Raw genomic sequence first — 114,390 nt, 5'->3', positions numbered from 1 at the left:
AGAGCCCTGCATTAGATTCTCATCCCACAGGAGCAACCAAAGTTGGAAGCTCTTGCTGTGTCATGTGGCCTCAAGCCATCACAAAACCCAGTAATCAACCACAGCATGGCCCTCTCACCTGCCACAGGAATGCTCCCAGTTTTTCACTCACACCATCAGATTTTATGCAGAAAGGCAATAGGCTTGTGAATATTTCCGGTGTATGGCAGTTGAAAATACTATTGACTACAGCTTTGAACTTACTCTCTGCAATCTAGATAAGTTGTTTTGCATAGCTCCGTGTCAACACTGCTGGGGATTGGGTTAAAAGATATGAAAAACATGAAAACTATGGAAATTCAGCATGATTGTAGAAGTGTTTAAAAAATTGCTGACTGGAGAAAAACTGTCGACCCAAATCTGAATTGTGCCGGCATTAAACATTGCCAGACTGGATGTGAACTGCAGTAGCTGTGCTCTATCAGTTGCATTAATACTGCTCTCTTTGATGTACAAGCAAAAGCGTAAATTGTGGGGTTCAACATTCCAAACCAGCACAGTGACTATAAAGAATGCAGTAGTGGAAGGCTGAGGATTAGGCTCCACCACTTGGGGATCTTAACCTGTATTGGCATCGTACAGCAAGTGGCTGCTTTTTGTGTTCCGTCGCCATCCAAATGCAACTGTGCAGCCAGGGATGAAAGCGAGTCCATAAAGAATGTGTTTTCTTTCTGTATGCGGGTCCTCCAACTCAGTAGCCAAGCCTTGTCACCACTGAGCTACAATGGCTGGATGCACAGTCGATCACACTTGTATAGAACACTCAAGCGGCGTGATGCAGAGCAATTTAAATCAAATCTTAACACAGCTGGTTCACTAAGGGCAAAACTCATGTGTCTGTACCAGCTTTACATGGGCCCGACAAGAGCGGGTTGAGTTGAGTTATGGGGTGGAAAACCAGTTATCAGGTTCATGTAAACCCTGTCGGGTGGAGTTAAGAAGACGACGGGTCAAGTACATTCAACTCCCGTGCAAGGGGTGGGTTGACTGGACTCGACTCCACTGCGGAAAGCATGTAAACACTGTTGGGTTGAGTCGGGGCACAGTGGGAGATGAGAACAGTACAATAAACTGGAATTTGGTGCCGTCTGCTCATTCTTCGCCTCGACACGAGGTGTCGCTGTAATCGCCGCTCGTCCAGAGCCGGTTCTATGCTCGTCGATCAGGTTCATGTAAACCCGGTAGGGTCGGGTCCACTCAACTCAACTCCCCAACTCGACCCTCCGCTGTTAGGTCCATGTAAACAGAGCTTGTATGGTTCACACGACTTTGGGGCTATATTAAAGCAGAAGCGAGTTCAATAAAGTGAGTACGTAGGTACTGACTTTATGCTGCTTGAGCACTCTAGATAAGTGTGATCAAAGCTGTGCATCAGAGCACCTTTAATGTCTGAAGGGAAGCCCTCAAGTAGAGTGCAGATGCTATTGCAACAAACTAAACAGACGTGGAAGACAATGCAGGATATGCCCTGTGCAATGAATGTTCAGAGTATAAATGTCAATTTATTATTCATAGTAAAGTTGACATAAGATGTGTCTTGCACTGCATCATTGTCTTTCTGGATCTTTTTGCTTTAGTATTCGCCAAAATCATCTGAAAGCTGAGTCGGTTTGATTTCACCAAGTTTACAAGCTCCAACAAGTATGCCAAAGACGGCCAAACAGAAGACAAAGCTGCATACAAAAATGTCTATTCTATGTAATCGTGCTCACCATCTAAGACCTCTGCCAGTAAGGACAGAGGTCTTAGATGGTGCCGGTTAGGAAACTCTGCTTCAAAGGGACAACTTTCTGGATGCTTACAGATGGTAGCACCATCTAGAAGCCGTCATCCATCGTTGACATAATCTTCGGAAAAGCATTGCTTTTTTCTTCTTCTTTTGCCTCTTAAATCATCTCTTACATTGCTATGTCTTTGAATTTGTGATACTGCATCTAATCTGTTTCAATTATTTTTTTACCACGTGGTTGTGCATTTATGAAGGCTTTCAATGTTTTTGACTTGAGCTACGAGCATTACCACCATCTGTAAACACCCGAATTTTGCGCATTCATAGAGCCATTTCTTGATATTTCAATGCCATGAGAAGTTTTGCAACTGGTAAGAATACAGAGCCCCATTCAGAGATAACACAAAACAATTGTTACCAGGTAAAAGCAGCTGTAGATGAATGCCTTTTACGGCTTGTGAACCAAAGGGTTCAATACATCACATGAAACAGGTGAATATTTTTACATTTCTTTCACATAACAAGGCATTCAAAACAGTGCACATGGAAAACGTGAAATGGCAACGCTTTTTCTTCCCTTTGGAGCCAGCGGCAAGACAGTCATGGGAAAAGAGCCTCGACTGGCTTTGAGGGCAATACTACATGTTATCATTACAATACCGCAGAAATAGTAAAGATACACTTGCCACGACATGAGGGATAAGGGTTCCTAGTTTTGTGAGCCAGTACAGCTTTCATTTTTCAACTAAAGACGCATCCGAACCTCATCGTGTTGTTTTATTTAAGATTCCTCATATCTTGGTTACCCCTTGCCTTAATACTCCCGCAACAATCCTAGATTATCACCAGAGTATGACATTTCATAATAGGCTATGTACGTGCAAGTGATAGACCAAAACAACAATCAAAATGCCAAGCACCCTTACTGAAAAGACAAAACATGCAGATATGATAAAATAGAGGAAATTCCTTAAATTCTTCCCATCTTCGCAAAACCTGCAACCTTTGCTGCATTGGATGAGGAGGAGGCATAAGAGTCACCATTACTAGTACAACACCTTCAGGCAAACTACGCATCTTATGTATGGTCTTGTGAGCACACAAGATAACAGGTACAGTCTGGGCCTGGCCACGAAGGTGTGAAGCGAACCGTGATAAATTAAACAGTGAATCCGAACATAGTCAACAGAACACCAAGGCTGGTGCAAAACAACCTGGTGCCCACCGCTCTCCTATAGAGCGCAGGGTGGAAGAAAGTGCACATATACAATGCATGACTAGCAAAGCGTGTAATTCATAAGGACCAAAGCAGAGGCTGAAAAACCCATCATGAGCAGAGGAACAGCTTTCGAGATTCGCCCCTTTTGCACTAGAAACCCCTAGCTATCTTCAAAAGCTAGCGTAATCAACGCTGTATTGAGATGGTTTTGCATTATAACAGGTGTAGGGAGCCCGGACAGAGGAATTGTGCTTGAAAGCAAAGCTTGATCCACCTCTGATGGTAGCCGATTTGCACGGTAGTCTCTCGATGAAAGAACATAAAAGAACCAATGCTTCCACGAAAAGTGAAGCCTGGTTTGACTTCCACTGAAAGGCTCCGCTCCGCTCGAAGGCTTCCACTCGAAGCCTGTACGACATCTTTTACAATTTGTGCGCCATTGTGACACAGTTGAATTCTATATGCTTTCCCCAGCTGAAATGATGCTGTGTGAAGTTAGCTCCGCCTCTCTCCGCACTACTCTTTTTCCCTTCGCTTTTTACAACAGAGCCCACTCAGAAGCATCGGCAGTTTCAGCAGAGATGTGTACCAAATAGATTTTGCTACTGCACGGTCTGAGGACTGATGCATCAACTGGACTGCCGGTTAAAGCAGCTTTTTGGGGGAGCGAGGGAGCCAAGAAAAGATTTGCTCCCTGAAGACACTCGAGAGAGAGGGGGACGGGCTTTGGCGAGCAGGTGACGGCCATGAGCCACGCTCAGTTGAGCATGGTGTGCTTGTCGTAGATGTTCCGGCGCTGTTCCTGCACCTGGCGCTTCCACTTGTCCTGCTGTTGGCCCACCTTGTTCAGGACGCTACTGCTCGAGCGGCGTGTGCGCTGCTGGTGCACAGGCAGAGGCTCCTCCTGCAGACACCAACCACCAATATCAGCCCCACTGTGCCTATTCTTCCGTCCAGACCTGGTAAACACAGTCTTGTGCCAGCTGCCACCACCTCATACACCCACCTAACTTTCCGCTGCCCCTCGCCACACTTGCCTTTTTTTTTCTTCTGGAACCTGCTCCGTTACCCTTAACAACCAACGGTTATCTTGCCTTTGCATTACTTGCCCTGCGCATGCCTTATTCATCACACCAATTTCAACCAACGGTTATCTTGCCTTTGCATTACTTGCCCTGCGCATGCCTTATTCATCACACCAATTTCAACTAGGATATCATCTAGCTAGTTCCTTGACCCATTCAGCTCTCTGCTTATCTCTTATTAGCTTGACAACTATTATTTCCTTTTCCAAAGCAGAATGCGCTGTCTTCAATTTAGACTCAAATTCCTCACATAACAGATCCTCCACCAAGGTGCACCTCAAGAGACTAGGTAATTTTTATCTTCAACCATTTCTAGCTAGTTAGCTGTTCACCTAGGATGAAAAACAGCACAAAAGCCACACAAAGGGCAATGAAAGGGAAGGCAGGACACTGGCTAATAACTAAAGTTCATTGTTCTGACATCTCGGTAAATAGAGAAAGCGTTAAAAACAAGCCAGATAGCCAGACATTGGAAATAGTATTAAAGCAGGAAAACTAGAATCATTGAGCTTTCAGGCAACCCTCCCAATAGGAAGGCTATAAAAATGCGCATTTGCAGTGGTCTATTAGGCTTTGCGATTTCTATTGCTTCAAAGATCTCTTGCGTGGTTTTGTCATCGCACAAATTTTCAATGCGCACCTGACTTCAGAAACAAGTGTGCACTGCTGTGCAGGAGCGGTGTCAAAACCGTGCAAGAGATCATTGAAGCAGCATGAAGTGAGAGCCTAAGAGATAGCTGTGCCATTACACTTTCTGTAGTCTGTATGGACAAATTCTGAGGATGATTACAAGATTCCCTAATGCAAAACTTGGGTGCAGCTCTAGCTTCGGCAGCACGAACAGCATGGTCCCCTTGGAGGCGGCGCCTAGCTGCTGCTTCAGCAATGCTAAGCTTCTACTGTTCGTTTGGCAGCAGCAGCAACAGGTGAAGCATTTCCACCAATTGTGTCGCTTATTGCTCAGAAAAAACTGGCTGAGACTGCTTTACACTACTTTACTTTTACAGGTGGCTTATATTTCAAAAACAAAGCTAAGAGTGGCATGGATGACGCGGACAGATTATCGTGTATGGCAGCTTTTGCCTTCTTGTGCGCAGGTGGTCTCCTTAAGCGTTTAAAAATTTTCACAAGCGAAAGGAACGAGAGAGAGCACGGAAGCAGGAAGAGAGAGAGAAGGCACATCTAACGCTTCTGTTAATGCAAACCTCAAAGGCCCACACACTGCCTGGTGGGCTGTCTTGGGTGTCCAACGAGTGAGTGGCGCAGAGCCTCGTGGCCACAAACAGGCATATAAGGGCTATGCTCTAAAGGTTGCATTTCTTGTCAGGAGCTGGGTGATTTTAGGATTTCTGCCCAATTGCTGTAGCTGATGTTCAGCTATCTGGCTTCATTATTCTTCTTGCTCTTGACACTTTCTGCATATATTACCTAGATGCCAGGACAATAAACTTAAGTTTTCATTCCCCATCTGTGTGTCCTTTCCTTTCTCTCTGTTTTCTGTGTGGTTTTTGGACCGCTCTTCATCCTTGTTTTTATCTAATAATGAGAGTTCCCTAAACAAAAGTGGGAAATACAAAGTGCCCATTTTATGCAGTTTTCTACAGCAAGAGCTGCATATGGAGTGCCATCAAGAGATCCTTCCCCATCTCCCCTTGTTCCCTGGTACCACCTTCTTCCTCATGTAGAACGAGAGGAAGAAGATGGTTTGCACAGTATGAAGACGAACTGAACAAGGGTAAATGGGGTACGCCTCAGTTCGCAGATGAGCCAACATTTCGACAAGTGGACTTGTCATGGTTACACAAGGCTGCCAGCACTGCCAGCAAAAAAAAAAAATGTTCACTACAGCTTACCCATGGCACTAATGCAAGTGCATAGTGGCAAAAACACAGCAGGTGTTGTGTGAAAATCAATTACTGGCAGTGGCCTGCGTCATATGGAATCGTTCCGAAACAGGAAAATATGTACTCCAGAATGACTCAATGCCAAGCAGAAATAAAATCGACCATGAAATTCTGACAGCACCACTAGAATGAGTGGTGATGCATTTGCAGTGAAAGCAGAAGACAATCCTTTTGGCTCCTCTACTCTTTCAGGCTACTTGGCAGGTGAATAATACAGTGAACTCCAAGAGCAATCTGCAATCTGTACGGAAGCAATCCTTTTTTAAAAATGTCATTGCAGCAAGTAAAATAAAGCTGTGAGTGCTTTTTCAATGGCTCACATTTTGCGTCATCAAAGTCACTGCTGGCAGGGCTACACACTCGGCCAGCAAAGAACGCTCCGCGAATGCACTCTAACCAGAGTGCACTGTTCTGCGGGCGACACTGCACCTAAGACATTTAGCTTTGTCAGAGTTCACTTATGGCAAGTCACATTCTCCGTAAGTTCACTTAACTTAAGCAAACCACAGGGGTATTGATCTAAGGATGTCTGGAGGTGAACAAAACTTGCAAAAACTACAGAAAAAGCTCGTGCCCTCGCCAAGGCGAACTTGGCAGATTGGAAGCAGGGCCTTAAGCTTGCCTGCACCATGACCACAGCCGTCGCGTGTGGTTCATACTTACGTGTTCGGTTAAGCCCAAGGTCACTCTTTTCTACAGGGAACAAGCAGAAGGTTGCAGGGTTAGTGATGGGCCCCAGGCATGGAAGTTGTGCAAAATTCAGTGATCTCCTCCACATTTGCAAGGGGCTAATCACAGAAGAAATGCCTTGGTGCTATGCACAGAATGCATTAGTAATAGGGACACAGAATGCATTAGTAATAAGGACACTGACTGAGGTCAAATGGAAGTTGGCTTGTATAAATAGATTAACACATTCCAAATTTGAAACAAGCCAGCTTAGCTGAAAATGAGGCTTTCATAAACCAGACAAGACCAAGGAATTAAATGTGTGTGTCAACGCCACTAGCAATTCTTGCAAGCAATGTGTGGTGACGTCACAATAATTTCCATCAGAGCTCGACATACCAGTCCACAAAATAAACTTTCAAAAAGTGACGTGTTTCAATAGGCACCTTACGAATGTTTATGGACGGTGACGCAATCTAGAAGCATGCAATAAAAACTTGTTGCCTATTATCGCCATTACTTCGAAAAACCTTTCTTTACTCTGCTTTTAATTTATCTTTTATTTTAGCTGTTGAACTGTTATGTCCATGAATTTTTGATACTGTATCTTTTCAAGTGATTTCGTCACCAGCTGATTAAATGCTTATTAACAACTTCGAAGCTTGCAACTTCGCAAGTTTACTCTAATGACCACAGGTGTCGCCACAATCCATAAACAGCTGAATTTTGTCCAATTCGAATTGCTGTTTTTTTGGTCTGTGGATCCTATGGGAGGTCCGGCAACTAGTAGCATTAGGGCTCCAGTTTTCATTGCATGGATCCCGAATGCAAGGCCATACTGCTGTTCCCTTTTTAATCAGTGGAGCCCTGATGCCACAAGTTGAAATCTAGAAGCGAGAGAACAAATGCTTCAAATCCAATTATTTTTGGCAATAAATGTATCTCTTGCTTAGAAAAGGTAGCAATAAGCCAGAAAGAGCCAGAGAAGCATTTTTTGCCGAGGCAGATAAGTGAATGGAGTTGCCCTCAGTGCCCCATTGCAAAGAAAAAGTGTTCCCACAGGAAAACCAACCAGGTTGAGCTCTTCGTCGACGTGCTCCTGGTAGGCGGCAGCCGCTTTGCGTCGGTTGAGCAGTGGATCAAGGCACATGAGGAACAGCATGTAGACAGTGAGCAAGGAGATCACCCAGATGATGAGGATCACCAGCACCCGGATGGTGGTGGTGTTGCGCCGCTCGTAGCGACACTTGCAGCGGGGACAGAACTCGCTCTCCTTGCCCCGGATGTCCGTTGCCTGGGGCAGGATCACTCCCTCGCAGTTGCTGCATGGCACGAGGAGAAAAAGGAGAAGAGCGCACAAGAACCTTCATTGCAGTCTTTAATTAGGTTTGCTGATGGGCTGGTTAGTTTTACACGCTTAATTAGAATAATTAGAATAAGGCACCTATTTATAGTATGTTGCACCCTATTCTCATTCACTGGCATGGGTGAAAAATACACACACAGTCCAAAGTGTCCAAGGGAGGTTTAAGAGTCTCCTGAGCTGGAGTGAACATCCATTAATAGAGTGGTCACTTATCAGTTACCACATGAAAAGAACAAAGCGTTCTTTAGGTGTAAAGGTTAAGAAACCTCCGCAGCTTCCCACTGCAGCTGAGCAGTGCTACCCACTTGGTCACTGACTAGCAGCTACCCTCTCAACACACATACACGACACAAACAAGTGCCCTCTCCTAGCAGCTGCCTGTGTCTTTCTCAGTTTATTTTAGTGCACTGCCTTCAGTGTGAATACACTGTGATATTAGCCTGCTACTTGATAATAATGAGTTTAATACCGAGCAGCACACTCACAGTAGGTACCTTATCACCTCTTTATGTTTAGCTCTTGAAGACTGCACTGTGAGTCTGTGCTCCAGCAGGTCAAATATGGCAAGCTGGACCTACGATATCACAAATATCATGCCACATATCACAAATATGTGTTGCCCTCTCGTGGCCGCCAAAGGTACCATAATAATGTTAACATGGCCTCCGAGATTACCCTTCCGCGTGTGTGGTGTTATCTCGGAGGCCATGATGTTAATAGATGTCCGCACTTTTTTTTTTTCCGAAAATAAAACATTTTCCAGAAAATTTTCCACAAGATTCGTAAAATCATAAGACTGGCCAAAATTCGTACATTTTACGGAAAATTCGGAAGAGTTGGCAGGTATGGCTCGGGTAATCAATTTACTTTTGTTAAATTTTCATAGCGGGTTCAGCAAGTTTTGTGCCCCCGCTGTCAAAGTCCTGACATTGGCAGCCTGCTAAGATGTTGCGCGTAGATAACATCTCTGCATGTTTATCTCTTGAAGGGATCTGCGGGAAAGGAATGGCTCTTTCAACGAAGTTGGCAGGGCAGCAAGTTTTAGATGATCTTCATGTCATTGCCACGGCAGTGCAGAGCTAAGTGATGAAACCTTGACATTTTCTTCTATGTGTGCTTCTAGACATTGAAGAAAAAAGAAGTCCAGTGCAAAATGACAAGTTACTGGTAATAAAGGTAAGTTCTGTGCCAAGCATTTTTCAATTGCGATCTTTTGGGGCCGTTATGAATATAATTTGATTTTCGGACATTACTTTTCAATTTTCGATGCCCATAAAAAAATATCGAGATTCCACTGTAAACAACAGCCGAAAGTTTTGTTCTGTTGACACCTTGCATGTACCATGCCTTTTCCTTCACAAGGTGAATGCAATCATGAAGTAGCACAGACCTGCCGAAATTGTCATTCTAAGGTCATCTGTTGGGCTCTCTTTTTGACCCCGGCTAATAATGCATGCTCAGGTCGAAGCACAGGCTAATGCTGATACAAAAGAGAGACAGTGATATGCTAATTTTAGCTTCTAGTCTGAACTTGCTGCACCGCTTTATCAAATGAACACTGCACAATCGAAAATAAGTGGAAATAACCACACGCTCTTTGAAACAATAAGCAAAGTTGTGCTGGGACACATAATGGCTAAGGCTGCAATCAGCAGATGGATTAACAATGTAGGATATGGCACTTTTTAAAATGTCCGAGACGTATTTTTGTTGCATGTCCAGATAGCTTAAGATAACCATGAAATGTTTTGACACAATACCCGTGGGTTGAAGAGACTGTGAAAAGCATACACTAGCACTCTCTGCAGCAATGTATAGCATTAGTTTAAACACTAAAAAGGCAGAATGTGAACTAAACTGGCAAACATGCATGACATTAGGCCAGTATTTTGCACTTCTGGTACGAGGAAATGAGTAAGCAAGCAACTAACGGCACTTGCTTCTGCACAACAAAGCAGTGCAATTAGTTGTCAGGCTTCAGCATTGCCCTGCGTGTGTAAGCATTCCTTACCATCGCTGTGGGGACACGTTCATGATGTAGAGCTTGCGATCTGTCTGGGAGCCCTTGACCACAGCCGTGCTGGGGCAGATGCACTTGCAACGCACATCCTCGTATTGTGCCTGTCACAAAAGAGGAGGAGCAGGTGGAGGAGGAGGACAGCTTAGCAATCCACCCATTCTCTGACAATCTAACTTTATGCAACATTTTTAAACATTTTTTTTTTTAGCCTCCTCAAAGCAAAAAAGTGAAAAGAGAAAACCACTAAACCATTGCTTCTAACATTTGAGAGAACTGAAAGCTGGTGAATGCAAGAAACAGGCTCGTTCAGACTGCATTTTTGGTAGCTTAAGCAAGCTTTTTGTATACAAAATGGACAAAAACATTCCGTTGCACCTTACTATGCATCTTCATACATTGTCTACACTACCTGTAATCAAGCTACCAAAATGTTGTGCAAGTTTGTAATTTCCAAGTTCAATTAATTCACAAAATTGTGAAGGAATTTCACATCACAAAATTGAATAAGAACTGTATTAGTCAGCCATCTACCATACTGCATAAAAATAAGTTGGTGCACTTGTAATGGAGGTCTCCCCTGATGTCCTTTTTTTTTTTCTATTCTTTTTGAGGTGCTTAGTTTGCACAAAGCATCTAATTTTTTTTACACTTCTCTTTTCCTCATCCTTAAGAAATCTTGTTATAAGTCAGTGCTTGGTCTGGTTTAGTCTATCATCATCATCATCAGCCTGATTATACCCACTGCAGGGCGAAGGCCTCTCCCATATTTCTCCACTTAACCCAGTTCTGTGCTATAGAGTTCTCCAAAGCAATATCGGCTATGAACGATGTTATAGCAGAGGGCTCCTAAAATTTCAAATAACAGATGTTCCTTAACATGCACGCTCATCACAGTACAAGCGCGCTTTGCACTTTGCCTCCATCGAAGTACGACTGGGATCAAACTCGCGATTCTAGATCAGCATTCAAGCGCACTAACCATCGAGATATTGCTGCGGGTAATCACCGCTTGTGATGTGTGTTCTCTTTGCACCCTGTCTATTTTGTGCTGCTTTCAGGACTATGTGTTCTGATATATGCACTGGAAGGAAGTGGCCAGGGAAGGCTGTTTCACAAACAAGCAGTTCTCAGATCAGAACAAAGCAACAGATCTATGCCTTTCTTCAAAGCACTCCTCTAACCATTGTTATAGACAACAGCGCGTTTATTGCGGAAGACAACAGGTGGCAACACACGTGCTTAGCCTAACATCACGTTCTGGTATGCAGTGTTTAGCTCCCAACGCGAAAAATGGGCTATGAGGAACATCGCAAGCAGGATTCATTTTGATCACCTGGGACTTTTAACATGTGGTAACACCACACAGTGCATAAGCGTTCTTTTATTATTATTTTTTTGCCGCCATCAAACCAAAAAAATAAATCGACTGAATCTGCTTTGCTTAGTATCAAGGAAAAGCTTATCAAAAACATAGAAAATCATCTGTACACATTAGGTGTTTTTCTAGATTTTCAGGAAAACCTCAGTTGGTCTTGTCATGTTCGCTTCATTAAACGCAGTGCTGCACAATGCATTGGTATGCTCAATCGGTTCCGTTTACTGTTGCCTCGTTATCTCCGGCATCAGCTCTATTTCAGCACTGTTCACTCGCGGCTACATTACTGCCTGCTTGTATGGGGCAGCACTTCGAGGACAAATATGGAAAGCCTCTATTTATTACAGAAGAAAGGTGTCCGCTTTATTGAAAATCTATCACGACGTGACTCGACATCATTACATTTCAGGCCAAATCGAATTCTGGACATTGAATCATTATTTCAGCTGCGATTGTCAGAGGTTGCCTTTTCAGATTTTAAAAGCAATCCAGCACTATTCATATTCAAATATACAAAACATGAGCCACATTACGAATTTAGGAAAACCATTTTTATCAAGAACAACTGCCGGACGAATTATGGTAGACAATTATTCAGTTGGCAAATTCCTAACCTCCTGAACCTCTATCCTGACCTGATTGATATCATGAAAACCTGTTCCTCTCTGCCTGCCTTCCGGAAACAGGCAAAGATTTTCTTCTTTAGTCATTTTCTTCAGTGAATGCCACGTGAATAAGTTCAAACCAGCTGGTGTGTGTAAGCAATGCAATGTTCGCATATTATACACTGTTTGGAAGATCAAGTTCTTCTGGAATGTCTTTCTTTTCGCTCTGTCAAATTAATGTATCTGTTTGTATTATTTTTTTTTTTTTTGAAACAAAGGTGTTTTTTTTTTTTTTTTTTTGTCAAGCAAACCTATCTGTGGGTATTGTTTGTTTTGTAACATACGTGTTTTTTTTTTTCCTATGTATATATTGCAACATGAAATCGTTTGCTGTGTTCTTGCTATGCTCCAAACTTGCTGTGTTCTTGCTGTGTTCCAAACTCTGTCTGCATGAATGTAGGGTGTCTAGGGCCCAGTCAGGTGACCACGCGTGTCACCTTTAGCCCTCTTCACCCAGACAGTTTTGTCTAAATCAAATAAACTCAAACTCAAACGTCCCAAAGCACCCCAGGCTATAAGAGACGCCGTAGTGGAGGGCTACGGAAATTCAGACTACCTGGGAAAGCACTCGCACGCCTTGCTTTTTTTTTTTTTTTTTGTCTCCATCGAAAAGCGGCCGCCGCGACCGGGATTCGATCTCGCATCCTTGGGCACAACAGTTGAGCGCCCTAAACACTGCACCACCCCGGAGGGGCAGAAGGTATGACTCCATATATCTATCACAGTCAAATGAATGAAACTAAACAGGAACAAGCTGGACAGCAGCGGTTCAAGACGTGCTCGCGACGGTCGCTAACTTGTGCCTGGATCTGTCAAAAAAAATTTCTAGCTTGTGCTTCTTCCAGATGTTAAAACACACCCAATGCCTGTCAGTAAGATACTGAGCACACATACACACAATATAAAAACAGACAAACATGAGGTACGTTAGCTGATAGTGCGAATTTCAGTGCGAAACCCGATTTCGAGAGCACACAGGTGTGCGTCATCCGAATCATCACAGTGGACTCGAGCATTCTGCATTCACAGACGTAGTCGTCCTTGGCACGCGAAAAATAACATCAATGGCGTGAAGACCGCCTACTTACGTCACAGTCATGCACGACGGTTAACAACACGCATAGAATTCCTAATAAACAAATTTCCCCAGCCTTCATTGTAACAGCGACCGTCACCCACCCAAGCAAACAGCTGAAACTGCTCGACTGCTCTGGCACACAGTTGGATTCGGTCGACTTGAGTTGACTTAACAGCTACAAGAATAAGAAAATTAAAAGCAGTGATTAAAAGCCTTTGTTGAAATACAGTTAATATTTTAATATTTTAAGTAGTAGCGGTAAGTAGAGTGCATTTTAATGCATAATTTTAAAGGTTTCTGAAAGCAACCGCCAATCATTTAGGAAAGCTCGTATGAAATACTACTGTACACTGCGCATGCTCAAGCCGACAAGCGTGGTAAACGCGAAAAGGAGTAGACGCAGCGAACGTGTGTTTTGCGCTTTCGGCGCTCCACGTGCATCCTTGTTTGCTTTGTGTGGTGTCGACTAAACTTTACGTGTGCCGCTGATGGCATCTGTCCCGGCGACCACCTTCAACAAGGACATTGACGATATCAAGTGCTGCAAAGGTGGGGCCGAAACAGTGCTGATCGTCTCTTGTGAATGACCACGCGCACTTGCAACGCGAGTACTGTACACACGTTCAATGCAGTGACCGGTGCTTGCTGTGAGCTTCGTTTAGCTTTCTGAGCTTTCACTCTCGGCTGACAGATGTTCAGAGAACTTCGCGCGTACCATTCATTTCTCTTAGCGGAGCTGACTGCCATGTCTGGTCAGCTAGACATGGCTGCTAGACTAAACGTTAGCATTCGTTTTTTCACCTCGTCGTTCCCTTTCGTACGTCACACCTAAAACTTATCATAGTGACCAGTTTTGCTGTATTTTTAAAGCACATCCCGTGCTGTGAGCCGGAGCACCGGTTTGTTTCATGGCTTATTTCATACAGGCGATCATGAATTCCGCAGAGCCCAATGCATTGTTAATGGCCAAAATTTGGTGCTTGTAACCGACCTCATTTAGGTATTTTTTGGCGTCCCAGAATCTAGGGACACAGATTCTGGCATCACGCATGACGCACTGGTGCATAAACGTACTACGTGTATCAGTGGGTGTAGGTAAAAACGTCCCCGGAAGAAACGTCCACGGAAGAAACGTCCCCTGAAGAAGCGGCAACTAGGGAAAAACGTCCCCAAGACCAAAACCTGCCCTGAAAAGCGTTTCTTCCGGAACTCACATAAAAAAAAAAAGGAAAAAAAATTTATGCCATTTTTTTTTTTTTTTGGCTTTGAGTTAAATGTAATCATCATTTGAAACCAGCATCCTCTGGGGACCCGAAATGTTTACAAGAACTGCTTAAAAGAATGGTGAAAGAGCCATCTGGCTCTGTATACGTTGCGAGGTTTCGAGCTCCGCCGCTCGTTAAGAAATCATATATGGCAGGACTAATAAGTTTGGTAACACTGTCCACTTAGAAGGGTACAAGCGGATCGGCGTATGGTAGTCTCGGGGAACCGCCCAAAGCAGAAGACGTCACTAGAATTACCTTCCAGACCTTGTGGCGAAAGGTTCAACCGTTTTTCTGATGCTGGTGTAGAATTGTGATAAGGGTGATGATGGTATAAGCAGGACGAAGCGTTACCGGTCGTGCATCGCGGACATATTAAAGCATAGCTCTAAGCTTCTCCAGTAAAGACGATGGTCAGCTCCTCTTTTCCCCTCAAACAAAGTGAAGACGGGGCGCTGTCACTGGTTTACCGCTGCCATGATTTTTTTTGTCATGAATGCCCGCATCAGTTCGATGTTCGTGGTCAATTCCAAGCCGACAGGCAAAACCGCTGTAATAAAGTTAACATGCATCATTCATCATTGCAGCTCGCCACGAGGAAACGCAGTCTACGTCCTATAGCGCAAGACTTCAGCCCCGTTCGGGGACATTTTTTCCTACTTCGCCGATAGGGACATTTTTTTTCGGGGACGTTTTTACCGGATCCAGTGTATCAGTATGTGGCTTCGCGGTTATGCACCCATCTGTTATAATGCCTCCAACTGTCCATGCGGCGCATGAAAAACCACTGTACCTTGTTGCCATTTTGATGTTTTAAGCCCTGTCGAGGCTAGCTGCGGAGATGGTTTGCATCGATGTGTGTTGACAGTACTTTATGAGAGCTCTTCAGCATCTAAGACATCCCTGCACACTGTCTGAAGGAGTTCAGTGCACCACTGTAGTTGCATCGCCTGTAGGGTGCGTCATCACTGCAGCAACATTACATGTACAGCCTTGGTCATCTATTCATGCAAGCTTTTTAGATGTTCTCACCATGAAACAATGTATCCGGAGCTACATATAGTACACATAGTAATGCGAGAGCAAGTTCTCGGTACTTTGGAATGTGCCAGAGCAACCTGAAGGCTCCACTAAAGGTCCCAGCTCCAGATTGGGGAAATCATCTTTGCCTGCACCACATAGCATTTTGCTGACTTAGTCAAGGTGACCACACTTCTGATAGCTGTCGATGCCTGCAAGAGATGGCTGGGAGAGATGGCCAAGGTGACTGACAGCAATGAAGCTGAGCTCTTTTATTCTCACATATTTTCTCTTCAGCACAGGTATGCAGCGGTTTTGTCAGAAATACTATTTAAGTCATGCCTGAAAATGTTAATAGAGGTTGCTGTGGATTATAGTGATAAAATTGAGTCTCTCAAAAGGAAGCAGCGCAGACATGTTTTTATTTTTGTGGGCTTAACTTGGGGGGGCTGCTGCATTGTCTTGACTAAAGCGTTTTTATTGACAGAAACCCAAAAAACAATAAAAGTAAAAACAAAATTTTTCAGAACACACTTTAGTGCACTCTTGAGGTCAGGTGAGGCACGAAGAGGAATGCATTATAATTGCTGATTTGTCATTTTAATTGACTACAGGACGTCAGGCACCGCCACGGCGGCTCAGTGGTTTTGGCGCTTGATTGCTGAACCCAAGGACGCGGGACCAAATCACAGCCGCCGCGGCCTCTTTCTAAGTTGCTTTAGGACGTTGCACCCTACAAACCAACAAGACAAAAGCCAGGCTGCTTCAGTGGCTGCAGTGACAACAAATGCCATATGAGCAGTTATGCTGTCATTTTTCTCTTGTCTATGTGACCTAAACATCAGCTGTACATTACAGCTGTCATTTGGTTCATTAGACCAAACAACACGGAAAAGGAATTAGAATTATTTAATGGTTATAGGTGAATATCATGGTTTGATCCATGTACACTAACATCTGATGCATTATATTAAAGAATAAAACTTGCAAGCAAAAAGTTGATATCTGTATTCCTCTAATACATGGTTAGCTTAGCACAGAGTCATTGTTCCAGTTATTTTTTACTGTATGCTGTAGGTGGTTGTGTTTGCGATGCTTTGTGGGTGGTTGCTGGGCCACACTCTGCGCACTTCCTGTAGAGAGCTGGCGAACATAACTCTATGGCAGGGCCATGGCAGGACTATAGACAAGCTGGCTGGATGTGCGCAGTTGAGGATTCCCCATCTCATGCTGGTATGTTTTGCAGAGGCAAGATGACCCTTAAAGGAGTATAGACACCTAATATTTGGGTTCATGTTTTATCTTTTGCAATGGTGCATAAGACATTACTGTACGCGGATCACCACATGCTGTTCACCTAAGGCCAGTGAATAATTTATAATTGAATTTTTTTTCTCACTTGTATTGGTTTCAACAGCTGAGCGATGGCTGTGACGTCACTAGATCAAGAGAAAGATGAAAACACCAAAATAATCATTCCTCTGTTGCTTTAATTCACTACAACGCTAAAGCCAGCCTGTTGAAACTGAAACTAGGGATGAAGGGAAATTCCACTGTGAATTATTTACCAGTTGTAGACGAAAACCATGTGGTGATCCATATACAGGATTTTCTTATGCATAATTAACAAGAAGAAAAATGCTACCAAAATTTGATGTCTGTACTCTTTTAAGGGTATTAAGCTGTTGCTTCTAGGGGGGTCAAGGGCCTCTTAAACTGCTTTCGTGCAGCTTTCTTCCTTGGCCTCCTAAATATATGTTATGGAAATAAACAATTGAATTTAATAGAATTGATTCCAAGATAAGAGAAAAGTGTAGCACGAGGTGGTACAAGGTTAGGTGGACACATGAGGTTCGGAATAGAAAAACTCGTTTTGTTGACTGAACACCTAGAGCCTTGTGTCCAAAAGCGTGGTGAATTGATAAACCTGTTGCATTGGGACAGCACCTTATGCCATGGCATGCTTACAGAAGCAGTGTTTTAAGTGGAGGGTGAGGGCGGCTTTTCTGCTTTGTGGTTTCTACGTGGACATAGGCCACCAACCACCGCGGGTTCGAGCGTCGCGCGAACCAAAGCCCCGATCAGCCGTCATTATGCGCACACTGAAACACCGCAGCGCGCACTCAACCTCCACCGGGAGGAGAGCACTGCGCTGCAAGGACACAAACCTCCAAGTTCACAAAGGAGACGTTTATTGAAACGCCATCCTCCAGCGGCACACACGCACACACATACATACGCATATATACAAAACGCACATACACACACATACTCAGTCACCGTGTCAAGGGAGCGTGCGAGGAGCAAGGCTCCCCTGCGTGCACGAAGTGACACGGAGTGCGCGCCGCAAGCACGCAAGGGCGTGCTGTGATCTCTCTCTCGCAGTGACCAAAGGGTTCCTTTGAGAGAGAGTGGGCAACCACCGCAAGGTACGCCTGTCGCGGATCGTTGGATCACGATTGACAGGCTCGAGCTGCACTTTCAGGTACCACCCAGAGTGGACGAACTCGAGTACACACTGGTCTGCGCGGACAAAGGCCGGCAGACAAGAACAGTAGCGTACGCACCTTGCGATGTCTCGGAGGGGTCTCTCTCAGAGCTCTGCTCGGACGGTCGCGCAAGCGCGGCCTTCGAAGCGGTGCCGTGTTCCCGCCAAAAGGCACCAATGAGAACAGCCACTGAGACGCCAGGGCGGAGCAGTGGCCCGAACGACAGTGACAAGTCGTCCGAGCCTCCCTCTGCCGCCTCAGGCGGGAGAAAGGGAACGAGGAGAACAACTGGGAAGTGGGCGGCGGCCGCGCAAAGGGCAATCGCAGTAAGCCCGAATCCCACAGCTTCTGGCCACAAGTGTGCCAGACGAAAACGAAAGTGTGCTCACTAAGGCACTGTTTGCAACAGAAAAATATTAACCGCAGCACCGCTGCCTAGTGAGGCTGCTTGTGTTGCTATCTGTGTTGTAGGGAGAAATCACCAGACAGCCGTGACATTCTGATCATCCAGCACTACTGTAGATGGCTCACCGTCGGCTATTTTTGTTTTGTTAAAACAGGCTAGTTGCGGCTGAGAACAAGGTTTTTCATAAAATGGACAACAAAATAGCACACAGCTGTGAGGGGCATTAGAGAGCCAGGTGTGAGGACACGAGTGGGAAATTCGCAAGGATAGGATGGCCTTAGCTGGTGTACTTGGAGGGGTATTGAAAAGGCCTTTCTTCTAAAGTGGATGGGCAATTAAGCAGCTGATGAGGGTGTCCTATGTGCAGATGGGTCTCTGGCGCTGGCGTGCAACAACCTCTTTGGGAACTCATGGGACGGCTCAGTATGCCTCTACAAAACACTCGAGGACATCCCCAGCCTGGACAAGTGCCTGGCTTCGGTCGTGACCGACTCGATAGTGGCCGACATAGTTCCCCTGGGGCCAGGACGGCTTATCTTGGGCCTCGACTCAGGTGAGATTTTGTTTGTTTGTTTACAAATTCAAGTGCCTTACGTCAGTGAGGCATTACACGAGAAGCAGGCTACAAAAAAAAAAGTGTTCTTGGGTGGGATATTTATGTCATGGATCGAGGAAAAGGTAATTTCATAGGGTAGGGTCTACTTCAAACAGGTTGGAGCATTAGAATTGTTCTTTTAATATAAATGAGTTTTGGGCTCTACACGGAAACAAATACTTTTGTATTGCAACCTTGTGCGTAGCCGAATTCCTCTACTGGTGCACATCTAAAGGCCAGCTGCAACAAAATTTTGTTTTGGCTTCAGTGCCTGAGATTGGTGATTTGTAATACTAATCGTAACAAGATTTTCTGCTTGTTAGGATCATATTGAAAGTTATGTAGCAGACGACATGTGCACCTGGCAGCGTGTCGCATAGCTGGGAAACTTACCAGGTGTGACGTAGAAACGAGCACACGAGAACTGTTCTGTGGTCAGTCCCACTGTGAGTGGACAGACTGTGGACAGCGTACAGAAAAATACTGGAGGCTAAAACAGTGCTTGGAGGTCCTACATTTTTTGCAACAGTATAGTTTTTATCATTTCTGCCACGATTGCCGTGCCGAAATACTCATGGCAGTAGACAATACGGGATATGAGGACAGTATGGGAATGTGCTGACAAGCTGTCCCCATATCCTATATATCTGAACGTCTATCGGATAGACGTCCAGACTGTCGTGAATTGTCTTCCCGGAGATGTTCCCGACAACATTGCCATCGATGTTCACATTAAGCGAAGGCTTCTTTCTAAACCAGTGTACAAGAGTGGTTTGGTCAAGAAATACAACCTTAAAGCGTAGCTAGAATACTTGGTCGAGACTCACTTGTACAAGTTCTGCAAGGTGAAGGTGGATTGGGACAAAATAAACAACATGCCCGACTGTGAAGAAGAGTTTAATGACGACGAGATCGAATCCGGCTCCGAAATCACAAACCTAAATGATCCCATTCAGTTGGCATACTTTAAATGCCAGTAGTCGGACTGTGGTATATGATGACAGAGCCAGTGCTAAGCTTATTGACAGGCGACATTACTTGGACGTTGCTTCAGCAGCTTTGCGCTGTTAACATCAGTGTTCGTGACATTAAGTCAGTGAAGCTGGGCTAATTTTTTTCTGCTACCTTCTCAGTGTTGGCAGTTTGAACAGCAGCACCATTTTCATGGGTTCCCCCTTTGTCTTGATAGTATGATGGGCCGTCAAATCACTCTGTGGTATCATGATGCGAAGTGGGGTGGGGGTTGCCATGACGAAAGCATTACTCTGGGTCAGATACAGTCTAATATTGCCACTTGCATGGGCACTGGGGATGTTGAAGGCCGGTTTTTCTGTGAAAACGGTGGAAAATTGCTAATACACACTTTGTGGAAAGGACTGTTCTGTGTGTTGCTGCTGTTGAACTATACTCTGATTTTGTGGCGTTATCTTCGGGACCTGCCGATGTATCAGCGATGAAAAAGTTTTGTCTCAGAAGCAAGAGTGTTACGAAACTGATGCCATTTGCCAGAGTGGGTAAAAAGCTAACTACTTCAAAATACGCTGGGTGGTTTCAGATAGGGTGAGATTTCTATATTTCACTGGTGATCCGTGCATGTGATTGGTTTTAGAAAGAAAATAGCTAATTAATCATCTTGCAAATAGCTTCCAGTGCAGTAGGATGAGAGTTGCATTCGTTTTCTGTCATGACAGCGTCCATTTCACGTCCAGATAAACTTGAATCCTCTTGTCGTTAAGCTGTGCTTGCGGTACCGATACCATGGAATTAGGCCACTCTGAGCCTGAACAGAAATAAGTTTTTTGGCCTCATATTGTCTTGCTGCTATGTTTTACACCCAGCAGTGGGGCAGTCTGGCAGAATAGAATTACTTTTGTGGTCGAGAGATATCAGTGTCTTTGATACCTCAGAACTGTAGTTTAACAAATAAGTTATAAGCCACGAGCTGCCAAACTTGCATAGGCCTCAGATAATTTGTAATAAAGCCTAGTTTACCGAGCCAGTCGCTATATGTTCGAACTCGGAAGGAGGCGGAGTCTCTCAAAATGAAACTTTCATTCCCATTAGAGGGTAACAGCTGGGAAGAAGATGCAGGTGTGTCGTGTCGATTGACAAATTACCTTGATCTGATGCCTATAGAGGTTACTTTCATCAAAAACAGGGTTTTTGTTCAAGAAATGGAATGTAGATATCACTACTGCTACTAGGCTTCTTTGCAAGTAAACTACATTGAGGCCACAGTTTGGTGCGCTTAGGCCACCAGATTACCACGGATGCAGTCTTCGCACGAGCTGGAGGCCCTTGCGGGTTGTTGTGGTTGTTGTTGGGTTGTTGCGGTTGTTTACAAAGAAGTAAAAAGCCAATCACTGAAACAAAACTAAAGCTGAAATGCAAAATAGGAGCGGCTCACTAAAAGGAAGTTGACCTTGAAGCTCACGAAGGAACTGCTGTAGGTTGTAGGAAGAGAAAGCCCTGAAGTCTGTTACTATTGTCCAGTACTAAAGATCCGGTGGGCTGCAGGGCTGGAGCCATTTTCCAATTCCAGTTTTTCTATTTTCTCAGCACTAAAACTTAATGAGGAACTTACAAGCTGTTAATGTCAAAAGGAAGCCCTTGCGCCTCTTTTGGCATTCTGTTCCTAGTCATGCCACTCTTCTTGGCACCGTGGCATGCGGTTCCGCGTCACCCAGAGATTTTGTTGAACTGTTAGGGTCTATGGAAATGTTGAGAATGTAATGTCATGTATTGCGTCCTCCTTGTCATTAATGCCATTAATCCCTATAACTTGTCTTTTTAATCCTTGTGGCTATTCCCCTTAGTCTTCAGCTCTAATGCTAGTATGATTAATTATCTACCTTAATTGTTTCATAATTAATTTGTTTCTTAATTAATCTTGGTTATTATTTATTCATTTTGATGCATTGGTTGAAGGTCCTTATGTGACCTTTGTTGGGGCATTTGTAGTTTCCGGACGGCACTGCCACATGTTTGGTGGTGGCGTGTTTTTGTTGCTACATATAGGCCTTCAATGCTTACTCATTAAAATGTGACCTTTGCTTCTGAGTGTCAGCATGGGTAGAAAGAACCGTGCAGTTTATTTCCGCTGGGCACAAGAAAGAGAAATTGGATATGGCCGTCATCTCTGTACCTTTTAAGCCTGTGCTTTGGTTTGAAGGAATGTGTGAGGGGGTACCTTCCCAAGCTGATATGGTGTTGGTGGGGGGGGATGCAGGTGCGTTGGAGATGCTGCAGCTGACACCGGACGAGCCCCGGCTACTGGACACGATATTCTACCGGGCCGACCACGATGGCTGTGTGACGTCCCTGGCCCTCTCCCCAGACGGCCACTGGCTGGCCTCTTCCAGCTGGGACAAGGGGTGGGTCTCGGCTGTTAGGGGGGGAAGGGGGGAGGGGTTGTTGTTAAGGTGCTAGCGCAGGGTCAGCTGGTCAGCTACCCTTTGTTCATGCTGCACTGTCTGTTTTCTTTTTCCTCGTGTGTATTTGTGAAAGAGGGGTAAAAAATTATACATGGTGTGTCAGCTAAAAGTAACCTAGGTATCAAAAAAAGGAGAAGTGTGTTGCATGAGTGAAACCAGCTGCAAATTGCTTGGCATAATCCAAAGTACTTCTATTCATTTTTTAAAATAATTAAGTTTTAATTGGCTGGCTTGAGGAACACACGTTCAATTGGAGAGCTGTCGGTCATATTAAAGAGCTGGTCGATGTGTTTGTAGTAAAGTATACCTTATACAGCAAAATTTTTTGCCTTTAGTAAAATGCAACAGCTACTTTGTGATGTTACCTTTAAAGTAGAATGTCATTGATACTTGCCTGGTTCATTCGAATTCCTTGATCACATGCTTGGAATTCAAAGCTGTAAAGATATCCGATAGTGTTCCACTACGGACTGAATTCTGAGAGAACTGAGAAAGATGCTGTTCATAACATATGCCAGAAAATGCTAATTACAGTAGAACCTCAGTGATACGAATCTCACAGGGTCGTGAAAAAATTCATATGTATTTGTATCAAATACAAATTTGTACCAAAAGTTTGCATGATCGAAACGAACCAAAATCAGTGCTCAAAAGGTCGGGAAATGTGTTCATGCAGGTCTGTTTATGGCTGAGGAGATTTATTTATTAGTAGAGCTTGGCACTCGCGGCGCAAACAGCATGGCAGACAATTTGTGATGCTCAGCGATGTGCAGACTGTGCACCGCCACAGACTGCTCCTTGTGCATACAGCGCGACTAGTGATCACAAGGTGAATGATGTGCATGCCGTGCATGCCCACCTTGTACGTTGCCACAAACTTGTCGCGGCGAGTACAGCACAACAAAAAATGTGACGTTGGCAACATATGAGCCATGCGCTGCTGCAGACTGCTGAAGATGCATACGGTGCAACTGGTGATCGTGGAGTCAGCTACGTGAGAGCGGTGTACTGTGCTAAAAGCTGCGGTCTCTTCACATGTTCAAATTATTCGCAGTGGCACGGAAGAGTGTTCGGAACATCCAGAACTCTGCATTATGCACCTAATGCACTCTGGCGGGAGAATTTTATGACTTTGTATCATCAAGAAATTTGTATCAATCGGATTTTTATCACTGAGAAGAGCCAGAATTTTATAACATTATGCAGATAATGTATCGTGGTCACAACCATATCACCAATTGCCGACAGATTTTTCAGACTCCAATAATTCGAAGACTTGCACAACTTTGGGCTTTATTTAGGAACATTTGTGTACTGTACCTTAAAGGAATGTGTGCATATTCACAGCTGATATTTCAGCTTCCACAGAGTCGAAAATCTCTATTTTTTGGACTAGAATAGATTTGGAGCTTCAATTATATTGTGGAGATTTTTTTTTTTTTAAGTTAGAAGTTGGATGCTTTTTTTTTTTTTTTTTTTTTTCAGCTTGACCAATACATGATTGGGTATTGCTGCCACAAAAACCAGCCTTTTGCCACAGTGAAAGGTGCCATTTTGGATTTGAGTGTAGTCAGTTGAACGGACTGTCTTGGATGTTTCGAGCTATTTGTTCCTCATTGTGGCCAGTCTAGTTAATGGCACATGTTTTGTTGCCTCCCTTGGCACAGAGGTGGCCTGCAAGGAAGAGCATTCGAGCCAAGGCGTGAAAGCCTTTTTTTCACAGGTTAGCAACCCCATCCGATGCGGCTTAGATGGCGCCACACGTTGCCCGCTGGGCAGCATTGCAGTTCTGTGCACTTGCTCCTTGCCATGGGTACTAATTGTCACTGTTCATGACTGTCATAGCCCAAGGAAGCAGACGTTCACGCTTTGCACTCCGTGCATTGAATGGAGCACACAGTGGGACATGTTAATGGTATGAGGCACAGTCGTATTGCACATTCTGGTCAACAGCGCCGGCCAATTGTGCACGGGTAAACGAAAATGCTGAGCAGCGGCCCTACAGGTCGGGTGTGCACATCTTACGCAAGGCTAAGCAAAGAAGAGTCGATTTTTTAAGACGATTCTTTAAGAAAGAAGTTGGGGCTGGGTTCGTCATGCAATTAAATGCAGTATCTCAAAGTGGATGTCACTGATGCCAAAGTTTTGGTGATAAGACTACGGCCTCTTTTGTTTATGTGATGAGAGGCTTCCTCCTTGGGCCTGCACGATGTATTCATGTTTTTTGTCAGGGTCACGGTGGGTCTGAGGCAGTGGTGCTTAATGAAATTGTGTTGTCTGTGTTCTCCCTCCCACTGTTCTCTCTCTCACTTGCTGTCCCCCTCTCCTTTTTCCTGGCTGTGCATGATTCACTATTGCGCATGTATGCCATACCTGCACCTCTTACCATTGTTCCCTGCTGTGTGTCGCTGAAGTCTTTGACTGGCATTCGGTATCTCGCACTGTCCCCAGACTGTCGCTGAAATTTCACCCTACCGTAAGGATAAATGGTGAAATTTTTTGGTCATCAGCTCATGCTGTCGCCAAACCTTCCTCGCAAGGAAAACCTGATAGCCTACACAGGCAATGTGCCTGTATGGGTGCTGAAATGTAAGGTGTTCTTTTGTGCAGTTGGGTATGTGTGTGCTTTTTGCCAATCACTGATTTCCCTCAACCAATATTCTGTCAAACAGTTGGTTTGAGCTCATGCCCTGGATTACGGTTTTGAAGAAGTGACCCTTGTGATGCATATTTCACTGAAAAAGAAAAAAAAGTGAGAACAGATGAAAAAAAAAAAAAAAAGAGTGCCGTCCTTGCCTTTTGTGAACGCATTCTTTTTGTGTTGTTTTTATTGATTTATTATTTTTTAGTGCGATGTTAATTCCTTCTGCTCCGTGCAGAATCAAGGTGTGGGACATGACCAGCATGGAGTGCCGGAAGTCTTATGCTCCAGGTGAGACCCCAGCTTTCTTTTTTTTTCTAAGTTTTTTGTTTTGTGATGCGGATGTTTCATTCCCACTGCAGCATCTCTCAGTGTGCACTCCTTTGCAACTTTGTCTATGGTCCGTATTCCGAGTTTGCATCTCTATACCCCGACCTCGAGTCTTGTGACCGGAACCAGAAGGGGTAGTGGCATCCGGTTCTGATGCTTCCACCAATCAAATGACTCGAGAGATAGCAACTCTTTCGATAACGATGCAGATTCGGAAGGTGGACCTTAGTAGTTACCGCTGTAAACCTGCAATAGCATGCTGTCGTGTCATAGTAATTGGACACAATTAAATGGGCAGGTTGAAGTGCAGACGCGCTTGTCTGCTATCACCCGAGTAAATTGGTCGTCGTTTCTAGTGAGACGTGTAAATGGCATCTGTTGCTCACGTGATGGACCGTGCAGAACAGGATGCGCCTCTGTCTGCTTGTATTGCTCTCATTTTGTTCAGGCCTAGTGCTGTTGAATACAAGTCAGACCCAGTGCTGTTAAATACAAGCCTAGAACGTTGTCCCAGATGTTTTTTGTCAGAGGCCCTTCAAGCTGTGTCCTATACTGTCATGATGTGGCAGCTAGTCACCTTGCATCTGCCGTGGTCTCCACTGTGGTAGCCGGCACTATTTTTTGAGACAAAATGTAACTTGTCTTCTCCCATTGGGGGTTGCACTTTGTGTTGTACGTACAGTTGAATCTGAATATAACCAACTCGGGTAAAGCAAATTATGCCATATGGCGAACACTCAAAGGTGGTCTCCTGGCATTGTGGATGTAAAATGTATTTTTTATAACGGATATAGAAATGTGCTGTAATGAACTCACAGTTAATCACATTTTAATATCGTGCCCACAACTCGATGAAATTAGGACAATATTTTACTGTATTTTACGATGAACACATTTCGTTTCATCTTGCATTGTTTGGCGAATGAGCACTCGTCGATTTTTCTGTTGTTTGCTCTTTTCTGAAGAAAGCCAATGTTTTAAATCAAATATGGGTATCATAACTCTAGGCACTTTACGTAATAAATCACCTAAACTTGTGTTTGGCGCATCATAGCGACAGTTGCTTAGGTGCCAAAAACCTCATATAACTAACTAGAGGAGACAACCTTGGTCAGGGGGGTGCTGCGCCGCATCCACAGCCCTCCGTGGAGACCTTTGCAAAATCTCCCCACAGAGCGGCCACGTCTGCTTCATGCTGCATTGGAGCGCATGCTCATGTGTACGCCCGCGATTGTTGCTCTCCTCCTCCTGCTATGCCTTGGCCGCTGTCACGTTCCAAGAAAAGGAATAAAATCTACAATGATTAAGTTACGTCGTGCTTTCTCGCACTACGAGAGAAGTATATGAACTTCACCGAATTTTTTACAGATGGATCAAAAACGGCAAATTATGTTGGATGTGCTGTTGTGCAAGGCAACAAAAAAAAAAAATTAGTAAGGCTACCTAACAGTGCCTCAATATTTACTGCAGAATGTTACGCTGTCTATGTAGCTGCAAATAAAATTATGCGACAGAACTGTGAAGAGTATAATCTATACCGATTCTTTAAGTGTGCTTACGACATTACGTTCTAAAATGCAGTTGAGCCTGTAGTAGGAAACATCATTCACCGCATAGAAAAAATCACAACGCAAGGCCAAACCATGATATTTTGCTGGGTTCCGAGCCATGTCGGGATAGATGGTAATGAAAGAGCAGACTCATGTGCTGCACAAGCTCGAAATAAGGAAATAAAATACAAATCCCTTACAAGGGTTGTATCAGGTTAGTACAAAGAAGCCTGATAGATAAATGGCAGAAAAAATGGAATAATGAAGAGCAAAATAAGCTACACACAGTAAAACCCATAGTAGGAGAATGGAAATCATGTACACAGAAGGAACGCTTCAGTGAGGTGATTTTGTGCCATCTTCGAATTGGACATGCACACTTAACACACAATTTCTTACTGAGAAAAGAGCAAAAACCCTTATGCGAAAAGTGTGGAGGTGAGCTCACTGTGAACTACACTTTGATCTCGTGCACAGAACTTGAACACAGAACTTTACTTGTATCTGTAATGAACGCATCCCATTCCACCCCTGTTTACTATTAGGAGACAACCCACTTGTTGAAATTTCATCTGTTTTTAGTTTTCTTAAAGAGTTGGGGATTCTAAATAAGCTTTAATTTTCTAAAAACTTTTCATTTTCACTCATAAAGAAGCTCAGCAACCTCGTGTTTGGCGCATGATGGCCTTAGTTGCCTTTGTGCCAAAAAAACCCAACACAACAAGAACAACAACTTTTTCGCACAACTTGTGTGGTAAACGGTAATGGGGTGGTTGACGACCTTGTTAAAGTATCTCACACCGCTGTTTGTTCCCGGGGGTGCCGCAGCGGTCATTGCGGAACCAAGTCAGTCTCAAACAACAGACGTGTTGATTGTTCTATCCTCACGCGCGATCCTGCTCTCGGAGCTCAAAAGTGCACACGCGCTCGAGGAGATACAGTCGCCGACCATTTTTTCGGACTCTGCAGGACCCAGAAATGTTCCAAATAATCGAACAGTCCGAAAAATTTGTGAACTTGAAGACAAAAAATCTTTTCTGCGAAAAATCAGCTTTACAAAAATCACGAACTGTGCCGCTTCCTATATGTTTCGTTTATAAGTCAGTAATGGAGAGTTATGGCATAGCGCGATCCGTTACTATGATCAGCTTCTGCGCACCGCCCATGCGCACGCGCTAGACTGATCTCATATGGTGGGCCCAGCCGCCAGTGTGGGCACGCTGACTGGTCCCGACACGGTAGGTGTGCGCGCCGCCAGGAAGCATGTAACTCGCCCAAAGTGGTCATTGCATGCACAGTGGTGTCCTGCAGAAGCTGGTCATGCTAAGCTGTCACCACTGTAGCCCTCAAGTTAGAATATCTTTCGCCCTGTCCATGCCACCTCACGATGAAGCACAGGTCATGCTCATGCCACGAACGAATGCATGCGCCACGCAAAGCAATCATCGCGATAGCATTCAGTTTCTGTTTTCATGGTTAACGACGGTAGCAAAGACTGTGAGGTGGAACTCAAGGGGGACAAAAAAAAAAGAGCGGAACGAAAGCCTACAAAAATATGCTGCCCAACTCCCCCCTCTTTTCCCTGTGGCGGGCGGTGGCGTCAAAGCGCACTGCAGTGGATGGTGCTCATGCTCCATTTTTCCGTCCGATTGCGCGCTCTAGGCTACTGTGATGACAAAGCTGAGGATTCCCTTACTGTTACCGTCTCCGACGCCAACTAGTATGCACACAGAGCCAAGCTAGTTCGTCGGAAATAACTCGCTTCGCCTAAGCTTTCACGGCCGCACAAAACCGGGCTGTTCGCGACAACGATGTTTGCTTAGGTCTATTTTATTCCGGGGGGGGGGGGGGGGGGGGGGGGGGAAAGAAAGCCTCTGGCTAAAAAACAATCTCCAAAGTATTGCTGGCGCCAAATTTGGTCCGAAAAATGTAACATTTATACATAGGGTCCAAAATATTGGTCATGAAAATGCATACGCTCCTATGGGGCTTGTGACGGTTCCCTGAATGAAGTCCGAAGTATCACGCTAGTCCGAATTATTGGAGTCCGAAAAATCTGTCGGCTACTGTAACTGAACTAGGGATTGCACAAAATAGCTGAAGAACTAAGAAGACAAAGGTTTCCTAAAGAGCTGTCCCGTCTTGTGGGGAAAAAGCTGCTTCGGCTTCTGGTCAGTGACTCAAGACGTTGGGAACCAGGTCGTTAAAGGTAGATGGTTCATTGGTTTTAGACAGCAGCGCCGCAGCAGCAAACTAACTTCCCCTGACTGCTGTCAGCATGAGCCAAAGAATAAGGTGGTATGCTTTATGCCATTGTAGGGAACAGGTTCAAAATGTGCCGAAGACAGGTACCATGGCGCTCCTGTGTAATCGTCACCCTGCTGAAGGGATGGTTCCTTGTAGGTGGCAGCGTTTAGTTCGTTGACCTTGTTTGGGGGGGGGGGGGTGCCTTGAACGTCATCAAAGAGTTTAGTGGGCCCTTTCCAAGCGAATGGTCACAAAGGGAAGGGAAGCTCCCCACCCAGCACCCTAAGGACTCATTGCTGTGTACACACGTATCAATGATTCTCTACGAGAAGACTGCACCCTTTCTGTCTCTGAAGAGCAGAGACTGAAACATCGGGGCTTCTGCATTATTTTTACACCTTAACAACACAAGAGTGCGACCTTGGGTCCCTCAAACTATTTGTCGTTTGCCTCTCGCCTTTGAGCAGTGATTCTGCGTTCCTAATTTTCTTTGGTCTCAGAGCCTCCCAACAAACACTCTTCGAAATGAATGTACGCGGCTCGTTTTTCAGGGCTAGAAGCGGCGTGCAGTAATGACTGTCTGTCAATTAATCATAATGTCTTGCTTTCGAAAGCACCAATAAAAAACATTTCCAACCAGCCTCTGTCAGCCGAGGAACTGAAAAATGCAAAAATTACAAGGCCCACTGGCGAAGAGCGCTGGCTTTGCGCGCGTCTGTATGCGACAGTTCCTCCTCCTCATTCTCCTTTTCTGCTCTGTGTGCTCTGTGGGCACATGCGCCCGTGCCTGGTGCCTAGCACACATTTCCGCGCAGGTGGGCGGTGCAGGCTTCGCAGTCAGCAGGGTGCTGCGCGGCCGTGGCTGTGCATAGGTTTCTCTCCGCTCCGTCAGAAACTAAGCGCTGGCGTCGCAGAGCTAACTCCAGCTAAGGTTCCCTTTTGTGAACTCTGAGTGTACACGATTGGTCACCAAACACCTGCTAGTGCACTTCAGAACCGGCTCCAGGTAGCTTCTAAGCTGCCGCTCAACCAGTCAGTGCTTCCATGATGCGTTGTTGTTGCGACTGTAGGAAGAATGAAAGAAAATGTATGGGCCTCTCGTGCTTTGGATGACTGAAAAAGAGAAAGTAGCATTGTCTAGTCCTCTTTACCGTGTTTTCCATGCTTTCTGTGTGTTTGTGTGTCACTCTAGTGTGCTGCTGCGCTGCTTATACGACTTCGGTCGTTGCTACATTGTATGCAAAGCAGCACCACTATGGTCTTGTGGTGTTAATATGTGGCCTTTGTTTCACGCCCGTCGTTGGCCAGTGCCTTGCAGGGGTTGACAGTGGGTTGTTATCTCCATTACTGTCATGTCATCGTCCCCTGGGCCTTTGCCAAGCTGTGTGCACAGCTTTTAGCCAAGGGCGACTATGCAGATTTTTCTGGTAAATAAAATTCCATTTATTGGTCTTTTCCTGTCCTCTTGCAGCACACTCGGACGTGGTGTGGAAGGTGGTTTTCTCCACAGACCCCAATGTGTTCCTCTCCTGCAGCAAGGCAAGTCTGGCGGGGTCTGCAGTGGATGGGTAACTCTAGGTAACTGGGCAAGTCAGATCGGGTCTGCCTAGAGAAAAAAGAAAGAAAGTGTAAAGCACAAAAAGCATGAAGCAGGAGACGACAGGCACTCGTTTTCGGCCATCTGTTTGTGTGTGTGTTTTCTTCTGCTTCATGCAGCTTCAAAGGTGCATGAGTTAATGGTTAGCAGAAGTAGGTGACAAGGCTTGGTTCCGAGTTTGGGGGGCCTGGTAATAGGAGGCAAGCAGCTCGTTTTCTGTGGGCTACCTGTGGTGGCGTCCCTTGTCCTAGCTGGCAGTTCATAAGATAACAGGGATGTCGCCCCCTTGTTCTTCCAGCTGCATGTGTGAAAGTGGCACTGGAAGGGGACACCCTGAACACCCCTCTGCATTACGGGGTTCCCCCATTGCTGTTGGTTATGAGTAGGGCAAGGGCTTTGTGCAGGATAGGTGCAGTATGAAGGAGCTCAAGTTGGAGTCATTGCACGGCAAGTGATGTTGTTGAGCCTCCTTTATTTTGGAAACTGCATGCATGTGACTGACTGGTATTAGCCCAAACGCCTTTCGACATTGTAAGCTATCAGCATTTTAGGTCTAGCACCGCACGCAGGTGCGCAGCGCGTGCGACCCGGAAGTGTTCTCAGATTCGGAGTTTTCGCAATCGTCATCGTCCGGTACGTGTACCGTCCAACAAGGGTCCCTTGCTAGAGAAGCTTTCTCTATAAAATCTTTTTCGGTACCTCTAAACGCCTTTGGTAACCCACATTTCTCGGAAGCATGACCGATGCGCTCCTTGGCAATGCTAATCAAGCGTCTGCTATTCTGCTGTAGGGCACGGCAGCGTGGCTGGAGAGGTGCATGAGAGATCGTACGAAGTGTGCTTGGCATGCTTCTGGTCTTGTCTGCATGTTGCAGGCACCGTGGCCGCGAGGATCGCATGGTCAGTGTGGGGAAACCAAAACCATCAAACCAGTCGGCCAGTACCATCGCTAGATAGCACCTTCTCTCGATGGAAGCCTGATGCTAATAGCGGGGACTAATAACTAGGCCTGAACTGCGAATTTAGGCTGCAATTTTTTCGGACCCGCAATAATATGAGGCAGAAATCCGACATTGTAAAATCGGGCAAAAAACCTCGTATTATATGCGAGGTAAATTTTTATGGTAAATTGGTGGCATCAAGACCAAGAAAGAGACTCTGTGATCACTGGTCTGAAGAGAATAGTGGTTGAGCCTAGCCTCACTGACCTGCAATGAAAAAAATCTTTGTCGACACTACAGCCTGCTTGCAAAATCAGCTGATGTGATAATGCCTCTGCATCTCCTTTGGCCTGTTCTAGCTTACACGAGCTTTATTTTAAATGAAAGTAGCTCTTTTGTCATTATCGTACTGTTACCTTCACCGCCGTGGTGGGTGAGGGCACTTGATTGCTGTGCTCAAGGATGCGGGATCGAATCTTTTCGATAGAGATGAAAGGCTAGGCACCCAAGCGCTCTGTGATGTCAGTGCGCATTAAAGAATCGCAGGTGGTCGAAGTTTCCAGAGCCCTTCACTACGTCTCTCATAGCACGAGTCACTTTGAGGCATTAAACCTTATAAACCCAACCAAACCATCGTGGTTACCTGTCGACATAGTCCATCTTCAAGGCGCACTAGATGCCTCTTCAAAAGCATTCCAGGGTGATACAGATGCATGTATCTGATGCACCTGTTCTTTCGGCATTCATTTTCCAGGATGGCAAGATCCAGTCGTGGGACATGAGGCTAGAAAAGCCGGCCACTGTTCTGGGTGAGTTCCTTTTCACATGGTTTCCCAGCCTCCCGAATTTGCTGTGAAGGATACTCCGCCTTTCCTAGCAGCTGTTGAAGCACAACAGATGTGGTGCAAGAAGAGGCTTTTATGACAGCAGCGTTGCTGGTAGCTTTTATGCTTGCTTATCATAGTTTCTATTGCTTAACTCTGAGAGGTGATCAGACTTTTCTTTCCTGCTTGTTTTTTCTTTTCGGAATGGTGCACAATACTTTGGCATCACTGTGTGAAATTAGCCTTGGACTTTGTAAATGTCTCGCAGTTTGATTTCTTCAGTGAAGTTACTTAGGGCCAAATTTCATGACGCTCCTTGGCTTAAGCTGTTTCCTTACCTTCCATGAAGAGCCCTCCATGCTTCTTCAACTCAATGTGGCGTTTAAGGGAGGTGTTCAAACCATCCTTAGCGGCTCTTTGGCTAAGGAGGCCCTCAGAGCGACGAGGAGCCACTTATATTCATCTGGTGTCGAGAAAATGCACTTAATGTTTGAGGTATATAATGGTACAAATTTTGAAAAAAAAAAAAAAAGCAAGTACACATTTATAACGTGCCTATTTCAAGGTGCGCTCCTATGTGTTCTCGTTTTTTATGTGACACGTTTTCTTTTAAAGCTGTACATGATTTGACAGAGAAACAACGTTGTCCTGGCAACATGGAACTGTTTACAATGGATGGGCTCTGCAGAAGCAGCACCGAATGTCCAGTCTGCATGCTTTTTCACTCGCAGTGGGTGTCGCCCGAGCTGCCAGGGACGCCCTACTGCGCAAGCGTAAAACGAGTTGTGCAGGGAAGCGTGCATTCCAGTGAAGGAGCGATGAAAGGGAGTATTAAGGTAGCACAATGCCTACCTAAGGGAAAGAACATTCAAAGGGAGGCCTCATTAAGCACACCTCAGTAAAGCATTTAAAGTTTGAGTGAAGGAAGGTGAGCGCTCTTAAGGCATCCTCACTCAGGTAAGGAGTGTTTCAGAATTTAGCCCTTAGTTATTTGCAATTGCAGAGTTGGAAAGCTTGTGGAGGAATGTTTTTGCCAGGCACATGCAAATAGAATTTCAGCTCAAAGTGAATGTGAAACGACTAAGTATTTTGTTCAGATGGTTTCTAAGCAAAACTAATAGCTTGGGACTGGAAATATATAGTAATAGAAAAATGAGGCATTATTGGGGCAGTAGTTCCTAGCCATGGATGCGTCGAGGACCCCTTGAGATCGAAGGGGGACTTTGAGGGGATCTTATGTGGCAATCTTGCGACAATTCAATGTGACATTCGAAGCAGAAAATGAAACAAATTGAAGTACATTATTTCAAACTTGCACAAGGTAATGTTGGAACAGCAGCAACTGAAGTGCGCTAAGCATCATAAGCCATTACCATGCGGTTTTTTACGTGCCGTTGGTGTTAAATGTAAAAGTCGCAGGCATATTGTCTGGCCATGGTTCACAGTCCAAACTTGCGCTGCATCAAGTCACGCATTCGACTGAGGTGATCTACAAGTGTGGCTGAAGTCTCAAATGTGTCACATCTGATGCCACAATTGCTCCCATCTGATTTGTGCAGTGTATGGTCACGTAACAGCAGTGAGATCTTATTCCTCAAAGGCCCACGAAGGATATTACATGAGAGGTGGGCTTACAAAACAATATTAATGTGGATACAGATGACCTGATACAGGGCATCGTTGAGGAGCTCAGCACTGTCGCGACCGATCAGAAAGCATCACCGCTGGAACGAATTTCAACGTCTCGTGTTATGCTGTGTGTTGACATCATGTAACTTGTGCGCATGGAACCATGCCAAACACTTGCTGTGTACCAGGATGCCGTTCTGGCTACAAAGGTGCGACCGAGAAGGTCTCGTTGTTTCACCTCCCTGCTAACAAGGAGCTGTCGGAGCAATGGAAGCGTGCAATACCACGGGAAGACACTGGTGACTTCATTTTCGATTCTAATGATGCGCATGTTTGTAAAAAGCACTATCAAGCCGCGGACATCATTCATGTCGAGGAATTCACTGTGAGTGGCAACACGGTATCGCTGCAACGGGAGAGGCCGGCGCTCCGGCCTGACGCTATCCCAAGGATTTTCGAAGGCCTTCTAAGCTATTTGAATATTGTCTAAAGCATGTAGGTGGTTCCCGGTAGCTCAAAAACGACAGAGACCGTGGGGTTTCTGAATTTAGTGGCAGTAGAGGGAGGTCAGCTGGCTCAGCTTACATTTTACGCGACGTAAACAGCGATATCTGTTTGTACACAGCTAGTAAACAGCCGTAGAGCCAAGGTGCAGCCATGGCTATCGGTGCATTCCTGGGCAAACATCGCGCACACTCTCAGAGTGCAGAATCTTGTGCTATTATCCTTAGACATTCGTTTCTCGAATTCTTGACTATAACTGCATAACAAACGGACGAAAAAAGCTTCAAGCAGAGATCAAAATCAACGCCACAGGAGCTGTAGCAGATGTGCGCCGTGGCTGTGGGCGGGCTCAAGAGAAAGCGGCGGCGGCTACTGGTCAGCGAGGACAGCGGAGAACCGTGACGACGTGCAGGCCGACGCGCGCCCGACAGCTCCGATCTCGATGACGCGGTAGCACCGGTGGCACTGTAGCCTGACATCGGCACACCGCTGACGATTGCCATAGAGCGACAAGGGCAAATAAAGCACAGAAAATGTTTCCTGACGATCTGCCAACCGGTATCGGGTGACGAAGATCTGTGACTGCACCTTAGCGTAGCGAGCACGCGCTACGTGTTTAACACGGACATTCATGGCAGGTTCCATGCTGTGCAGTTAGTTTCACGCCTGGCGTCTGCTCCGGTGAGGCATGCGCGTATATCATTAGCGTTGTCCTCATCTCTCGTGCAATTGCCTAATGGAGAGCACATCCTTACGTCACCTAATACGACAATCACGAGAGAATTTGAACTTTAGGGCCAGATAAAACTGAAAATATGACGGTCGCCTGCAGCTCCAGCAGCAGATGCATGCCCTTCAATGCCCAGCTGCGCCTCTAGCGGCCAGCGCTGACCCTATATTAAACTTTGGCTGGAGTTTCGTGACCAGAAAGAAAGTATTGAGGGACTCTGCTTATACTTTTGAGGTCAGTAGTTTAGTGTAAACGTGCAAAATGGTAGTGGATGACCATGGGAGAGCTGTGCCACTGTGCTATGATCGTGAGCGCATGAAAATGGCGGTCCTCTTTGTAGCGAAGAAAATGTGCCCACCTCAAAATGCTTCACGATGCCCTCTCTCTTATTCCAGTGCCTAAAATAACTGCTGTTTTATCTGTCCTCAAATTTAAACAGTCCAAGGATGTTAAAGGCAAACTATTGCCTTCTTCCCAGTTGGTTTCCAGTGACACCGCAGCTAGGAGAGTCAACGTGCATAGAGCACTCACCTTGCTTGGGGTGGCAGTGCTGTATTCTTATCTCTTTCCGTCATCCTTGTCGTTCAGGCCTTCCGTGCCTTTCTGCACAGTGGGTGCAGCGTAGCTCCTGCCGCAACATGTTTGCTTTGGCATCTGGGTCTGTTGCATCGCGTGCACTCGTCAGCAAAGTGCTGAATCGTGCAGCCGTTGAAGGCCGAGCTCATAAACGTGGACATCGTGCCGTGTGCGCAGTGGGTGCCGATGTCAAGAAGAGTGGTGCGATCACGTGGTGCAGAAGTCACAGTAGTGCCGGAACGAACATAGCACCACGGGCTGCTTTTTCCAACAGCTTATTTTCTTTAGTTCTCACATTTCGAAATGCTTGCAAAATATTCATTTTCAGAATCGCTTTTGAAGTCCTTCAGAGAAGATATATTCCAGTCCCTGGTCTGGACCATGTATCACATCTTTCATTTGGAATAGGAATAGTATTTATTCCAAAGTGCACATCAATACATATTTTCATCAGACACACGCTAAAAACTAAGAAAGAAGCTTGAAAATGTGTGTAGCCTTTACAAAAAAAGGTGAATACAAGCAGCGATCGTAGATCATGCATGAGCTTGCAATTGAAATTGCCAAATAAGACATGAAAAGTAACAAAATGCAATTAACTAACTTAAGAAATTATAGTTACAAAATACAACTTAAAGTCATTTCGTGGGAGATTACTATATACGCTAAGTCGGTCAGGTTCACAACTGTTGAAAATGTTGCTTGTATCGAAAATGAAATTCAGTGTTTGCCATAAATTGTCCTGGTTTGTGGAAGTGACCATTTATCAGTGGACCGGGTTGCAATGTATTTTTCCTTTGGCCTTAACTTTGCGATATTGAGCAGAAGGTTACCTGTTAGTGAAGAAGAAAATTTTCAGTAATGTTATATACGATACTCATAGAAAACATTGCCTCGAATTACTTCGTGTTGTATAAACAGATCAGCAGTATGAGCAGTGAAACTCACACCTGCGACAAGGTGGATAGCTTTCTTCTGTAAAAACAGTAGTCTCTGATGCTTGGTCCTTGGCATGTTGCCCAATCTAAGTGACAGTTGTTGATACGAGATTAGCATGATTGATTATTACCTTTAGAAAGATGATAGGGTAGAAGATAGATTTGCAGGTAGGAAGTGATTGTTAAGCGAAGGTTGCTATGTGGAGCAGTTGGAACATATTTCTTTGCATGATGTATTTCTTTGTAGCAGCATCATTCATTGTCAGTAGCTCAACATATGCACCTTGCCTTTGCTGCGTAGGAGACGATCAGTACTTGCTGCCAATTTGGACGTGGATTCCCGTAGCGAGCTAGCACATGCTCTCGAAGACACTGAGTCAGAGAGAAGCAGTAGCACTGATTAATCTCGTTTAAAACCGCAGCTCAAATAGCAGTACTTCTATCTCATAAACTCGAAGCCATCCAATTACTGCTCTGCTCGGGTAGACTGAAAGTGGTAAACCGCTACCTTGCTTTATTGAAAAAAAAAAACATATACTGAAAACTATTACCATGTCTGCCTGCACTGAGCTGTGTGAACACAAATGAAAAAAATCTCGTATGATGTTGGTATCAACTCCATCTCAAGCAGCAGTGAGGGCAGTGTCGATCTTGTTACAGGTTCAAAAGCAGATGACAAGTGCACGTGAAGCACAGGCAAGTGCAAGGAATGATGGCTACTTCTTTCATCGGCTCGCAAGCGCTACCTAGTGGTACTTGCTTCATACAGAACGCAAATGCTCTAAACGTAGGGGCGGGAGCACTTGATCTGTGATGGATTCAGGCACTCTGTCAGGGATCGTTCAGACTGCTCCAGTTCTGCTATTGTAATTCATCTTTATTGCTTCAGCAGTCAAACGTTGGCTGCACAATCACCGGTAGTTTCGAGATTGTTTGAGGCACGCGAAAACTGAAACATAATTGGTGCTTTGCTGGTTCATTTTACTCAAACTCCTATACTGGAATCATGCCGTGGCTGTATAAGAATGTTTGCATGCCTGATACAGTCTCAAACCTGCTTCAGCCTAAACATCATTCAGTTCATGTAACCGACACAAGAAGTGTGTTAAAGAAGATTCAGTCATCGCCTTCACAATCACAATAGCTTCACACGCATTTTCGGTCATACTAAAGCATTTAACTTGTCTGCCTTCCCACGTGCCATAAGCCTCTGGAATAACCTTCCTGATGACGTTACTAATATCAGTGATACTGCAGCATTCAGAGAAATAATAACTGGCATAATTGATTAATATTTGGTCTAAGCGCTTTTAGAAACACTAACTTTTTGACATCGTATAAAATCCACATTATTGCCCCTTTGTTAGCTTCAACTGATACTTGTGTTTTGTCCTATGTAGCCTTATCTTAAACTTTATATATAACTGTTTCTTTCCGTTTAATGTCTTGTGTTTAATACTTTTGGGTAACCATTGTGTAACATTTTCTTTTATTTGTTGTATTTGCTCTTACATTTTGTTACTTCATTTATATGTCCCACTCACACAATACTCTTATCAAGGAGCCTGTGAGTTATTTGGATAAATAAATAAATAAATTGTTCACCAGGTTCAGGTGAACTTGTACCTGCCGACCGTCCCCGTTTACCCTGGAGACTCCCTGCTTTTGACTGAGCTCTGCGATTGTGTGAATGCTGCCTTAAATCTCCCAATAGGTGGACTCTGCTCGCGCAAGAATGGTTCTTGCAAAAAAAGCGCAGAGAAAACTGCAGCCACATTGTAACTGCCAGCATCACCATCAATGACCACACTAACACCATTAGCATCATCGGCTAAGCAGCCAATCGAGCCAAAGTCGAAATAGCTATGGCTGCATAAAAAGAAAATGGGGTGCACACCTTGTCGGTTTTCACCTTTGACCGGTGACGGACTGCAGCCAATGCCCCCCCCCCCCCCCCCCCCCCCACTTCCCCGTTGCCATGAATAAAAATCTCTTGGGTTTTTACCTCGCTATGTTGGCAGGTATGCAAATTCAATGTGGTTAACCCTTTGAGTGTCGAAGTTTTTTTTTTATCACGAGTGAGGCACCCCCAGTATTCCATTTTTTTTCGTAGCGTAGTGAAGGATCACAGCAGTTCATTTGTGGGGAACACAGACAAGTGCAAATGCACATCTTAGTGTCCCCCACGTGTTTCTTTTAAAGACTGGTTAAGTGGGAAGACACGCAAAAAGAGCACTGTTATCCATTCTGACTACCTTTTTACAATGTAGTAGAGCTTGAAATATGGGCCCGGGCGCAAACCTTTGTCACCCTCCACGAACAGTGCATAGGTTTTTTCTTTTCCCATCAGAACTCAAGCTTGGAAAAGCCAAAGCTCCACTCTGCAGTTGCGTGCAGTCATACTGCGGAGATGTCAGTGCACGTTAAAGAACCCCAGGTGGTCGAAATTTCCGGAGTCCTCCACTACGGCGTCTCTCATAGCCCGAGTTGCTTTGGGACGTTAAACCCCAAAACCAAACCAAACCAATCATACTGCGGAGCAGTTGCGCGCAAAGAGGAATCACTTTCAATGAGCCGCCCAAAGTAAAAAATTGCAGAGGTTTTAACGTGGCTTGACCTAGTATGGCGTGCAAAAGAACTAGTTTGGTGTAGTTTACCTTGGTGGATGGGAGATGTATTTGATGTCGTCCCTGTCTTCTCACCATCACCTTCGATAGACATGCTCGTGAGGAGGACTATGATGTGCATTGTTGCTCAATTTGCCAGGAGCGGGATTGATATAAACCCCGACTTCAGACACGCCATATGAAGGTGCCTGGTAGTGTCATCTCTTGCAAGGTGCCACGCTGAGCAGCATTTGAGTTATTGATATTGTGAGCCTTCTGTGGACCTTCTTTCATTTGTACATGCCATGATCTTCTTTCATTTGTACATACCATCATCATCGTCCCGCGGCGCCGGCTCCGGCGCGCGCCTGGGTTCGTGATCGGATTAAAGCGCTAGACAAGGCTTGGCTGTCCTTGCCGTCACGACCTCGCTGTCTCGACCTAGCCTTCTTTTACAATATTTTGAGTGTTGCTCATGCGTCCACCTGTGCCTCTTTCTCTGGCAGGCCGCTGCCCGCAGGGGCCGACCACCCTGGACTGGCAGCCCCTGAGTGCCAGCTGCTACGCGGTGGGGATGCAGTCGGGCGATGTGGCCATGCGTGATCTCCGTAAGCCAGACACCGACGTGTTTGAGCTGAGTGTCAGCCGAAAGCCCCTGCATCGCATACTCTTCAGCCCTGACACGTGAGCGCACACTCTCCATTGCTGCAGTGAATGTGAGGCCTTGTATTGGTCACACTCAGAACGACATTATGGAGTGGCAGCATAGAAGAAAGCACGTGGTGGGCATTCAACCAGGGCTCATTGCCTCATGTATCAGTGACATGCGCTTTTAGGCAACAACGTAGAGGTCCAATGTCACAGAGAATTCAGAAGTGTGAAAATTCGTGAATGTGTGACGCGGAAATTGTAATTGGTCACCAGGGTCGTGACATCACAGCCATATGACCAGGGCCTGTATTCCAAGTTTGCTTCTCTTTTTTTTTTTTTTTTTCTGGGGTGTTGTCTTTGCAGTTTTTGCCCTAATTTGGTTGGTGCAAACGGCCAAACTGGATGAAGTGAATGCGTACCACTACTTCCTGCTCTGGCATTTCTACCAATCAGGTGACTCAAGGGGAGGGCGAAACCAGTGCAAACTCTGAATGTGGACCCTGGCATGGGAATTTCAAACATGCTGCAACCCTCACTTACTATGTGACGTCACGCATGGAAAGAAGGCAGTTCAAACAGGACATGCAGTGTGAATTAACGGTCGATACACTTCTTTAATGACTTCGTATTATGAGGAATGGGATTTTGATTAAAGAAAAATTTCAAAAGTTCTAGGTTTTTTGTAGGATTTGAATGCATGGCGCTTCGTTTGCGAGTCAAGCATGCTACCAGTTAGGCCACGCAGGACATGCTTGAACGGCCTGGGAACAAGCGGGAGTTGATGTGTATGTCATATGGTCTTTCATGCAAAGTGCCATCTTGCAGGTTTATACTCATGTTAGATTAGAGCATAGGCTGATGTCACATCATACCCTTCATGATGGGGCTTGACCCATTGAGTGTTGGGGTTTTTTCGGCAGTGATGCGCCCTCAAGGAGGGAGTGATTTCAATGGCCCGGACAAAGTAAACACTGCAGCTTGCGAGCAAAAGATGAAAGAGATGGAAGAGCATAGTGACAACCTTGGCTCACCTCTGGTAGCAGTGGGCGATCCCAAGGAGGGATAGCATCATGCATTCTTTAAACTTGATGTGTGAGAATGATAAAAAAAAAGGCACTTCTGTAACTTACAAAAAATTGCAGAACCATCCGCATATCTGAACAAAAAATTGCAAACGGAGAAGCCTCCACTCTTTTTGCAAGTTAAGAGCGCCATGCTAGTGCTGAGCAACCATGCCCCGCTAAGGGAGAGTTCGACATGACTCCTTTGCCATCCACAACCTTCACCTTACAAGCCCAGCGGAAAGGTGAGAATGCAAGTTTTTAAAAGTACGCTACATGTGGGGTGCATCACCCTGAATACACTGGCTTTGCATTCCGATATGCATTTTGAATGCGAAGCGGGTTATGTACAGGCACATCAGTGACATTCCAAAGGTTCAGTGTCCCCTTAACTTCGTCGCTTTTTTTTTTCTCAGTTTTCTTTCTGAGTGAAGGACATCCACTCAGCAGCGCAGACTGATGGGCGAGTTGGTACAACATTCTAGGAAAAGGCAGCGTACCCATACAAATACGAGGAAGGAAGGGAGAAGACACAGCATGTTGTTGACGACCTTCCATACTTAAAGCGCGACAAGAGAGAGGTTACGGGACAAGAGAGGTTTTTCCCTTCCTCTCGTGTTTATGCTGGTGCACTGCCTTTTCCTAGAATCCACTCAGGGTTTTAAGTGTAACATTTCCATGCAAACTGTCTGTTCCCTTTTCTAGTGGAGTTCACCGGACCCTCACTATACCAAAGTAGGAGACTTCAGCATGGCATACTACAAATGAGACTTGTGGAATGATGACAGTAGGCATGGCACATCAAAGTCTTTTTAGAGAGCAAGTCAATTTCAAGTGTTTTTTAGGCAAAAAAAGGCAAGTTCAGCTGAGTCAAAGGCAAGGAGCAGCAGATTGTAAAAGCTCTCTAGTGACATTTAAAAGATGGACTAAAAAGAAGAAATGAAAAAGAAATGATGACAGGCGAAGCTGAGAATTACACCAGACAGGTTTTTGCTACAAACTTCGCATTAAGAAATACCTAGCATACGATTGCTTTACCATTCCAGAGTTATTTCATTTGCGCAGTCTTCTTTTGCAATCCCATGAAGCTAGTAGAGCGATCAGCACATCAGTTTGTTGAGACCAGAGATTTATAAACTTTTATCTCAAGGAACCCCAACAGCCACCAGTATGTGCCAAGGACCCCTCACTCCCCTTTTCGTCACAATCAGTCGATCAAGAGGTACTGCACCTTTCCCTTCCTGCGCAATTATAGGCTCATAGTGAAAATCTCGTGTCAGTGAGATTCCGCGAGTAACAGTGCGCCTTTCCTTTCCTGTAAGGCAATTATAGAATGGCACTTAACTTTGGTGCGTTCAAGGGAACGCTGGTTGTATTCGACAAGGGGCGCACAATGTACCGTGTGCAGCAGCAAAGTTCAGGCTTTCGCATTTTTTTACTGCGGATTCTGCAGTCTCTCGGGAATTTATTTTTCCCCTCGTTTAGTGCTTTTGTCAGCATATTTTTCCCTTCTTGAATTTGGCAATCAACTTTTTATTAAATACACACTTCTCAGACCTCTAAATCGAGAACAGCAAAGCAGGAAACTACAGCCTCATTCGCGGGCTTGCCCAGTCTCGGCCGGCTGGGCTGTTCGCATACTGTAATCACATGATGGCTCGCCTGTTTTTTATTGGCTACCTGCCGTTCTCTGCTCAGCAGCATGGCATGACCATATTTTTACACTTTGGCAGATACATTTTTTTTTTTTTTTTTTTTTTTTTTTTTCTGGCGCAAAGGGCTCATCGGTGGCATAATTTCGGCCGTGCTCCCTTCACACCTTTCTTCCAGCATCCTAAACATGCGTATCATGACGGAGCACTTCGCACACTGCCAAGGGCTCCGGGCCGACCACAGTACCATAGCCATTGGCACTACGAGCTAGGATAAGAAAATCTAACGCTCTAAATGGGATTCGACGAACTGAGCACTGTGCCAGGCCCACCTGCGCTGCCGGAATCGGGATCGGGGCGGTATCATCGTCAGGCGGCTTTCCACATAACGTGGTAGCTTACGAAGAGTACCTGTGAGGTAAAAGAGGCACAAATTAAGGAACACGATCGTGAATCCGCAAAGGAAGATGCGGACAGAGCCGTTAACACTTTTAGCATTGAAGGCACAGTTTATGCGACCTACCCAGTTGGTTCTCATTTTGTCTCTTCACGTGAACCATGGTACATTGCTCAGTGGTTATGTGGCAGCGCCAGTATCGAAACCTCAGGAATCGCAAATAAGTGAAGGGAATGGTGATGGTTGCCCGCTGCCATGCGGGTAACTACATAAAACCTGTGAAAAAAAGCGCCATAAATTCTCTCTTCAGCACTGTCTGTGGAAAGAAGTTCTACCGTGTGCTTGTTAGGGTAGGGTAACTGATTTACTACGAAAACCACTAATGCGTGACTTGCCAGCCGTGGTAATCCTGGACTGCACAGTTCTGTGAAGCATTGCAGTTGAAATAAAATTTTTTAAAATGCCTTGTGAGTTGCCCATGTGCGTGTTTTTCAAACAGGTTTGCAGCAGAGATAAAAACGCCATCTTAAACAGCCTGCACCAGGCCTGCTGTGTGGAGAAAAGTTTACAGTTGCTCACCCGTTGTTGTTTTTTTCCTTTCACCGCTCATTACCCAGGCCGAACTTGCTGGCGATGTGTGCGGACGATGCCATAGTGCGAGTGGCTGATGTGAGCAAGGCGGATGACCACATCATGTGAGGCTTTTTTCGTATTACTTTTTCCAATGCACCTTGGGGAGGTGGGTACGATTTTCTTTGGACTCCAATGTGATGGATGGAGTGCTTTTTTTTTTTTTTTTTTTACATCATGCTACAAACACACCAGCGGACTAGTATCGGACTTTTTCACGGCTCAGGAAACAAAGTTTGTGGGGTTTCTTTTCTATTCACTTAGTTTTGTTGTACTATATGCGAAAAGAAGGCCAGCGTACAAGGCTAGCAGAGAGTCGGGTGAATGAATGATGTTAGAAAGTGTGCAGAGGATGTGACCGCAGCTTGCAAAGGGACCGAGCTAATGGGTGGACGTCTTCTTTTTTTTTTTTTTCATTACTTCTACGTAGTATGCTGATGTCATTGTAAGTGTAGTGATTTGTTGCTGTTGCAATTGTCATTTTAAAGCTTGTACCTGTAGCCACAGTGGCTGATCCTGAAGGCCTTCAAGGCCATCCATTCTGTCATCAATACAGTCACACAAATCAAAGTGCAAAAAAATGACAAGAGACGAGGTGAGGACAGAACAAGCACTTTTTTGCATTTTGCTTTGTGTTACAATGAACCAACACGTCCAAACATTTTCTCCTCTGAAATCAATTCAGTAGTGTGCAGTCTGGTAGCTATAAACCACTGGTTCCAGGACCCTGGGAATGCCTTGGGGGAGTGGAGTCTTCTGCAGGGCAAGGGCCTTTATCAGTGGCCTTCAGTTCTTCCTGCCTTCTGCCTCTCGCGTTGGATCGGCTAATTCCCCCAGCTTGTCACTTCATCCGACTGCTGGCCAACGCCAACCTCACTTTTCTGTCTTGGTATCTACTCTGGCACTCTAGCTTCACTTACTATATCAAGTCAGTTTACAATATATTCGTTATTGTAGTCAGGAGATACACACGCCATATGAGCTGCCTGTCTGTTAGGTTATTATAAACAGAGCATAGCAGCAATAAAATGTGAAGTTTATTGAATACCTGGCAGTAGTAGGCATCGACTAAGAAAGTGTGGCACATAGTTTGTATAATCTTTGTAAGAGTATTTGTAATTTCTTTTTTCTTTTTTTTTTAAGTCAGTAGGGGATTTAATGTAATCTTGCAGTAGGGCACATACAGGTGCAGGGATGCAGTAAAGCACTGGAAGGAGGGTAAGAAAGTAACGTCATGCGGAGAAGGACAGTTCAGAAGATAGCGGTGGTGTTTGTGCAAGAGAAAACACTGTCAAATTTTTGCATTGTATGCATTAACCTAGATGTTACAGGTCATTTCGGTGTTACTGTTTAAAATGGACTATGAGCAGGCACCCACATACATTTAAATTTGGTTATTACAAAACTGACAAAAAAATAAAACTGGTCCGCAGATTTTTGTGACGTCACGGTTTTCATTACATGCAGTTTTCACATGAATTCCCTGTGTGTGGGCCATGAGGGAATGTTAACTAAATAAATAAAAGTCTCAAAAGAAGGAAACTGCAGATAGGAGGTCAAAAAAAGGAACACATGTTTGCTGTAAACCGCCATTACTGATGTCACAAACTTGGAGAAAGGCTTCATGATAGCACGAATTGCGCACATGAGGCAGCAGCCGTCACCAGCTCCGCAGCTGCTAGTACAACGAGGGGATGAGTGGGGGGGGGGGGGTGGAGCGAGCAAGGAGAGCACACATGGTCATGTCATGCCACCGCTAGGGCTTGCTAACGAAACAGACTTGCCACCTCGCGTCGCTGCCACTCTTTACTCTTGATGAGCGACAGCTGCTGGTGCAGGAACATTTCAAGCAGCCGCACGACGGCGATGGGCATGCACTGCTCGCCCTGTGTCTTTTCTTCTAATTTTTTTACTCCTCCTTTGAGCATAAACTGTTGTAGTACCATCTGCTGTGATATTCGTAAAGCAAGAGTACCGGAGACAGCTGTACTATTTGCCATGTAGATACGCCGATGGTGCTGCAGTGTCTCATGGTCTCTGCAAACATAGACACTTATTTCATGTTATTTTGTGTTTTCCTGGTTCTGCCGAATTTCTGGTAACTCAGCGTTAACAGATAGTCAGTGTAGGGAGTTCATTGTATGAAATAAACTACCACAACACCTTCGTTACAAGGGGCTTTCAAATACACATGCTTCAAGGGGTAGGTGTTAGGGAATCGACATACATTCATAACATCGAGTAATTCGTTAATGTATGGGGGTTTGTTGCATGCAGGTGTAACTGTATTGAATTCTGAGACGGCAGGCGGAGAGTGGCTTTAATGCATGCACAGTAACCAAAGATGGAGTCCAGAACATCCCAATGCCCTTTGCTGCCAGTGGTCTTATTTGCTAGCTTGGCAGTGAAGACAGTGCAAAAGATTTCACACTTTCACCTGGTGCAGGGTGCTTGACGAAGATTACCTAATTGTGTCTTACACCCGGCTGTTCTTAGAGTAGTGTTCCGAGTGATGGACAGGGCTGTAAAGTTGCCCGAAGAGTATACCCATAAACTTGTAGTGAAATTCAGTATGCGATACAAATGTCAACAAAGTTGTGATGAAGAGAATAGTAGGCTATTGGTTTTTTTTAATGGGTTCTTAATTTGTGTGCATCATTTTGGTTGATACTTTGGTCCATCCACTAAATTGACCTGCTCAGTGACATTAATCAGAGTGAAGTGTAGTGGACCTTGTTTGGCCGGCACTTTAGAGTGCAGTTTGCGGAGGGGCAACATTTTGTGACTGCTAGCGGGCGCAACACCTGACTCCCCCCCCCTTCCCCTTCTTTCCCCCGCAGCTACAGCAGTGAGGAGCACACTGACTTTGTGCGGGGGCTGTGCTGGAGGAGTGAAGAGCCCTCAAGCGTGCTCCTTTCATCAGCGTGGGACGGCCGTGTTCTACAGCATGCGGTCAGCCCGTCATCAGATGTGCACCACGGAGACACGCCGCGAGAAGAGGGGGCTTGCAAATAAAATTGCGCTGGTCGCTTAAGTTAACAAGGCTGCTCATTTTCTATCCCCAGAAGCAGTTGAGATCATAGCACACACGAGCTGTACCCCCCCTCCCCTTAAAGTAGGGGAAATTCAACTCCAGCAGCAAGGTGTGGTTGTATACCTTTCAAATGCAGCCAACACCATACCGGAAACAATTTTTTGTATGGTATGGTTGTAACATCCCTAAGAGTCTTGAGCCATGAGGAGACCGTAGTGGAGTATGGAATTATTTTTTGACAACCTTGGGCCTTTTTTTCATGTGGACTGACATCGCACAGTGCATAGGCAATGTGGTTCTCACTCATGAAACCTGAAAGATTTCTATGCCCTTCCTGGAGTCAAGCACATGTGGCCGGGATTGATTCTATGTTCTCAGGCTAGCATGTAGATTGCTATACTACTGAGCCACTGTTGCATATCACTTTGCATTTGTTAAATTACCTCCATATAGGAAGTGCTTGCTGCATATCAGATTCCCTGGAAATATTCTTTCCCCATTTCATACTTCGTTCCCGATCAGGAGGAAACTGATGAACTCACATCCCGACACCTTTCTTATTGCAACTTACGTGTATAAAATGACACAAAGCAGTTTGACAAGCTGCAGGCTGACTATTCCTTAAAACTCCCATGCAGGAGCTCATTAGGCATCGCTGTTTTTGTTGACGATATGCACGAGGTATGCGGCAGCTGTGCAGGTAACATCAAGCCTTCTATTTACACGTTTAAGGGGAGACGCGGGTCTTAAAACGGTCGAAAATGGTCAAAAAGTCGATTTTGGGAAAAACTCATTTTCGGAAGGTTTATCCTTTCGAGCATCTACAGTAAAATTATTAACGCTGAATTCGGTCGGGAAATGCGATAAAATCGGCTTTCAAAACACCACGGCAGCGACGAAATGGCCCCGAAAAGAGAGACTTTGTTCGAACTTCCCGCGCGCGCCGCCGGCGTTGCAGCCGGCCGATCGCCGCCATCTTGGGCTTGTTTGAAGCTGGTTTCTTTGTGCGCAATTTGAGCTATCTCAAAATGGCGTCGCTCAAGCCGAGCGGCGGTTCGGGCCGGTTTCCCGAAGGCTGTTCTCGGGTCGCTGATTGGCTCGCACGCGGCGCGCTTCGCGCGCGCGCCGTTCTGCGCCTCCCATTGGCTGGTGTGACCGTCTACGTCATTTTTTTTTTCTTTCTCTTGCGTTCGCCGCTGTGGCTGTCGCTTCGTGCGCGTCTGTTTTTGCGCTCGTGTTTCTCTACACGCCGTGTTTCCGCCTTGTGCCGGGAGTTTCTCTTTGCGATCGAGATGCCGGGAGACAGTCGATTGAAACCGAGCACGCAACGAGCTTTTGGAAGCCGGAAGAAACGTCCGTGGAACAAAAAACAGCAGGCAGCGGCCACCAGTGCGTCGCCGGGGCCTGCAGTGCCGGACTCGTTGGATCCGCCGGGTACATCAAGCACGCTGCCCGATGACGACACCGCGGGACCAAGTTGCAGCACGAATCGTATCTCGGATCGTGGTACATTTCGTGTTGATGCTGTGTACTATTCGTCGACCGAGCAGGCGCAGCGTGTTGAGCGATCGGCGCAAGCAAAGTCCGTTCTGTCGGAAAAGTCGGCAACCCAGCGCAAGTTTGACCTTCTTGGCGTCAGTGCGGATTACCAGACAACTAATGCCGGTACCCAGTTCGTGATTGTGGACTTGAAGGTTTTGAACAATTTTTTTCGCGCAAGCGAAGTGCGGAACCTGCGGCGCAGGAAGTCTGCGTTTGAGCAAGGCAACAGATAAGGAGTACGGCCTTGCTGTAAAGCTTCTGCTTGTCTGCGAAAACTGCGATTTCGAACAGAAGCAGTTCTCTTCCCCAAGAATAAGCGAAGCAGTTCTCTTCCCCAATTGTTTGCCTGGTGGAGCTCTCGTCTCCTTGGCTCCGGTCCTCACTTTCACCTCAGAAAAAAATAAAATAAAAAAATAAAAAAGTCAACCCCGAACTTCTCGAAAGTAACCTCTATAATTTCATCACACTTACACATTCGACATTTTTTTTTAAATGTTTCCTTGGATGGAATAAGACACTTTTTGTTTTGTTTTGTAGGGAAACTGATAGGGAACATCTGAGTAACATCCGTTGTCGAAGATTCTTCCCAATATTTTCTGCACTCAGTGTCAAAACTTCAAACGAGTTTTTCTCAGCTTCATGTTTTTTGGTGACATGACTAGCCTTACGGAACTTTTCATTGGGTTTTTGTGGTGCAATTTTAATAAATCTTATACCGTTGAATTCAGAAAGGTTTGAACTGTGGAGCTATGCTATTTTTATATTGCTAAGTTGAACATATCAAATTTATTGAACAATAATGTCAGCTAATTATATTTTCGAATTGTGGGGCATCTACATAATTGAATATTTTTATACTGTGATGTACATCAATGATAATATAAATAGCATAGCTCCACATGGCAGGTCTTTGGCTACAACTACATTTTAATCGGAACGAAAAAATATTGAGGGAAACTGTCCTAACGACCCGTAAGAAATTACCAAATTAGGCTTTGGTTATTTCCCAATAACATTAGAACTAATTGAGATAGAGTAAAACTAATTACATTTTTGAAAACAGGAGGAAGAAATACATGTACACACCCAATTTTGTTATTATATCTCTAAAAATAAAAATTTTCATTTTAAGACCAGTGTCTCCCCTTAAATACAGCAATAAATCTAGCACTTGTACAAATGCACTGGTGCACATGCTGTGTTCCAAACTGCAGGGACGTGCACGAATAGATGGTTTATGCGGTATAACGTCCCAAAGTGCCTTATCAAGATGGTGTAGTGGAGCTCTGCAGAAAATTTCGACCGTCTGGCATTTTTTAGCGTGCACCGACATCGAACAGCACCTCTATCAAAATGTGGCCACCGTTGCTGGGAATGAACCCACGTCTCCGGGCTCGGATGGATCAACTGCAGGGTCCCCTTTGTAATAGGGTGTTGGCAGATGGCACCATGCCGAGTTCTTGCTCATGGGGCTGAAACCTGGAGGCTAGCGAAAAGGGTTCTATCCAAGAAGAGGACAACACAGAGAGGAATGGAGCGGAAAATGGTAGGTGTAAGGTTAAAAGATAGGAAGCGTGCGGAGTGGGTCAGAGATATAACTCAATGACATTCTAGTGGAAATCAAGGAATGGGCATGGGCAGGACATTTAATGTGAAGAGACTATAGCCGATGGTCGCTAAGGGTAACAAGCTGGATTTCAAGGGAAGGAAAATGTAGCAGGGAGCGACAGGAAGTTAAGTGGGCAGGTGAGGTTAAGAAGTTTCCAGGGATCAACTGGATGCAGCTAGCACGGGACCGGGTTAGTTGGAGTAGGGCCTCTCGCCCTGCAGTGAATATAGTCCAGTTGATGGTGATGACCATGCTGAGCAGGTTTAGTGCAGCACCAGTGCTACCTTTATTCGGAGCAAAACCCAGTACTATACGTCCGAAGCTTCCAGGCTCGTGCAGCAGCGACATTTCAAACCAAGGTCAAGGAAAGCAGATCAGGCTTGCTAGTGTCAGACTACTGAGCCATCTCAGTAGCCGGCTACTTCACTTGCTAAACTGCCAGTCTTTCATGCTGTCCTTCAAATGTCACCATCTTCACTTCCTCTGACAAAGTTGCACTAAATATCAGAATGGGTGGTATTGATTTTCTACACGTGGTTCGTATTTTAACACCTGGCCTCCAGGCAGCACATGGAGAAGACGGCACTTACGTCTTGCATGGGTTTGTAGTACTGGTTTTCCTGGACAAAGTGGTATTGGCACAGCCAACTTCCAAACAGGTTGTGCCTGCTTTATTGGGTTGGCATGGAGGCTAACCCGGACACATCGAGATTGAGTAGCACAAAGTATCGTCGTGCTCATTGGCAAGACAATAGCAAGAGTAGCTAGGCAGACCAAAGCAATGCTGATCCAGGGCAAATGGTGCTGCTGCACAATATTTTACGCTCAGCTATGCTAAACTATCTTGTTTCTTTTTATAGTTCACTAACGAAACTGTCAAAATTTATGGTATTAATCCATCAATTCTCTTTTTTGACGTGCAAGTTTTATGCACAATTACGTTTCACCAATTTTTGATCCTCGCTTTAGAAAATGCTATTCCCGGGCCTATGCCCGAGACATTTTGTGTGCTTGCTTCCGGATATGCACGCGCACCTGAGAAACAGTGTTTTAAAGCATTTGCTTTTATTGGCTCGTACCTCCATTTTGCCGCATTGCCATCGCCATCCGCTGCGCACTTGCCTCGCTTGGCAGGTGGCCAAATTAGGATGTCCTTGTGGTTTCAGAGGTTATTGCATGAGCAGAAGAATACACAGGTGGAAGGTGGCTGCCATGGAAAGGACCCAGAGGCTGTCTACCATGGAACGAGGTTATAGTTAGAGCAGATGTACTCACAACCAGAGGTTAGTTGCCACAAGAAAAAACTGAAGGTATAGCTGCCATGAAAAGAGGTTATGGCAAGAGCAGAGGACATGTTAACCGGCATGTTGGTGATGTAGAGGTTAACTGTCACTGCCGTAAGTGACCTTTGAAAGATGTCCACTTTGCGGTATCACTACTGTTTCGGGAAAGCCTAGCCTTGACTCTGGCTGCCTGTCTTTGCGAGAGAGGAAAAAAAGGAAAGACTACAACATGTCTGTGAAAAAAAAATCTGTGCTGTCACACCACGCTCAAACGTTTACACTACGCACTTGTAGCAATCCTGTAATCTCATTAATGTGAATGTGCAAAGGAGTCCATAGCGCTTTGCAAAGCTCATATGACTCCTAACTGCTTCCATGTTGAATGATTTTCACTAGCACCATAGCAAATGATGGCATCAAATAAAGCATCCGCTTCTTCAAGCAGAAATATTCCTTTTATGATCAGTTGTGTCAGTACTGGTCCGTTTGCAATCAGCTCAAGTACTTGTCATGGTATCATATTGAAAGGTAAATACAAGCTCATGCTCAGCAAGGTTGTCGTGAGCCTCTGAATAAGTCCCATAATCATTGAAGTCACTGCATGGCTAACTTTGAATGAACTTGAGTTTCCTTTCGAAAGTGCTTTTCATCAATAAGAAGTATCCGATGGCATTACATCGACCTAGGCTGTCATTTTTTCTTGAATGCTACAAAACTCATGTCAAAGCCACACTTTGTCATGCTCAGGTATCTGCACACTGTCATAACATAACGGAGCTTTTCATTGTCCTGTAGAGAGGAATATGCATGTGGGCTGTGTATATGCAGCAGCAAATGCTTCAAAAGCCACTCCTCTGTGTAGAGCTGGTTCTTCTTGTTAACTAGCTTGGCCGTCGCCATGCGAGTGTTGTTTCATGGTGCATAAGCAACTAGGGCTATTGTGCACCAACCGCAAGATAGAATTCTTTTAACAATCCTATAAAATATATTTGAAACCCCATAGTTAGTCAAGAAGCTTGGATTATTATTAGAAGTCCCTTGAAGGCCGAATTAACGACAGCTACTGTATTCGGCAGTGATGTGGCAGCTCCATCTGGTTTCCTGCAAGCCCATACTCTACAGAAAACCGGCATATAGAATTTTGTATAAAATTCGTACTCGATTTTTTAATTAGTTATAAACCATGTGCAATTCTAGTTCACTTATGTTTAAATCCCATGCAAAATTCCGAAATAAGCAAGACTAAGAATATTTGCTAGTATTTTTATTTCTTTTTTTTTTGCGGATCAGATATTTGATATTATTAATGGAGTTTTTTCTCCATATTAATACAGTAAACCCTTATTACAAAAGACACTCAAGGGACCCGAAAAGGATCTCTTGTAAGTAAGCTCTCTTGTAACCAAAACTTATAAAACAACTATGTTATCAGTTTACTGCACATCAGCATATAAATGCATTCATACGCAATAACAGGAAATTGTTCAGGAAAGTTTAAAGAAGGTATTCATACTATATGTAGTATGTATTTTTGTGAGTGTATTCCTTCCCAAATTCTGGAGGTAAAGCACTTCATTTTGCAAGCCTTCCGGTTGCTCTAATGCCTTAGAAGCACCCTTACATGCTAGTCACCCTCTATGGCACATGTGCCATTTACCAATTGTGCAAGAATTGCACAGTCTTTAAGCTCTTTGGGAGCACACAAGATCCACATCTGCAGATACGAATTCCTCAAAAGATTCTGGTACCTCAGCAGTCTCTTGGATGCTCGCCCAAGCTTCATCTTCAAGGAAGCTTTCCACAGTATCCATATATGGGCCCTCTTATATGTCACCACATTTAAAGCCTGCTTGTCTGAAACGGTTTTACACAGCTTCATTTCTCAGGCCATTCCAGACACCTGAAATCACCAGAACAGCGAACTTCGCATCAATTACTATTGTACAGTCTTGCTGCCTGTCGAGCAACAGGCGTTCTACCAACCTTGTTTTGTACAGCAACTTGACAGAGTGCATAATGCTTGTGTCTGTTGGTTGAAGGTAGGTTGTAGAGTTTGGAGGGAGAAATAACTTTGGTGGCTTTGAACACGATAACTTTGGTGCTTGTGGTGCTGCAAGAAGCATTGTTCACAAAGAGAAAGACATCAGGATTGAGAGCTTTCATCTTGTGATCAAATTTCAACAGCGAGGAGTTAAAAATGCTGGATGTCATTCGTGCATTTTGATTTGCTTCGTAGGTGACAGTAATGCAATGCCAGTGGCTGAAACAGTGGGCTTGTTTTGACTTTCCAATCATGGGGAAGCACTCCTTCTCAGTTCCTGACATATACAACAAAAAGGATGCTGATATGGAGCAGAATTTGGCTAAGGGAATCTGAAGTGCATCATGTATGAGTTGGTATGCTTCAGCTGCACTGCATGAGCACACCTGGGTTGTGTCTCTTCTAAATAGTGAAGAATTTACTCCAGGGACCTGAAAAAATTGTCCTTAGTAACTGAGTTTCTCTTGTATGCAGTGTTGTTAACATGGAAGACATAGGAAAACCAATCAAACCATTTTCAAATGTCTCTTATAACCTAGTGTCTCTTGTAACGAGGTTTAACTGTATTAAAAAATATAAATACTTAGAACTGTGTGTAAGCAGTGCGTGTCCAATGTGAAGGCGACATAAAATTACTTCAATAATTGTTTGTGGAGTGTGCTCGACTTCCATTCTGCTACGATGGGCTTCACTAGGTGCAACTTATTTCAGTATTTTATTCAGATGGCCATTTATTTCCCAACTTAGAGTGCATGACTTGATTTCATCTATATAGGGAATGTTAGCTCTTTATTTCCATAAGTCAAGCTTGTGCAGCACATACATCAGCCTTTTCATGACCACTGATTCAGACGTGTCTTGGCACCCAGCAGTTTTAATGCAGGGATGCATTTAAGGCTACATGTTCAACTCCCATTGTCCGACATTGTTCTGTCCATTAAGGCTACAGGACATTCATAGGTGTCCTAGTGATGCTAAGTCAAAAATTCTAGTGTCGTATTACTTCAGGTATTGTATTTTTGAATTACTATCTACAACGAAAGAGCAAAGTACAAGATTGTTAAGCCGGGAGAGTTTCTAATGCATGCATCCCGGCGCCAAGGATTCTCGCCGCCACGCGGTACCCAGCCGTTGAAACAAAAATCTCGGTGGTGGAGTGAGGTGGCGGCTGCACTACGCAAGTGAGCACGTGCATTGCGCGGATGCCGGATGCTCCCCTCATTTGCAGTTGACGCTAAGAAATCAGAGGTTGCCGGTGTTCATGCACGAACAACCTGGGGTCACAATAACAACCCACCTCCAGCCAATACCAGAAGTACATCGTTGCATTATTAATTACATTTCTGCACAGCACGACATTAATTCAGTTACCACATGCCGTTACTTGCTGACCTGCACGGCAGCACGTACAAAGGCAAGTTTCTTCGATGACTGTATTTGTTTATAGAAAGAAAACATGGTTAAGCATAAGGATTATTTACTACCGTATTTTCCGGTTCATAAGACTCACCTTTGTATAAGACATACCCCTCATATTTAGAGGCTTTCAATAAAAAAAATTGGTATATAAGACGCACCCTTGTATAAGACACACCTCAATTTATTCAGTTTTTGGATAATTGGAGAATTGGATAACCCTGCAGTGGCCACAGGATTGGAGGAGGTCAGTTTACATCCCCATTTCAAAGAAAGGCAGTGCCAAAGATTGTTCCAACTACCACATGATCGCGCTTATTTCGCATGCTAGCAAGGTGCTGTTGAAAATCCTCCAAGGAAAGCTGCAGCAGTATGTGGATCGGGAGCTTCCGGACGTGCAAGCTGGGTTTCGCAAGGGCAGAGGAACTAGAGACCAAATTGCCAACCTTCGCTGGATCATGGAAAAAGCAAGAGAGTTCCAGAAACCCATCTACTTCTGCTTTATTGATTATGCAAAAGCGTTTGACTGCGTAGATCACAGCAGATTGTGGCAAGCTCTCCAAGAAATGGGAGTTCCAATTCACCTCATCTGTCTCCTCAGGAACCTGTATGAAGGACAAGAGGCCACAGTCAGAACTAGGCATGGTCTTACTGATTGGTTTCCGATTGAGAAAGGAGTGAGGCAAGGCTGCATACTGTCGCCCTGCCTATTTAACCTATATGCAGAGTGCATCATGAGGAAGGCCGGTCTGGACGAGTCTTCAGCTGGAGTGAAGATTGCTGGAAAACGTATCAACAACCTTAGATATGCGGATGATACCACTTTAATGGCAGAAAGTGAAGTGGAACTCAAGAGACTTCTGATGCGCGTACAAGAAGAGAGTGAGAAGTTTGGGCTTAAACTGAACATTAAAAAGACAAAGATCATGGCGTCTTGCCCTATCAAGTCCTGGAGCATCAATGGACAAGAAGTGGAAGCTGTGACAGATTTTCTCTTCTTGGGCTCCAAGATTACCTCGGAAGGAGACTGCAGCCATGAAATTAGGAGACGCCCGCTTCTGGGAAAGAGAGCAATGGTTAGCCTTGACCGCCTAGTAAAGAGCAGAGACATTAGTCTGCCAACCAAGATCCGTATAACTCGTGCTATGGTCTTTCTAGTTGCGATGTATGGATGCGAGAGTTGGACTGTGAAAAAGGCTGACCACCGAAGAATTGATGCGTTTGAATTGTGGTGCTGACGAAGACTCTTGAGAGTTCCTTGGACTGCCAGAAGATCAAATCAGTCGATATTGTCGACCATAAACCCTGACTGCTCATTGGAGGGTCAAATTCTAAAGTTAAAGCTCAGCTACTTTGGTCATCTGATGAGAAGAGAGGAGTCGCTGGAGAAAGATTTGATGTTGGGAAAGGTTGAGGGTCGCCGGAGAAGGGGTAGGCAGCGAACGCGATGGTTTGATGGCATCCTCGAGGCACTGCAGATGAAGTTATGTGATGTTAGGAAGATAGTGAGAGACCGGAAAGCGTGGCGTGACATGGTCCATAGGGTCACAAAGAGTTGGACACGACTGAACGACTGAGCTGCAGCTGTGAACGATCAAAAAAGAGACAACACTTATTCTCGAAAAAACTCTCGCTCAGTGAGAGCAGGAACACTTTATTATTACTTGGTAATCATGGTAAGCGGTCGCAGATTTCTCGCGACAGCACTCTGGCGCCCTCTTTGCACTCATAATTACAGCACTGATCGAATTCTGCCAGTGAGATGGCTATGCAATTCGAGAACACTATAACGACTGCAGATATTGTAACCGAGGCGTCGCCAGCGTTACCATTTCACGATAAAGTTCGCCAATGAACATTGCGCAAAAAAAAAAAAACGCACGTAAGGACATAAGACGCACCATTGTATAGGACGCACTACCAAGGATTTTGTCAAAAAAATGCATGCAAAAAAAAATTACTGTATTTTTGGCGTATAAACGCCAAAAATACAGTAATTTTACAATGTGTGACTGTGTTGTGGTCCTTTATGCCACGAATATCACCAGTAGCAGTTTAACTGAATTTCTACAGCGAAGTGGAGAGTATGCTCAGAGAATCAGAGAAACAGCCACAGAGACCGTGCAAGTCTCGGCACTGAAAATGAATGCTGTGATGCAGCCGTACAGTTTTTTCCCCAATTATTTTGTCATGGCACATCTAACACTGCGTACCAATTTTAAACCATCAGTACATAAACTGCTGTGTAGTCCCCAAATCATTTAGTGTTAAATGTTCTCGTAATAGTATGTGTTCACATGTTTTATTTTTTGAAATTGTGTTAATCTGAAGTCACATAAACACAGATGTGGATAAAAATTTTTGGGATGTGCATTCACGAAAAAAACATATTTCCATATGGTCGGACAAGCAGGCTCTCAAGGGGGCACGCACCCTCCATTTACAGATATCAGCAAACTAGCGGGGTAATGCCCAAATAATTATATCTGAATCCGCAGGCCACAAATTTTTGTATGTTCTGGCTTCATACCAATTACATATGAACGTAGATCGGTTTAAAAAAAGAGTTCCAGCGTCCTCTAGAAATGATATCTTCTGGTTGGTGATTAATCTACAGAGAACCTAACTTAAAGGATTCCACGAACAATCCATTGACGGAATAGAATCTCTATTCTCCACGCTTGAGACTGACTGGTTTTCAAATGTGTGTCACAGTGCTTCAAAAGAACTGCCACAGTGGTGGAAACAAAAAAAAAAAAATAAAATAAAAAAAAATAAAATGCAACAGTTGCAACAAATGCACTCTCTTAATTTGATTTTGAGAGTGCAAAAATGAATTAATCTACAGAGAACCTAACTTAAAGGATTCCACGAACAATCCATTGACGGAATAGAATCGCTATTCTCCACGCTTGAGACTGACTGGTTTTCAAATGTGTGTCACAGTGCTTCAAAAGAACTGCCACAGTGGTGGAAACAAAAAAAAAAAAAAAATAAAATAAAAAAAAAATAAAATGCAACAGTTGCAACAAATGCACTCTCTTAATTTGATTTTGAGAGTGCAAAAATGAATTAATCTACAGAGAACCTAACTTAAAGGATTCCACGAACAATCCATTGACGGAATAGAATCGCTATTCTCCACGCTTGAGACTGACTGGTTTTCAAATGTGTGTCACAGTGCTTCAAAAGAACTGCCACAGTGGTGGAAACAAAAAAAAAAAAAAAAAAAAAAAAAAGAAAAAAAAATAAAATAAAATAAAAAAAAATGCAACAGTTGCAACAAATGCACTCTCTTAATTTGATTTTGAGAGTGCAAAAATGAATGCGTGATGCACCTGAACACTTCCAAGTTTTCCGTCAAAAATCACTTCACATTGTGAACATGGCTGGATTTAAAAAGCTAGAAGAAACACGTTCCTATTAACAAGGTTGCTTAAATCTGCTTTGGTGGAGAGCCATATCTCACTTGGGATAGCAAACTGGCTGGCGGAGGTGCTTGGCGGGTGCAGCCAGTCTACCAATGTGCCGTGGCTACCTTTGCGTCCACAAGCATCTCTGCTGAAAGCAATTAGACACATATATATTTTATTATAAAATGATGAATTTAAACAGTACACCGAGTAGATCCTTTATTTAGCGCCGACTGCTGCAGTTTCGGTGTGAAACAGGCTAGGCCTAGCGACGACCATAGCCCAGCACCGCAGTCCATCGCTCGACGCACTCAAGGACAGCACCATTGTGGAAAGCTCCTCACGTGATCAGGCACGCTCAGTCTTTGCGTGCAGCGTACTAGACTTCTTTTGCCGCCTTTCCCTTTAACACATAAAGGATTTTCAAGGATCACACAAAAATTTCGGAACTATCAAAATCATTGAAAACACTTCTATATTCAAGGATTTCCAAGAGCCTGCACGAGCCCTGCTGTTGAGATGAGATGAGGTGAAGCAGCGTGCTCTCGACTGTGTTGCCTCCGGTGCATTTCTCGAGCATTTGAACGTTTGTCCAAAGATACAGCACTCTTGATAATGCTCCGATGTTTGTGTCATACAGCATTCATAGTGGACGCGGTTTACATCATGATGCAAGCGCAGTCAAAAACGCAATTTGTGATTTGAAAACCACATAGGAACAGGTGCAAGCAGTCTTTGCAGCTTGCACTTACTGGTGTATTTAACGATGCGGCCTTCGCTGTGCACACATCCTATAATTCTCCATTTGCAGTTAAATGAGTATGGACACCTAATGTTTTTTATCTTCAAGTTTTATTCTCTATAATGACGAGTATGACGTTAGAGTGCACAAATCACCACGTACGTGACATTCCCCTGCGACCAATGAACGATTTATAATCAAATTTCTTTTCTCACCTGTTTCGATTTTAGTTTCAACAGCCGAGTGATGGCTATGAAGTCAAAGGCAAGTCTAGGTTATGTAAGGGATAAAAAAAAAAAAAAAAGCGATATAAATCGTTTTACTGTTACTTTAATACACAAAAATAAAGAGTCGGCAATTATATCGCTGTTCTTTTTCATGCCGCTCGTGACCTAGACAACTGTGATGTCACAGCCATCTCTTTGGCTGCTGAAATCAAAACTGAAACTGGTCAGAAAAACAAAAATTCAATAATTTTTTAGCACCCCTAGGTGAAACCCACGTGGTGATCCATACACAGAATTGTCGTATGCATCATAAACAATATTCCTTTAAGTATACTGCATGTCAGCACGGACGCTTAGTCTTCTGGCTGCACTATGCCGCGCCCTTTCCCGAGTGCGGGCTGTCTCAGCAAAAAATCTGCGAAGGTGTTGCCGTACAGCAGTCACTCTGTGGACCTTGGGTGCACCCGGTGCAGAATGAAGATCCACAAATTTTTCCAAGCAATCTGAAAAATGTGAGAAAGACTTTAATCAGCTTTAATTCGTGCAGCGGAAGGTATCGCCAAAAGCATTCTGAAGCTTGCATTTTTTTATTATGCTGTCTATCTTCGCTTGAGGCTCGGTACAAGGGAGGGTATACAATAGTATGCACAACAGGAAAAACATCTCATAACGGTAAGTTGAACGTCCTCGACACAAAACATCAGCGGAACGTTAAAATTTGTGCACATCCATCTGCTCGAAAATTTTAACAGGCACCGCATTCCAAGCCTCAATCACGTTGGGAAAGAAAGGGTAGTGAAAAGCATCAACACGTGTGTCTTGATTGGTATAGTGTGGTCTATTCACACCGTTCCCCCGGGTACCAAATATATCTATCTTTTGTTAACTTTCACTGCTCTTGAAGTACCTGAATTAAAAACTTTAACGTGGATTTTTTGCCTTGGAATTTCAAGTAACTCAAGTCCACATGAATTTAGTATTTCCGTTACTGAGTCCGTTATTCTATATCTAGACAAAATTAAAAACAACACGAGCGGCCATTATTTCAGTACGTTCCAGTTTATCTTTTAAAGCTTTTTGGTCTAGGTTCCAGACAACACAGTCGTACTCCAACGATGGGCGGATAGACGTTTTGCAAGCAATTTTTGTAAGCAAATTTTTTTTCTCAGAAAGTATTGAGCACACATTATTAATATGCTTATGCCAGTGTAGATAATGCGTAATTGTGACTTCCAAATACTTAAAAATATCAAGATTTTCTAGTGTATTTGTTCCGATCTTACAGAAAAATAACTGCACGTTCTTCATAATAGTAATATGCGAAGAAGTGGTTCTTGCATAATTAATTTCCATGTCTCATTTCTTGCACCAAAGATGCAAAGAATTAAGGACTGTTTATTCCGATCTAGTCAGCTTGTGCTATGCGAAAATAAATTAAGCCGTCATCTGCAAAAACCATCAATTCTACAGGAGGCTCAATAACCTCGTCAATGTCATCGAAATAAATGAGAAATAATGAAGCTAAAACCCACTCTTGAGGAACCGCAGAAAACACTTCTAGGGCCGATGAAGAAAGACAGTCACCCACGTGCACAACCAGCTTGTGACTGTTCAAGTCAGCTTCAATTTACTTCAGGACAGTTTTGCTGATTTTTGTTTGTGCAATTTGAAAAGCAATTTAGTGTACGGAACCTTGTTGAATGCTTTTGTGAAGTCTAGTGACATCAAGTTGTTCTTGTGCATCTATGGCTGAACTAAAATCATGTACTGTTTCTATGGAAGATGAAAATTTAATTTGGAGCAGCTTCATGTTTTGCAGCAGGACATCAGTGGTCAGAGAAGCAATGTATTCCCCTGAAATGCTCCTTGTGGCAATATTCTAATGTGAGGAATCCATAAAGATGGTCTTCATGAGCTTTTGAGTCAAATTTGGAAGCTTTGCGTGGAGCGTACAACTTCCAAATAATTTTTAAAAAGTGTCCATGGCAACTGCTCGCGACCGTTGGGGCAACACATCCCTGGCGAGCGATGCGGGCAAACCTCCCAAGTTACACAGGTGGAACGGGACGTGATAGGGCGCCATCACGACTTGCTTACTTCTTTTCTTCTCTCACATCGGCCTGGCTGAGACTGAGTTGAGGGGGAAGAGGAAAAGCATCATTTTCAATCGCCCATATCGTCAGTGCTAATAAAGGTAGTTTAAAAATTTCTGGGTTGCAGTGACGGTTGATGGGATGCTTATTGCTCATGTACATTTTCTAGTTTTCGTAAATAGCTTTTCACAGGCCCTGTCTGCTTGCATTTTCGCATTTCTCTTACTGCTGCCGATTATGTTCGCTTCTTTATGACCTTGCCATTTCTAATGCATTTTGTGCCTCATTTTCTGCTCCCTGGTGAGAGTCGTGCGAGACTGCTGTGCTGTTTCATGTCAACCTCGCCAAATGGCGCCACACATCTTTGTAACGGGAGATTCACTGTCATTGATTTGTAGTGAATTTTACATGCACAGATTTCAAAATTCTTCTGTTGGTTTTCACAACCTATCCTCAGGAGCAGCTGTTTGAAATTTTTCATTTTGACTTTTTTTTCCTTCTTACTGCCGCTGCTGTTGTTTCCCTCAGTGCCCTCCGGCGTCCTTACGCTAGGCAAAGAGAGTAACGAAATTGTTCTCATGAGGCCGGTGCAGTCAGCGCGCTCGGCTGGGAATTGTAGGGATGGTGGTTCAACTCCTGGTGGTGACGGTGCAAAGGACGTCTTCTGGTTACAGTTTCTGGTCACACACAGTATGAGGCAAGAAATGCTTTCTCATTAAAAATAGCACCATGCTGCCAGGAGATATTAATGGTGCAGGGTAGCTGTCATCTTGGCCAGGTCTGTATGCCTTTTTAAATGTAGCAAAATTTGCACCCCTTCCCCAATAGCAAATTTAATGGCATAAGCATTTAATGTCATTAATCAGTTGCTGGATGAGGACATTTAAAGACATTAAGTGTGAAAGACATTCACCATTATTCAAATGACTTTGGAAAACTGATTCCCAAACTAATGCAATCTTGAACCATATGTATACCCTGCACATCAGATATGAAGTGGAGAAAAGCAACACGAAAAATAATGTTTTCAAAGAGGAATATATCTCTAACGCAACACATAAGGGGGACCAGACAGGCACCTATCTAGTCCCCTTTATGTGTAGCGCTAGAAATATTCCTCTTTGAAAGCATGACCAACTAGCCCAGAAACAAACGCTGCTAAAATTCCTTTCTTCTACAATGGGCCCTGTTCAATATAGCAACTGTTTGGTCCCCCTTATGTGTTGTGCTATAAGTATTCCTCTTTGAAAGCATGAACCAATTAGCCCAGAAACAAACGTTGAAAAATGATGTGCACGCGAACAAAGCTATAAGTGCTATTACTTGGCTTTTGCTAAATAAACTGCACAATTTTGGAGTGAAACTATCTGCGCTGCAGGCTGTTGTGGGAAGAGCTACTATTACTTTCGGGCTCTTGGCCTCATCAGCAACGGTCCTGTCCTACTTGCAACTGTCAGTCATTTTTGGTTTGTGTTCCTTGCTGGCCAGCCCTCCACTTGCGTTCATCTCATAAGCATCGTAAAAACCCGTGTATAATAACAAGTGTAATTTTGGGACAGCAAGAACAAAAAAAAAATTCCATCAGCATATAATGCAAGCGAGGAAAAAAGAGAAGCTCATATCCGCTTCGGCAATCGCGAATGCCACATGATCCTCTAGCCGTTCTAAAACCAAACAGGCTGCTTCTAGCTTTAGCATGGCTACGATGGCGCACAAGCTGCTGGCCACCAGGTCTCTTCACACCTAGACGCCGGTTCGTGTCTAGCACGGCAAGCAGGTGCATGGCGCGGGCACCCAGGAAGTGTTCTAAGGTTTGGGGCTTTCACAATCGTCGTCTGGTATGTGTATCATCTGCCGCCAGTCCCTTGTTAGAAGCATCTTCCTCTTTTTTTTTTTTTTCAGTTCGCCTAAACGTGTTTGGTATCCCGAATTTCTCAAAAGAGCAACCGACGTGCTCCTTGGGAATGCTGGTGAAGTGTCCGTGACTCAGCTGTAGGGTCAGCCGTATGGTTTGGCTACATTTATAAAATCTTTGGACAATTTAGCACTTTGCTTGGATTTCAACGGAAAAAGTGCTGCAGCATGACCTGAATTATTATTTGACACATATAATAGAAAAGTTCTTATCTCGTTTAAAATCCAGTACAGTGAAAGCTTGTTAATTCAAACATTGATAATTCGAATTTTCTGATACTTTGAACTACACTGCTTGGTCTGGCCAAGCTCCATAGAGGTCAGTATACAAAATAGCCCATTAATTCATACGGCAGTCAGCTACGGATAATTCGAACTACGTGGCACCACGTCTGGGCGGCCTGGCACCCAACCCCCCCCCCAATAGTGTGGCATGGCTAAGAGGCTGCGCGCGTACAAAGCGGGAACAAGCATAAACCCAGGTAAATACATGGAACTATGGTAAAGCTTAACCCATGACTGGGGTGGTGGCCAGGGCGGTGGCTCTTTGCTGTCTGTTCTGCGTGTCCTCCGGGAGTTGCAACTCAATACTTGTTTATTCGACACCCGTTAATTCAGAAGTACGGACAAGTATGTCTGTCGGTGCGGCCCGAACAGACGCCCATATAAGGCTATGGCGTCTGACGGGCACTACGGGTTTCGCACCGGTTAGGCCGCGTCGTTATGACTGCATAGTACTGCAAGCGATAGTCAAAATAGCATTCCTCAAACCTCTACATGTTGTGCAATCGACCACGCACCTGTGACCATGCGCACAACGGCAACTGTGATGAAACACAAACGGCCTCATCTAGCACTACCTTAAAAGGCCGACTACGTTTCAGTTTTGTTTTTATGAGCTTCGCACTGCCCCCGTCGGCCTGCGGCAGCGGAGCTCACTGGCCGCGCACCAGCCAGCTAACCGATCGCAGTTGCGCAGCGTTTCGGATAGTAGAATTTTAAATGCTTCCATCGCGGTTCTTCCGCTGCTCCTAAAATGTGCACGCGTCTTGTGCCGTTCAGCGCGTCGGGCAGTGAAGCCTCAAACTTGATGGAGGCTGCTGTGGAGGGGCACTTCGCTACCACATCGCATTGCGAAGGGTGAGTCAAGGGGGCGCTGGCACTCTGCCAAGCCCCCCCCCTCGGTCGCTAGAGCTAACGCCAAAGATACATGCACCGTGAGGTTATCGCTGCGCAGTACATCTTGGCACGCTGCCAAGACATGAGCTTTGGGCTGCGATGGAGACAAACGGAGGGTCACGCTAACAACTAATTTTTTTTTTTTCATATTATCAGTGGCAAAAGTGAGGATTGAGTTCATTATGCGTTTATTTATAGACTTAATTTTTTTGAACTTGTCTAACCGAAGGCCGAAGCTGGGTTTATTACAGGTTTGTCGAGACCTTTCGACAATTCGAACATAGGATAATTCGAAATTTTTTCCAGACCCATGAAGTTCGAATTTACGAGCCTTTAATGTACAGTTTCAAACACCTTTCATGCATATATGTCTCCTAACTACATATAATAATCTTTTTTCGCTGCTTGTCACTGCCATTTGTGAATGACGTCAAGTTACTTTTCATTCAGGATAGAATGAGAGGAAGAAGATGGCTACACATATGAAAGAGCACTGGGCAAGGAGGCCAGACAAAGACATGACCCCTTGTCAGAACATTGGCTCGGCTTGTGAACTGAGGCTCTCGCTCGACCGCTGTTCAGTGCTCTATCATATAAAGATACTGTGTAAAGATACATATAAAGATAATAATCTTTTTTCGCTGCTTGTCACTGCCATTTGTGAATGACGTCAAGTTACTTTTCATTCAGGATAGAATGAGAGGAAGAAGATGGCGACACATATGAAAGAGCACTGGGCAAGGAGGCCAGACAAAGAAAAGACCCCTTGTCAGAACATTGGCTCGGCTTGCGAACTGAGGCTCTCCCTCGACCACTGTTCAGTGCTCTATCATATAAAGATACTGTGTAGCACCAATGACTTTAAATCTTCCATTGTGATAGGGGCGCTATCAGTTGCTATGTGACGGAAAATGAAAAGTGAAATTTTGCAAATTGATCAATTTTTTTCACAGTGAAAAATCCAGACAGCATTAGAAACACTTTTTCAGCTATTCTCTTTAGCATCACTTCAGCCTTATGAATGTCAATGTAGCCCACACGGTTTCTTTTTAAAGCTCAAAGAAAAGGTTTTTCTTGTCTCCGCTCCTTATTTAATGTCCCTAATGGAACCTTAAAGGAATCAATAAATAACGGCAATGGTGACAAAAAGCAAGAAACTGCACTCCTGCATCGTACATTCACAGATGTGTTTGGAATGAACAAGTTTGATACTTGCTTTCTACCGCCTCTACCTTCTCCGGAGTGGCCGCCCTTTTTGGACCTAGGGTCTGAAAGGAGCGGCACTTTTGCCCCGTAAGGCTGCGTTCAGCTGCCTGATCCAGGGTCCACAAGTGCCGTGCCACTTCCTGGACACACTTAGCGTCAGAAGAGAGGTGTGTGATGTAGGCCCACTTTCCAGCAGGGATCCATAATTGTGGTCCAATCAGCACCTGCGCCATCACAAATAAAACATTATCACTGAGGACTGCAAGCACAAGCTGAGAACAAAAAATTAGCAGAGGTTTAGCATAGTTAAACATGACATTCAGCGAGAGAGCTTCACAGCATGGTTATGCTTGGTGGAAGTCTTTCGTAGGTCGATTTAACTGATGTCAGTACGACGCACTAAGTGCAGCATCATCGCCACTGGTGTCCATGGCTGGCTCTGAGTCGAGGCGCGGTTGTTCCTTGTTCTTATACCCATTGATTGACGTCATGGCAGTTTCCATCGCGCAATGACATGACGTCATCCACATGGTTAATCATGTGATCCACCCTCTTCCCCTCTCTCCTCAGCTCCAAGTTCGAAAGGTCAATGGTCAGATAAAAGTCAATGTCATGACCTTGTGGTGCGACACCAATGTGGTCCACAAGGTTACACTGAAGGAATTAGCTGTAGTGCGATTTCTAGCTATACATGACCTCTAGCTTGATAAAGGTCAAATTTAGTGTCATTACACTAAAGGCATTAGCTGTAGTGCGACTTCTAGCTATGCATGACCTCTGGCTCGATAAAGGTCAAATTTAGTGTCACGCGCATACCGGCTTTAGCGTAGTGAACCTTTCGCTTAAAAAAGAAATGAGAATAAAAAGTGGGCCTGGACAGAACATGCAATACAGAGATAACCTAAGTTCACTGGAGTAATAGACCAGACTCTAAATTAAGGAAAATGCAGCCAAGAGACGATGCTGAGATTCTGTGAAATGATGAAGAGCATGTTGCATGTACTATGAAGATAGAGCCAGCCCTCACAGTACTTAGTATTGCACAGATATGTTGAACTGTGCCGTTCAAACTATGTCATCAATAGGTGCCATCCTAGGCACAGTGCGATGGGCGCTACGGGCATTACGAGAGGCCTTTGTTTTTCGGTGGACATAATATGACGTTAAAATTGGGTTGCAAACTTTCCTAGTTCAAGGACTGTAGGTAAAGCTCAACGCTCCTTCGTGCACTCTAGTTATGCTAGGCAAGGTAGAAGAATGGCCCCAGGTTATTCACAATGGAGCAGCCGGAGCAAGAAAATTTCAACTTCGAGTGGCTATCATATCTCCATGGCACTGCACCTCATGATAAAGCATAAGGCGATCGGCGTCTCATATATTCATTTACCAATGCACTCCTACTATCATCAGCAGTTCTCAGTTAAGACTCTTGCAACTAACAGGCTGCATGAAACTATGGAATCAAAAAAATACAGCAATCTGCTTACCTCACTTGTGGAGTAAGGTTCATGGACAGCTAGCATGGTCTGAAGAGTAGCACTCTATAAAGATGTAAGCTTTAAATCGTTTGCATTACTTACTACCTAAATAAAAAACCAGCTGCAATGATGGCTTAGCTGCTATGACATCTAGAATTTGAGCATGATGATGCAGGTCCTAGCTGCAAACGCCTCATTTTAATGGTACTGAGATTCAAAAAAATTGTGGAGGGCTTGAACCTAGTGATACGAGCAAAAGCCGTGTTGAGTACAGTTTGACAGTTGGACGCTCAAGCTTCGTTTTGAGAGTGGCCGCGATAGCCCCTGTAACACCACCTTTCTAATCCGCAATTTTTCATATATTTCTTTAAAGGTGGACATGGCTCTTAAAACTAATTTTCCTAATTTTTCTCTGAATCTGATAAAACCTGGTATTCTGATTCAGTTTCTTGCACCGATTAAAAATATGTAACTATTTTTCAAATTGGCCTGTTAGTCCAAAAGATAAATAAAATTAATTGTTCATAATTTGCAGGAACAACAAAAAAATAGCCGCACTATAAAAAATTTACATGGATACTTTGTTAGGTACTAGAAAGTGCAATGAATACAATGTTAAGAGCACTTTTCTGATATAACAAATATTAGCGATGTTATAGCAGTTCAAAGTTCACTGTTCCAAATATGGGTGCCCTCCTGTCAGATTTAGAGGAAAATTGAAAACTCTGAACAACTATAGCATCGCTAATATTTGTTATATCAAAAATGTGCTCCTAACACTGTATTCATTACGCTTTCTAGTACCCAGCAAAATGTCCATGTGAATATTTTGTGCGGTTATTTTTTTATTGTTCCCGTAAATTATGAACAATTTTATCACCTGTTGAAATAATTGGCCAATCGGAAAAATAGTTACATATTTGAAATCAGTGCAAGAAACTGAATCAGAATACCAGGTTTTATCAAATTTGGTCAAAAATTGTAAAGATAACTTAAAGAGCCATGTCTACCATTCAGTTAAGTTTTGGGGAAAGAAAGGATGGACACCACTTTTGGATGGACACCACGGAATGGTGCACACCTACACTTAATCAGGTCAAGGCCATGCTACCTTTTTGAAGGTCAAGTGGCTGGACAAGTTGACCTTGGCTGATACATGGCATAGTGAAGCTTTCGCTTCAAGAGCGGCTGCAGTGTGCACCAGTGGTGCACATCCCTCGACTACAGCATCTCTCACCGCCCCGTGCGGAGCCTTGACATGCATGCCGCACATAGCGGACTACCAAACAAAAACAATATCCTACATCACCTGGCCATCCACAACTTCAAACAGGTCTGTTTGCGTTTTGGAAACCTCCTTGCCTGCATCAAGACACCCATCAGCTGTCTTGCTTGGTCCAGGACTGTCCTCTGCAAAATTTTACGTACCGAGAAATAAATATGTTTGCGTGCAGACAAAAGTAAATATTACAAGCGTATGCAACAAGAATTTAAGCGTCAGAAGACTCTGGCCATCAAAGCGCAGTCCATATTCTTCTGCCTGCGACTGTACAGTCTTTGTCAGAAGTGTAGAGCCCAGGGGAGCTGCTTTTGAGCCACTTCCTGTGGCTTGTAATGCATTTCCACTGCACGGCTCAGAAGCGGACCCCTGGGCTCTATACTTTTGACAAAGCATGTACATGCTGTGCAAGCGGAATGCATTCACCAGCACTGCAATTGGAAAAAGAAAAACATGATTCACGAAAGTTCACATATTTATACTCCTGCTCCGTAGCTTCCTGCACTAACCACTTGGCCACGCCGATATTTACACATATTTATAGTATCAATCAAGAAGTTTATTTGTTTTGGTTCATCAAAAAAGGTGACCGCAGAAAAGGCTTTCTTTTGCAGCTTGATAAGCTCCAGCCGCCCGCTACAGTAAACACTTGCACAGCACAAACAGTTTTATACAAATTAGTAACAGGTTTGTAGAACAGCCAGCTAACAATGGCATTGTTAACAATGCAAGTATCAATAAACCAGCCACTAAAATCGTAAATTTAGCAACGTCTGCATTGAGAGTTAAAAATACACTTTAAAAACATTCTGGTACGGCATTGTAAGGATGTCTATGCGGTTTTCTTCCCAATAATTGAGTGCATTGATAATGTGTGCTTTAGTCATTGCTTTCCATACATTGCCCAAGAAAATGGAATAAGCCATGGCGATTGATAACAAAATGAGTATGTATTCGTTGCACTCTGTGGGTCAGCCAAAATCGGAAACGATTCAGATTTTCCTTGTTCGCGCTCTTATAGGCTCGTAACAGGTTGTAGATATGCATATCTTCCACTTTTAGAATAGCCTTGTATGCTCCAAAAATAAACTGTTTTCAATAATGTGGATTGCCCTCTTGTATCACAGCAAGTTTATGCACGTCTGATTTTGTAGCGTTTCCTCAAACTAGTGTGCAGTAGCGTGACTGTGAATTGAAAGGGCATTATTATAAAAGCTTTCTGGTAATAAGTGGTAGGGTGTGGTGGTTTTTGTTTAAAATAGAATCTTACTTTGTTTTTTCAACAGGTACCTAAAGGGACAGAACACTGGAATTTAGGTCTCAAATTGTTTTCTCCGCAATCGGTAGATTGATGTCTAAAATGTTAGAGTCCATAACGGTTTTGGTAGAAACACTGTAGAAAATTTTTACCGATAATTTTTCATCGATCATGCGCTCGTTTTTATGTAGTCCGATGCCAGAAACCGCGAGCAGCGACTGCGATGACGACTGGTGGTCGACAAAAAAGACCTACCGAAAACAAATATTTTTTTTTTGCTTAGAGTAACATCCTTTTCAGTTTCACACTCAAGGCTGTTACGGCACAATAACGCACGCCTTGTCAATGAAAGTTTTACTGGGTACTATCATTGCTTCATTCACAGAACTCCAAACACTGTGGTGCCATCTAGTGGCAAAGCCTGAAAGCATGCCTTTTGCGATGCGAAAGGAGGGGTGGTTTTTATTTAAGGACGCAGTGGAGAGAGCGCAAAATATAATGAATCACAACAAGCACTACTAGAAGAAGAAAAGCACTGTGTGCACTCGAAAAAATCAACGCTATTTTGCTGACATGTAGTCACGTGGGGTACTACACCAAAATTAATAGGGCTTATCCGTTAGATTAGCGCCTCAGTTGTTTTAATGTGATTTTCAATGGCAAATTGAAATTGTAAAGTCTCTTTTCTTCGATATTGTAGCGCTCGATCTGTACTATATGAGGCAAGGTCTTTTCATCTCCACCATAATCTCATGACATATTTTGGCTAGTGTTCTGTCCCTTTGTCCCAAGATATGTGCTCAGAAAAGAACACAGCAAGTGCTCTCGTGCAAGTTTCTAGCCTAAATGTATACGGACAAAAGGTGATGGTTAAAGGCGTTACAAGTAGGAGACCAGGTCTACGAAAAAAAAAAAAAATAATTTAGTTTTTGGTTCACTTAGTGTCAAGCTGTTTTTTCGTCACCATTCGTACAGAGATGGGCAAAATATACTGGCATCTGTTTCCATCGTTTCTAAATGTTTTCTTGCTGCAAGTGCTGTGCTATTTATCTGCATAAATAGAAAATGTGCAATATCTGTGAGCATGTACAATATCATTGACATAGAAGAGAAAAAGAATGGGTTCTAAAATGCTGCCCTGTGGGACTACTGATTGAATTTGCTTTAATTCAGATTTATTGTGGGCTATATCAACGCACTGTTTCCAACCATGCAGATAGGACTGAATTAGTTGCAATGGACACTCCAAAGGACACAGGTTCCGATCGGGGTCTGTTACCAGTTATATCAAGTAGATGCATTTGTACAGAAATACAAAAATGCACAACTGCAAGACAGACACTGTACAAAATTTCACCCGCTATATCGGAAGCAGCTTTTTTTTTTTTTTTTTTTAAGTTGTTTTCCTAGTGTGCTTGCTTTGTTTGAGCTGTGCATATGAGCACATCAAAGTAGTTCAGTAAAAGCTTTGGGGGAAAATAAAGGAATATCTTGGGCAAGAAAGACTATTATGACTAGATGTTAATCATTATCGAAAGGATGCTAGAGTAAGTCCCTTCTTTCAAGTCCCTGCATCGTCGTGTAGCTTGAAATATGATGAATTACCAGAATATTTCTCAATGCTTTTATCATACTTCAAAATGGGATACTGGCATAATTATAACTATCTTGACCGAACGATGAGGCCGCAGTAAAACGTGCCACTCCATCACCAAGTCCCACTGCTTTGTGTGGCGTGCACCTGTGGCCATGACAGGCAATGGCGTTGTCATTGGGTGACGCATCACCAAGGAACATCACCTTATGCGATTAGCGCTTTATAAGTATTTGGTATTTCTCAAGGATCAAATATATCTATAATCAAAGCTACACCACCAACAGCTCTCTGAATACAACAGCAATGCAATGAAATAAATAGGCCTGCAACTAGAGTTTGAGCTTTTCGATTTTTATTTCGTTGTAACTGCAGTCTGCTTCTAATGTTCATTACAGAACAGAATTTTTGTTGTAGATTGCCAAAAGAAGCCAGAGTACTTCTGATTAGGTAATCTGACCTTAATAATTGTAGATTGTAGAATGTGGCTGTTTTTATGATGCTTCTGAGTGACTTCAAATTGGTGGCAACTTGTTGCAGGCAAAAAAGTTTTCATTGTCCTCACATGCAATGCCAGAAGTCCTTAATCAAGTGCAGAACCTCGATAAGTTTTTTAAAAATATGCTGAAAAAAGAAAAGAATATTATCCGAACTGCGTGATTTCAAAAAAAACTTAACTGTTGAATGAGGTAAACAAGGCATTTAGAATTGAGGCTTGACCTGCATAAAATTGTAGATTAGCATATAGACCAAGTACAAAAAGCTCCTTTCCTAGAACTCGCAGAATTCAGTCTATTCGTGCTGTCCTAAGCATGGAAGAGATTTAGTAGTAAATCAGGTTTATAGAAGGCAATGACATGCGAGGATCACTTCCTTGGTTGCTTCCGGATGCTTTGGCCCCTTACACCAGTGCCATGTGAAGAAGCCATCACGATGGCTTACATTTGCCACGTTTCTGCTCGTGCTGCGTCCCTCAGACCTGGCCCACTCTTACGCAAGCGAATAGCTGTAGTTACCACATTATTCACCCCTATGCCCCTAAGGCATTGCAAAAGAAGCCACCGTGTTTCTCCTCATGAAGTCATGTTTCCTCGGGAGCGGGTGCCTCGTATGTTGGTTCGTTAGCTTTCTTTGATGCGTCGCCCCTTTGCACCTACACACAGCAGGAAAGCAACTCTGCAAGTGAGCGCCGCTGATAAGTCTTTCATGTCACAAGCACTGGCTGGCACGTGTCTGGTTGGTTGCAAAATGTATTATATGACCACAATTTGTCGAAATTTCAAACTTAATAACCAGGAAATCGTGTTATCCGGGAACATATTACCAGAAAAAAAAATAGTGCAACTCTATGGGAGATCTTGCCTGCCTGCGATTTTGAACGTATGAAATGGGAATTCGTATGAACTGGGAATGCCCACTGAGTTGATGGACATAAAACTCAACAGGGATCAGCAAGTGCCACATGGCAGTTTTCGATGACCTTTAAACTCGCTGAGCACTGACTCAACAGAGGTTCAGTATGGCCACTTTAAGGCAGCGGTACCATGACGGCCATCTTAGTAGTTCAAATTCTGCCATCAGGCTATGCCACTGATTCACAACTGAGAAAGTGCCTACCATTCTTGCCCCCAGTGGCCCTGAGTGACCCAACCTTGGCTTTGTAAAGAAGCTTTCTTTTGTTGGAGGGTGGGTTTTCAAAGCCCTATTCTTCTCCCTGCCGTGTGTAGGGAGAAGTGTTCACCTGCTCCTAGCTTGAGTACAGCGGATAGCTGGACTGCGGGGTGCTAACTTGCCTTACTATGGCCGAACTTGAGTGGCCGCGGTAGGGTGCCCCTACTGCGGCCATCTCTTTCCAAAATGCAGCTGGTGTTTCTGTGGACACGTTCCTAGAACTGCTAGGAGCTTACCTTAAGTCCACTGTTGCCAGCTATGAAAGATTACTATATGTCCAAAAGAGTGGAGTTTGTATTGGGTCAAGGGTGGCACCAGCCTTGAGTGATGTGTACCTTGCAGCTTGTGATAGAAGGATAAAGGAAGAATAAATGGATAAGTGTTTTGTTAAGATCGTGTGTTATGTTGACTTTTTGGTGCTGTGTGAGGGAAGTGACGCAGAAGACTTTAAAACATAGCACTGGGAATTTTTAAAAGATGTTGTCCTGATGTTATATTCACTTGGGAACTCCCAGAAGAAGGTGTTCTAAGGTTCCTGGACTTGCGGCTTGAATTCTTGGCTGGACATCTGTGTTGGAGTCATCAGCCCCGAGCGAAGAAACAATTCCTGCCATATACATCATATCATCCGAAGACAGTGAAGAGAGGCATAACGAAGGCTGCTTTGCTTTCAGCTCTTAAGAAATCATGCCATCACACTAGTAGGCAAAGTTTCTTAAAACAGTATGAGAGGCTTATAGACGCAGGATTTCCTGATGAATTCATATGCCAAATAGCTGAAAGCTTGTTGACATAGAATAAGAAACAAAGGATAGAGAATGGACATCTGCTGCCGAGGAAGAAGAGCTCTTTGGTGCCCTATATCCATGGCTTCACCCACAACATGATGAAGATTGGGAAGAAGTACGGCGTTCGTATAATTCCTACGGCTCCCAACGAAGCTAGAAGTATGCGTGCACGGGTAAATGGGAATGACAATCAATCGAGATGCAAAACAGCGCATCGAACAAGATACTCTGAGTGCATCCAAGGGATTGTTTGTCGCATCCCCTTGTCCTGTGGCAAGAATTATATCGGGCAGATCGGAAGATGCATAAATGATAGGATTAAAAAACATGCCTCTACGATATTGAAAAAGTCCGGGACTAACCTTGCGATATACTGCAAGGACTGCACTCTTTGTGAAAAAGGAATGTCTTCAACAGAACTTAGTAAAGTAGCAGTGTTGAGAAAGAATAAGGACAGATTAACCAGAGAGATTTTGGAAGCTTGGGAGATAACTTTAGCTGGTGAAGACTGCGTTAGCATGCCTTCTGTTCTCCTGCCAAAGAAAGAGAAAGACTTTTTAGATCATTAGGAGGACCGTCAAAGAAGAAGTGGTGTGTGTCCTTAGAAGTGGAGAAGGAAGAGGATGTTGGTGTTAGTTTTAATCAGTTGTCAGTGCAGCATTGTCCTTGTTTATGTGTATGTGTGCATTGTGCGTCGTCGCCTACTCTGCTGCGTGGTGCATCATAATTGTGCTCCGCCGTGCCCCTTGCCGCTCGAATTGGTGAGGGCGACAGTAGGAGCACAATTGCCTATTATAGGTGGTGGTAGTGGTAGTTATTTATTGCATAATCAAACAAAAGGAAGGAGATGGAAGGAAGGCTGCTGGCAGCGGCAACTGCTATCTAAAATCTGAAGCACCCAAGCTGCAATCGGCAGGAAATCAAAGGGATAGGGAATGATAGCGAGGGGAAGTGCAGAGGGGAGCGATAGCAAGAAAGAACAGGGGGAGCTTTGTACATTATTTACAAAATACACACACACACAAAAAAAAAAGAAAACGAGTTCGCGTCACTCGCGAAGGTTCCGAGCCTATTATAGTGCGCTGGGGCGAAAAGTGCGCTTGGCCCAAGGCAACCCGGCCTTTCGCAGTACTGCAAACATTTTGCGAGAAGTAATATACACCTGTGGTGGTTCGAAATTGACGCCTGTATTGTGTCTTTCTTTTCATACCCATCTTTTGCGCTATTATCACTCTTGAATTTATAGCAATTCTAGTAGGAGTCGCAATATTATTGCGAGCTCTCTGGCGCAGAACTAGTACTTGTATCAAACGTTATTACATATATAATATAATTGTAATAAATTCCTTTTCAATCAACAGTCATCATTGTCGTCTTTTTTTAAAATTCGGGCTTTTCCAACTAGATGCCCTGCTCGATCAAGGACGTGGTGTTAGAAGCCCACGAAACAACTGGTTCTTAGCACAAGGAGGCATATCCACTCAAAAAAGGAAACACAAAGGGATGAAGGGGTGAGAATGTTCCTGCAGCAACACCGAAGTGAAGTTTCGAAGACTGTAAGTTGTTCAGTTTCCTGCATGAGATCCCAGTGGCGCTGCTTTGGTTAGCAACCAAATGTGGTAGTTATGGCAGCCAAATATGGGAAACAGGTCTACTCTCTGCCAAAGGCTGTAGGAAAAAAGAGACACCACCATGATATGTTGTCTCGTCTTTCCCCTCATTCTTTCACAAATTTTCTGCTCAGCCACGCTCCCATCTAATAGCAGTTCAGCGTCAGCTCCCCCATAGAGCAGGTGTGGTAAATGTGAAAAACACTAGCGGCAAATTGTCATAATGTTTTTTTTGTATGTATGTTATTGTGTTATTGCATTTCGGGGATGTGGGCACGAGGATGAATATTTGTGCCTTTCTGTGAAACTGGAAAGCTTTACCCATGCTACTCGACATAGAGCCAAGGCCGGGATTCCCAAGAGGGTAGGTCTAGCTAGCAAACGGAAAGCTGCCGAGTGCTGAAAGTGCACAAAATAGTGCAACTTTCAGCGTACTGCCTCAATTATCGCTAAATGAATGACAATGAATAATGATTATCGAACTTCCACCTGGTAGGTACAGGGCCCGTATTCCGAATCTGCGTCATTATCTAAAGTGTCGCTACCTCGCGTAACCTCGAGTCATCTGATTGGTGAAAACGCCGGAACATGATGTTGCCACATCATCCGGTTCTGTAGTGACAACGCCCGGTCCCAGCATTTCGACCAATTAGATGGCTTGAGGTCACATGAGATAGCTACATTTCGATAACACAAACTCGCAATGCGGGCCCAGGTCACCGTACAGGAGCAGAAGCATTACAAGATACTATTCATAGACAATAACATGCTGTCAACGCCAGAAGCCGACAGTGACAAAATACACTTTCAGAAATGAGAACACAATTGATGCACAAAGAGTGTTGCGGTAGGTGAAGGAATTTGAATGGCAATAGCGACCTCGTTTTTGGCATCGTGAAAAAAAAACAGTCAAAGGCATGGCACTAGCAGGACACATCTGTCACCTGACATGGCTGAGCACTGATTCTTCGATATTAGAAAGTTGTGAGGAGATTCAGTGCACACTGGCAAAGAAGACATGAGTGTTTCAAAACATTCTACACTGTGCCCGAAAAAATCGCAAAAAAAAAAAAATCTAACGTTCGCTACAGAACGTAATGTAACGTTGGGAAAGGGACAATTTCGAGTGACATTCGGTAACTACAACTGGTGAAAGAGTCGCATACTGTAGTAATTTACAAACATGGGATCTAACTGCAGGGCTTGAAACGCACAGCACAATGCCAAGAACCAAAGCAAAAGTATCGTTTATCGTCCTGAGAATTTTCGTTCATTACCTTCAGCTTTGTTGCGACTGAAGGAAGAAGGAAAAGAAAATGCACAGGCCTACTTCTGGCTCTGTACCTGAGCCACCTCCGCTGCCTCATGCGGACAGAAAAGAAAATGTAGAGAAGAAAGAAAAAGAAGAGGGAAAGAAAGACGCGCGCCGCAACAGCCGTTGTCCACCACCGAAATAGTAACGGGTGCAATGACGGCCTACAACAGATAAAAATATGCTGGCAGGCTAGCCCCTCGCCACAAGCGGCAGTAACCTACCAGTTCCAGCCCCGTAGGACCAGAAGCAACCATCTCCCCACCTCATTAGCTTCAGAGCGAGCAATCTCGATTTGAAAAAAGAAAAAAAAAAAATACCACTTTCCGGCTTTTCTGCAACTGCAAAACATGTTCGTATTAAGCTACATTTCCCCCACACACACACACACACACATATATATATGTCACATACATTTGCAGGGTTTTGTGCTAAGTGGCAAAACTCGTGAGTAAAAGCTACTAAATGAGGGTCACACAGCGGAAGTCAAAATAGAGCGGACGCGGTCTGTGCGTTTCTTTTCGGGACAGAACTGAGATGCTTGCACTCCTCGTACTGTATATAAAAAAATGTGTAAAGTACAAATGCTTTTTTGAATGCACGAGTCTACCTGTCGAAACGTTGGTTTCGCTTTCGAACCGAGGCTTCCCCCTCTACTCTTGTTCAGTGCTCTTTCAAACGACGGAAAAGGATTTTCTGCCAGAAACCAGCAAACCGTGCACAACAAAAACAAGCAAGAACACTCAGAGGCGTGCCTGCGTTAGGTGATGGGCTTAGCGCTTTTGACTGCCTCTTGGACAGAGTTGAAAAAAGAGTAAGCCGACGGGTTATTTGTGAGTATATAATGCACCGAAACAAGCAAGAAATCGCATACAAGCACAGAGAACCCGATGCGAATGAGCTGGTCATCAAGTTCGCTGGGCTGCCTTTGCCGGATATGAGAACTTGATGTAGGCTATCGGCGACCACAGTGCTATACATGTACAAGGTGTGCGGTTCGGTAAGGTTGAATTATGTAAAACTTTCCTTCAAACTGAAAAAAAAAAAGAAAAAAAGAAAAAAAGGAAACTTACATGTGCATACATCAGCTTTATCTCAACCTGCCACAAGTGGTAGCTTTCTGAGGGAGCAGTCACGTGACGTACAAAGGCAGATCAGCTCGTAATTATCAGACGTTTGTCTCCTCACAAAAACAATAACATTTTTCAGAGCACGAATTGACATATTTGTAGGCACAAATGCAGCTAGACATGTCTGCTTGATGATTTATGTTTGGAGAGGGTTTTAGCATAAAAGAAACTACATGAAAAGCACACAGGACAAGCACTGTGTTCCTAGTAACGTCTTTTTTTCATCTGTGTTACCAACTGGCTCAAACTGCCATCTCGTCCTGAGGGCCAAAAATGGGCTATGTACGCTCGTTTGGATGCAGCTGGCAAATGGTTACGTCCAAAGGATATCGGAGAGACTTACTGTGTAGTGTATATAGTCAAGGAAACGTCGTTCGTAAAAAGCTCTTGAAGCAAAATTCGCCATTTTCACCTGGAATAATCAGCAAGGATGGGAGCCGAAAAGTCCTCGAGCATGCGCATGACATAACTGGGACCCAAAAATCTTGCAACCGCAGTCCGAGAAGCTGTATTCACTACGTACTTTGCTGTGCAGTTATCTTGCACACTACAGCTATATTGCTATATTGTTACATCTACCACACACACAAATAAAAAATACAGCCGATTTGCACTGTTAATCAAATGCGAAGTATGTGCGCAGCACTCCTTATCCCTGCTATACTTTTCATGCATTTTACACTTCGTTATGAGGTTCATGTGTGGTTTAGTTGCAATATCATAATTAGTAGAGTGACATTCCCGCTGTCTTTGTAACCGTTGTACTTCAGTCCGCCGAACCTGCGCCAAAGTGCTAGACGGCCAGGCGTCATCCATTGCGACGCGAAGAAAGCGCAGCATCCTCGGCTTTCCTTGCATTGTCTTCAGAAATGAGCGAAAACAGGCACAACGTACCCCTTTACAATGAACTGCTCTGCGGCCGAAAGGTCTGGGGTGGTCAAGTTGTGCTCACAAGATTACTCACGCGTCTCTGCACAGGCTAGGAGAGACCAGCCCTGCACTCAGCTGCTACTGCTTGAAATGCGAGGGAGCCTCAGTGAGGAGAGATGACTGGCTTCAATAGTTTGAAGGAGTGTAGTCACGTGCGTCTCTACTGACAACTGAATGAACTTGCGCAGTATTTTGCTGCTTTTACCTAGATGGCGCTAGAAGTAAAAAACCTTTGATGAGCGATTACAGGTGCAAATACTAATTATCAGCATGGTTTGTGCTAATACAATATTAAAAGGAAATCAACTTAAACAGGGCTCACGTTGCTGAGTATGGTGGCTGTCTCGAATGAATGTCATGTCGAAAAAATAGATTAAATTTGAAGGCTCAGTATAATCGTGCTAACTGTATAAAGTGCAATTTACGTGCTTTTTGCACAAGAACTACTATTCTAGTTTTACCATGCATAATTCCTAAGCTGTATAATGAGCAGTTTTTCTGGTCAAGCTATGCGGTGAGGCAGTATTACGGAAATGTTCGAATTGGAAAGGCAATAAAAAACAAACCAGCACATAAATTTCAATGAAACTTCACACACTACACTAGTATAATGTGTGCCCGAAGTGGTAAAAATATTGCTGCTGTGCACCTTGACAAAGAGCAGATATTCGTGCCGAAAATAGCCAAATTTCGCTATGTATAAAGGGCTGCCGATAAAATACTGATTAAATGAAAACAGCTATATGCCGTATTAAGCACAAGATAAATACCCATTCTATATGTAGGCCAAAGGAAACTGTCCTACATCCACTAGTTTCTTCTGAAAAGTTATCCGAAGTAGGGTATATCAACAACGCTACCGAATTTGTCATCTGCAATACCACCTTTTGTGCAGTTGATAATTCTGGAGCATTAAAGCAGCATGCATCATTTTAAACAGCGCATATTATGCTTACAAATGATGGCTACATTGTGATGTTCGAAAAAAAAAAAAAATGCGCAGAATGCTCGCACAAACATAGCCTAAAATGGAACATCCGCGCTGCCGGAGTTGGAGCACCGCCTTTATCTCGGTGGCCACTGAAAATAGCATTAGACTCATTATACCTAGGAGGGGAAAAAAGAAAAAACCAACAACAACAACAAGATATATAGAAACTTGCAATAGAGATCCTTCTGTGGCATGTTACAGCGTTTCTCCAATGTTCACACCCGAGTGCATTCTGCTACAGCTGAGACAAAGAAAAGCTCCCACGACATAGAGCTCTATGTCGCTCGAACGCTGCAATGACAGTAGTTATGAATGCGGCAGATGTTCACCAAGCAGCTTCGTTGGCAGGAGTGAATGCTACTACAATTTAGTGCATATTGATGCCTATCGTCACTGCCTGTGGGTTGTGCTCAACTGTGAAGCATTCCACTACTGTTTTCCGAACAAGCTTTATTGAAAGTACTAGTTAGCCCAGTATTCACCTCTTTCTATCCTGCTTTATTTCACATTTTTACACAACATTGTCCCCAGTAATATCAGTTGAATTACATGCTCATTACTCAACGATCACCGAGATTTGCCATATGGGAGCAAAGCACCAGTGGTCCCCGAAAATTTCAATGGCAACTAACCTAATGAGATTAAGACTGCCCACTTGAAAAAGGTCAGATGGTTGTCAGCAGAAGGAGCTGCTCTATCAAGATCAAGTTTAATAAGGTAATGAAACCCCTTGATCTGCATCCAGAGTTTGTGCAAAGGTAGTGCTACAATTATTTAAAACACAACTTCACTACTTAAAAGGCCCCTGAAGTAGCACTTGCTGTATTATTGTAATGCAAGAAATCCATAGGAATGAGCTTTGTGAGTATTTGAGTCCAATTTAAAAGCTTTGCATGGAACGGATAATTTACAAAATTTTTTAAACACCACTTCTGGCAACCACTTGCGAACCAGTTAGAATGACATCTCCCCATGCACCTTCTTACCGTTGGCGTCAACTGCACTTTCTTGGTTCACAGACTCATTTGACGCTCCCAAGTGACGCATGCGGGACGGTGCGTGGAGAGGAGATGTCACTTGTTTTCTTCACTTTCTCTTGTGCGCAGAAGTGCGTTAAGTTGAGGAGGAGCATCACTTTTGATTACCGATACGTTCAGTGTTAGTGAACCTAGCGTAAACATTCTTGCACTGCGGAGAGGAGTGATAGAATATCGATTGTTCTTGCCAGTTTTATAGTTTTAGTAAACAGCTTTTCATGGACTTTTTAAATTAATGATGCCGTTGTCACTGTAATCCAGACTTGTGTTTTTATCTCATCTGCAAACAATTGTAAGCTACGGCATACATCCTAAGAACTGATTTTTTTCAGTTACAGCCAAATTTCACAACAAGAATTTCGCACCTGTTTGTTCCTCCATTCCCCCTGAAACTGAAAACTCTATTTAAAAATAATACAAAGTTATTACGTAATTTGCCCAAGCTAAGAATACTATTAGGATTACTGGTTTGGTTCGGTTTATGAGATTTAATGGCCCAGAACAACTCCGGCTATGAGGGACATTGCAGTGGAGTGCTCCGGAAATTATGACCACCCCTATGGTTCTTCAGCGTGTACCAACATCATACAGAACATAAAACGTGACCGCCACTATACTGGGATTGAACCGACGTCCTTGAGATTAGTGGCAGGGATCTCAAACCAATCAGCCATATATTAGGAGGGCAATTTCTTATTGCCTGCTGTGCATTCCTCTAGCACTTTTTACACCAATTTAAAATTGGCTGTACTATGCAACTCCATTACGCAAAGTTGGCATAGAGCTTTCCAAACAATCAGCAATTTTTTTTTCTGCATGCACAAGGAGAAAAGCAAGCTTGGGTTTCTCAACATAGTAGTCAATCTCAAAGCATCTAAAAGCAGCATAGTGCATACATACTGTTATGTTGGTCTTCCTCCACATTCATGCTGGTGCTGTTGCGAACAACACGCTGTGAAGTAGCGTCACTCCCTGCAAAGGCAGAAGATATGTTGGCAGTAAATGTTGCTCGACCTGTACAGTAGAACCCCTTTACAGTAGGTCACGTGGACCGGAAAATATCTTTATATCAGTTTATATCAGTTGTTTGCGACGAAATGGCCTTGAAGATGCTGTCTGGTAATCAAGTGGATACAAACTAAATATGACTTGATGCTTTATGGAAAACAAACACTCCAAAATACCTTCCATCCTTCTTTTAATGTCTCTTCCTGCAATTTTCTCTACATTTTGTGTGTACTTTACCATGAATGCAACATGGCTATGAATGCAATTGAGTTTGATTTCATTTCAAAACCAAAACCTTACATGAACACAGCGTCGTACATCTTCTGCTGTTTCTGCCATTTAAAGGCAATTAATGAAAAAAGTACGTCATAACTGCACATGCTACACCTCCACTTCTTGCCACTGCTGCCTCATGCTTTGTGCTGCGCAGTGCTACGAACTTTCGGCTGTTCCTTCTCCTTCCCTACTTCTCAATGCACTTTTACTCCCTGAACACATTGCAACACCGCATACTTTGCCTCCCAGCTCCAAGGTCTACACAAATTTGGCTATTCTCAAACCTAATGAGCATGGTGGTGAAACAATTAAAAAAAAAAATGTGCCGTTTTATTCCTTCTTTTTCAAAGAAAATTACGCCTCGCGATAGCGTGCGGGCAGTGCTGTCATTTCTTGGGAAGTAGGTTACCGCAGCCAGGCATACTTTACTATAACCAATTTTTAAGGCAAAAGCCTTTCTAGGCTCACGGTGTGTCAGCAGAAAGTGAATGACAAACGCTTCATCAGGAAATGTCCGCCATATGAAGACAGATTATTAAGCACTGATTACAGAAGGAAAAAAATTACCGACGATTACATTACTTCCTAATGCGAAATTTGAGCGCAGCAAATAAGCTGTTTCACCTTTTCGATAGATTGAGGCAAAGAAATCGAGCAACACATGTATGCGCTATCACAGAATTTTTTTTTTTTATTTTTCACACATATTCCTTTAACAAAGACTCCTTTCTCGGCGGCGGCGATGAGCTTCTGCTTCAGCCTCGCTTACACCTGATTGCTCTCAACAGTGGCAATGAGCCTCCGCTTCGGCGGTGCGAACGGCAGCGTCTTCTCGACGGCGGCGATGAGCTTCTGCTTCAGCCTCGCTTACTGCTCTGAATTCTGGCGGCGACAGCGCTGGGCCTCTGCTCTGGCAGCTCGTTTAGCAGCAGCAGCAGACGGAGGACTTCCACCGGTCGTCTCGCTCATGGCTCAGAAAGAACTGGCAGATAATTTCGCAGTGGCGAACGGCAGCGGCAATTTCGGCTCGGGCGGTGAACATATACAGATCCGCCGCCACCGATCTGGCTCTCTGATTGCCACCGCACAGGGGTTGCATTGGAGGAGGAGCGAAGAAAGGAATTAATTAAGTTCGAGCCGGCGCTTTGACAACCGGAGACTCGCAGGAAGAGGGGGGAGGGGGGCGGCGTGTACACCCAGCGGCAAACGATGGGGGCAGAAGCGCGCGCAGCAAGCGGACAAAGCGATAAAGGGAGGAGGGAAGAGATAGCAGCGACTGACTGATGCTGCTGACGCCGACAGTGAGTCAACCCCAGCAGCTGCGGAGTTGGTTTCAGGGACAACGCCGCCAATGCCGACGCAAACAATATGATACCCTCGCTTCCGCAGCGCCAAGAACCAGGTCTAGCCGTGGGAAGGTGGTCACGTATTCGTCGACGGGCCGGGGCCTACGTGAAATAACCGGCGCGTCGGCAACTGAAGAGCACCCTATCCGCCACACAGGAACAGGGGGGGGGACCCTCCCCTCCTCTTTCTGCATGGCGGCGACGGTGTTCGATGCAGTCACGTTATCTTGACTCTCTAGCGGCGTCAGCGGCATCCAGCGGTATCAGTCGGTCGCTGCTAGCGCTGGTTACGAGGCCGACGCCGACGCGAAACCCAGGAACGGATGCCAAAGAGCTGCGCTCTAAAATGATTGACAGTGACAATTAGTGATTAATAGAGGTTATAACAGATTGGTAGAGGTTATATTGACTAAAGTGACTACTAATGACTTGTAAAGACCAAAATGTCTAATGACGACTTGTAACAGCTACAATTGATTAGACCGATCCCACCGGCCAGTTTCACGACGCCATTGTTGCCTACGCTGGTACAAGTAGTCATCCGGCCACTGCAGCCGCTCTATAGCCACCTGGAGGGCCTGCGCTCCGCATTTCTGAACTTTAGCTCTTGTGTATGCAAGAGTGCAGTGGGAAAATTCACCCGTGACGTTGCTGGATGATTTAACAGGAGCACAAGAGACAATAAATGACTAGTTAAGGGGGGACGCGGGTCTTAAATCAAGCGACAGATTGTACAACTCGTTTAGTCCAAGAACCATCGGCATCGTTGTCGTCGTAGTAGTTTTTGGCACCGGGTATCAGAAATAATCTGGGACGGAGTAAGAAATCGCATCATGGTAATTTGTGGTTCTAGTGACTGATGATTGAGTGGTGTGTGACAGCGGATGAGTCAATGAAATCATGGTATTTAGCTAACTGTGGAATTAAAAATTCGTAAACCTGGAAAAAGTTGTTTTGAAGGTGTTAAAATACTACAGTGAAAAGGCAATGCTTGATAATGCTAAATAAAAATTTTGAGTCTACTGATCAATTATTTAATTAAAATACCTTAAAAATGAAAAACTGGTAAAAGTGGTTAAAGGTGTCAAAATACTTGCTTATGCTGATCACAAAAACGTTAGAAAATAAGACACTTAAAATGAAAAAATTCGAAAAGTGAGAAAACATCGTCCGTGTGTGTGTGTGTGTGAAACACTTTCGAGTCATACACTTAACAGCGTTGGGTAATTGTCCCCCGTAATTTTTTGCTAAAAAGCAAAATCTCCGACACAAGTTGCTTCAATGAATTAGCTGGAACAGAGAGTATGCAGGTATAATTTTACAATGTATTGCGCATTTCTTACGTAAACATGTGTACTGCCACAGATTCTTGTATAGGAATATACACTCAGCATTTTAACATAACAAAGAAAAAAGGTTTGGAGCACATTTGCATTCGTGCATTATATTTCCAGAATAGATCAGCCACCACACCATAGCGGTTGTATACGCCAAACTTTTTGCTCCATCAACCCTTTTCTTATCCCTATGTGTTATTTATTACAAGCTGCAATATTATGTGTGAGCGCTGTGTTACTGCAGTCCCCCGTACATGCGTGGCTTATGTTGTTTAATTGCAAAGCCGGTATCTAACATGCACTTATGCATGCGTGCACCTGTATTGTAAACAAATGCACAGGGGCGATAAAAAGAAATGCGAACAGAGCGGCATCTATGTGCTTTATCATTCACACTTCTCTTCCCATCGTGGTAGCACATGCATGGTAAGAATACGATGATACAGCCATCCACATGAACAACTCACACGGCGAATTTAGTGATATTTTCATGAAGTGCACTTACATAGAAAGAATGACACTTTCGGTGCTCGCTGTCATACAGCTAAATAGAGTGTCATTTTGAAATGACGGCAGTGCCAATACGGATGCTGTAGCCCTATGTGGAAATTAATTCGTTTTCCCGAAAACACCTTAAAGTTTTTTTTTTATTGCAAGCACAATTACCCCAAGCTAATATTCAGAGTTTATTTGTGCGTCTGAGTACATAGGTTTTACTAAAAACGCATCTCGATGTCGCTCGGGCATGTTAGCTTGACCGTGCTTTTTGCTAATGTGCATGGTTATGGCTATTTACATGCAAAACTGACCTCGTTTATGCTATATGGTTACGCTGCGACTAGCTTTCCGCTGTAGTGCCGCTCGTAAGCGCTCGTGGCCGGCAGAACGCGCTGTGCAAGTAGTGCTTGGCCGTGCTACAGTGTACGCGCTCCTCCGTGGTTGTCGCTATGCCTATAGTTTTTGTTTCGCATTCAAGAATCAGCGTGTGGCACTTTCTTATTGGCCAGCTTAATAGGATATATGACTCACTCATGGCACTGCTTTATTGTCAACCTTACTATCAGCTGATAATATGAAAAAGGTGCAATTCAATTCGACGATGACTTAGGAGCGGAGCTAGTGTATACATGTACAAGCTGACCTGAGCTTGTACACGTATAGCTAGCGTATACATGTGAGCTGCGCAGCGGCGGCGGTGGCAATGACTATGAAGCTGTGAGCAGAAATTGCTCGTATCGCAGCCACTCGGTGCGGGTCAACGATCCCCAAGAGGGATTCATTTTTGACATTGCATTACTCCAGGGCATATTATTTACGAGAAAAAACAAATTCTTTCACACTTTTTGACAGCAGGAGGAAAAGTGGTGCTGCCTCCGGCCGGCGTTTGAGAGAAATACTGCCGTGTCGGGTGACGACTTTCTAGAGACTGAGTTACGAACAACTCCAACTTCATTTTGATGCCGCTTGAGATACCGCATTAGTACAGCAGCAAACGAACGCCTTCGCCTTAGCGCAAGCACCGAGAGCGAGGATAGCTATTCAAGTTTAGGAATCGTTTTTAGTTGGTGACAGCTTAAATCTTGTGCCTATTAAAAGAAACGCGCATGAAATTACGATACAAACTTCAAAACATTGTAATTCTCAAGATATGTATAAATAATATGTGAATGCTCTGCAGTGAGAATACACACTCGCCTGCCGGGCAAAGTGTAGTGATTTCGCCAAACTCACTTCGTGCCGAGTGAGTTCAGTAGCGAGTGCCATTAACGTTTATCGTGGGACATAATGCGAATGATACTAAAGGCGAGTGTCACTCGTTGAAAGTGGCACTAAACTTGCTCATCTGACAGGGATACTGTACGTAAAAACACTTTGCAACAAATGCAAACATCACAGCGCATTAGACCGCTCAATTTTGGTATTTTTTTTCAATCGCAATCATAAATGAAGACGTTAAATTTTTATTGACGTAACGTGCTTCACGAAACTCTTTGCAACAGCTTAGCCGGGATTCTCTGGCCCAAGATCATGTGAATTTTTAAGAGTCATCCTTAGGGTTACAACATTCACTGAAACCTCATTCTTTTGCGATGATCCGTAGATATCACTGTTATTATGGAATTTTATCGAATACTGGTTGTGTGCGGAATCCAGGTAAGCACTGTTATGACGGACTCGGTGCCGGATTCAAAACTGCCGCCAACCTACGCTGTATCCATATGATGTCCGCCACTAAGATACATAAATCAAAAAGCATGCATGCTGTAAAGAAGACAAAGAACAGAAAACGCTGCGGCATCGCCGTCACCATCGCTTGTCTCCGGCGCCCATCTCGCTCGCGCTGAAGCTGTGCCCTGCGGCTGGTAATTCGATCCCTTGTGCCCAAAGTACTGCCAGCGCTAGACGTTCCAACCAACCATTAAATCCACATTTCACTTGGTGGAGGCCAATCTGAAGTTCCCTGTACCCATCTCGCCCTGGAACTTCGCAGCAGAACATTGACTACCCCAATGACGGAGCCGACTTCATTGCACCTGCCTCCGCCCGTCACCTGCACAGGTGCGCTCCGTCAACGGGACCCGACTACCTTCAGCGGAAGCAGCGATGACGACGTCGACGATTGGCTGACCACTTACGAACGGGTCAGCCGTCACAATAACTGGGACGACAACCGTAAGCTCAACAATGTCATCTTTTACTTGAGCGACGTCGCTAATCTGTGGTTTCGAAACCACGAGTCGGACTTTTCCACCTGGGCGAATTTCAAGACTAAATTTTCTGATGTCTTTGGCCGCCCCGCCGTCCGAAAACTCCGCGCGGAACAGCGTCTTCGATCGCGACTACAGCTGCCCGGTGAAACGTTCACCAGTTATATTGAGGACATTGTTGATTTGTGTCGCCGCGTTGACCCGACCATGACCGAGGCCGTTAAGATACGTCATGTCCTCACAGGAATTGATACCGGCGCTTTCAACATGCTTATCGCCAAAGGTCCCAATACGGTCAAGGAAATATACGACCTCTGTCAAAGCTACGACGAACTCCGCAAGGAGCGTGCTTTGATTCGCCAGCCTGATGCATCACTCGCTGGATTAGCCGCGGAGAGGGAGTCATCTAGCCTCTCTGAAGACATCAAGGCTTTTATACGTCAGGAGGTCGCGCGCCAACTGTCCCTACAGCCATATGTTAAGGAGTCGTCAACAACTGGCCTTGTTCCGGAGCTTCGCCATGCAATCCAGCAGCATGTCTCTGAAGTCCTCCCTAATCCTGTTCCTCAATCAGCTCCGGTCGCACCCTCAATGCCGTTACTCACGCCCACAGTTTCATCGTCCGGCGTTGCGCCACTGAGCTACGCTCCAGCATTCGCGCCGGCTCCTCCTCAAGTATTGCGTCGCACGTAAGCCGAAGTCACTTCAAGTCCACCGCCTGAGCCAGCATATGCCTATGTTTCGCCCCCCATGCGGTCCGCACCAACAGCCTTTGCTCCCCCCTTGCGTCAGACACCATCTCCATGGCGCACTGCGGACAACAGGCCTATTTGCTACCACTGCGGCATCCCCGGACACACTACACGCTACTGCCGGCGCCGAATAAATATGGCCTTTGCTGCACGGCCTGCGCCGCCTTATTTGGCCCCCCAGTTCCCAGTCCCATCGGGTCCTCCAACAGCACCCCCTGAACCTCCGGACTTCCGCCCTCGTCGTTCGCCATCACCACGTCGCCGCTCCATTTCGCCAATGCGCCGACGACCCGCTGCCCAGCCGGAAAACTAACCGCCGCAGTTCGCGAGGCACGAACTGCGTATCCGACCGAATTTCAAAGTCCTCGTCTTAATCCCGCGAATTTTATTCCTGTCATCGTTGAAGGTGTTCATACTCTTGCGCTCGTCGACACCGGTGCCGCTGTATCAGTTATCAGCCAAAAACTCTGCCGCTCCATCCGAAAGGTGACTACGCCTCTCGAGGGACTATCGCTTCGTACCGCATCCGCTCACAGTATACAGCCGACAGCTATCTGCACTGCTCGCGTCGTCATTGCTGCAGCCTTGTACATCATCGAATTCGTCGTTCTCCCCACATGTTCTCATGACGTCATTCTCGGCTGGGATTTCCTGTCCCAGCATCATGCTATCATTGACTGCGCCAGTCCTCAAGTAGAGCTTATTGAATCGAGTGATGCACCGTCTGATGCCCTGCTCCACGAGCAGTGTCCTTGTTTTGCGACCAAACTCCTCATAGCACATGACACAACCATCCCACCCGTTAGCGCTGTTCTGGTTCCCCTCACTGCCTCTTTTACCACCGCCGCGACAGTCCTCTTTGTGCCCTCTAACGTTGTCTGCCGCCGCCGCCACTTACCGCTGCCGTTTGCCGTCCTTGACGTGAAAAACGGCGCTAGCACACTTCTGGTAGCCAATCCTCTTCCCTCTCCCGCTATGTTGATCGAAGGGGAGTGCCTCGGCCGCACCGAGCCCGTGGACCTTCTGTTCACCTTTGATGATGTGTCATTCCCTGCTTGCCAAGTTGACGCCTTGACTCCAACTCGTGTGGCTTCAGATCCGCTACAGCGGGACCTTTTTGACCATTCCGTGGACAGCGCTCCAGAACCGCGCCACCGCGAGCAACTTCTTGACCTTCTACACCAATTCCGCGCCTCCTTCGACATTCCGCAATCTTCCTTGGGCCGCACGACGACCGTTTCCCACCTCATCGACACTGGCGCTCACCCACCTCTCCATCAGCGGCCGTATCGGGTGTCCCCGACTGAGCGCCGTGTTATTGCCCAACAAGTCGATGACATGCTGCAACGCGGAGTAATTAGAGAATCCTGTAGCCCATGGTCGTCTCCTGTGGTTCTAGTTAAAAAGAAGGATGGCTCCATACGATTTTGTGTTGATTATCGCCGCCTCAACAAAATCACTCGTCGTGATGTGTACCCCCTCCCACGAATCGACGATGCCCTAGACTGTTTGCAAGGCGCAGAATTCTTTTCCTCACTCGATTTACGCTCCGGGTATTGGCAGGTGCCCATGGCAGAGGCGGATCGTCCTAAGACCGCCTTTATTACTCCAGACGGACTATACGAATTTAATGTTATGCCATTCGGACTCTGTAACGCCCCAGCCACATTTGAAAGAATGATGGACACTGTACTGCGCGGCCTGAAATGGAACATCTGTTTATGCTACCTCGATGATATCGTCGTCTTTTCAACCGACTTCCCGACCCACCTGACTCGACTTCGCCAGGTCTTCACCTGCCTAACCCGCGCCGGTCTTCAACTCAACCTCAAAAAGTGCCGCTTTGGTGCCCGCCAGCTCACAATACTCGGACATGTTGTGTGTAAAGATGGAGTTCTGCCTGATCCTGAGAAGCTGCGCGCCGTCGCTGACTTTCCGAAACCGACCACTTTGAAACAACTGCGAAGCTTCGTGGGCCTCTGCTCGTACTTTCGTCGTTTTGTTCGGAATTTCGCAACCATCATAGCCCCCCTTACACAGCTCTTGAAAGGCACCCCTAACCTCTCCTCTTGGTCGCCAGCCTGCGATGATGCATTCGCGACACTGCGCAATGTTCTGACGTCACCCCCAATCCTTCGCCATTACGACCCTACTGCACCTACAGAACTTCACACCGATGCCAGTGGTGTCGGCCTCGGCGCCGTCCTCGCCCAGCGCAAGCCTGGCTTCTCCGAATACGTTGTCGCCTACGCAAGCCGTGCTCTCACCAAAGCCGAGTCCAACTACTCCGTTACCGAAAAGGAGTGCTTAGCAATCGTGTGGGCTGTAACGAAGTTCCGCCCTTACTTATACGGCCACTCCTTCGAGGTAGTTACAGATCATCACACTCTCTGCTGGCTCGCGTCTCTCAAGGATCCGTCTGGCCGTCTCGAGCGCTGGGCTCTCAGGCTTCAGGAATACGACATCCGTGTAGTGTACCGCTCTGGCCGCAAGCACTCTGACGCCGACGCTCTTTCTCGGTCACCGGTGCGCTCGCCTAACTCATCGTCCCCTCCTCAAGCATTCTTGTCAGCACTCACCATTGAGGATATGCCTTTCGAGCAACGACAAGATCCTTGGGTTTCTAACCTGCTGGATATCCTTGGCACTACTTCCGCGGCTACGCATACTCGGGCACTCCGCCGACAGGCCTCCCATTTCGCCATTCGGGACGGCCTTCTCTACCGCAGGAACTACAACTCAGACGGCAGAACGTGGCTTCTTGTCATTCCGCGCCACCTCCGCTCCGAGGTTTGTGCCCACCATCACATTGACCCTCAAAGCGCTCATGCCGGCGTCCTCAAAACCTATGATCGAATTCGTCAGAGGTACTACTGGCGGGGAATGTACAATTTCGTACGGCGCTACATTCGCTCTTGTACCGCCTGTCAACAACGCAAGATTCCTCGCCACCCCGCTGGCCCTCTCCAGCCTTTACCTTGTCCAGCTCGCCCGTTTGATCGCGTGGGAATCGACCTTTATGGTCCGCTACCATGCACGGCCGCTGGTAATCGATGGGTCATCGTCGCAGTCGATCACCTGACCCGTTACGCCGAGACTGCTGCACTTTCCGCGGCGACAGCCCGAGAGGTAGCCCATTTTCTTCTACACCACTTCATTCTTCGACACGGCGCCCCTCGCGAGCTACTGAGTGACAGAGGTCGTGTCTTTCTTTCCGAAGTAGTTCAAGAGCTCCTGTCGTCTTGCAAATCGATACATCGGGCTACAACCGCGTACCACCCACAAACAAACGGCCTCACGGAGCGCTTCAACCGTACGCTTGGGGACATGCTCGCAATGTATGTTACATCTGAATCGGGAAGCTCCAACTGGGACCAGGTACTGCCATTCGTAACGTTCGCGTACAACACAGCCACCCAAGCAACAACTGGGTTTTCGCCCTTCTTTCTCTTATATGGCCGTGAACCATCTTGTACTCTGGACACAATTTTGCCATACCATCCAGATGCCTCTGAGTACAGTGCCTTGTCAGATATTGCACAGAAGGCCGAGGAATGCCGGCAGCTAGCTCGCACGTTTACCTCCAACACTCAAGGCTATCGCAAAGATCAGCATGATACCGATACCCCTGCTCCCACGTTCCTGGCCGACAGCTTCGTTTGGCTATGCGTTCCTGCCACCAACAAACTAGACACCAAATACCACGGACCTTATCGCGTCTTGGAACGCACATCCCCTGTGAACTACGTCATCGAGCCAGTCACCCCTTCTTCCGACCACCGCCGTCGCGGCCGCGAGGTTGTCCACGTTAGCCGCCTCAAGCCATATTACAACCCTCTGGTCGTCTCTTCTCCCTGAGTCGCCAGGATGGCGACTTCTTCACGCGGGGGAAATGTAAAGAAGACAAAGAACAGAAAACGCTGCGGCATCGCCATCACCATCGCTTGTCTCCGGCGCCCATCTCGCTCGCGCTGAAGCTGTGCCCTGCGGCTGGTAATTCGATCCCTTGTGCCCAAAGTACTGCCAGCGCTAGACGTTCCAACCAACCATTAAATCCACATTTCAATGCAAATGCAGCACCTCAAAACAATTGCTTTGCATCAAGGTCTAATCATACACGGCTCAAATGACACGATACTCACTGCGGAATCAATTGTTAACAACGGAAATAAACATTAAGGTGACCTATTTGTTCCGCCGTTAAGGACAATGCTTTTCATACTTTAATACTTAATTTTCGTTATTTCTTACATTTTATTTACATTCTTATTTTTCTGCACTGTTGCCCAGCATCAGCAATCATTGTCTTTTCATTCTGAGCATTTCGACTACTTTTACCCACTTTTTTAATTCATCATTTTTCCATTACGTAAATTCATTATTTACACACTTTAAATTTTCTCAGCATAATTAAATATTGGGTTTTCAGTCTGAGCATTCTGGCACATTTAAACCCTCATTTTTACATTTGTTATTTTTGTGTTCTTAATTACTAAGTTAATCATTAATGAATTATTTTGTTTAACCTCATCATCGCCTATCGCTCACACCAATCAATAATCAATCATAAGAGCCACAAATACCATGACACAACTTTTTACTCGGCTGCTGATTATTTCAAATACCTAGGGCCAACTACGCCGACGGATTTTTGACCAGACGAGCTGTGTAAGCTACCACTTGAAGAAACAGAAGGACCCTTAGAACGTTAAAGAGACCCTGTAATATTGTTACGCGCCTTCACAGAACATCACGGAAGAAGATGAATGGTTAGAGAGATTGGTAAAGGAAACAGAAGAGAAAGGGCAGAAGGACGTTTGTGGGCTTCGTCGTGGTCTCGCTTTAATTGATCCCTCTGTAAATACCCCCTCCCCGTGCGTACTAAGCATGTAACAGTTATGGTGGAGGTGATTGGGTATCAAACACGCAGCGTTTCATCTATCTAAGAAGCTGTAGGCTTCCTGGCTTATCACCAATGCCAGCGGACATGAATGAAGACGGCAATACCGAGCAACCAGGACCATCCACGGCAAACAACTATAAAATGTCTACTATAAAGGAGGAAAAATATACAGTCGTCTATGGAAGATGAAGTGGGACTTCAGTTTCACTGTACTATATCTGAGATTACTTTAGGGGGTTCTACTGTACTATCAGGATACGCAGCAAGCCTCAAAGCATCCAAAAGCAGCATAGTGCATACATACTGTTGTGTTCGACCTCCTCCACACCCATGCTGCTACGAACACGCTGTGAAGTAGTGTCACTCCCTGCAAAGACAGGAGATATGTTGGCAGCAAATGTTGCCTGACCAGTATCAGGATAGGCAGCAAGCCTCAAAGCATACAAAAGCAGCATACTGCATACATACTGTTAGGTTCGCCCTCCTCCACATCCATGCTGTTGCGAACAACACGCTGTGAAGTAGCGTCACTCCCTGCAAAGACAGATGTTGGCAGTAAATGTTGCCCGACCAGTACCAGGATAGGCAGCAAGCCCCCAAGAATGCTGCAAGAACCTACCTGCGTTAATGGGCAACCTCAAAATAAATTTCGTTGGAAGGCCACTGCCTGCAATGAAGCCATGATAAGCTGTGTTATCACTACATTTCAGCATGAAACTTGAGAGGTGCGAAAGCCTTACCTGCTTCCGAAGAGGACGACGGAACAAAATTTGCAATAATGTTGCTGCCTTGTCGCCGCTCTGCTGTGCTTTGTGGAACCTCTATAAAAAAGTTGGAAATGAACAGTATTGTTACTTTGATGAAAAATTTCTAAGCAAAGCAGCAAAGGTCCTTTCATCCCTCTTTAGAGGCAAGAAACATGCTTGGCATGACAAAGATTTGTACAACACTTAGCAACTACTGTAACAGCCACGTAAGCTCGGGTACGCATGGCACTGTTTGTTTTTGAGACTGATGTTCTAACAGAAAAGTAGAATTTTTCTAGTATTCTTTTCACCAATGTGGAATCCAGATTATCCACAAGCCTTATTGCAAAAAAAAAAAAAAATTACTATGTGCCAGGTGGTCCTCTTATCAATATAATCAGAAGGAACTGCACGCAATAAAATGTGGCCCTGAAAGGGAACTTTGTTGACAGAAGACACATCGCCCCAAGTTATTCCAAGTAACATTTTAGGGAACGTGTGGCTTATTGCTCAACCTTGATGATTTGAAACACTCTGTGTGTGCAACCTGCAACCTTTAGTGGTAGGTGACTCATCAGGCCTGCTCATCTCCTAGCTTCAAAGCCAAAGGCACTGTGGAAGTCACTTTACCCTTCATTTTATTGGAAACTTCTAATGTTTTTGGTGGCCTTTATTAGAGGCCGCTAGCCCGACAGCACCTTGTATTGCGGCCTCAATGTGAAACAAGGTTCATTTTCGTCACTTCACACTTAGACGGTGTGCAGTGTACCGTACCACCAGCATGGGTCCACCTCATCCTCTTGCTTCTGCACTGCAAGCAATCATGGCAGCAGCTTCACCCTTCTACGTGCCTAGCACATGTAACACATTGCTGAACAGAATTTGCAGAACACATTGCTGTGGAGATGCCTGCAATCGTCTGCACGGTCATGGTTACAGGTCGAATATGGACAGAAGTATCTTCGGCATACTCACGCCATGCATCACAGGCAGCCATTTGTGTTTGGTAGCTGCACACAGGACATGTCACATGAGGATAATTATTTATGAGAAAAGTGTTACAGTGGTAAAGGAAAAACGTGCAGGCAGACAACAGACAGGATGGGCATTGTCCTGTCCGTTTGCTCATTCGTCCTTTCACGCCGTAAAAAACTTTTCGCGCTAAGAGTGAACCAACGAGCCTAACAAGTGGTTGTGTTAAGGGTAATCCTACATGTGACAACTGTTTTTATGCACTTGTGGCCTTTACAGGAGTGCATATAGCAAGTATGGAAGAGACGATAGCCAATGGTTGCTAAGTGTAACAAACTGGATTCCAAGGGAAGGTAAGCGTTGCAGGGGGAGGCAGAAAGTTAGATGGGAGGATGAGGACAAGAAGTTCGCAGGGGTCAAGTGGATGTAGCTAGCACAGAACCAGATTAATTGGAGGAAAATGGGAGAGGCCTTGATCCTGCAGTGGGTACTGGGGAGATCGTGTCTCCTTGCCTAACACCTTTGTTTATGGGAACTTTGTTACTTTCTTTATGCAGAACTATGGTTGCTATGCAGCCATTATAGATATCTATAGATATAGTGCTTTCACATACGGCTCGTCTGCACCATGATTTCGCAATGCCTGTATGACTGCTAAGCTTTTCACCGAGTCAAGTGCTTTTTACCTGCTTAATCTTTTGCTTGATTGAAGTCTAAGACTGTCCTGAATCTGTTAGCAATTACCTAAGTAAACACCTTATATGTAACAGATAATAAGCTGATTGGTCTGTCACTTTTCAAGTTCTTAGTGTCCCCTTTCTTACGAATTAAGATAATGTTAGCATTCTTCCATGATTCCTTACCGTCGATGACACCAGGCATTGCGTATACATAGAGTGGGCAGTTTGCCTAGCATGATATCCCCCCAGTCCTTCAACAAATCTATAGTTACCTGATTCTTCCGAGCTGCTTTAGTTTCTAAAGCTTTCTAAACCTTATCCTTTGTCAGTGGCGGGGCGGCTGACTGCTTTTCCCTACTGCCAATCTCATTATTGTCCTGACTACTTTGATGACTGTATAGCTCACTGATTAGCCTTGATATCTCTGCCAGTTCTATCCTGTCTGTTGAGTTGGAAGCTTTCAGACTTTGGCATTTCTTAATCAAATCTCTCGTCTCCTTAGATAGTTTACCGGCATCCTCTCCAACTATCCTACTGCCTAATTCTACCGCACTCAGTATTGATATCTCTGAAATTATTGTTCATTGGTTCTACGCTATGGTCCTCATCTTCGGTTAAAGCTGAGTATCTATTCTGTAGCGAGATTCTGAATTATCCTGCCCTCCCCATCACTGCTATTTCTTTGATGGACTTCTTTTTTACTAATCTGTTTCTTTCCCTCTTCTGATCTAGACTAATTCGAGACCTTAACATCCTGTGGTCACTGCATCGCACTTTTTCGATTACCTCTACATTCTGCATAATGCCTGGGTTAGAACACAGTATGCTGTCAATTTCATTTTTAGTCTCCCCGTTAGGGCTTCTCCATGTCCACTTCCGGTTCTTTTGTTTGCTGAAGAAGGTATTCATGACTTACTGCGCTTTGCAAACTCAGCTAGTAACTCCCTGCTATTCCTAGAACCTATGCCATAGTCACCCACTGCCTGCTCTCGTGTCTGCTTTTTCCCTACCATGGCACTGAAGTCACCCATTAGTAATGCATACTGCATCCTTACATCTTCGTACAGAAGCTTTAGACTGCCTGGTCGTCATGACTACATGTAGGAGCATCGGCCTATACAACCTTCAGTTTATACCGCTTACTAAGCTTAATTGTGATGCTGCCACCCTCTTATTAAGGCTATTGAGTTCCTCTATGTTACCAGCTATTTCTAGTTCTCGTTTCTCAGGTAAACCTTGATAAAACAGTACATGCCCGTCCTTCAGTACAGTATATGCCTCATTCGGCCTCCTAACCTCACTAAGCTCTATGACATTCCATACCATGCCCTCTAATTCCTCTAACAGTACTGCTAAGCTTGCCTCACTAGTTAGGGCTCTAGCATTAAACGTTGCCAGGGTAAGTTTCCAATGGCGGCCTGTTCGGAGCCATACATTCTTAGTACCCCAGCTGCATCACAGGTCTGACCGCCGCCGTGGTCAGTTGCTCTGCAGGCATTGCGGACTAAAGGCCGGGGTTTGTTAGAGTATTCATAGGAAGTTGCGGCCAATTATTACATCAGGGTGGCCAAATCCTATTCTGATGAGGGATGAGGCAGTGCATTTCAGGAGGTGTTCACCGACATCGGGTCTCACCCCCAAACCTGTTTATGCAATTCAATCCAACATGCGGACTTTTTTTCTTTTAATCTGGTGGAGAATTGTGTGGGACCGGAATTCGAACCATGGTCCTCTTTCTTGCATGCAAGGCATGTTCTACCTCTACGCCACCGCAGTAGTGCCCAAGATCCTATCAAGAAACTGCAAAGGCTCTCTGAACCAAGCCTGCTCGACAGTGTGCATTTCTCTGTCATTGTTAATTCATTGAGACTCAAACCTGTAGGCCCGTACCATGACCCCCCCTCCCCCCACTCCTTCCATTGCTATCTCAAATTCCATCCCTGGTGGATAGATAAATCCAGGATAGATGAAGACATCTTTCTGAAGCTTACTTGGTATCTGTAATGCAACAGTCCATTGGTCAGGCAGTGAAAAGCAAAAACGCCTCAAAGCATCATGCTATATTTAAAACTGGACAGACCCCTTTTTAAATATATACAATTAAAGCAAACAATTTTTTTTTTGGCCATGGCACATCTGAGAGCAGCGGGTTACTGGATGACAAGTCTGCAGATTGAGACTCTTATCAACCTAATAAGTCGACAGTGAAAGTGCCGTTCCTACAGACCAGTCATTGCCAAGCAAAAATGCTGTTGTTGCAATATATTTGGTTCAGCAGCGTTGAACCCTTGTAATTTTTTTTTTTTTTGCATTTTTTTAATCCGATGGCGAATTGCGTGGCACCAGGATTCGAACCACTGTCCTCTAGCACGCGAGGCAGACATTCTACCTCTAAGCCACCGCTGCACTGTACATATAGAAAGCATCGTGCAGCAGTGCTTTCTATATGTACCATCTGTTCTTTTTTTTTTTTTTTTTTCAGTATCTTGCTACCTCTTTCTTAAACGCACTTGTCTCTTTGCTCATCCATAGCCTAACCCTGTTTTACACTGCGCAAATCTGGATGAACTGACTTTCATGGTCTGCACAGGGCTGCTCAATATGAAAGAGAACAAAGTTGTAGCATTACAATTAAGTTAATCGTTACTCTGCCATTTTATGTGCCAAGCATACTTTCTTTTTCTGTTTTACTGACTAAAATTCCTCTTGGCATATGTAATGCGCAAAAGTCATTTTCGACTTTAGTAGAGAAGAAACTAATTGTCTTTTTTGCATAATCTGATTGTTCCCTTTCATACTGGGTACTACGCACGAAGAGCAGTGGTAGAAATCTAGCAGTGAGCGCAACTCGAGGAGGTGCCATGCCTAGGTGCGTATTTACTTTTAGCAAGATTTTATGCCTTTCATTTACAATTTCAGGTCGCCTAGATGAGTTTTTGAAACGAAGCGGTGCCCAGCAAAGTATTTTTAGAGGAGGGAGGAGGAGCAAGATACCCCTATGTCATCAGGCACCTAAATTCACCGCCTCTCAAGGCAGCCCGCACGCTCCATCTGCGGCAGCTAGGAAAGGAGGAAAAAATAAAGAAAAATCAAAAGCACATGCAGAACCATGACAGCGCCGGAGTGTCCGTCACCAGAGACCGGAAAAAAAATCTCACACCAAAAAAAAGGTGTGCAGAGAGCAAGGTTGCGCCCACTCCCCCAATCACTCCACCCGGTCATCAGAGAGGTGGGGAAAAAAGTTCAAAAAGAAAAACCGTGCTGAAAAGGCAAGGAGGACCAGGATGGCAATACATAGCGGTGATGTAGGTTCTATGTCGCCCTTGTTGTCAATTGACCCTCTGCGTCCAAAACTGAGTCCCTTGTAGCAAAAACATGCAACGTGACCACATGATACGTGACGCTGTTGAACGTCGTCTTCTCTCCAAAACTCACGAGTCTTCTTCCTCTTTCCTTATGCGTATGCGTTCTTCTTTCCTTATGCGTTGCACCGCCTAATGTGACAATATTTAACACATTAAAATGAAAATTCATGAAAAGTTGCTGCAAGGATGCCTATACTTCAATAATGAAATTTACTTTCTAACTTCGACACATAATTCAATTATTCAAATGAATACAGTCGTGCCTCGTTAATATGGACACTTTGGTTTCCGACCAAAACTGTACATAAAGCGAGTCATAATAAAAACGAAAAGGATTTTATCGAGAAAACAGAATTGTAATTAATGACTGCTTTTGTAGATAACGGCGTGCACTGGAGTCAAAATTTGACAGAACACCGGCACTTTTGAGTGCATTATCGTTATCATTGCTCTCTTCGAAAAATTGTAGTGTAGTCTGAAGCGACTCGCATACCATGACACGCGTGGTGGTGGGCTTCGTGTTGGTGGAACTTTCAAGCACGAACTCCTCACTGACTGATGAATCAGCGTCCGATTCTCTACTCACCCCCACTTCCAAAATGGCCTCGTCACTGAGCAAAGTAGCCGCTAAGTAGCTACTTGAGATTCTTCTGAGACGAGGAAACAGCCGAGCTGTCGATACTAGTCCCACACGGCTTGGATTGACTGAGATGGCTTTTTCCGCTTGTATTCACAGATTGCTTGCTTCGCGCCTACGTTCAGCTCTGTTCTTTTGTATTTACCTCCCGCCATGCCAAAATCCAGACTCAATTTTAGGGTTACAGGCTCCTGATGCTTTGCACTTTCTTGCCTAGTTAACCTTTCTGCCTTTCCGTTCTTCTGATTCTCTCTTTTGTGCCTTGTACTGTTTCCGTAAGGAAGCGAGGGAGTCAAGTTGGCAAGCTGCTATGCAGAGGGCTACCGAACATCCTATCTTCTTGGCGCCGTTTCTATGTGCTCCTATAAAACAAACATTGCATGCTGAAGTACAGTTTAGAACGACGGCTAGCCGACTAAGAAGAGCTCAGACCTTGTCAAGGCCGCATCGTTGACTTAAAGCGAAGCAGACATGCGGACCTCCTAAGGTGCAAAATATGGCAGTTCGGCAGCGCAACAGAGACGAAAGCTCCATAAACCCCGCTGCGCGCCCCTCCTACGCAGTGGGCCCAAACCCAGTTTCGAACCTTGCAGCCTGCAAAGGTGGTTCTGTTTGTCTTGCAAAGGTACTTCCTTTGAGCCTCACTAGAGCTAGAGCCTCAGCTGCAGCAGTCCTAAAAAAAAAAAAAAAAAAAAAAAAAGGGCCACATAATGGGCTTTTGCCGCGCGAGGCGGGCTTGTTGTCCGATGGCGGAACGAATCACTGCCATATCGGCGCAACTATTTAGGCCGTGACACCTTTTCCCAAGCATTTCACCCCAGAAGAGCCGAGCACCAGGCCGGGGGAAAGCTTGTACCCATTGAAAAACCGGTGGGTAACCGGCAGCACCAGGGATCGAACCCGGTACCTCCCGAATGCGAGGCGGATGCTCTACCACAAGGCCGCCGCTCCAGGACAGGACGCCCGGTCTCGGTTGCGTGCTCGTACATCGCCTTTTTTTTTGTCGCCCTACTTTGTGAGTGTGTCTTAACTCTCACCGAAAAGCATTAACGGCTTCATGGAACACATACTGTGCTTTGGGAAAGAAAACTTCAGTTCCCGCCGCCCCTGTAGGCACTTGTCTTTCTTCCTGTCACTTCTTTCTTACGCTTTTACCAGCCTTTCTGTTCACGTTCAGCAGAATTTATTGCAACCAGACGTTGCTGTTTTCCCGACTGTGACGGCACCGCCGCTCCACCTAGAAATCTCCTGGTTCCCTCCTTTCGAGGTCTTTCTTACACCGACCCTCGGTTTGCTGTGTACGTTCCTCTCCGCTATTGCTCCCCCCCCCCCCCCCCCTCTAGAACGGCGACACGCCCGCTTCGGTTCTTTCTAACCCCACAGGATTCGTTCAGGCATCCGGCCTATCGGCTGTCGCGTAGGTTCGCGGGCGGCGTGCCCTTCTTTAACTTGCATTCGGAGTCCTCTGCTTTTTTTCAAGCACTGTCCATATTACCGAGACAAAACTACATGGGCCCAAGTGGGCCGTGTGCATTCCTCCCCTGTCCATTGCTGAGACAGCGAATTTCCATATTAACGAGGCATAAATACACTGAAAACATTTCGTCCCCAAAAAACTGTCCATAATTCGGGTCGTCCATATTAACAGGGGTCATATTAACGGGGCACGACTGTATGCGCTAAAACTATTTTTGGGAACAGCACAAAACATGGCCCAAACTGCTTCCTTGTATTCTGCGCTGGCTATTTACTCAAGTAAACGCATGCACTACTCCAAGTTTTCCACAAAATGGCAAAAAAAAAAAAAAAAAAAAAAAAGAACGAAGACAAAGAGGTTGCCTTGTATTGCCCAGTGGGTGTTTTCGATCTCTAGTTAAGGCTATGCTATACACGTGGCACATAAGCCCAGTCGTCTTAATCTAATGCTGAAGAAAAGGGAGAGAAGAGTACGCTCACCGATCTTATCCAAGAGGGCCTTTGCAAGTCGCTGGTTGAGTGCATTCGCGTCTTGCAGCTCCTTCTGCAGCCTTTTGATTTCTTCATGCAGTGCACTTTGTGAATCAGATGTCTCCTTCTGATTCTGAAAAGCTGGGCCAAGCAAACACCACTGCTTTACTTGCTCACTTAAGACAGGGCTCGCAAAATCATGTTGCTACATGGGCAGCATTGAAAAAATGTCCTCCCTCACAGGACAGCAGCCGAAAAATAACAAAAAATAAGAAAAAACACAATACAGCAATGGGAAAGAACAAAAACAAATATCCAAGCAATTAAAATTGCAGAAGTTCAACCCTCCTCGAACTAAGCTTTAGGAGCATTAGCCATCAGCCGCAGCCGCGGTCGTCACCGATCTCGTTTCGCATTCGCTCGTGGTAAGCTTCTTCGCAATGGGACTTGCAAAGGACCTAGTCAGGCTTCCAGTTTAATGGTTTTCTGCAATGCAAAATTATCATTTTTGCCCATCTTTTATTCTATACAGGTCTAAGCCTGTTGTGCTCTTGGTGATGCAGGCTGTGCAACATTATTTTTATTCCTTTTCTAATATCCCACACTAATTTCAGTTGTTCAATGGTCTCAGCAGCCTGCCTGGCACATCTGTGTCTGTCTTTAGCAAAATGGCATATGTGTTTGCATTTCTTGCCTAGGGTAAATAACGGATCAGTGCAGACGAAACTTTATGACGATGATAAAATTTACTGCACAGTGCATGAGTGTGTTGCAGTTTTACCACAGGTGTCATCAGCCGATCTGCTCGTTCTGATGCGGGGTCCTGAAACCCAGTCGCGGCAGTGGTTTCTTGCGGCGCAGTTGTGGCAAGGTGCCAATGGAGCCTGTGCATGCATGGTAACTAGCTTGTATAGACGAATCACCTTGGAAATTAGTTGCAGTAGAGCTTACGATTTAAAGTAATCAACAAAACTGTCTCGTTTCCAGGCCACACTCTCCCATTCTTCATGAAAAAAAAAAAAAATGCAGTGCTTGCTGCCTTGTTCCTAAACACTGGCTAGTCAGGATGGCCTTGAGAGAACAACAGAATGGGTACGACTGTCAGTATCGCAGCCGCTTATCCTCAAAAGAAAAGACATACACTAATAAGTAATTAGTGAGCGTGAATTGTTCGGTGCATCGCTGTTGAAGGCAGCCGACGTCCACCCAGAGTTCACGTAGACTAAGGGGCCAAGGCATCTCAATTTTCACAAAGAATGTGTGCTGTCTGAGGAGGGGGGCTTTTATTAGTCGATTTTGCCTGGAAGTCAAGTCTGGTTGTAAAGCTGATGGCATGTGCATTTGAAGCAAAGGCTGAAATATTTTGAACCAGCAGGCCACATCAAAGAGCTCCGCAGGCCACATGCGTCCCCACGTTTGAGACCATACTTTAAAAAAATAAATAAATAATGAAGTGCATGCTCACCGATCTTATCCAAAATGACGTTTGTTAGTCGCTGATTGAGTGCATTCACCTCCTGCAGCTCCTTCTGCAACCTTTTGATTTCTTCTTCCTTGCATCTCAAAGCATTTTCAGGCACTCCATTGGCCATGTTCGGCTGTGCAGTCTCATTCTGCTGATACACGACAATTTCAGGGCTATAGTTACAGCACCAAAATTCAGACAATAATAGGGTATTAACACAGGGGAGAGCTCTACCCTTATGCGATGAGGACATTGCATTGCAATAAACATCACTCCTTTGGGTGGCAGTATGGTGGTGGGCCTCCCAAGGATACAGGTGTGTTTGTTTAGCTAACGCTGAGGAAACACTCCCTGTATCCTTGGCACTAAGTCCATCGTCTCATCAGCACTTCCTCATGCATTGTCGCTAGAGGTAAAGGCAAACAAAGCAACAGGGTGTAAGAGCCAGTACAGGGGTCACAGTACACCAAGTCTCTGTCATCAGGTCCCCCTTGTTGGCTTTTTGACACCCGTGAAAATGCTGGGCTGGGACAGGAAGTTTCGCTGGCCCGTATCATAATCCAATTCCTTACCCTACCAAGCTATCCCATGTGAATGCCACTTAAGGCAGAGAAATATTGCATAAAAAGGCTCATACCTCCAATTCAGTATCTTCCCTTTCCTCTAGAGTGACGTCGTGTATCACCTGCGAAGCTTGCCGTCGGTAGTTTCTTGCATTTCTAGGAGGCATTTCCTGAAAATGGAAGAAAAATAAGGTATCAACAGGCAGAGATGGTTCCATATATAAGATCATACAAAAAGGTGGCCGGTCAGCTTCATTTATAGATTTAATTAATACGTTTTTAGGTTATTGCCTGATGACCTGAATTAAAAGCTGCTTAATTGCTTTTGCACCCTAAAGTTTTAAACGCACAGAAAATATTTTGCCATGCACAGATAGAGTATCCCCTTGCTCCTTCTGCTGTTCTGCCAAACTATGGTTTTGAAAAACTGGACTTTATTAACAATGGGCACACGAAAATTTTCAGAGCAAAATCATGAATGCTTTCTTCTCTGCATCTTATAAAATTCTTTCTTTTTTTTTCCAGATTCAAAGGTTTAAGGTTTTCTAAAATTTGTCGAACTTGGCTGGAGAACATTTCTTTCTCCAGGATCATTTCTTTCTCTCTTTTTATTTTTAGAAATATATTTGCCTCAAGAAAGGCGTATATGCCTGAACTGCCATAATTATACGCTGTTTTCTACTTAACTATGTCTATTACACTGGTGAGGTTCACTTCTATATGTTGTACAAGTAAGATGTGGTGTGGACTAGAAAAACACGAGACTACACAAACTTCTGATGATGATAAAGCATAAAGGTTCCCGACATAATTTAATCATCCGCCACATATTCTTCAGTATATTAGTGCTCAGGTGTGTGAAAAAACATGCTGCATTATAATAATGTTGTACTAGCTGAAGCCCCTTCAGTGAGATCCCTGTGCAAGTCTCAGTAGCACACAATACTGCTGTGATATGAGATCGTCTCTGATGGCTTTAGAGGAAGAGAAGAAAAAAAACCTTAACGAAACCCAGCTTCTTACACTGTGTCTGGAGAAGGCACGAAGTAAGGCTGCCCATGAACAAAAGCAATGCGCACATTCCTGCATTCTTCTACTTTCTCGCTTATCGCTAACTTGTTGACGGGCTTCTTCTTTACTAATTGCTAACGAGCTAATTTAAGACCTTATCATCCTACAACCACATCCTAATGTGCTGAGCACCCCCCCTTCCCTTCAGGCTCAGTGGACATGAGGTTTATTTCATTTTCAATCTCGTTATTCAAGCTCTACCATGTGCACTTTCAGTTCTGCCATTTAAAAGGGTATTATTTATCCATAAAACATTTCATTTAGTAAAGCCTACTATCAACTCCCCCTACTATTCTTGGAACTTACGCCATAGCCATCCACTGCTTGGCTTCCAGGGCGCCTTTTGCCAAACTTGGCATGCTTCTGCTTAGCGCACAGGCTTCAGCTTTATACCCCGCAAACTACTCACCCTTCCCTCGTTGAATGATTAGGTGCTTTTCAAACCAACTACTGTTACAGTCGAAAATGGCTCCCATAGGCTGTTCAGCTTTATGTGCATTGACTCCAGATAATCTCGAGGAAAAGCATACCACAGATACAGATGTTTATATTAGCGCAAAATAAGGAACACAATGGAAAACAACATTATGCTTGCGGTAAAGCATAGGTCCTATTATGCATTAAAACTTGAGCATGACATTGCAATTTAGCAAGCCTGCTGCAAAGTGTACCCTATGATCTGGTAGCGAAAGGCAGCGTCTGTCCTACTGGCAGCTGGCAAAATTCCCTGGGAGATATTCTCCCGGCACTCACCTCTGGCTGGTTATTTAAATGAAGCAAGGCAACTTCTAATGTGCAAACACTAATTCATGATTAAAGCTGCAAAGACCGAGTCGAGTGCAAGACCTGACCTTGAAGTGACTCCTATTGAATGGGAAACAGCGCAACAGAACGCCGGTGCAGACAAACACAGGACGAGCGCTGGCTGGATAGTTAAAGTTTATTCAATGAACGAACACAATATATGTTGTTGATCGGGTGGTCATTTTTTCCATATATTGTGTTCCTTCATTGAATCAACTTTCAGTCAGTTGCGAGTTGGCACTCATCTTGTAGCTCGCTGCTTCGGCATTTGTCTGTTGTGCTGTTTTTAATTCAATATGTTTCACCAGCTCGCCCATTTGGCTATAGTCTTGAAGTGACCTGGCCAACCTAGCATAGCAGCTATGTAGCAACAGTCAAACAAACAAAAGCGGTAGTCGAATCCAGGTACTTCTCGTGAGAAGCGAGCCCTGAACCTCATAGCTATCGGAACAGCCGATCACATTATGCCACACTCTCCCACTCTGCATTACATACACTTGTGTTCGTCAACTTCCATCCAGGTGCAATGGATCCAAACTTAATGGGATTGCACTGCCCTCTAAAGGTGCGTTAAAGGTGAGTGAGAGCTTGACTAATGAGCTCAGCCCATCCCTAAAATTTGGGTGGCTAATCCCTAGGTATGGCTTTGTGCATATCAAAAACTGAAATTCGAAAGTTGAGTTGAACCACATTCTAAGCCAACTACACGAAATTTGGGTGGGCCACCCCCAAAATTAGGTTAGAAGGTCCTTAAAGGTGGATGGGCAGTTCAGATTTGGATGCTCCTGCACAATACCTCATTGGTTGGGGGTGTCAAACCGTTTGTCATTTTCTTCACTTTTTCCTGGCTCTGATTCTTTTGGCTACCACGGAAATGTGGCCGAGATGCTTTCATTGTTTACAGTTGCAATCCAAGCAGCATTCAAGTTTATTGCTAACAGTGTTAGAGTGGAGTAAACAGCAGAACAAAACCTAGAAAGCGTCATGGCGTCATTACAGCGCAGGAAAGTAGACTCGAGCAGAACGGTACGCTGGTATGCAATATAATAATATTTGCGAGATAAGGCATCGGCGACGAAATCAGTATTTTAAAAATTTCATTATGACAGATAATGCACTTATTGAACCTTTCACAGCCAAACAAGCTTTGGAGTCAATCAATGCAGAGGTACTGCAGCAATCGCCTTGTTTACATACACCAAAGTGGCGAGTAGGTGCGATGTTTGCGATGTGCCGGACAAACCATGTTGAATGGCAAGTTTCCGATTTAGTAGGTGCGATTTTGTTTGCGTAGGCCTGCTTAAACATTTTTAATGCACACTGACATCGTAAAGCACACCTGGGTACAGCACATTGCCCTCGCCTCCGTTAAATGCAGCCGTCAGTGCACACAGGTCACCCGGCTCAGTAGCCGAGCGACCAAATCGCCGTCATCGCGACCGATCGTCTTTGTTCAAGCTGGCTAACCCAAATGGCACCTCAGTAATTTAAGATCATAAATGTGTTAAATATGTTCTTACCAACTTTTATAAACGTACCTGCCAGTGCGTGCATAAAAGCCAGGTAATAGTCTTGAACGCTGTCGCCTTTCCTGCACAACACCCCAACTTTTCTTACGGGGTCAAACCGTTTACGACACCTTAAACGAAGTAACGGAAAGTATGGCTCGAAATCTGTCCAATTAAAATCGTCAAACTACATCCGCCCTGCTTCAACTTGCCGTTGTCAGATGGGGAGGGGATTGACACCCGAAGGTGCCGTGCCTGCTTCAACCACTTCAACTTCTTCCCACCTAGATTGTGGCTTGGATACAGCTTTGTCTCATGACGACGATCGGGCAGCTGGACAGCGGAAAGACTATTTGCACGTCGTTCGTTTCTGCTTGGTGCTTGGTAATGCTTGGTGGTGCACTGAGGCTAGAAGCGCAAGACGACGACGGATGCAGAACTATGATCGCATAAGGCGGCAAAATGGACACCGCAAGTGCTCAGCTATTGTTTAGCCACTTGACATGAATTTTGACTGTAAAGTTCTATGACTGAAATGTTAGGCATCAGCAACGGGTCATGTAAACACATTCTGTGGCTCATTTCTGCAGGAACTTCACTAAAAAAGGGGCCTTCAAATGAATCTGCACGCACATTGAATCATAAGGGCGTAAATGAGTGAATCTGCTTTACATCGAAAGCCAGGCTTCCTCACGATAACAAGGTGGAAATTTCGGCTAGTTTAGTACATGATCTGTGACTAGAAGCAGAGAGAGGGGACACGACGCTGACTAACAACCAGATTTTTATTACACATTCGTGAGTTTTATACCTCTCGTTAGTACGTCCAAAAAGAAAAAGGAAGATAGAGAATCACAAAAATCTTACAAGATAAAAATGTGGCAGAAGATTATGCATTAAAGTAGAGCTAGATAATCAATTTCGCTGTCGCGAAGGGATATAGATACTGACGCACACTTCGCGCTTTTGCCGAGTGTTAATGGCTTCTTGATTACGGGTCCCTTGGTATAAGTAGGACGATGAGACTTTGGTGTTGCCGAGCTGGGGAACACATTCATACTCTCGGCAGTGTTTTACTAGTTCACTGCTGATGGCGCCCTCCAAGGATTTTTGTGCTCTTGAAGCCGTTCATTCAAACAGCGCCCTGTTTGATCGATGTAGGTGAGCCCACGTGACAAGGGTATCTGATACGGTACATTTTTTTCTACATTTCACGTGCATTTTCTTGTGCTTCTTGTTATTGTGAAGAGCATGTCCCAAGCATCCTTGGCCGACTACTGACGTGTGGCCGACGTACGTTTGAAAAATAGTCGGCAGCCGACTTAATCGGCTATACGTCTGAAAACCGTACGGCAAGCGGTCGGTCCGGAGTTGGCCGCCAGTCGGCAAGTAGTTCGCAGCGGGCTTCGGCCCGATTTCGTGGACTGACTAAACTGACCGGGCACGAGCACGACAGTGCATCGGTCCGACCGTTGAGGCTGCTCAGTGCAAAAAGCTGTGAGAAGCGCGACTAATTTTTTTTATTTGCCCGCTTTTGACTGATTATTCGCGACGTTGTGTAATTTGAGCTTATGTGCGGAGCAAAATGACACATGCTGTTTAATGTAAATGTCTTGTGACCATGCTATTATTTGTAATTTGTTGCTCACATTTTTAATAAATCCTGTTAGTAAAATTTTTACCGAGTTCTCTTGATAAGCACCAAGCCATGAAGTGACCGCGAGATGATGTCATTCTTCTGCTTGCTTGTTCAATTATGGACACCGTGCAGAAACCCAGAGGGCAGCACTGCGCGGCGAACAGGCAGCGCCACGAGTGGACGCCGGAGGATTTTTGTAGTGGTCGGCGCGGCCCGGCCGCCTAGACAGGGCGCGCGCTTGAAAGAGGCGGCCGTGGGAATGTAATCGGGGTCTGCGCAGCGAAATGGAAACAATGCGGCAGCCACATGACACAAGACGGAGAGACACGGATGACGAGCCCTGGCTGCCTGCTGGGCGTTTTTTCTAGGCTGGAAACACGAGAAACGGAAGGCGACAGAAGGTGAAGCCCGCACAGTTGGAAAAGCCGAGCAAAAAACGAAGGGGGAGGGAGATACAAAAACATGGTAAAAATGTAAAAAAATACAAAAATATATGTGGCGAACACCCCCCCCCCCCCCCCACCTTTCCCGTGTGGTGCATTTTATACAAAGCCAGTCTCGAACGCTCCAAGCAGGACTGGCTGATAAAAAAAAAAGGAAAGCTACGGGAAATTGAGCGGCGAAGAAGGATGGAACGAGTATGGTAAAAGAATAGGAATGAATGAAGCTCCCAGGCGAGGCACCCTAGGCGAGGGCGAGAGTTACCCGACACGGTGCCCGTAATATTAGCTGATATTCGTCCACTATATATTGCAAGGCACTTGAGTAGACGCAACTTCGCATTGACTTCGCATTGTAAGTGGGAAAAAGGCAATTACGCAAAAAGAAAAGAAGCGGACAGAATAGATAAAAAGGATACGGGGGCAAGAATTGTGCGCAGGGTGTTCCGACACACAAGCAGCACCAGCACCGGCCATCAGCAACAAGTGTCACGACCACGGACTGCCAACGACTGGAACGGCCTTCCCCGAGAACTTGCCGCTATAACATGCCCATCTTTGTTTCTTGAAAGAATCGCTCGTGCACATGCTTCGTGAAAATCTTTTATTTGTCTTACTTACACATATCTCTTACCTATTCTGTTTTTCATTTCTGTGCGCCCCACCTCTAATGTAATATCCTCTAGGCCTGTTTAAGGTATTAAAGTGAAAGTGAAGTGGGGAAACCCGGTTGAAACAAACCTACCGCGCGCTCAGGCGTTTGGAAGAAAGAGAGCGAAAGAAAGTGGGGAGTGCGGGGCCACTGTCACCACCCGCAGCTCGAAAGTTGGTGGCTAGTGCCATTCCGCGCTATCCTAACTGGGGCGAGAGAAGAGCGTTTACACGCCGACTTTAAAGAGAGCATGCAGTTTTGCGGTATTTGTGTACTATTTTTGGAGAGAGCTCTTTTCGAACGAAGTTATCTTACGAGGAGATTTACGAAAAGAAACGAAGAAAAATAATTATTAGCCAGCTTATTAATAGCATATTCTTTCTCAAAACAGCGTGGTACAGGAGTCGCTAGGCAACGGACCAGCGTCCTTGTCATTTGGTTTTGTCTACGTGTGGCCCATTAATCCTCTTTTACGACCTGCTGGGGTGAAACGGGCTATGAGGTTGAAGCCCCTATATAATTATACAGCGTGACTGACAAATATTTATTGACAGCTACGCGAGGTACGCAAAGAGTATAATACCCCTGCTACACGGGCGTTGCGAATGCCTTCGAACCGAATGTCATTCGACTCGAATGCCGAACAACGTGTTTCGAAGGCATTCGACTGAAATTTCATTCGAGTCGAATGAGGTACGCGAAGACATTCGAGATTTTGGAATGCCTTCGAAACGCGAACACAGCAAGCGCTTTGCTCCGTTACAGTAGCTACAGTGCACTGTAGTTCCGCCCACCACAGCCGGGTCGCGCGACTATGGCGGACAGGTATCGCGACCGCTTCGCTTCTCCGGTTGTTGATTTCGATATCTGCTGGTTGCTTTCTTCTGCTGCCTGTTACTCGAATAGCTCGTGTATACTTGCTAAATGAGTGCTTGAAGAGAATATTACACAGCTTGGCGCTTACCGCGTGATGAGTGAGAAAGTTGCACACGAATGCGCCGATGACGACGACTGCGCCTCGGTACGCTTGTTTACACCGATGAGTACATAAAACCAGTGCTCGTTTACCTGACATGAAGCGCAGATTGCGCTGTATACTGTTACAAAATAATATCTTCTCTTTCGAACCATTCGTGCATTGCTTGTTTACATCATCATCATCATCAGCCTGACTATACCTACTGCAGCGCGAAGGCATCTCCCATATTTCTTCAATCAACCCGGTTCTGTGCTAGCTGCATCCACTTGACCCCTGCGAACTTTTTAACCTCATCCGCCCACCTAACTTTCTGCCGCCCCCTGCTTCGCTTTCATTCCCTTGGAATCCAGTTTGTTACCCTAAGCTACCATCGGTTATCCTATCTTCGCACTACATGCCCTGCCCATGCCCATTTCTTCTTCTTAATTTCCACTAGAATGTCGGTAACTTGAGTTATTTCTCTGACCCACTCTGCATGCTTCCTATCTCTTAATGTTACGCCTACCATTTTTCGTTCCATAGCCCTCTGGGTTGTCCTCAACTTTAGTAGAACCCTCTTGGTTAGCCTCCACATTTCAGCCCCATAGGTGAGTGCAGGTAAGATACAATTAACTGCTGTATACCTTCCTCTTGAGCGAAACGGGTAAGCTGCTAGTCATATTCTGCGAGTGCTTGCCACATGCGCTCCATCCCAATCTTATTCATCTTGTTATTTCCTTTTCATGGTCCGGATCTGCGGTTAATGTGTACCTGTCCTAAGTAGACATATTCGCCTACTACTTCCAGTATTCGCTACCTAATGTAAACTGCCGTTCATTCTCGAGGCTGTTGAACATTACCTTAGTCTTCCGAATATTGATTTTTAAGCCTACCTTTCTACTTTTCCTGTCTAGGTCATCAATCATTATTTCCAGTTCATATCCCGAGTTAGCACGGCAATGTCATCAGCAAATCGCAGATTACTGAAGTATTCTCCATCTACCCTTATCCCTAACTGCTCCCATTCCAAGTCTCTGAATACTTCCTCTAAGCAAGCTGTGAATAGTGCCGGGGAGATTGTGTCTACTTGTGTAACACCTTTCTTTATGGGAATTTTGTTACTTTCTTTATAAAGAACTATGGTTGCTGTGCAGCCACTATATATATATCTTCCAGCACTTTCACGTACGGCTCGTCTACCCCCTGATTTCGCCATGCCTGCATCACCGCCGAGGTTTCCACTGAGTCAAATGCTTTTTCGTAATCAATGAATGCTGTGTATAAGGGCTGGTTATATTCCGAGCATTTTTCTATCACATGATTGATGGTATGGATATGATCGATGGTAGAGTACCGTTTCCGAAAACCTGCTTGATTCTTTGCTTGATTGGAGTCTAAGGTTGTCCTGATTCTATTAGCGATTACCTTAGTAAATACCTTATACGTAACAGAGAGTAAGCTGATTGGTCTGTAATTTTTAAGGTCCTTAGAGTCACCTTTCTTATGAATGAGGATAATGTTAGCATTCTTCCATGGTTCCGGTACCGTCGATGACACCAGGCACTGCGTATACAGGGTGGCCAGTTCCCGTCCTTCAACAAATCTGTAGTTATCTTATTCTCTCCAGCTGATTTCCCCCTTTTCATAGTTTCTAATGCTTTCTTGACCTCGTCCTTCGTCACTGGTGGAACGTCTGACTGTTTTTTCCTACCGCCAATCTCATTACGGTCCTGACTACTTTGGCTACTGTAGAGATCTGTATAGAACTCCTCGGCTACTTTGACTATCTTGTTCATATTCGTGATGACGTTGCCGGCCTTGTCCCTTATCGCATACATAGGGTTTTTGCCTATGCCCAATTTCTTTTTTACCGCTTTAAGGCTTCCCCGTTCTTTACAGCCTGCTCAATTTTCTCCATGTTATACTTCCTTATATCGACCACCTTGCGCTTATTGATTAGCTTTGATATCTCGGCCAATTATGCAGGCCGAGATATCCGAGGTTATTGCGCTCTGCAAACTCAGTACCTCCCCCCTACTATTCCTAGAACCAAGTCCATAGTCACCTACTGCCTGGTCTCCTGCCTGCTTTTTCCCTATACTTTGGCATTGAAGTCGCCCATTAGTACAGTACACTGCGTCTTTACTTTTCGCATTGCCGGTTCTACATCTTCGTAGAAGCTTTCAACTGCCTGGTCATCATAACTACATGTATATAGGTGCATAAGCCTGTACACCCTTCAGTTTATACCGCTTATAATTAAGCCTAATTACGATGCCTGCCACCCTCTCATTAATACTATAGAATTCATCTATATTACCCGCTATATACTTATTGGCTTGTTTACACATTAAGACAACTCTGTAGGAAGCGCTGATGCGATCGCCTACCTTGAAAGCACTTTACAATCGGGTTGATGACGTCGCGTACGACCGGGGCTTCTCGCTGATTTTCTCTGCTTTCTATAGCAATACTTTATATATTCAGCCAGAAGTATATACCGTTCGCAATCACCGCCAGAAACAGAAAAGGCATGCGGGAAGAAGACACGATTCGTCTGGTGCAGGCGCTGGTCATCAGTCGCCTCTCCTATGGACTACCTTACCTCACCCTGCTCCGAAGAGATCTCAACAAAGTAAACGCAATGATACGTGCAGCTTACAGGAACGCGTTAGGCCTCCCACCATACATCTCCAACGTCAAATTGGAAGCTCTTGGACTGCACAACACATTTGAAGAAATTCAAGAGGCTGTCCTCCTCTCCCAAAAGGAACGCCTTCTGTCAACTGAGACTGGCCGGCTCATTCTCGAGCGCGTTGGCTATCCTTCGCACGTACAAGCTATACAGTCAACGACTAACATTCCTGTTCCGTACCGGGCAAGAGTATATATGTGTCCCCGCTCCTAAAGAACATGTCTCCAGCCCACAACGAAGGCAGAAGACACGCCCGAGTGAATTATCTTAAGCGTGCAGTGGAACGCAGTCCGAGAACTGTCTATGTGGATGCCGCTCTATACGAGCATACATCGAACGCAGCAGCAGCCGGCTCTTCATGCACAGAAGTCTCCAGCATGTCCATCCCGCACTGTACTATCACAGAGGCGGAAGTGGCGGCGATCGTGCTGGCCATTACCTACGGAGAGCTTCGAGAGCTTCACGTAATCGAGAGCTTCACGTAATCACCGACTCACAAGCGGCGTGTCGGCTCCTTCTTGCACGCAGAATACCTAAAAAATTAGCTCGCTTCACAACTAACCCATTGGCTACAACCTCACAGCTCAAGCATCAGATCACTTGGGTTCCGGGGCACTCTGGATTGGAAGGTAATGAGGTCGCGGACAGGCTAGCTCGAGGTCACACAAACCGAGCGACCACCAATCCCGATCTCACAACCAGCATTCCTGTCCCAGCGACTTACGGCGCGCGACTTAAGTACCTACGGAAACAACGTAGGATTTATTCCCCTCCACACAAGGGTCTAAATGCACAAGAAATGCGGGAATGGAGACAGCTCCAAACCAACACTTACCCCAATACAACATAATGTTCCCAGAACACTACACAGACATATGCCCTTGGTGCAATGACCAACCCACCGCCTACCACGTCACATGGGGGTGCACAGGCCCCAAACCTCCACACATAAACATGCACCAATCGGAGGCGCAGTGGGAGGCCACTCTGCAATGCTCTGATCTAGAGACCCAGCGTAGGCTGGTAACTCAGGCAAGAGCGGCATCCCAGGCCACTGGGGTCTTGAAATGAAGACTCCACTCACTGCCCCCCCCCCCCCTTTTTTTCTTTTTCCTTTTTTCCTTTCTCTTTTCTTTTTCTTTTTGAAATAAAGTTTTCTCTCTCTCTGTCACCGCAAGTGCCTTATTTGTCATCCGCAAGTGACGTACGTTTCCGACTTTTGCTGGCCGCCTGCTCGGCAGTCATATATCGACGCTTTCTATTTATTGTATGCGCATCCT

General features: G+C 44.9%; 3 protein-coding genes across 3 annotated transcripts; 1 reads left to right on the top strand and 2 right to left on the bottom strand.

Moving 5' to 3' along the window:
- Window positions 1-1,521: 1,521 nt before the first annotated feature.
- LOC146174617 (uncharacterized protein CG1161) lies at window positions 1,522-13,311 on the bottom strand. The gene is made up of 4 exons (XM_084583786.1): window positions 13,160-13,311; window positions 10,023-10,132; window positions 7,718-7,967; window positions 1,522-3,891 (listed from the first exon to the last, which is right to left on the bottom strand). The coding sequence occupies exons 1-4, from the start codon at window positions 13,226-13,228 to the stop codon at window positions 3,745-3,747; spliced, it is 576 nt and encodes a 191-aa protein (XP_084439912.1). The 5' UTR covers window positions 13,229-13,311; the 3' UTR covers window positions 1,522-3,744.
- Window positions 13,312-13,493: 182 nt separating this feature from the next.
- Window positions 13,494-46,903, top strand: LOC146174616 (methylosome protein WDR77-like). Its single transcript, XM_084583785.1, has 9 exons — window positions 13,494-13,698; window positions 18,697-18,882; window positions 22,154-22,298; window positions 25,238-25,290; window positions 30,598-30,665; window positions 32,418-32,472; window positions 39,977-40,154; window positions 43,849-43,926; window positions 46,702-46,903. Exons 1-9 carry the CDS (start codon window positions 13,638-13,640, stop codon window positions 46,874-46,876), a joined length of 999 nt encoding a protein of 332 aa, XP_084439911.1. The 5' UTR covers window positions 13,494-13,637; the 3' UTR covers window positions 46,877-46,903.
- Window positions 46,904-58,393: 11,490 nt separating this feature from the next.
- Window positions 58,394-106,830, bottom strand: LOC146174615 (uncharacterized). Its single transcript, XM_084583780.1, has 12 exons — window positions 106,757-106,830; window positions 103,418-103,513; window positions 102,781-102,931; window positions 101,325-101,456; window positions 93,709-93,789; window positions 93,588-93,635; window positions 93,437-93,502; window positions 93,273-93,335; window positions 81,539-81,610; window positions 68,348-68,448; window positions 65,571-65,784; window positions 58,394-59,671 (listed from the first exon to the last, which is right to left on the bottom strand). The coding sequence occupies exons 2-12, from the start codon at window positions 103,508-103,510 to the stop codon at window positions 59,493-59,495; spliced, it is 1,200 nt and encodes a 399-aa protein (XP_084439906.1). The 5' UTR covers window positions 103,511-103,513; window positions 106,757-106,830; the 3' UTR covers window positions 58,394-59,492.
- Window positions 106,831-114,390: the final 7,560 nt, after the last annotated feature.

This window comes from Amblyomma maculatum, chromosome 11 (assembly GCF_055883805.1).
Source record: "Amblyomma maculatum isolate TAMU_Amacu chromosome 11, ASM5588380v1, whole genome shotgun sequence".
Classification (NCBI taxonomy): Eukaryota; Metazoa; Arthropoda; class Arachnida; order Ixodida; family Ixodidae; genus Amblyomma; species Amblyomma maculatum.
This window is presented reverse-complemented; position numbering and strand designations above follow the sequence as displayed.

What these genes read in the sequence shown, in the direction of transcription:
- LOC146174617 (XM_084583786.1), bottom strand. Translation starts at nt 13,228, where the DNA reads ATGAAGGCTGGGGAAATTTGTTTATTAGGAATTCTATGCGTGTTGTTA. An exon ending in AACGTGTCCCCACAGCGATG is followed by an intron (nt 7,968 to 10,022) that starts GTAAGGAATGCT and finishes CGTGCCATGCAG; the next exon opens with CAACTGCGAGGGAGTGATCC. An exon ending in TCGACGAAGAGCTCAACCTG is followed by an intron (nt 3,892 to 7,717) that starts GTTGGTTTTCCT and finishes TGGTGTCTGCAG; the next exon opens with GAGGAGCCTCTGCCTGTGCA.
- LOC146174616 (XM_084583785.1), top strand. Translation starts at nt 13,638, where the DNA reads ATGGCATCTGTCCCGGCGACCACCTTCAACAAGGACATTGACGATATC. An exon ending in TGTTCCTCTCCTGCAGCAAG is followed by an intron (nt 30,666 to 32,417) that starts GCAAGTCTGGCG and finishes TTCATTTTCCAG; the next exon opens with GATGGCAAGATCCAGTCGTG. An exon ending in ATACTCTTCAGCCCTGACAC is followed by an intron (nt 40,155 to 43,848) that starts GTGAGCGCACAC and finishes CTCATTACCCAG; the next exon opens with GCCGAACTTGCTGGCGATGT.
- LOC146174615 (XM_084583780.1), bottom strand. Translation starts at nt 103,510, where the DNA reads ATGCCTCCTAGAAATGCAAGAAACTACCGACGGCAAGCTTCGCAGGTG. An exon ending in GGGAAGATACTGAATTGGAG is followed by an intron (nt 102,932 to 103,417) that starts GTATGAGCCTTT and finishes GTCGTGTATCAG; the next exon opens with CAGAATGAGACTGCACAGCC. An exon ending in GAAGGTAGAGGCGGTAGAAA is followed by an intron (nt 59,672 to 65,570) that starts GCAAGTATCAAA and finishes CACATTTTTCAG; the next exon opens with ATTGCTTGGAAAAATTTGTG.